Source organism: Mytilus edulis, chromosome 4, assembly GCF_963676685.1.
Source record: "Mytilus edulis chromosome 4, xbMytEdul2.2, whole genome shotgun sequence".
Classification (NCBI taxonomy): domain Eukaryota; kingdom Metazoa; phylum Mollusca; class Bivalvia; order Mytilida; family Mytilidae; genus Mytilus; species Mytilus edulis.
In genome coordinates, this window is record NC_092347.1 from 17,562,800 (window position 1) to 17,703,679 (window position 140,880).

General features: G+C 31.4%; 2 protein-coding genes across 3 annotated transcripts; both read left to right on the forward strand.

The window, feature by feature from the left end:
- The first annotated feature begins 2,301 nt into the window (after positions 1 to 2,301).
- On the forward strand, positions 2,302 to 72,270 carry LOC139519099 (properdin-like). 2 transcript variants are annotated; one of them, XM_071310896.1, is made up of 4 exons: positions 2,302 to 2,710; positions 62,037 to 62,201; positions 69,199 to 69,363; positions 71,500 to 72,270. In XM_071310896.1, exons 1-4 carry the CDS (start codon positions 2,401 to 2,403, stop codon positions 71,814 to 71,816), a joined length of 957 nt encoding a protein of 318 aa, XP_071166997.1. In that variant the 5' UTR covers positions 2,302 to 2,400; the 3' UTR covers positions 71,817 to 72,270. The 2 variants fall into 2 exon arrangements, with proteins under 2 accessions (XP_071166997.1, XP_071166996.1); XM_071310895.1 differs by lacking the exons at positions 62,037 to 62,201; positions 69,199 to 69,363; positions 71,500 to 72,270 and adding exons at positions 2,959 to 3,123; positions 10,395 to 10,559; positions 12,649 to 13,037.
- A 15,864-nt stretch (positions 72,271 to 88,134) lies between these two features.
- LOC139519100 (semaphorin-5A-like) lies at positions 88,135 to 112,937 on the forward strand. Its single transcript, XM_071310897.1, has 5 exons — positions 88,135 to 88,318; positions 106,932 to 107,216; positions 107,468 to 107,635; positions 110,884 to 111,048; positions 112,468 to 112,937. Exons 1-5 carry the CDS (start codon positions 88,255 to 88,257, stop codon positions 112,782 to 112,784), a joined length of 999 nt encoding a protein of 332 aa, XP_071166998.1. The 5' UTR covers positions 88,135 to 88,254; the 3' UTR covers positions 112,785 to 112,937.
- Positions 112,938 to 140,880: the final 27,943 nt, after the last annotated feature.

A 140,880-nucleotide genomic window follows, 5' to 3' on the forward strand; every position in this document is an offset into this window, starting at 1 on the left:
TCAAATTGATGACCACTTAACTGATTCAAACTTAATATCCTTAATAAGATATGATAATATATAAATATACATAGAATTACACAAGTTCATGAAAAAACCAATCAGCAATGCATGGACTCACAATACACTTTCTTATCCATGCTTGTCTAAAGACTATAAGCCATGCAATTAATCATCGTGATGACATGAGAAATTTACAATGTATGTTCTAGTAAAGCTTGTTTAAAGCAACAGTAATTAATTTACCCGATATTGAAATCCCAAAAATCGATACAAAAGATACATGGTTTTAAGATTATTGTATGAAAATAATTGAAAGATATTGAAATGCGATAACATATGAAGATATTAATAAAACATTAAAGTAGATAAAAGATAAATAAGAATACAAATATTTTATTCCAAGGACATTTAGATTACGTTAGTTAAGGTCATTAAAGGGTAAAAATTATTAATGAAGAAATCTTCTAACAATTGTGTATTGAGATTGGGTGGTGAAAGTATATATCTGGTTATTTCCTCAGTGTTTGAGGGAAAAAATAAATGCATGTACTTTTACTAAAAATTCAAAAGGGTTTATGAATTGCTATCTGTTAAGCATAATTTAATAGAAGTGATTAACATATTTGATATTTTTCAATCTGAACTATTAAATAAGGGGTCACTCGAATGTTAAAAGTGGCATTGTGTTCAGTGTTACAAAAATCATTAAGAGACTATTTTTTTTTTGGATTTTTTTAGAAATTCAAATGTGGTCATTTGAACGTCGATCTCTTCGGCTAACACGACTGTGACTTTTTATGCACTGGTTTAGGATGTTTTGTGTATTCGTTTTTATTCTGTAGTTGGTCACCACTTCGGTGTTATCATGTATATCTATTATATAGTAATTTTTATAAATTTATTGTTTGCAAAAGTATGAATTATTCTAAATAATAAGGATATTCTTATCCAAGGTCTTCAACTTTGTGCTTGTTTAAGCTTTCGATATTTTTTATCTGACTCTGAGTGTCACTGGTTCGTCTTGTGTGGACGAAACGCACATCTGACGTATTTAAATTATAAACCTGGTACCTTTTGATAGCTAGAAATCGTGTGCTTCACTGTTCTATATGTTCTCCCTTTTATTTGTATTGTAGTCCTATCATGTAATATTGTCATTTTAATGTTATAAAAGCTGGAGATTGGGCTAACCACAAAACCATGTTCAACTCACTATTTTTTTCGTAAAATGTCCTGTACCAAGTAAGCAAAATGGCCATTGTATTATTATAGTTTGTTACTGTGTGTGTTACAGTTTAGTGTTGAGTTTCTGTTGTGTCGTAGTTCTCCTCACATATTTGATGTGTTTCCCTCAGTTTTAGTTTGTAGCCCGGATTTGGTTTTTTTTCTCTCAATCGATTTATGATCATGTTTTTATATAATAATTGATTAAACATTGAATTAAACGTACATTGTAATTATGGGTATATCTTTAACTTCAAAACTCTGTTTATGTCAATATACATAACACAACATAACAGTGATAAAAAGATATCCAATAAATTACATAGCGTCCAATTCCCAAATACCTATCCATTCCTAAAATTGGTTCTTTTATGGCACAGTACTTTCACAGGATTTTTTTTCCTGGGTTTCATTTCTTGTTGTATACGAGTATCATATTAGCAAGTATACCATTGAATTTACTATGGTTAACGTGAAAGCTTTAATTGTTTTTATCAAAACTGAAAGAGGCAGGAGATATCAATAGGATATTCAAAACTAATACGTCGGAACAAAACTGACAACGAACAAGAACTCCACCAAACACCGTGGTTGAGCTCGGGTGCTCTGGAAGGATAAGTAAATCCTGATCCATATATAGGTACTGTCAGTGATACCTTAAGCGAGGAAAGAAAGACGAGATTGTGTTAACGATAATTGAAACACATCCGTAAAGAATTGTGGCACCGATATTCCACAACGATAAAAACATATTTAGATTTTATTCGATGCAATCAATTCTAGGCGAGATAATAATGAAAATAGATTGATTTAAACATTACAACAAAGACAACAATTTCAAAATCAAATAAAAGAAATCTGAAAGATACCAAAGAGATATTTAAACACATAAGTCCAAATAAACTCATAAAGCCATGGCAAAAACGAAATACGGCGGAAAGGAAAACTGCAGTACACAAAACACAACAAAGAAAGCTAAAAGACTAAATGTGTTTAAATGTTTATTAAAAAGAAACATTTGCTGTAAAGATGTTTATGAAAATTTCATGATGTTTTAGATAAATTTCAAAATTAGGCGCATAGTGCATCACAATTATTATTTTCGTCGTGTTGTTATTTACCGCATCTTCGGATACTAATGACTACTGCGTTAAGTTACTATACTTTGAAATCATGTTAGAATGGGTTTTATTCACAGTTCAGTACCTAAAATGTGAAGGTGAAAGTAGTCCATTACTTGAATGTAATACTGGTCAAGTTATCATGGTCAGCGACGCCTCATACGGCAGAACAGATTCCTTGGTATGTCCACACCCTACTGTTGTTTCTTCTAGAACATATAATGGTACTGTGTCAACAACTACTGGGACGAAGAAGAATTGTGATTTAAAGCAATCATGCTTACCATCAAGAAATGGAGCAGTTGATCCTTTACCAAATGTATACAAATATATGAATGTGACTCATGAATGTCTAATCTCAGGTACGAATGTTTTGTTTTGTTTCGAATTTATGATTTCATTATTCATAATAATTGTATATTGTTTATATTTCTTGCATTCTTAACAAATCTCTTCTGATTCAATTAGCAGTATATATCTGATGTCATTTCAAAATCCCTTAAAGTACAAGCGGTCTCTAAAAAAAGAGAAATAATATGCGATATTGTCTTATCATCACTATACTACATCGTGGTTTTTGCGTGTTAATAATTCTCTCTGTATTTAACAGGAGGATGGGGAGTTTGGGAACCATTTGGTGAATGCTCGGCTACATGTGGGAAGGGAATCAAGTCATTTCAGAGGAAATGTAATAACCCTGTTCCGGAAACTAATGAAACGTACTGTATTGGTGATCACATAAAGAACTTGGAATGTGACGCAATTCCATGTCAAGGTTAGAAAGATTAAACTAACAATAGAAAAGAAAGAAAACACACATTTCTTGCTTAAGATTTATTTGCTTTTAAATTGTTTTCATGAGTAGGTTTGTAAATTTTCAAACTTTTTTTTAAATAAGCCAGTCAGATTTGTCACAACTTTTAATCAATGGATATTTCAAAATCACAAGGTTTCTTTGTGCAAAGATTAAAATAATGATGTCGCTGATAATTAAAGAGTAATCATGCATCTACTAACGAATTATATGCTACTGTAATTCAAGTTGTTGCTGGGTTTGGTTTAGTTTTTTTTTTTTTTTTTTTTTTTCGATCCGTGGATATTATAATTTTGAAACATTGAAGCATGCCATTTCATCAACAAAAATATTCTCTGCACAGAATGTTTTATTTGAAATCAATACAATAAAAGTTCGTTTGTTTGTCTTAAGATATGTACTCTAAAAAAATCTTTGAAAAGGGGGATTTTCACTTAAGATGACATTTGTAAGTATATATAATTTGATACTTCGATACTGTCAGGAAAATACGTATATTGTTTTATTGATATTTGCAGTAATAAAATTTCTAAATAGTTTTTAATTAAAGAATGTATGTTTCACTCCGTCGTAGCTCTGGTTTCTTGTCCGAGGTGGTTATAATTTTTGCGTTTTTTTTTGCATACGGATTGATATTTTAGTCTTAGATGAATAATTTTTTTATTAGTTGTTAGTGGCTTTGAACTAGCTGTCAGATAACTGCTAGTACTCTCAGATCTGTTCATTGTGTCTTTTTGTGTCGGGATGTATAAGTTCCCGGCCACGTCCACTTGTATTTTTGTCCATCTGATGAGTTAAGCCTTTTTCAACTGATTTTTATAGTTCGTTCTTATGTTGTACTGTTATACCACTGTCACAGGTTTAAGTGGGGGGGGGAGGGTTGGGATCCCGCTAACATGTTTAACCCCGCCACATTATTTATGTATGTGCCTGTCCCAAGTCAGGAGCCTGTAATTCCGTGGTTGTCGTTTGTTTATGTGTTACAAATTTGTTTTTCGTTCATTTTTTTTATATAAATAAGGCCGTTAGTTTTCTCGTTTGAATTGTTTTACATTGTCGTATCGGGGCCTTTTATAGCTGACTATGCGGTATTGGCTTTGCTCATTGTTGAAGGCCGTACGGTGACCTATAGTTGTTAATGTCTGTGTCATTTTGGTCTCTTGTGGACAGTTGTCTCATTGGCAGTCATACCACATCTTCTTTTTTATATACTGTAACATTTCATAACTTTCTCTGTTCAATTAATATGAGGAACCCCTGTGACAAATTCGTATTAAAACCAAAAGAAACTAACACCTTTTATCTCGGATATTGCCCGTCACAGACTTTTCAGACTACTAGGTATTTGCAAAATTGTGTCGGTAACTCCTGTTTTACCCTACCTATGTCTAAATAAATCTTGTTGTCATCAATTTGGCATATATCGTTCATCTTAAATGCATTCAATTGAAAAGATATACATGCTTTCAAGATCAGTCTGTTCTATCATCTCTTGTATCAAAATCAATTATATGGTCATTTTCATAAATTTTCTGTTTACAAAATTTGAATTTTTCGAAAAACTAAGGATTTTTTTACCCCAGGAGTAGATTACCTTAGCCATATTTGGCACAACTTTTAGGAATTTTTGATCCTCAATGCTCTTCAACGTTGTATTTATTTGGCTTTTAAACTATTTTGATCTGAGCGTCACTGATGAGTCTTATGTAGACGAAACGCGCGTCTGGCGTATAAAATTATAATCCTGGTACTTTTGATAACTATTTACACCACTGGGTCGATGCCACTGCTGGTGGACGTTTCGTCCCCGAGGGTATCACCAGCCCAGTAGTCAGCACTTCGGTGTTGACATGAATATCAATTATATGGTCATTTTTATAAATTTTCTGTTTACAAAACTTTGAATTTTTCGAAAAACTAAGGATTTTCTTACCCCAGGAGTAGATTACCTTAGTCATATTTGGCACAACTTTTAGGAATTTTTGATCCCCAATGCTCTTCAACTTTGTATTTATTTGGCTTTTTAACTATTTTGATCTGAGCGTCACTGATGAGTCTTATGTAGACGAAACGCGCGTCTGGCGTATAAAATTATAATCCTGGTACTTTTGATAAATATTGACTTAAAGTATTCACAAACATGTATTCGGGGCCTCGGTGGCCAAGTGGTTTAAGTAGTTCTACTACTGTAATCACTAGCCTGTCAACACTGAGGTTGGAGTTCGAATACGGCTCGTGCGGATGCACACGACTCAAATCTTAGTTGACTAGGATTGTTAGTTTTCCTATAGAAGGTCGGTGATTTTCTCCGGGCACTCCGGAATCCACCATCCATAAAAACTAACTGCCAAAAAAGCCCAAAAGTGCCGCTTAAATGTAGCGTTAAAACACTACCACCACTAACCACAACAGTAAACATGTCTTGTTGATCACAATAATGTTGACAATCAGTGGGTTTGGTTGATGCTCCTTTGGAATTTAAATAAATAAATGCAACAGTAGAATACTGCTGTTCAAAGAGAAGACGGATTGAAGTTTCATTCACCGTTTTTGGATACTAGTACCTAAATTGCACAAGACTCATACAAATAACGAACATTGCTGAGTCTGCTTCGTGTTAAAAGAAAACTATTGACTTCAATTACATCAAAGCTACGCTACGTGATCATTACAACCTACTATAATAACGACTGGAATCACGTTCGGATACTAAAAGATTTGTAAGAGTACATCTGAGTGTTTTTCATCTTACAATAGCAAAACGATTTAACTTTTCTACCATGTGCACTATTATTTTCTATTCTAAATTTTAAGACAGATTCAGAGAATTAGTCTTACTTTGATAGTAAAAAATGGCCAATATAGATTCATATCCCTAGTTAAAAAGGGATGGTTCACCCTTAAAAAAATATGCTCTGATAAAAACACAAAAATTACTTACACTAGTACTGGCAATTTCAAGATGCTAGATTTCTTAATAAGGTTTTTCAACAGACGATTCGCGTTTCATTGAAATTCGACTGTAATTCTGTTCTTACCTACTTGTTAATTTATTTTAATTAAACAGGATATATGCTGAAAAATCAATCCTCTGATTTCATCAAATATGTTTTTGATAACAAAAGTTCAACATATTGATCAAAATGTAGAGTACGACGACTAGGGTACATGTATTTTCATGTATTTTATTGTGAAATGTGATAGACATGTAAGTCTAGTATATAGACATGTAAGATATTTTGATGTATGTTTTTAATTGGTATTAATATAGCATACTGTTTAATATTCTGTATTTTTTTTATGAAAGTTGTTATGTGGGAAACAGTAACTGTGTGAAATAACTTGTATTATACTACTTGTAATACTTGTAGTCTGGAAAAAGAGGGACGAAAGATACCAAAGGGACAGTCAAACTCATAAATCTAAAACAAACTGACAACGCCATGGCTAAAAATGAAAAAGACAAACAGAAAAACAATTGTACACATGACACAACATAGAAAACTAAAGAATAAACAACACGAACCCCACAAAAACTAGGGGTGATCTCAGGTGCTCCGGAAGGGTAAGCAAATCCTGCTCCACATGTGGCACCCGTCGTGTAGCTTATGTGATTACAAATCCGGTAAATAGTCTAATTCGGTAGGTCACATTCATGAAAGGGAAGGGGATTGTAGTTACGACGTAAGGAACATATCCGATATCATTTGTGAAACGGTTATTCCATAACGGTCAACCAACTCGTGATGGCGTCCGTAAAATTTACGAAGGGATGATTTCAACTTCACCATTTGGAACTCTTGTTTAATAGTTTCCTTGTGAGCAGTAACCCTCTATCAAGAACATCATGATAGGAAATGCAAGCACGGGAATATCGTATCAATTGGGAGATATATACCCCGTATGCAGGTGCTGCTGGAATGTTGCTACTTAGAAATGGAAAGTTCACAATTGGAAAGCTGAAATCATTTCTTTTGTCGTAAAGTTTTGTTTTCAACCGACCCTCCTTGTCAATTTCTAGATGTTAGTCAAGATATGAAGCCGACTTAACTGTATCTGTAGTATTCTTTATCTCCAATTCGATGGGATAGATGCGTTCCACATAGTCACCAAATTTTGAATTGTTTAGTGAAAGAACGTCATCTATATAGCGGAAAGTAGAGTTAAAGGATATTGCTAACTTCTTATCTTTCTTCCTAAGAAGTTCCTGCATGAAGTCAGCCTCATAATAATAAAGAAACAAGTCGGCAAGTAGAAGGGCACAGTTTGTTCCCATTGGGATGCCGACAGTCTGTTGAAAAACACGTCCTCCGAACGTTACAAATATGTTGTCAATGAAGAAATCGAACATCTTGATAATATCGTTTTCAGAGAATTTTTTGTTTGAATCAGAGTGATTCTTTACAAAGTATGATTTATCCCTCCCTAAGACAAGATACTTGTATCTACGTTGGCCATTCTTTTTTATGAAGCAAAGTAATACCAACTCTTTCAATTTGTATTTTAGTTTGGAATGTGGAATACTTGTGTACAGAATAGAAAAGTCAAATGTTTTAATACTGTTACAAGATGAAAGAGAGTTAGATTGTATGTACTCTAAAAGATCTTTGGAATTTTTAAGTATCCACATCTGATTCACGCCACCTCTAGAATAGGCAGTTTCACAATAACTTAGAAGCCCGTCTTTGATTGCTGATAAAATAGATGTTAATAATTTAGAAAGAGGTTTCGTGGAGCACTTAGAAGACCCAGCAATATACCGTTGTTTTGTAAGGACACTTATGTAGTTTAGGTATCCAATACAGTGATGGAAGATCCAGTTCCTCATCTTTGGTTGAAATACCAAAGGAACAAAGAACAGACCTATGATTATCCAGGATTTCCTCTTTGGTAAGTGTCGTGAGGGTATATGCTGAGTTTCCAAGTGAATTGTCTATACCTAATTCGTTTATCAAGCAATTAATGTAGTGATTTTTACAGACAAAAACGATGTTATTTGGGGCTTTGTCTGCGGGGACAACAACATATTTATCATGGAGGTCGGATAAGTGTTTTTGGGTCTTTAAAGATTGACGTAGCATGGGCATTGATGGACCCATTCAGTTTCTTAATTCTGATTTGTAATAACGACCTCACTGCCTTAATCCATTCGGATAGAGTGTCTACGTCTTCCTTTTCACGTTTAGCCCATTGCCTGGCATATGATAATTGAAGCAAATAAGTTTTAATTAACATTTAAGGAAGTAAAGTTAGAACAATTATAGTATTATGATTCTTGTAGAAATATTGAATTGAATGTCATTTGTATATTTGATTAAACCAGTTGAAGTTCGTGTAATAATTTACCAGTTCATAGTAATAATCCACTGAATAATCCAACTGTATGTCTTGTATTTTGTGAAGATCCAATTGTAGCAACTGTAGTAGATCGTAGTAAATCGTAGTAAATTCCACGCACCTGTGCTTGAATTTTATGAATGAAATGTATTGACATGTGCAGTAGAACCCATGTGTCACTTGGGACGATTGTTCAATAAAAACACTATTTTTACGTGTTGGCAACTGTTTTCACATACTTCTTGTAATTCCTTTTAGTATTTATAGTCAACGTCTTCAATGTTTTGTAGATGTTAATGCTCACTATCCTTGATATTTGTCATTTTGGTCCGCCGATGACACACATAACTTTTCGCAATGTTGTTTACGTATTGTGACTTCCGGTGGCGCTGTATATATTGTTGTATTTTTAGTTACCATAGAAATGTGTTTAGTACTATGCAAACTTTGCTTATTATATAAAGGTTACTAAAATTGTATATTATTGTGATTTTTGTAATTTATTTAAGAATTCAAATATTTAGTTGGACGGCAAGCGCGCGATCCAACAATCCAACTTTCCAACTATCCAACAATCCAACAATCCAACAATCCAACATTGACGTGATTCGACGCCTGTTCGTCAGTTCTGCTAAAACTTTTGGTTATTACAGTTAGCATTTTATTTGCTCGTAAATTATTTCAGTAAAAATGGTTAATTTTTCTTAGAAACTTCATTTATTTAAGGGATAAATTGTAAAGGAAAATAGTAAAGTTAGCGTTTTCAAAGTTTAAAAGGAATATTTCATTTTAGCGGACTCTTTGAAGTTTTATTTTTAGTTTATCGTTTAAAGTTAGGATTATTGGAATTGTTCATTGAAGTTTATATTTACTGTTAACGTTTGTCATTTCATAATAAATAGGATTAAATAGGAAAACATTTGACAAGTAAGGGATAATTTCCTAAAGGTCTGGAAATTATGATAAACAATACAGTTTATGTATGGTATAAGCTGTATTTCATTGTTAGTTATTCAGGAAAGGCTCTGAATATATAACTAATAATAATAAACATTTTTTATGTAACTGGTGAGGTATCAGTTTAAGTATATTACTAGTTAAAATTGTTGTTTATCTTGAATATAAATGAAAATATATGATTCTAGAAATGAATAAAAGATAGAAACTTATTTACGTGACTTTTAGCAAATGCTTATATTATACTGACCAGCTCATATCTTGTCATGCTGACTTTGTTATTTACAAACTACTCATAAAATTTGAGTAAAAACTCTTGGGTCGAAGCATTTCAAGCCCCTGCCCGCTACAATATTATCATAATGGATGTATTTATGTTTGAATCAGTGCGGTTTTTCACAAAGTGTCCCATTTCTGTAGAAAAAAACTTTGGTTAAGAGCATACGATACAGTATTGATCCCATATTGAAATTTTGCTGACAATTTGCATATAGGCTATCTTTTGCCTGATTAAATCAAATATTGTAAAAAATATTGTACTATTTACGTTTTCATGAAAATTAGCACACATGATCTTCTGACGTAATCAAATCAAATGACATTTTAAAAAAGAGGGGTCCATGAACTCGTTTTCAAGTTGAATAAGTTTGAATGATAAAAATCAGTTGAAAACTGCACCTTTTCTCGATAGTCATAGTTTGACGTCGCGAAAATAACAATTTACGTTAGCAACGTCATTACCTCCCCTGTAACTGTATCGTATGCCCTTAATAAGATAATTTATTGGATCTTTAAAATGAGCATAGGGAATAGTAATTTATTAAAGATACTATTGGTGTAAAAAATCAAAAATCTTTAGAACGACATTTCAAACGATTATGTTTGCATAAAAAGGCAAGTTATACCTGAATTTTAATGCATTCTTAATTTATGTTTAGGAAGCTGGGGATGTTGGCAAACAGCAGGACCTTGCTCTCATTCTTGTGGAAATGGCACAAGATTAAAGGTTAGAGAATGCAATAATCCTGTTCCAACATATGATGAATCTTTTTGTGATGGCAAAAATACAACGTTGGAATGGTGTAATTTACGCGAATGCCCTGGTATGTAACAAATATTATTTATCGTATAATATCTTTCAAAAGTAAAACAAAGTTTAATGAAATGCCAACTTAATGTCAAGTTTTCTGAAAAAAAATTAATGGCTGCAAAGTATCATAGTAAATACAGGAATACACCAAAGTCAATCGACAAAATGGGAAATTGATAGCATTGAGTATATGTTGCTCTTTGTTTTAGATAGTTATTAAAAAAGATGTCTTAAAAAAGTACTGAACATTAACCCTGATTACCTGCATCTCTTCATTTTGTATTCAAGCTTTTCTTGTCTTTACAGTTTTTTTAGATTATTATTCTAATTAAGATACAAAGTAGAAAAACAACAGAGAATATCTTATGAATAATATCACATAACGCCTTGAGATTTAACAAAGCTGGATTGGTATAATTTTGAAATCGAATGTGCAATGAACAGAAAAGGAAAATATTTCAAAAAGTATTTGAAATTCCCAGAGAAATTAATATCTTGTTCAATGATATCGAATATCCAGGTCGTATATGACAAATAAATTACAAAAGACGAAAACGGTCAATAATTGTTGAAATTGTTAGAATAAGCAAAACATACCAGAGTAAATTAAAATCTTTGAAAAAAAACATAAATTAAAAACATCCACATAAAGATAAAAGATTGATATTTAAAAAGCATTAGTTTTATTGTCCCGGTAAAAGTTTAATCGGAAAATTCAATATCTTTTTTTAAAAGAGGCAGTCGGGTGAAGCTTATTATGTTCAGGCATGTTTTATAATGTTTCCGTTGAGTGGTTTTGTGTTGCAAATGTATGAAGTAAAATTATTTGATACACCATCTTGCTTCAATTCTACTAATCTATAAATTACGCCTATATGTTGATAAAATAACATTAAAAAATGCAACAATCAAAATAAAAAAAAAATCATTACTTTATAAGTCAAGTGAAATACCTAAATAAGTCACAACAACAGAATAGATGTATTAAAATACAAAAACATGTTCAAATGTAAAAAAAAAAAAAAGTACAAAGTTAAAGAACATTTAACCAATATTTCCGAAAGGTTTTGCTAAATATTGTTACGATGGGTTTAACCAAGAACTTGAAATGTAAAATATCGAAGTGTTTAAGATATCGAGGTTATATTGTGATACAAAGGGGATATCTTATCAAATGACATAATATAAAATTTTTAGAATGATTGATTAGATTAGTAGTTTTTATTTTTGCCATTTGATAAGGGACTTTCCTTTTTTAATTTTCCTCGGAGTTCAGTATTTTTGTGATTTTACTTTTTGCATGTGTTCGTAACTTCTGAAGCTCGATATTTGTTTCAATTTCAATCCACACTGGTCAGAAATAAAATATTTTCGAAACGTGTATATTATAGATTTTGTTTATCGATATCATTGCTATTGAACTATCCGTCATACAACGAGTTTTATACACAAGAGATTGATTCTGAAAATGTTCAACTCATAAAATGTCATTAAGGTAGCAATTTTCTAAGAAAAAGTTGACCTTATTTGGTTTTAGTGGTTTGTTTAGGCACTTTTTGGTTTATCTGCTGTACAAATATATCTATACCTGTTTTAGTAGATTAACCATTATTTTTTTAAGGACTGAAGCGTTCATATTTCAATAGCACGTGTTTTAAACACGTTCCGTTTAATTGCCATTCAATTGATACCGCTACTGGTCACTTTATCAACAAGCATTCGGTTTTAATTTAGCACGCTTAATATAAAATATAAAATTTCATATAAAATAATCACGTGACTTTTGTTAAAGATTGTATGTCGACCTCAATGCTTGTATTGAGGCATATTCCAACATCATTATATAACAGCAATAGCGTTATAACAGTTGCATATTAGGACATGACGATGAATAACTACTTTTATCATAGTGAAGAAATTAATAAACTCGTGTAGAAAAAAAAAACATTACAATGCCAAAGGCAGAATTATTTTCAAGTTTTGATTTTCGTCTTTTTGAGAAAAAAAAACCATTACGAAATATTTTTTATAATTCATTTCGATAACTAACCATACATCGGCATTCTAAAAAAATATCGTTTAATATGTTTCCCTTCTTCTAGTTTACAAATGGGGGTACTTGAAGGATCTTAACCTAACTTTAGCGGAGCTAAAAGAAATTATGAAAGACGAAATAATTGAACTTAAAGGAAATTTGACTGTGGACAACAAAAACACATCATCCGCCATCAGACGAAGAATCTCAGCACGTGACGACAGACCTTCTGCTGCATCATTTGGATATGTTGGTGTAGTGATGTTGGCAACACCCATAGTCTTAATGGTATGCTTAGACTACAACCATCTGTGTCCAGAATGTATAAAGAAGAGAATTGCAAGGATACTTAAAAAATTCAGTTCATCAACTGAAACGACGTAGGGATTTACATGTATAGCATGCAAGTGTGATTGACTAATCTATAACTGAAACGATTGAACAATACTTGGAAAACATTTGTTATAGAAGTATTTTGTGATATTTGTAATATTTTACGATTATGAACTTTGTTATTAAAATTACTAAAATAACCAGACAACATCGAACAGATTATGGCAGTGTTTTGCTTAAAGTAAACAATACATTTTTGTGTATATTTATAAAACGATGTTGTCGAAAGAAGTTTTGTCCTTTTTTGCAAGTTTTAACTCGGATAAAGTGCTAATGTTGTGTATGTAAAAAAATTATCGAGACTATTATTGTCGAACAACATTTTGATATCTGAGTAACCATGATAGACAGAAATGAGGGGGAAAAATCAAGACAAAATTGAGAGGGTTGTTTACCATCTGATAATTTTTTAAAAGGACAAATAGTATGGCACATTCCTAGAAGAACCATTAACCGTCGACAATGTTGTCAAAAGTTCGAATTTTTCGAAAAACTAAGGATTTTCTTATCCCAGGCATAGATTACCTTAGCCGTATTTGGCACAACTTTTTGGAATTTAGGATCCTCAATGCTCTTCAACTTTGTACTCGTTTATCTTTATAAATATTTTGATATGAGCGTCACTGATGAATCTTATGTAGACGAAACGCGCGTCTGAAGTATTAATTTATAATTCTGGTACCTTTGATAACTATTTACACCACTGGGTCGATGCCAGCCCAGTAGTCAACACTTCGGTGTTGACATGAATATCAATAATGTGGTCATTTTTATAAATTTCCCGTTTACAAAAGTTTTAATTTTTCGAAAAACTAAGGATTTTCTTATCCAGGCATAGATTACCTTAGCCGTATTTGGCACAACTTTTTGGAATTTTGGATCCTCAATGCCCTTCAACTTTGTACTTGTTTGGCTTTATAAGTATTTTGATATGAGCGTCACTGATGATTCTTATGTAGACGAAACGCGCGTCTGGCGGACTAAATTATAATTCTGGTACCTTTGATAACTATTGTATTAATTCTTGATATAAAAAAAATCTAAATATCAAGTAACCACGCACTAAAGTACAAGGTTCAAAATGGCCTAAAATATCAACTTTATCATAATATACCAAAAAGGTCTCAAATTGGTTCGTAAATGGGTCTATTTCAAAAGTCTAAATGCTAAATATATCAGTTTTTTTCATAAGAGTACATAGTATTTTCCAAAGTTAGCCAATTTTGGACATTTTGTCAAAAGATGATGATTTTTTTGCATTTTTCAGACCTTAAAGCTTTAGTAACACTTTGGCCGTCACCTACGATCCAAAATGTGTTGTAACCAAAAGATTCCAATTTTGATATAGATTTAATTAATATAAAAACTTTTTGGATCGGAGATGGCGGGCAAAGTTAATTATGCCAAAAACAATTATACTGCTACGAATTATGGGGGAAAAGTACCAAAATTGACCTTTTATTACAAATTGTGTTTATTTAAGGGGTCATAGCTTGAAGATTTGTAAAGGAAAATGCCAGAAAAAATAATGTTGTCTTAATAGTATTATCACAAGTATTTCTATATGCAATTTGGAATATTTTGGCCCAATTTAAAAAACTTAAAAAAATCAGGACCAATTTTAACCCTTCGTGAACCTTCGGATACCAACTGCAGACACATTATTGAATGTGATTTTATCTTCTTTGTCTTTAACCATTAAAGTGTCGTCTTTACATATATCGGCGTCCTATATGTAAACTTTATGAATAATCATAATTGGAAGAACACGTATGATTCATGTGTATCATTTTTTATTTACAAAGAAAGGCTAACGGGATCAATAAAAAATACTCAGCGGTAAAACGGACCACATCAATCATCAACACTCGATGCAAAAAATAGGAAACAACACAAAGACAAACAAAGACAAACACCACACGCAGTCTATATCTTGACTTGTTACAGGAAAGAAATATGTAGAATGCGAACACTCCATTAATTATCTAGAACGAATCTCGTAAAACTAAAACACAATAAAAACCTGTATAAGCTACCAACTGGATCCGCACTAACCTGAACACGGAAGTTGAAATTACCATAAAGCTTGGAAAGCAGTGTCAAAATGTTCTGGCTACTATAAAGGTCAGATCAGCGGTAGGAATTGTCTATTTTAACCGTATAACTAGTATGTATTGATTTCTATAACGCATGTAGCCGTTGCTTCTGAAATATGTTAGAATTTTTATTGGATAGATGATTTTTCGTCGTTTAAAAACTATTACAGTCTTTGATTGATATACACTTTTCATTTAAACCAATAAACAGCAAAAAACTACAACCACGAAATTACCGGCTCGTGACATGGGACAAATACATACAGAACGTGACGTAATTAAGTATGCTGCTGACACCAAACCCTCTCCCTTACATAGGACAGTGATGCAACAGAAAAACCTAAGTGCAAAGTATAGAAATGAGTTAAGAAAGACTTTATTCATTAGATTGATAAAAAAAAAACAAACCCAAAAGACAAAAAGGACAGGTCTGGGATCTGAGTAGTTACTGACAGCCAGCCTCAAGCCAACAATTACAATAAAAATTAAAAACCAATTGTACAGAGAACCATTGATGGTCTTTCCACCAGTTAAGACCTTTTTTTTATATGAAAATATTAAAATTTGGTTTTAAATGTCAATTTTAGCGTCAAATGACAGCTTATTGAACGCTTATTCCAAAAATATATGGTTTCTATAAAAAAAAGAAAAGGGAGATAATCTTTTACTTCCGGTTTAAGAAGTTTACTTCCGGTATTGTTTGATAGTTTACTTGACACTGATTCCAAAAATATATGGTTCTATATACTTATACATCGATTTAGTGCAAAAAATAGCTACTTCCGGTTTACAAAAGGTCACTTCCGGTTGTGTTTTTTAAGGTCACATTGCTTACAACTTAATGCAAACAGTCCCATGGCTTTATCATGTGTACATATGAGGTAAAAGCAAAGGTCAAAATCTAGAACGTTTAATTAGCATATGTGACCTTGAGCTCAATTTCAAGGTCATAAACCAAGGACCTCAATTCAAAAGACTCTAGTCCTCTACTTTATATTGTTCATGAGTTATATTACCATACGTATGATATTAGATATAAAAAGGGGGAAAACTCTCGTCAAATGTCTACGTACCCTTTCGACTAAAATTTATGTGTTACTACATGTCGTAACTAACAATTTTATGAAAATATTTTGTCAATATCTTATATGATTTCTGAAAATAAGAGATCACAAGCCAAAATCAAAATTTTAATCATGACCTTGACCTTTGACCTTGACCTCATTTTCATTTTTTTGGACCAAGGACCTCAAAACAAAAGACCCTAGGCCTCTAACACTTATGGTTTTCCAGTTAAAAATGCATATCACTTATATCAAATATAAAAGGGGAAATAACTCTCATATGGAGTCTCCGGATAGCTTCGGTCCAAATAAATCAAATCATCCTGAGGATATATCGAGCAATTTGGTAAAATAAATTTGTCGGTTTCTTATACGGTTGCGAATATTAAGCGATCACAAGAAAAACACTTTTAACAGTGTTCGGGGAGATAACTCTTACATTGAAAAGATTTTGGTTACGCGGTGTTAGTTACAAAAGCGTAATAACTGTTCGATATCATGTACCATATGTCTAAGCGACATCTTGCGAAACAAAAAAACTGCGAAGGAAAATAAAGTTGGCGGAAGAAAAAAAAAAAAAAATAATAATAATCAGAAGAAATCCAATAGGTCTTTCCACGGAAAAGTGGAAAGACCTAATTATTAGAAATTAAAAAATCTATTAGCTGTTTTCCGATGTTTAGATCTCGACAATCGATTAAAATGTAGACAATACAAGTTTAGAAACTGAAACTGAGGGATTAACATACATTCTTATATGAACGAGATTAGCAAAGTCTGCTCAGCACAATTACCTATCGTGTTGAAATCACATTCAGGATACAATCAGTACAATTACATAACAGACGAATATTATAATAAATAAAAGCTCAGACCGCGAAACATGTCGATAGAGAGTTGAAATAAGACACATCGCGTGTTTCAACCTATTTATGATGGTGACAGAGAACTTATGTCGATTTCATCCGTTCTTCCACCTAACTCTGTATGACCTTTTTTCAAGAGGTTATCATTGGTAAAGAAGTCGGTTTAGCATGAATGAACCCGTTCTCAGGGGAACCTTACACAACGAAATACCTGTGCGAATTTCAAACGCGCAATTTTACACCAGTACTTAAAACCCTCCATCCTTTATGGGTGCATTTTACATAGATAAATAAAATCGTATAATATAATCAAAATGAGGATGTTAAATTTGATGTATGCTTTTTTTTGTGCTTCTTCGTTACATTTGTTGTTTTTATAGTGATTAAGATGATAACACAATGTTGATTGATGTACCCCTATTTTTTGACATTTTTACCTATTATGTCTGTTTGTTTTGTTCACGCATCAGTGACAATATAGTGGAATTTGATGCAACTGTTATACAAGTGAGAGGTTAAGCTAGCAATAAAACCAGGTCCAATCCACCATTTTCTACATTTGAAAATGCCTGTACCAAGTCAGGAATATGACCGTTCTTGTCCATTCGTTTTTGATGCGTTTTGTTGTTTGATTTTGCCATGTGATTGTGGACTTTCCGAATTGATTTTCCTCTGAGTTCATTTTTTTTGTGATTTTACTTTATACTCAGTACTGAAATACTTCAGAAAAAATTATCAAAAGAAAACATCAGGACCTGATAAAAATATGACCAATATTACAATTAAAAAGTAGCAAATAAACTCATCATAGATACCAGGATTGAAATTTTATATGAACGCCAGACGGGCGTTCTGTCTACACAAAACTCATCAGTGACGCTCGAATTAAAAAATGAGAAAAAGGACAAATAAAGAACGAAGTTGAAGAGCATTGAGGACCAAATATTCCAGAGAGAGCTCCAAACCTTAAAGGCATTTTAAAAATATGCATCAACACTGGGAATGTACCACATGACAGGAGACCAATGTAAGCCCTGTCTTTCAAAATCAAGAGAGATAGAAAGTAGATACCCTTTCAGCCCATTTAAAATGACATTGACCATATCTATACCAATGAAGGTATCGCAAGGTCGGTAATTTTCTCTGAATTGTATCTGTCTCAAATTGACACAGAACATTAACACATGCCATGTTATGAAACATGCAGATAAGCACCACATTCTCTAGACGTTAAAAAATGGAGGCGAAAGATACCAAAGGGATTATCATAGATAATGATCGAACACGAATTTACAAGTCCATAAACATAAATTTCTAGTACTAACGTGAAATTCACATGATAAATTTCATGTGAGTTTCATGTATAAGCTTGTTTGAGGTAAATCTCATGTGAAATTTTTCACGTGTTTTTCATATGTGTTTTCCTTATTCTTTTGTCTTTATGGTCTCCGTCTTTTATTTATTTTTATTACATGTGCTATCTTGTTAATGCATTACAAAAAAAAAATAAAGTGCCATGTAACCGCTCTTCAATTAGGAAGCCAAAAATAACAACAACAAAAAAAATACAAAACAAGTAAAAGCCAAATTTCTAGTTTTTTGTGATTTTACTTTATACTCAGTACTGAAATACTTCAGAAAAAATTATCAAAAGAAAACATCAGGACCTGATAAAAATATGACCAATATTACAATTAAAAAGTAGCAAATAAACTCATCATAGATACCAGGATTGAAATTTTATATGAACGCCAGACGGGCGTTCTGTCTACACAAAACTCATCAGTGACGCTCGAATTAAAACATGATAAAAAGGACAAATAAAGAACGAAGTTGAAGAGCATTGAGGACCAAATATTCCAGAGAGAGCTCCAAACCTTAAAGGCATTTTAAAAATATGCATCAACACTGGGAATGTACCACATGACAGGAGACCAATGTAAGCCCTGTCTTTCAAAATCAAGAGAGATAGAAAGTAGATACCCTTTCAGCCCATTTAAAATGACATTGACCATATCTATACCAATGAAGGTATCGCAAGGTCGGTAATTTTCTCTGAATTGTATCTGTCTCAAATTGACACAGAACATTAACACATTCCATGTTATGAAACATGCAGATAAGCACCACATTCTCTAGACGTTAAAAAATAGAGGCGAAAGATACCAAAGGGATTATCATAGATAATGATCGAATACGAATTTACAAGTCCATAAACATAAATTTCTAGTACTAACGTGAAATTCACATGATAAATTTCATGTGAGTTTCATGTATAAGCTTGTTTGAGGTAAATCTCATGTGAAATTTTTCACGTGTTTTTCATATGTGTTTTCCTTATTCTTTTGTCTTTATGGTCTCCGTCTTTTTTTATTTTTATTACATGTGCTATCTTGTTAATGCATTACAAAAAAAAAATAAAGTGCCATGTAACCGCTCTTCAATTAGGAAGCCAAAAATAACAACAACAAAAAATTACAAAACAAGTAAAAGCCAAATTTCTAGTTTTTTCAACAAGACAAAAATTGTTAACATGCATGCCCAAACTGTTTACCTGTGAACCATGTCTTATACAGGATAAATCTTAGCGGGTGTCCCACTTGCTAAATGCGCTAATGAAAATCTGATAAGTCTGTTGAATACTTTCTATATTATTTTCAGAGTTTAATATTGGTTCATTATAGCATAAGACATCTTACATAAAAGAAATACACAGTATGTACAACATAAAAATATATACTAAACTAAGAGTTACGTAAATCATATTGGATTAACAAATCACGTTTAAGCTTTAAGTTCCAAAACCACTGATTGCGATAGTAAATTTTGCATTTTTTTTAACTTAAATTGTTCAAAGGTTTACTAATATAGGGACCAAGCTGATAAACATAATCACTCATAAATCTTGATATTTTATCGTAATACGATAACTCTGCGAAGAAGAGGCCCCGGGAAAGTAGATTTACGATATTCATATATTTCGGTAAAGTATTTATTTCGGCCAAAATAAAATCCATAACACTTTATACGGATCTGTTAAAATCAATATAATATAAACAAGTCTATATATAGATTATTGACCTCTTCAAAAGTTCATAATCGATGATTATATTTTTTAAGTTTTATTGCCTATAAAATGAACAAATAAGTAAAAAACAAATATTGAAAACATTGATTATAAACTTTTTTTTTAATTGAAACAAAATTATACTCCTAAACACCTTAGAGTATTTAAAAACAAAAGTAGGGTTCTTCTTAACCAAAAAAAAAAAGAATGTTGACAGTTTGGGGTCTTTCATGAATATAATCTTACTATGTGTAACATAATATTAGGTGTGTTCATGTTTTCTCAAACATTTGACAATCATTGCAAAACAGCAGTAAGGATTTGCATCCTGATATTTACCTGTAAATCGCCTGTTTCAGTTCTTAACTAAAATATTTTTAAAAACGTATTTTTTTTAAAATTTGGTAAAATATTAACAAAGCATATGTTTTTATACAATAATTGAATTTTCATATTTCAAAAAAGTAGTTTCCATAGATTTAAAAAGTCGATATGAAATAGCACATTTCTGTAAATTTTGTTTTGATTAAATTGCATATTTTTTCTCTCTCTCTTTTCCATAAAAATATATTAATGATATTTTTGGAGAACCTTTTAGACGTTATAATAGCTTGCATCATTAAGATCATATAAAAAAAATATCGTTATGTTACTAAATTTTGTATTTTACTTCTCTGGCTATTCCTACATGGTAGATTAAGGGAAAACAATCTTGTTATTGCAAAACATGTTGTTTAGTCATTAGTGTAAAATTAGGTCACAAATAAAACTTGTAGAAATTAAATAAAAATAATTATTTATATGAAATTTATGTAAAAATAATGTTGTTTCTTTTGGTTTGATGAAAGATAAAACGTATTATAAGCTATAAATGAGTGCTTCAATTACTGATTTTCTGAGTGAAAATAATTGTTTAAAAGAAAAAGTAGTTCAAGCATTTACTAGTCCGGAAAAGTATAGAAAAACAGTATTTAAAAGAAAAGGTAGTTAGAACTTTTAATAGTAACCTATTACGATTTATTTCACTTGACTGGGCGGAGTTTAACCAGTTCGCTCATAATAAACCAGTCCATCTATAGATAGGTGTTTTAGGATAAACTCATCAATGCATTGTCCTACGGAAGCGTATTAGCGCCACACGTTTTTTTTAAATTTTTCTTCCTATGTTAGCGTTATAACGCAAATATCTGATGTTATTTACTAGTAGATGAAAAAAAGAAACATACATACAAGGCCAAATCGTTATAATAAATATGCATAGGAATAATGGAATACTTGAAGTGCAATTATACATAAATTAAGACTGATTTGTGCATCAGAAAAGTATAGAATTTATCAAGAAAATAGATATAGTTTAGTATATAGTCATATTTAAATTAAAAGATCAAAAATAATGTCATACAATAGGGAAACCTCCAAATCAAATAGACAAAATGATCTTTCTGCTTTAAAATGAATTATCAATAAGGAAACATTTTTTTCTCAGAATATGATCAAGATTCTTTGATAGAAAGTCATTGAATTTTCATTTCAATATGATGAAGTATTTTTTAAGATGCTTGGGTAGCAATTTGAATAGAGAGAACATAATTTTATTAATAAAACATCTTCATTCTATACATTTATTGCCAAAGGGTAGCTTGTTTGAATCTAACCTACTTTACACAGTTCTCAAACGAGAGCTTACTTTGGAAGTATATTTATATTCGGTTATAGCTATATTATCAGGGTTTATTTTTTTTCCTTAGGTATAACCTCAATTTACTCAATTTTCTTTGTAATATATATACTAGTAGTAACATGGATATCGTTTTTAGGGGCCTTTATAGTTTGTTGTTCAGTATGAGCCAATGCTCCGTGTTGAAGACCGTACTTTGGCCTATGATGGTTTACTTTTACGAAGAGTGACTTAGATGGAGAGTTTTCTTATTGGCACTCATACCACATTTATTTGGTCATCCTTGGCAAACCTTTTGCGTTATATTAATACGAACAGTTTGAACGGTAAAATGTTCATAGTTTCTTTATAACATAGGAAAATATATTAAAACAAAGACAGACGAGAGGGGAAAGTAACAGGGATTCTTTCACTGTCCTGTATAAAACTCCTAAAACTGGCGCACATAAAGCGATGTACGCAATGAAACGCTAACAATATAAAATGATGATCAAATGAAGAATAAATGATGAATAAGTTCCAGAACAGTATTCAGTCTTGTGTTATCATATTTTGTAAATTTTAGAAATATGTAGAAAAAGTTACGGATGGTACATATGTGATTATCTAACCTGAAACTCTTTGGAATTTTGCAATTGATAAGGGGGCGCTACTTCAAGCACATGTTTTAATTTCCAGCCTCATTTCCAAATAGCTGCCAAAGGAAGAACACACAGAAATTTGGTGACATTCAATTTTCATAAAATATTTTAATCTGTCTGCAAGTCATAGCCGTGATCGTATAGTGGTTAGTACTTCGCGTTGTGGCCGCGACAACCCAGGTTCGGATCCTGGTCACGGCAAACAGCTGTGCAATGTCGCTGTTACGGCATTGTAGGCAATTTTTAGAAGATCACACAGAAATTTGGTGACATTCAATTTTCATAAAATATTTTAATCCCCCCCTCCCCCTTCTTCCACCTTGAAAAGAGGTTTGTTAATTGTTGAATTAGATGAGGACAAAAAGAGCGGTATCTGCTCCCAAAAGTTGAAATGTTACACTATCATTAACAAATTTATAGTCAAGGGGAGATAACTCTAAATTGATTGACTTTTCAAAAAATTCAATTTCAATAATTGATGACATTTGTCTTTTCATTTATTACATAATATGCTCATTGGTTCAGACTGTAATGTCTAATGATAGTAATTGTATATTCAAATTCATAATTGGTACTTATGATTGTAGTGTATGCAAACTTTATACATGTATCTTTTGATATGATTGATTTTGAAACATAAACTGTCACATCTGTGGCCTGCATCATCATAATATGTGTTAGTTGTTATTTTGACTTTAGCGGACCATAAAAAGTGCTAACTTAATTTACTAGCACGGTGTTAATACATCTGCTGATGAATTACTAGTATACGAGGATATCTTAAGCGCAATAGTCAGTGCTTCGGTTCCGACATGATTTATAACGCGTCCTTGATAAGTTCTTCGTTTATATTATAATTGATATTTAGAAAACAAGGTTCCAAGTCGCTCAGGCAAATTTGACCTGAAACGGGATTTGGCTATTCGCTTTAGGTCCCTTGTATTCATATAGCTCCCAACCTTTTAAAGTAGTTCCATATCCTTGGCTTTGAATGTTTTGGTTTGAAGGGATTAGTAAATGCAGATTGAAATTCAAGTATACAATTTTTCAAATGTAGTGAATGTTTGCAAAGGCAATTCGTTAGGCGTATTTTAAAAACTGCACCCTTATCCTTAGATATCTTCCGACGTTCGACAGCCTCGGTTGTCAGCTCCGTCGCAGATACAGAAATGAGTCCAGGTACGGTGACACGTCATCGTTCGGTCTTATTTTTTAAAGCTAAAACATCCGACACAGAATAACAAGTTATCAGTATTCTGGAGTTTCTTATTCACAACATATTTGTTGAATTTGGAGATAGACCTTTTCAACAAATTGTCGGCATTCCTATGGGAACAAACTGTGCGCCTCTCATTGCCGACCTCTTCTTATTTTCATATGAGTCAGAGTTCCTTCAGACACTAGTCAAAAACAAGTAAATCAAAGAAGCAGATTATTTAAATTCACATTCAGATACTAGTATATTGATGATGTTCTCTCCAATCTTACAAATCTAACAATCCAAAGTTTTCTTATAAGGTTACATTGATATATCACCTAGACCTAGAAATTAAAGAAACAAGGGAAATGGCTTCCTCAGGTTCGTTTTTAGACTTAAACCTCGCATTTGACATAAGCGGTCATCTCAGTACCAGAATTTATGACAAACGAGAAGATTTTAATTTTGAATTATCAATTTCCACCAGCTTGTTAGCAATATATACCAACGTCGCCTGCGTATGAGATATACATTCCCATTTTATTCGGTATTCAAGAGCTTGCAGCTGCTACTTTGCAAAACGTGATAAGTGTTTGAGTAGAAAGTTGAGGACCAGGGGTAGGCCAAAGAACGTCTCTTCCATTTTCTTTATCGGAAGATCCCAAGACCTTGTTAATACATATTCCCAATTAACTTTACAAATAATATATAATGATCTTGAAGTGTAAATTCTAGGTACTGACGTTGTTTATCATCTTTATAACGTTTTATAGTATCCTTTTCTTTGTATTTGTGAATATTACTTTACTGTTTAACCAATTTTGGTAATGTCCATTTGACGTGGCTCGGTACTAATACATCCCGTCATTGTGTTATTGTGCTATTGAGATTTTTTGTATTTCTGTCTACCTTTTTGCTTATGTGTTGTGTCTGTTTGCCTTTTCTTTTTCCATGTTGACTTATTTGTATGTTTTATTATAACATGACTTTGCCTGCTGTACCCTTATTTTTGAACAGTTTTACCAATTGTAACTGTTTGTTTTGTTCACACAATGTTATCATCATAATAAAGTTTTATGCGACGGTCATAATCGTGACAAATGAGAGGTTTAGCTAGCTATAAAACCCGGTTTAATCCACAATATTCTTCATAAGAAAATGCCTGTACCAAGTCAGGACATTCGTTTGATATGTGTGAGCTTTTGATTTTGCCATTTGATTAGAGACTCCGTTTCAAATTTTCTTCGGAGTTTGGTATTTTTGTTATTCTACTTTTTATGCATATTTATAACATATTGATCTGTTCTCTTCCTAAACAGATGCATTTAATTTGCTAACGGGAGTTAAGAGCCACTCATCATCGTCATCATTTCCCGAATATAATGAATATTAAAAAAAAAGAAGGTTGATAATTAAATTGAGATTTTCAAAAAAAATACCATCATCAACAAACTTTCAAACTAACCAACAGCATAATTATATATCGTAAGACAACAACCGACAATGTCCCTGACTTGGATATCGGGGTCAAAAAAGCGTTTTAGATGTCTACCCTAAGTAATATTTAAATAAAAGTAACATCGGTTTACCGATATAAGCAAATATAATTGAACATTAATAATATGTGTTAAGTGTGTTTATATATGACTATACATTGAAAGATAAAAACTACAAGTATATGATGAACGTTTTATAACAGACGAAGTATCGATTGGCTGCTGCTTATTTTGTGTTTTCTATTTGTGTCATGACAGTCCTGTATTTACCAGTGGAAGTTGACAGGAAATTTATCACTATATTTAAGCTAGCTCAGTATATTTGCATCTCATTTTCTAAACAGTTTTAAAGTGTTTGATTTCAGATTCTGGTTACGTCAATTTGTACTATATGTCATTTGTATTATAGATAAAATGAAGTAGGGCTACCAAAGTACATTTGAGTGCTTTAAAAAAAAATTGACTGTTGTTAAAAATGAAGAATATAGTGTCTTCATGTGAAAAACCACAGTCTCTCATCATATCTTTTTATGTAAAAAAAGCTTTTAAAATATAGACGAATACTTGGAACAAAAACAATCTTTATTGGTAGAAAAAATGACAATCATAATGGAACAGGAAAAGACCAGCAACAGCCCATAAAACATTCACAGGATACTAAAAAGTAAGTAGCATAAACTTAATTGAAATTCTGGAAACACTTGCGGTCATAAACATGTCAAGCACAATTTTTATACGCTGGCTCTGAATTCAAAATACTGGATTTGGTGTTTCGAGCTCTAAATTCAAAATACTAACACTAATTTTGTACTCAGAGTACAAAGTTGTATGACAGAGGGACAAGATGATTCATTGTTGTTCAGATACTTCCAAAAGCCAATACGATTTAACACCGTTGCAGCATGATATGATAGTCTAGTCTATAACATAGGTATTGCAATTATTAGAATAGATGAATGGTCTTACCCTAACACATGTCATGATGTAACATTTTGAAATAAAAACGCTCAAAGTACAGTAAATAAAAAAGAGTTTCGACCTTTGTGAAATACACATTAGATAATACAAAACACTGCAAACTTTTGTGTATTAATTCACCTGAAAAAGAATGGTGATAATTTCCTGCTTCTTTATTCGTTCACGTCTAATTGCTTATGACAAATAAATATTCGGTGATCAAAGACAAACAGACAAATACTATTTAGTAAATCTTAATCAATGTTCTTGCACTACCTGATGTCAATATTCCACTTACGCCCCTTCTTATTCTAGTTTTTTCAGTCCCCCCCAACTTACCCTATACGTTTCCGATGCTTTGCTATGTATATAATTTCGTTGATTGTTTAGAAACTCAGTAAGATTTCAATGAGATCAACCCTTCATCTATTTAAATTTGTTTTATCACTAGCTTGTTAAACTAATTGTTCTAATGCAAAAGCGATTTCCTTAAAGTTATTGCATTTTTACGACGATGGTGAGTTGATTGATGCCATTGTGCATATTATGACACGATTATGACACGACAACAGATAAATAAGGAACTGCTCTTTCATATCAATTCGTCAACACACAATAGAATATATAATTGTATTCAAATACGACAGTACTCGTAAGTTCGCAACAGTTTTTTTTCTGGGTTTCACAAATCTTTTCAAAATATATATTTACTACAGAATGAAGACCCAAAACTCAATATCTGAAGAAATCGATGATTTAAACAAAAATCTACGGGATGGAGAAATTCGAGAAATGTTTTAGTATATATGAATAAAAGCAATATATAGGAATAAAAAATTCGAATTACCCGGAAAAGGAAAGAGATTATGAATACTCAAAGAATGTATTCATGGTTGAAATTTAAAAAAAGTTGTGCATCGTTGATAAGAGTGTTAATAAACCCGAGAATAATCGGCAAATGGTGTTTGAAGGTACATCACTTGATTCAGAAAAGATTACTATAATTGCCTTTTCATGTTCTGAACAATTTAAACGTATTGATTTCGATTTCATTTTACTATAGATTCGCACTTTATTTGTTGAAAAAAGGACAACAAAAGTGTTGTTCGGCGGTGAGGAAATGTCATTAGAGGGGCACTAGTTACGAGATGTATAAAAATGTAAAGTATGATTTATATCTATTTATATATAAATCTTTATGTTTATATCGCTTGTTTAACCATTGGAGGTTTGTGGATGTAACCTCGATAATAACATGTAACTAGATTGCATCAAGACTAAACTACACAGAAAACGAAGTTTCATATTATCGAATACATGCACCTCTAAATTGTTTACTAGTATTTAAGACTTTTCATAATTGGATGAATGTTTTACATGGTTATAAATCAAATATAAGAATTTTTGTCAAATTGGTGAAAATTAATTTGATAGCGAATGCCCCTTTAACAAGTTAAGGTTTGTACAAGTTTGATATCATTCTTTTAGTGTAACATTGATTTGTTATTTCAGCAGGGGTATAATTCAAGTGTTGCATCTTTAAAAGTCTGATTTCCGAAGTGAGCCTCATATCAACGAAAAAATGATGCATGACTCACTTAACCCAAACAATAACTTCATGAGTCTGTATGCCGTGATGACATTTGAATCTTGACATGAATTGTGAATCAATTGAACTTAATCGGATTAGACAATATAAGACCAGTTGTCTGTCAAGACCTGAAGACATTGTTGATGGTGTTTGCAACAACAAATTGTGAATGCAGACATTAAAATTAATTAGCTCATGGTCATTGTAATGAGAGGAATAAATAATCGAATAATTCATGTATCGAAAAACATTAAAATCGTGACCAATGACACTTATAATAAACCAAAGCACTATGCGCATTCATGAACTATTGTGTTGTTTGGTAACACGTTGAATAATTTTCCATAATTCTTCAATTAATTATTTGTTTTTGTAAATACTTCATTATTGATATATGAATTAATAGGTTCATGTTGCTTAGTCTTTTTTTTCAATGTTGTGTCTATTGTTTCTCTGTTTGTCTTTTTCTTTGTAGCCATGGCATTGTCAGTTTATTCTCGATATATGAGTTTGACTGTCCCTCAAGTATCTTTCGCCCATCTTCTCTAAATGCCCGCGATTCCGCAGATGTGTTCGAGTATGATAAAAATATAGAATATTCTGAACCTTTCATCTTTCTAAAAAGAGTTTAAAGAGTATACAGATTTTAAGAATAATCTCAAATAGTTCTGATTTTATATCTATGGAACGCTTTAGCATGTCAATTTGTTTCTGCCTTGACTTTTTCAAATGATTAAACGAGTAGATACAAGGGGGGAATCGTAAATTGTGTTGCAGTCCATTTTGATTAGCCTGATTCCAATAGTTTTCATTCCGTAAAGTTATTTTCGTGTGCCAAAAAAACATTATTTAGTTAAGCAATGGATAAATACTAGTACGTGTTTGAGATAAATTTTTAATGATAAAATTGTACAATTGATTTAAGTTCATCACTAGAGAAAAAGCTTGCACTATTTCAAGTAGATTCGATTATCTCGTTAGAGAATGGACACAGGGATGAAGTTTTACAATAAAGTGTGAAAAAGGAGTCAAAGTTAGCGTAGAGCAAAAGAAAATATTTGGCAATGGAAATCATGTGACATTGCGGATTAGAGCGATCGTCGCATTTGATATTATATTTAATTTTTAATAAAGAAACCACATTGAAATACAATGTAATTTTTTTCAGCAGTTATCGAACTAGATTCATATAGTGTAACGTAACGTAACACAGTCATAAAATAAAATTAATTTTAATCGAATCAAACTAATGTATGCATTTAAATGAATAATGGGAAGAAAAATAGTATGACAAAAATACCTAACTCCAAGGATAAATACCCAGGTCATGAGGTATCGTATCTTTGAGAGAAAAAACATATTTCTACGATAGATAACTCGAAAGCCATATTGGTTTACACAAAATTAGGTACCAAATTAGAAACTATCATGGTATACATCAGGAAACTTTTGACTGTTAAGAACTAGTTTCAATCTCCTAATGAGGACAACACTTTACAGAAAATATTAGAAGCAGTGAAAAATCGGTATACAAGAACTTGACATATATTGGCAAAACCATTTTTACGAAAAAAAATTTTGGCGTTTCAACTTTTGCTAACAATACTTCGAAATTCTCCAGTTCAGGTTAATGAAATAAATACAAGCAATTGTCATCAAATGATTATGAAATAGAAAACCAGACGAAATAAAAAGCAAGGTTAGTATATCTACTTAGGATAAAATTGAGAATGGAGATGGACAACAACCCGACCACTGAGCAGATAACAGCTGAAGATAACCAATGGGTCTTCAATGCAACAAGAAAATTCGGCACCAGGAGTTTTGCTAGGATGACGGAAATTTAAAATATTTCAATATATAAAGTCTATGTTTGTCCTTTAAAATATCATGGCTTTACAAAATAATTGATCCCATTAACTTTTCCTCTTGGAATATTTCATAACTGAGTTATGAAAAAATATATTATAGCAACTGACAAAATAGGGATTGGAAACTGGTGAAAAAAATAATCCTTTTTGAAAAAAAACAATTTGCTTAATCTGTCCAAATTGAAGCCAGAAAAGATGAAACATGAAACATCCTGTATCAACCCTTTTGGCTGAATATTAACATTAAAAGATTTCGAAAGACTTTTATCTATGACAGTTATTGTAATGAGGTTTTTTTTTTTAATAAATGATCTATCAATATTGAGAAAAAAACTTACTGAAATTTAGAGAGTTTAAATCTCGGTATACAATTGAAATTAATTTTGTTGAATATGATGATTTTGTGATGACAAAAGGTCAATTGACAAAAATGTCGAACTCCGAGGACAACTCAAATCGGAAAGTATCTAATCAAATGGCAAAATCAAAAGCTCAAACATGTCAAACACATAAAACAGGTGAATAGCAACTGTATTTAACTTGATCCAAGGTAGCTGAAGAATTTTTAAGATAAGTTAGAATAGATATAATTAAAAATAATATTGAAAACGAATGAAAATGATACAAAAAAATGTAAATATTTTTATCAATTATTCCTTGACAATATTTAAGAACCTCAGACGATTTATGTATCAAAATTTCAGATTTGGGGAAAATCTTCTACACTGCATTTCAAGCAATAAAATCACTAAATTTCAAAATTCTCCATCTACGTTTTTAATAGATGTATAGATACAAACTTTTTTCTTTATACATGGGGTTTAACAGAAACAGAAATGTGCATTTTTTGCACTGAAATAAAAGAAATGGTATTTTATATTTACTGTTGAGAATATGGACAAAGTAGACATATTTATTGCACTTCAAACTTCATTATAAAAATGTAGATTAAAACTAAAACAGAAAGATGCAAGGGATTTTTTTTTTTTTGGTATTGGGGATATCCAACATATTATAGTTCAACCTATAGCTGTATTAATTGAGGAGAATTAGATCATTGTGAAAGGTAGTACTGAATATCAAGTATATTATATAAGAATAGAAAAACATATGGTTAATGACTTTACTATGTATATAAAAAGAATAGTTGCCATTACAATCGGTCCTAGATGGTTTTAATATTGTAAAACTGGTACAAACATTAAAGTCATACCATTTTTATGATTGCTTTGTAGGGTTGATGTAATAATCATAGAATAGACTTAAAAAAAAATATCTGAAAGACTATACTTAAAATTGTACATATGTAATCAATCTTCATGTATTCGATCTTTATGTATTCGATCTTTATGTGATCAATCTTCATGTATTCGATCTTCATGTATTCGATCTTTATGTTATTCATAAACAAATAACGAAACAAACTAAAAACCAAGGTTTTGCAATCAATTTAGCAGCCAATCTTTTCACATTAAGTATTTACACTAATGAGAGAACAGTCTAATTGGAATACAGATCCTGTTCACGCTTCACATAAAAGGATCTAATAATATCTCATAATATTATCTACTTTTAAGACATTTGAGATTTGTCGCAGTGATAAACATCGTTGAAAATGTATAGGCCTAAATTTCACTGGCTGGTGCAATAATTACCAGAACAGGAAGGGGAAATTTTTTTATTATTATTTATGAAAGCCCATCCTGTGCAAATGATATATATTATAATTATGTTGTAAGCAAAGCGTAGGCTAATAAACATTAACTTAGTCAGCTTGTAATCTTAGCTACGATACATGATTTATATTTTAATCATATAACTTCGTCTCTCAAGTTCTAATTTACTTTATAAGTTTACTGCTTTTTTTAAACAACCATTATACAACTAATTTGCATATTCAACATGATTCTGATCATGGTTACGACAATAGGAAAATATCGGTCATCGTCTGTGAAATTTTTTTTTTCACAATGGTTAACCAATTTGTGAAATTTTCGAAAGGACGATTTCACACTTATCACTTGGAAACCTTGCTTTAATAGCTACATTATAGTTAATAAAACTCTTTCAAAAAATGATTATAGGAAATGCTCTCGATTATCTAATCACTCTGGAGATGTATACTTTGAATGCACACTATGCTGGAATGGAAAGTTCAAAATCAAAAAGCTGAAATTCAGAGAGTTCTTCTCTTTTGTCGCTAAGTATTGTTCTGAATAAACCCTCATTCTACATATAAGTCAAGATATATGGCAATTATTTACGGAAAGGAAAACCTGATAAAGTGAAAAGGGAAGAAATGATGTCCGAACACTGGTGATGGTGGTATTAAGATGCCTAATATTTATTATTTTTGCTAAAGTGTAGAAATGTCTTGGCTGTGTGAACTATTAGATCCCCCAAAATTGCTCTCCTTGGAAGTCTTGCTGCTGAGCTATATACCAAAATTGGGGAAGGGGGGGGGGCAACATTTTACACTTAAGTCAAGAAGGATTGCTTTATTTAGCTGAAAAAATCAATCCCTTTTTGCATGAGTTCCTGGTAATTTTTTCCGAGTTAAGACATTTGTAAGAAATAAGCTTAAAGTTGAAAACAATACTGATATTCTGGTCCATATGGCTGAACCCAAACATCAAAATGGATGGCAAGATGGTTTTGAAGTTCAAATATATTGAAAATTGTATATTCTTTATCAATGATCTGGTGTCAGATAATAAACCATTATTCTCATAAGTTGAATTAAAAAAAAAAGTATTATATCAATACTAATTTTGTAGAGTTTATGGTATTTTAAGTCCTCAATGCTCTTCAACTTTGCACTTATGTGACTTTTTAACTATTTTAATCTGAGCGTCACTGATAAATCTTATGTAGACGAAACGCGCGACTGGCGTATTAAATTACAATCCTGGTACCTTTGATAACTATTATGTACGATTCTAAATAGATGGAAAAGTATGATAAAAGGTAGTTCAAAACTGGATATCATTGAATATAAATTGATAAAGTTTAAAAGGAAGCAAAATCTTGTAATTTTTTCTATAAATAACTTTTGGAGGATAATAAAGTGTTATCTTTATCTTCCCGTAATAAATGGGAAATAGACTTAAATATGCAGATTGAAGATTAGAATGCTATTTATTCCATGCCATTCATTATAACCAGAAATTCTTTTTTCTACAAAACTTTCAATTTAAGATTGTTCGTAGGATTCTACCACGTAATTCAATTTTTTTATTAAAATGTAAATGAAAATAAACTGAACTATGTACACTTTGTTCAGAAATTAAAGAAAATATTTTTCACGTTTTTTGGGAATGTTAAACAAAACTTCTGGCTATGACATTCTCCTGCCTTTCAGTGCAAAGAAGTCCACATTTATGGTATATGTCTGAGGATTTTGTCAACAGTAAAACAGTTAATGATATTTTGTTGCTATTCAAATATTATATATACAAATATAGATGTACGAACATCCCCCCCCAAATATGCTGGGATAGAATATTTAAAATATTTGATTAATATAGAAAAATTACTCAGTGTGTTTCTTAACCCCTGTACAAAAAGTAAAAATTGGTCAGAAATGGCATTCGTTAGAAGCAGCTTTTATTTAATTAATCAAAAAAATAAATTGTAATATTTATATTTATATCTAATCATATCTAAATGACTTGATTGATCTAACAAGTGTTAATTCATTTTGTATAACTTGTTTCTAATACTGTAGTATGTAATTTTACATGTTTTATTTAGGAAAAATAAAATAATCACAAAATGAAAAAATAGATAAAAAATGAATAAATATATGAACTATTATATAAAAGACAGCCGTAACTGTTTCTGTTGTATCCTCTGTTTCAAGTTCGATTGGAAATAAGCGTTCAAAATAGTCATCAAACTAAAATCTATTAAGAAAGAGGACACATCTTTATAGTATAAAGTGAAGTTGAACGATAATGCTAGTTTATGATTGTTTTTACTAGCTATAGGAAGCTCCTTATGAAGCCAGACTCGTATGAAAAAGGAACAAGTCGACAAGAATATCAGTAATTTGTGTTCCCATGGTTAAACCAATTGTATATTCAACGCACGTCCTCCAAACGTAACAAATATGTTGGGAATTAAGACATCAAGTATCCTGATGTTGTCAGTTTCAGTTGAGTTTTTTGTTTGAATCAGATTGATTTTATCCAAATTACGATTTTTTCCTCAGTAAGACAAGATACTTGTATCTTCGTCGGTCATTATATTATATGAAACAAAGCAGGACCTATACACACTTCATGTACAAAAAATACGAGGAAATGAAGTTATTGTAGGTAACAGGGTTAAAAGTGTGTACGCCAGACGCGTGTTTCATCTACAAATGGCTCAGAAATATACACTTCATCTACAAATCCTCCCAAAAGACGGAGCAACTAGATGCTTATTATAAAAGTATTTTTTTCTAATTTTCTTTTTACAGTTTAACACTACACATTTGTTCAAGATATTTATTTACAAGTTATTCTCTCTTTGTTAATTATATAACTATTATATTTACCTTATGTAAAACAATATCACCTACTATAACGCCACATGCGGGGTTAAGTTTGACACAGGGTTTCGTGCATATCTTATTAGTCTGCTCAATGATTTTGCTGCAAATTTTGGTGCATTTAATGACTTCGTCTTGACCATGATAGTAACTGAAAAAGGAAAACAAATAATATACAGGTGTAAAACGAAATACTTTGAGGCATTTTCTCTATAATTTTTAAGATTAAAAATGCAATTAAAGCTGTTATCAAATGGTCCGTTTCTTTGTACGCAGGCATTTGTTTTTTGTAACATATCAGTGTTTCCGTTGTTCTGTTTTTTTTATTTTGTTTTTTTTTTTGTTTTTTTTTTTTTATAGTTGATGTATTACCCTCAGTTTTGGTTTGTGACCCGGATTTATTTATTGAACACCTGTATGCTTTTATTGCCTTTACGTGACTTAAAAAACTAAAATATGGGCTTAAGGTTTATGGACCCTTCTACAGCCATGTGAATTACGAATATTTATAATGCAATGGTATCAAAACAGCATAAAAAAAAATAATGGAGATAAAATTGAGAATAAAAATGGGGAATATGCCAAAGAGACAACAACCCGACCATAGAAAAAAAAACAACAACAGAAGGTCACCAACAGGTCTTCAATGTAGCGAGAAATTCCCGCACCCGGAGGCGTCCTTCAAATGGTCCCTAAACAAATATATACTATTTTGTACATATAGCAGTAGAAAACTTCGTGCAAAGCCTTATTAGGTCTTTCCACTTTTCTGTGGAAAGACCTATGAATTTCTTCTACTGATTTTTTTCTACTTCAGTTACTTAAATTTATTACTTATAAATTTTGTTTCGCTGGATGTCACTTAATTGTTTGGTATATGATATCGAACACTTTATGCGCCTTTGAAATTTACCCTGATCAACCGAATACGTTTCTTTGTGGGAGTAATCTCGCCGAACACAGTTTTCCTTGAGAGTGCATTTCCTCCGTAACCTTAAACGAATGCGACAAATTTATTTTACCAAATTCCTCGTTATATCCTCATGATGTTTGTGTCCAATTTTGACAGAAGCAATACAAAGACTCCATATGAGAGTTATTTCCCCTTCAATATTAGACAGAAGGAATATATAAATGTATAGCATGAATGGTAAGTGATAAAGTACAAGATATATTTATTTTAGGTCCTTTGTTTATTGGAATAAAATTAAGGCCAAGGTTAAAGGTCAAGGTCATATCATAAATTTTGATTTTTCCTTATTTTATGATCTCCTTTGTCACTTTTAAAAATATATCTATAATAGTGCTATGTTGATTATTTGCTTAAGCAATTTTTGCTTTAGATGTTGAAACATAAACATTATGCCATCTTGTGACGGTTGGTTTAAAATGAGAGATTGTTTAAAAATGTTCTTACTTGACTTAAGTTTTCTATGTTGTGTATTATGTCCTATTATTTGTCTATTTGTCTTTTTTCTTTTTTTGCCATGGCGTTGTAGGTTTATTTACGGTCTATGAGTTTGAATATCCCTCTGGTATCTTTCGTCTCTCTTTGACATATATTAATTTTGGTATGCGAAAGAGATAATACCATTTCGTCCTGATATCACATTATAACAATCTGTGATTGCTATTTCGTTCGGACAAGTTATCTGAAAGTGTTCATTTTTAGTAAGACTGAAGTCTGATGGCCATACCTTCCTAAAAGATACTTTGTCAATGTCTAGGAATTAAAATTTTGACCCGATGTATTGCATATTTTATATATTGGCTTTCAGCGTTCCCGATGAAGGTAAGTCCAGAAAAGCGCTTCGAACGCAAGAAATTATTCAACGAGTTGTTTTCAATTGTTTAGTACATTGTCAGGCACCATGTGTAGCTCATTATACTGATAAGTTTTTTCTCCCATTGTTTGCAAGAGCTCGGGGAATAGACTGTAGTAACATATTGTAGCAAAACTGACACAGTGAGTTTTAATGTTGAAAAATTTTTGTATTCAGTATAAATATTAGTCCTTATATAACCGATATGTTACTAGGTATAAGTTATGCACGAATTATTATGTTTTGAAAAGTATCTTATTTTTTTTTAATTTGAAGGCTTGCTCATTAAAATGGTCATTCATATTAATTAAGTTAATACATTGAACTCTCAAGTCCTTGTTTTGGTAGTAATTTATATTTAATCATGCTGATAAGGTCGACCATAGCTTAATAATATACTCAGGAGGATATTATATAATACCAGTATATAGTGACAAATGACATTTCGCTTCTGCTGAGCAACCTGTTTTCGTTTTAAGTGCTGTTTTGATTTTAAGGTAGATAAGTAACTACATTTGTATTCCATCGATAAAATTGCCTTTTATTGAACACAAAACTGCATGGAATATATTCGCCTATCTAATTTGATTTTTAAAGTTTAACGAGATAGAACGTGACAATACTGTTTTGACATAACCTGAACAAAAATAATAAAATGGGAAACTTCAATATAGTATATTAAGCAATTAAAAGGACAACTGCAAGGATGAGTTAAAATTTATTCCAAATCAACACATGATTTTCTGTTAAATTTCATAACTGCATCGATTTACTAGGCGTCCTGATGATAAAGTGGTGTTGGTTTTGTATCTTTGTCATTTGGACACTGATTGTTATTGTTTATCCACGTAAGTTACGATTTAATATTACCATTCTTTATTTTTCTTTAAAGATTAACAGACATAACAGGAGAAGTGATATGCTTAATAATCCTTCATTTTTTAAAATATTGATCATTTATTTAAAAGAGGGGCGAAAGATACATGAGGGACAGTCGAAAATAAACTGACAACGCCATGGCTAAAAATGAAAAAGACAAACAGGTAACTTGATTACAAATAAAGAAAGTGTCACGTGAACTAATTATTTCGTATAAAAATAAATTCAATTACATTGGAAAAAAATATGTTTGAACATTTCACCATCAAAACCTTCAGATTTCAAGAAGGTCCGGCTCTTCAACTTTTGATATTATGAAGGAAAAACCGTCAGAATAAAAAGTGTGTGCCATATAGTTTATTACATTTTGATGTGTGATATATATCATTTATGCACTTCCATATGTGTTTAAGTCACTTGTATACATTATCATGTTCAGTACAGATTGGTTCCAATAAAAAATGATTTTTTCACATACATCAAACTAGAATTTGTTGAACATATGTTACTGGAGTCAAGCATTTTGTTTGTATTTATACACACATTAAATGCAAAAAACAAAAATTAGGAAAAGGAGTGAAAATATGTGAATTTAATTTTCCTTTGACTATCATTATAAAATTTATGAGAGTCTGGGTGGTATTGTACATTTAAGACATAAGTAGTCTTAGTATATTATTTTTTTCAGCATAAAATGTATGATTTTACCCGGTTAATACAATTAAAATTTAAATAATTTACACTTTAGGTGTCTTTATACCTTTCATCTGGTAGGTGTGACAATTTATAAAATAAAACAGTCCTTAATAAAGGTTGACATAAAAGAGGGGAAAGTAATAAAACGTGATATTTAAAGACTCATTCAATCAAAACAAATATTTCCGGTCTATAATACAATAGACGGCAAAAATAGCAAATAAAGGCAACAGCAGTATACCGCTGTTCGAAAGTCATAAATTGATTTAGAGAAAACAAATCCGGGTTACAAACTAAAACCGACGGAAACACATCAACACTAGGAGGAAAACAAAGAACCAACAGGAACCATTAAGTTCAACAAAAACAAATACCAACATACATAGAAACGAACAACTACCATATTCCTCACTTGAAACAGGACATTTTAAGACGAATATTTAATCATGAATTTCATACAATAATTTTCACAATACCAGTCCAAACAATTATCATGAAAATGAAGGCACCAAAAGCTTTTTTATAATTATTTGGACTACAAACATAACTTATTATCCAACCGAAATCACAACAGAAACATCAAAAATAAATACATGTGTGAAATACCGAGACACGTCGTAAAGCAATGCAAATTTACAATCAGTGAAACCGTCATATTCGGGAATAGGTACGTTGGTACTCAGCAGACAGACGACATATATATCAAACCACAACTAAAACGCGGTAAATGTTTTCAGTCTCCTCATAACTCTGTTTGAGCAGTTTCTTCGTAAGAATCATATTCCTGTATGATGTCCGTATACTGCGAACATGCACAAGCCCAGCATATCAAATTAGATATGTACACACCATACACCGAATCAAAGGGTATGTTACTGCTGAGAAATGGGAAATTGATAATTGGGAAGTTTAAGTCATCCCGTTTGTCATAGATTTAAGTGTAATGTCGTCCATCTGTCAATATTGATGGAAAGATCAAGGTATGAAGCAGTCAGTAGTATTTAAAACATTGTTATAAGATAAAATATCTTCTCATGCTAATTGGTTAACTTAACACTCTAAATTAGTTAAACCAGTGAAAAAAAAGTGAAATATTTACAAGAGATGCAAATGCTGAAGTGGAAAATCAATTACTATTCTCCAGGAAGGTAGTGAAAAATCCTTCATGTCATGTATATTTCTATTTAACATGGAAATATCTGGATAAACTATAAATATTTCTCGATAAAATTAGAATAGGATATCATACTATATCGGTTTTTACGCTTTTGTATGGTTACATGATACCTGTGAATATTTTTTTTATAAAGTTCTCCCTCATAAATTCGTCCGAATTTAAATCATTTCTACTCTATCAACATGGCTAAATAAGAGGCAAGTCAAAATGTAGGCTTGGATTGCTCGCAGTAACTTATTTTTTTTTTATGTGCGATACAACATTTAATAAAGATCATAAAACATTACAAACATCTCTGAACAAACACACATTTGTCTATTCTAAACTAAATCACCATGAGATAATGCAACAAAATATACTATGCATAACGTGTTGTACTTAGACTTAAAACTTGTTCTACAAACTAGTAGAATAGAAATATATTGTATTGATGATTATCTGAAGAAAAATTTGTCAGCATTTTGAGATAATGGATTGTAAAAACGCAAATCTGACACAATTTCTAGATTTGTTGCAGAAAAAATAATTTATTTAATTAAATTTGTTAAATATAAACTATAGAAATATATATGAATGTTTATAATACAGAAATAATTAAAGCTTTTAACTTTGAATAGATTCTAAATTAGAATAGAATATCGATTAATTTTCCTTCTTAGTAAATCGTATATCATGTACTAAAATGTACTTAATATAATAATGAAGTGTACCTAACTATTAACGAAACTGGGATAAGGCACCGGTATGTGATAAATTATATCTATAACACAAGTAAAGTATCAATAAAATTATATGTATATAATTCAATAAAAGATTTTGATTAATAATAAATTAATAGTTTTACCCCTCCCCTTTTTTTTAATTGGCAAATGCATGTACAATTCATAAGAAAGGAGTAGGTCCGGTAAGGGCCGATTTTAGACTCAATTTTCAGGTTCATCTAACGAAAGATTTTAGACACTTTTTTAACACTGAAGTGTCTATTTCAATTGATTCGATTAGTTTATGTGACAGATTTTAACTGATTTAGTCATTAAAAACGCTCCGATTCAAGCTTAAATATGAAAAACATATATGTCACTTATCGGATGGTATTTGTCAAAAATGAAAGTGGCCGCATCCGTGTTCATCCTCAACCTTTATATATGGTATGTATTATCATCAACTACAACTTACATTTCAATATTATGAATGAACACGAATGCGGCCACTTTTATTTAAGATGGAAACCGTCTAAAATCTAACCAAAATGCTAAAATTGTGAAGATTTCAGTAATTTAGCATGACTTCATGATGCTAGTACCCGATATATGTGAATTATATTGTCAAAAACAGTCCATATTTATGTAGCAGAAGCATTCTACTTTCCAATAAATAGCTAAAAGATTACATTTTCAAAATTTTGTAAAACTGCTATATTTTGGGGCCAAAAAGGGGTCTTATTGAACCTACTCCTTTAGAAAAAGGGGGACGAAAGATACCAAAGAAACAGTCAAACTCATAAATCTAAAACTAACTGACAACGCCATGGCTAAAAATGAAAAAGACAAACAGAAAAACAATAGTACACATGACACAACATAGAAAACTAAAGAATTAACAACACTAACCCCACAAAACTAGGGGTGATCTCAGGTGCTCCGGAAGGGTAAGCGGATCCTGCTCCACATGTGGCACCCGTCGTGTTGCTTATGTGATTACAAATCCGGTAAATAGTCTAATTCGGTAGGTCACATTCATGAAAGGGAAGGGGATTGTAGTTACGACGTAAGGAACATATCCGATATCATTTGTGAAACGGTTATTCCATAACGGTCAACCAACTCGTGATGGCGTCCGTAAAATTTACGAAGGGATGATTTCGACTTCAACATTTGGAACTCTTGGTTTAATAGCTTCCTTGTGAGCAGTAACCCAAAAGATGTATAGAGCAAATGTTATAAATGCATCTGGGATGGTGAACCAGATTAGGTTAAAAGAAACAACATGATCAAGTCATACGAAGAGAAGGGGTTACAAATGATTGACAAGTTATTCTATGTCTCTGAAAGCATCTTGGGTAGGTAAACTCATTAGTAATGATATTTCAAACTGGTAGTTAAAATATCTCAGTGTGGTTGGTATTACTTGGTTGATTTTTAAGATGAATTTTTAAAAGAAGAAAATCCTAGATATATCAAACACATCCCTGAATTTGATAGAGAAATATTTAAATGTTGGGTAATTGATATAACGGCGGTGGACAGACGAAAAAACCTACCATCTTCACAGAAATCAGAAAAAAAAGGTAATTTGGGGAAGCAAACTGATTAATTTTGAAAATAGATCAATTGTTTTTGAAAATTGGATTAAGTGTCAATAAAATTATAGATGACACTGGTAATATATCTCAACATCTTATTTTGCAAAAAGACTGGCTTCAGATGTTAAAGTCTGAAAGTTCTATTAAAAGTATTATAAATATTTATAGACAGAAACTGATCTGAAAAGGTAATTACATTGAGGCTTCAAGCTTTTCAACAACCATAATATATTATTCAATTTGTTGAGATAAAACTGAACCATCAATAGGAGTTAGCAAATGGATGACTATTTTAAAAAATAAATGACCACCTATATATTTTCATTTTTCATTATTTAGAAGAGAATAAATTAAAGATATAAAGATGGAAGCGTTTAAAATTCATATTACCAACAAAACACTTATTGTTCAAATGAAAACAGAAGAATGACAGTATATGTAATGTATGTTACGAAGAAGAAGATTATAACCATTTTTTAAATTCATTGTCGATTTTTAGAAAAATTTTGGAAATGAATAAATGATAAAATCAAATTTAAATTTTAAAGTATCGTTAAAGCAATTTGTCATCAGATATGAAAATTAAAGACAAAACTTATTTTGGTCTGGATTATTTCCTAACAATTTCAGGTTTTTCTATATACAAATCATATTATGTATGTAATCAGAAATTTAAGAAATATTTCATGGGGGCTATAATATATCGTGATTTTACCACGGATGGGACCTTCACGCTAAATATTTTACCCTGAGCAATAACGAGGGGTAAAATATCGGCATAAAGGGACAACCCGTGGTAAAATCACGATATTTTGAAGCCCTATGAATTATTTCAATTCTAATAGGACAAATACGGCAATTCTTTTGTCTCGAAGCGCTCCAAGTGGAGGCAAATATTAGCCGTTCCCATAAATAAACGCACTTTTAAATTGCCGTAAAAGAACAGAGCAAACTGATTTAGTAACATGCTTAATCTATTTACAATAACTTATTTAGAAAGTTTTGGATGAATTTAAATGATAATTTACTTAATGTCTTAAATGTTTAAAAAAAATATGGCTTATTACACATTTTAGCATCGTTTGTTTACGATTCCTTGTAGTGATGATTTTCGGTTCCACAATCATGTATTTCCCGTAAAATGCTTATATTCTTACGTCATCGTTCTATGACGTCGGGAAGCTCATTCATAAAAAAAAACCCATATGAAATGGGAGTGCGATCGGAACAGCCCAGGCAATATATTCATATTTTACCATGGGTGTGTACTCAAAGCGTTTGAAGGACGTCATGTTAGAATGACAAGTATAAATGTTTCTCAAATTTTTGTTCAAGAATACATAAAAAGATATAACGAAAACAGAACAATGAAATTGAATCCATTACTGAAGGCAGTAAAATGAAGTTTAGACGATTGAATAAATTATAACAAAATGCAATAAAATGTTGTACAATTGTATTTCAAGAAACTTGTATATATAATATATGGTTTATTCTGGCTATTCCTACATTTTGAATTTTATTGGTAAAACAGTAAAAAATTATGTAGGAGTTCCCAGAATTTTTATTTCAATGGGATTATGTTGTAACAACACTAAACTAATGAATCAAGGTAAATCCAGGTAATTCTTGTGGAAAATAAAGAAAAGTTTATTTTACAATATATTTTTTTAATAATTTCAGAACACATTCTAATAATATGCAAAAGCACACTAAGAATTTATAGGCATAACGTTATATACCAGCAGTTGATTATTAACCTGGGTAATCAGTGAAATATTACAGGATACATCAAGAAAAGTTTAGTTTCTTGAAGTAACAATGTAACAACCATATTTGGTGAAAAAATATGTAATGTTGTTAAACAATGTTTTTTTTTTATGGTCGGGTTGTTGTCTCTTTGGCACATTCCCCTTTTCCATTCTCAATTCTATTTTATTTAATTTCTATAATGTGTTATGTTGACTGTCTTGTCATTGTATTTACGTTTTTCTCCATGGCTGCGTCGGTTTGTTTTTGACCTTTGGGTCTGATTGTTCGTATGATATTTTTTTCCTCTCTTTGTAAAAGTACATCTAAGTGGATGTTAATCAAATCTGCACACCCTCTTGCTGCCGAAGGGACACATATGTCCACACCGGCTGTGCCGGAGGGACACATATGTCCATGGTTAAATTTATGCAAACTTGCTTCTCATCAATGATGTATCTCTTTTAATTAAAAGACCGAAGATTGAACAGTGTTATGTTTTTCTCCAATCTTTTTAAAATGTAACGGTCATTATGTCGTGACGTCATGTATCAAATGATGCATTGTTTGGCATGTTACGTCACAGACGTTGAGCCGTCGTATTTTCCGGCATATGAAATGAAACCTTGAAAGAACGGTCGGCAGCAAGAGGGTTAATACAAACTTGTTGCAGGCATGTATATTCGTAAATATCCAAGTAGAGATTAAAAAAAGTGGTCGAATTTGGTCGAGTAAAGATAGGGTATTGGTTGAGTTGGTCTGGGATAAAACAAGATGGCATTGATCGAAAAACGATCGGAAATTAGTCGAGCGAAGCTCGAGATGATCGAGTACTAATCGTTCAAATATTTGTATTCCGACCAAACTCGATCCCTACACGATCCTTTCTTGATAAATTCTATCGCTACTCGCCAAATTCTCTTTCCTGTCTCGAGTGAATGGCTTCTCAAGCCTTACTCGAATGTTTTTGAAATGTCAAAAAAAAACCAACACACTAGGGTAGAAAGTCAGATCGATGAAGAGCTAGGTAGACCATCCCGAGCATTCTTGTCGAACGAGCCAGACCAGTCTCCAGATCACTTAATCTGTCTTGATCGGGATTGATCTAGTTTGTCTGATTGGCAGTGTGAACCTAGCATAACAGTAAACCATTTCCTCGAGTATCATTTTAGTATTCGATACTCGGTAGTACCAAACGTACTCGAGTACTCGAGTACTCATTGACATCCATAGTTTAAATAGTTTGCAATTTTTATAGGTTTGTTTGATTTAATGTTATAGATTAAAAAAATAAGTAAATAATGATTTTTCTCTTTAAATAAATGATTTTTTTTTGGATCGAATCAGACAACGAATTGTTTCATCTACGATTCATTTTCAATGTTAACATTCTTTTCCTTAAAATGGCTGAACACGACTAATACATTCAAACCCAATATCTAGGTAATGGGTTTAATTGCAGGTCTCATGAATACGAGTTAAATGAGGTTGAGTTATTCAATTGAAATCATATCCACTTTTTTAAATATCGCATATTCAGTTCCCCTTTAAATTTAGAATGTTCATGTGTCTTTTGAATAAGAATTCCGAGCTTATGCTTAGTCACAATATAAAACTACACAATAAACCAAGCATAAAGAAGGAAGCGAGTGCATCAAGCTACTTTAAATGATAATATATAAAGCCATATCGGTCATGTGCTATTAGAGGGTTTTAAATGATACGACTCAGTCAAATAAGGGAATAAACAGCAGGTGCAATATGTGATATGGTCGTTTCGCTTAATAATTTGTATTTTAGTACATAAGTTACTTGTTAATATATCAAGTACAACAATTGAGTGTAAATTTACTCCTTAATGATATCAAATATCTAGCAAGAAAAAAACTCTGAGAATAATTCAAATAGGAAAGTCGTTCTTGTTATAAACAATTGAAACGAAATGGATAGATCTTTTCAAAGTTACATCAAGTTTATTAAGTCTTTTAATTTGTAACTTATACCAGCCCAGTAGTCAGCACTTCGGTTTTGACATGAATATCAATTATATGGTCATTTCTATAAATTTCCTGTTTTGCAAAAGTTTGAATTTTTTGAAATACTAAGGATTTTTTTTAATCCCAGGTATAAATTACCTTTATGCAGTATTGTTTGGCTTTAGACATATTTTATAACGCGCGTCTGGCGTATGAAATCCTAAGCCTGGTACCTTTGATAACTATTATTCCAATGATAAAAAAACTTGGTTAATCATTGCCAATGATGACCATTTTGAAAACTATTTATAGAACGTTACAATATTTTCAAATGTCAGACAAGAAGTATTTTAATCGTCCTATTCATTGAAATAGAATAAAACATGACACATTATGCAACCGTAGTTAACATTAATAATTGTTCTCTGATCTTGGTCAATATTTACCTTTTCTAGCTATGACGTAAAACGTGCTCAATGCACCTCTAACAGATTGAGTACTTGATATATAAAATTTAGAAATTTTATATGTTCAATACATTCTTCCAATATTTTAAAGAAACATACAATAGAGGTTCATTATCTTTTATTTACACATTTAAATATTGACGCTCGTTTTCAAATGTATATTTTGTCATTAAAATGATACGATAATCTGGAAGATCATTCATCTTTGGTTACAGACTACCAGTGAAAGTGAAGCTTTCAAATTTTAGAATTTTACTTATTTACATTGACAATTCGAGTCGAATGAGAACAAAACTTTACGACGAAAGGGATGCTTTCAGCTTTTATAATTAAAAACTTTTCAAATCTATGAATTAAACTTTCGGCAGCGTCTGCATATATAGTATAGATCTCCCAGTTGAAACGATATTCATGAGCTGACTTTTTTGTCATGATTTCGTTGATGCAGGCCTAGTGTTGCTTCTTCCACAGAAAGTATTAAACCTGAGCACAAATTATAAAGTTGAAATCATCAATTGAAAATTTTTACGGGCGCCATCACGAGTAGGTTGACCATTATGTTGACCATTATAGATTATTTGAATATGTATGTCTTTTTGTCGTATTTTGTCTGGAGTTTTGAATTCCCCTTGATATCGTTCATATCTTTTCCTCTTAGATTTTATCTTTTTCACATATCAAATGGTATATTTAACGTATTTTAATGAAAAATTATATATTATTTTCATACTCGGTTTTAAACTTATATAGGTATTGGTTTTGTTAAAAACCATTAGGTGTCAAATTGATGACCACTTAACTGATTCAAACTCTTTCATTTATAAGATATGACAATATATAAGTATACATAGAATTACACAAGTTCATTAAAAAACAATCAGCAATGCATGGACTCACAATAAACTTTCTTATCCATGCTTGTCTAAAGACTATAAGCCATGTAATTAATCGTCGTGATGACATGCAACATTTACAATGTATGTTCTAGTAAAGCTTATTTAAAGCAACAGTAATTAATTTATCCGATATTGAAATCCAAAAAAAATCGACACAAAAGATACATGGTTTTAAAATTATTGTATGAAAATAATTGAATGATATTGAAATGCGATAACATATAAATATATATAACATTGAAGTAGATAAAAGTTAAATAAGAATAAAAATATTTTATTCCAAGGACATTTAGATTACGTTAGTTAAGGTCATTAACGGTTAAAAATATTGTTAAAGAAATCTACTAACTGTGTGTATTGAGATTGGGTAGTGATAGTATATATCTAATTATTTGCTCAGTGTTTGAGGGAAAAAAAATAAATGCATGTACTCTTAAAAGAAATTCAAAAGGGTTTTTTAATTGTTTATCTGTTAAGTATAATTTGATAGAAGTGATTACCATATTTGCTATTTTTTACTCTGAACTTTTAAATAGGGGGTCACTCGAATGTTAAAAGTGGCATTGTGTGCAGTGTAACTTAACAAAAATCATTAAAAGAAAGAGACTTCTCATGAAAATAAATTTTAATTAGTAGGGTCTATTCTAATCTTGAATTCTATCCTATTTTTCGGAAATTTTTAGAAATTTTCAAATGTGATGTCACTTTGTACGTCGATCTCTTCTGCTAACTCGGCTGTGATTTTTATGCGCTTGTTTAGATTGTTTTATGTATTCGTTTACATTCTGTAGTTAGTTACCATTTCGGTGTTATCATGTATATCTATTATATAGTAATATTTATAAATTTATTGTTTGCAAATGTATGAATTATTCTAAATAATGAGGATGTTCTTATCCCAGGCAGACATTTTAGCCTCATAAGGCATACTTTTTTGGAACTTTTGGTCCCAAATGCTCTTCAACTTTGTACTTGTTTAGGCTTTCGATATTTTTTTATTTGAGCGTCACTGGTTTGTCTTGTGTAAACGAAACGCGCATCTGGCGTATTAAATGATAAACCTAGTACCTTTTGATAGCTATAATTCGTGTGCGTCACTATCCTATATGTTCTCTCATTTATTTTTATTAAAGTCCTATCATGTAATGTTGTCATTTCAATGTTATATTTAACACTGACATAAAAGTGGGAGGTGAGGTTAGCCACAAAACCAGGTTCAACTCACTGTGTTTTCTTAAAATATCCTGTACCAAGTCAAAATATGGCCATTGGGATATTATAGTTCGTTACTGTGTGTGTTACATTTTAGTGTTGAGTTTCTGTTGTGTCGTTGTTCTCTTCATATATTTGATGTGTTTCCCGAAGTTTTAGTTTGAAGCCCGGATTTGTTTTTTTCTGAATCGATTTATGAATTTTGATCAGCGGTATACTACTGTTGCCTTTATCTATATATTATATATTATGAACATGTTTTTATATTATAATTGATTAAAAGTTGAATTAAATGTACATTGAAGCTATGGGTGATATCTATAATTTCAAAACTCTGCTGACGTCACTATACATAACACAACATGACAGAAAAAAAAGATATCCCATAAATTACATATCCTCAGATTACCCGAAACATACCATTACACAAAATCGGTCCCTTTAAGGTACAATAATTTCACAGGAAATTTTTTTCCTGGTTTTTTTTTCTTGCTGTATCCAAGTATCATATTAGCAAGCATTATCATTGAATTTACTTTATGGTTAACGTGAAAGCTTTAATTGTTTTTATCAAAACCGAAAGAGGCAGGAGATATCAATAGGATATTCAAAACTAATACGTCGAAACAAAACTGAAAAATCAATTGTTAGATACGAAAAACGGTGAAAAGACGAACAAGTCTACAAACTACTCCACAAAATAATAAGATTAAGGTAGCACTCCGCAGTTAAAAAAAATAATTAGAAATGAACCAAAAAAATGTTTAATCATCTCCTATTCCTGGAGTTCTAATACATTAACCTAACTGTTTGTGTTGTACATGTGCATATGTATGTACTCAGTATCTTCCATAGATTTGGTTTTTAAAAAGTAAAAGGGTGTAATATAATTCCTTCTTTGTGTATTCATGGCAACATTCTGTATTTATTTACCAAAAAATATTGCAAAAAGAGGGTGAAAATGTCACATATCCCCCAAAATTTGTACCAAACTAGAATTCCAGTGCCTTTGAGTGATACCTTTTTAGAAACTGTTGACATTAATCTTCCTAATGATCAAATAAAAAATAGGTGTCTTTCGGGCAACAAAAAGTTCGAAAAAACATTACAATAATTGCCGGACCAATGTATGGTATGGATATGCAAAAACGGACTGTCATACAGGAAACAGCCTATATTACATACATTACATAATCTTGATATTCATATAAACCCAATACGATTGCTCTTTTAATACTCAGCTATCCCAAAAATGAATTTTATTGCACACTAGCTCTCATATTTGAAAAATCAACAGGGGCCAAAATGCGAAACTACACACCTAAATGTGGAGTGCTACCTTAATAACAAGAACTCCATCAAACTCCAAGGGTGAGCTCGGGTGCTCCGGAAGAATAAGCAAATCTTGCTCCATATATAGCTACTGTCGATGATGCCTAAAGCGAGAAAGGAAAGACAGGGTTGTGTTAACGATAATTGAAATACATCCATGGACATTTGTGACACCGATATTTCACTACGACAAAATGAAAATAATTGAAAGACAGTGCCTTCTCATGAAAAACAAATTTCAAGTTACTCGCCATGAGCAACCAACTCTTGATTGCAGTAATAAAAATGCAAAAGAAATTTCTCGAACTTATAATCCTTGGTTCAATTGTTTCCTTGTGGTAATCCCTGGATTTTGTTGGGGTTTTTGCTGCTCAGTTTTTAAAAAGATAAAAAACAAAAACAAAAGACATGATTTCAGCTTCCCAATTATAAACTTTCAATTTCTAAGTAGCAACATTACAGCAGCGCCTGCATACGGAGTATGTATCTCCAACTTGAGACTATACTCCCGGGGTTCATTTCCTATCATGATTTCCTTCATTGAGGGCTGCTACTCATAAGGAAGCTATTAATCTAAGAGTTCCAAATGGTGAAGTTGAAATCATCCCTTAGTATATTTAACAGACGCCATCACGAGTTGGTTGACCGTTATGGAATATCGGTTTCACAGATGATGTTCTCTATGTCGCAAGAATGTAGTAATGCAAATTTGTAATTGTAATGCATGGCAATAAATAACATTTTTCCAAGTAATTGCATGGAATGTGTAATGCAGCAATTTTTGCGTTACTTGGAATTGTAATTTAATGCATTACTTCAGCAAAAAGTTGTGTAATTTCATACATTACACTTTTTTCAAATACTTTATATCTTTAACTGATTGTTGGAGATTTAACAAAAACAGAAATAAAGATTTCTTGATTAACTAAGAAAATAATCATTTGAATATTAATATTCTATTTTCAATTTATTTTTCAAACTTCACTTAAATCACTTGACGGAATAACACAACACTATATATCAGATTTAGTTTTTCTTGTTATTTCATTTTAGTTCATACATTTTTCTTCAAACAAGAGTGATATTTAAAAAAAAATACTTTAAAAGTGTTCCATTGTTGTCAAAAGATCAATGTAAACCTTGCCATGATGAAATAACAGATAAATGAACTTTGTAATAAAACCTTAATTGGTTTGTTTTACAATTGATGTTTCCACCATTATGACACTCGGTCATAGATTGTAACATCAGCTCTATGTTTATAATATAGTTAGGAAAGAAATTAGAGTAAGTAATTTGGGTTTACTCCGGGTTATATCAATTATCTATTAGTAAAGAAAACAAAAAAGACAAAAGGTTTAATGAGCATACAATTGTATAGTCTATTCCTACTTAGGAATAGAGTTTATCAGTGTTTTTTTACAACATTCAGATTTTTTATTTTGTAATACCATTTGAATTTGTAAAATGAATAAAAAAATAAATCAAATATTTGTTCTATCAATAATTTGATATCAATTCAATTTATTCATTTAACATCCATGTACAACTAAAGACAAACATTGAAAAAAACATTTATTTATAGTGTGTGTAAACAATTCATTAGTTTCTGAATGCTTTTCATTAATAGGACGCGGTGTGTCAGTGTAAGATCACCCCGAAGGCCGGAGGCTAGAGGGTGATCTAACACTGACACACCAAGTCCGAGTGGGATAACTATTTAACCTAGCTGTTTAAGATTAGACGAAAAACCATTTACAATTCATAAAATCTAGTTTAGAACGCCACTGAACCATAATAATTAACTTTATCACAGCTAAAATTTCCACTAATTTATGTTTATCTAAAGCTATATTTCCGGCAGATTGGAAAAAAGCAAATGTAACTCCTGTTTTTAAGAGTAATAATTGTAATGAAATAAAAAGTTACAGACCAATCTCGTTGTTAAGTATACTATCAAAGTGCATGGAGCGATGTGTCTATAAACATGTACACTACTTTCTAATTGAAAATAGGATAATCACCCCTAATCAATCGGGTTTTACAAAAGGTGATTCTGCCATAAATCAGCTTATTGATATTTCTAACTACTTTGGTAGAGCTTTAGATAACGGAAAAGAGATTAGGGTGGTTTTTTGTGACATCAGCAAAGCTTTTGATCGGGTTTGGCATAAAGGGCTATTATCAAAACTTAAACAATATGGAATTTCTGGAAATTTACTGAATTGGTTTTGTGATTATCTATCTGAGAGGAGTCAACGGGTGGTCTTAAATTGAAGCAATTCAACATTGAGACAGATAAATGCAGGTGTCCCACAGGGCTCAATTTTAGGTCCGCTACTTTTTCTTATCTTTATCAATGATATAGTATCTGATATTAAAGCTATTATCAAATTATTTGCAGACGACACTAGTATTTATTTGACAGTAGACACCACTGAAAATACTGCTGAAATTCTTAATGGAGATCTGAATAAAATTCATATGTGGTCCTCTAAGTGGCTTGTAAACTTTAACTCACAAAAAACAGAAACCATGATTATTTCAAGAAAATCAATAAAACCTAGTCATCCGATCTTAAAAATGAATGACACTGATCTTCAAGAAGTTTCTACTCATAAACATTTGGGTATTATTTTTTCAAATAATGGATTATGGAATATTCACATTGAATATATAGTTAAACGTGCATACAATAGAAAAAATATTCTTAGGAAGATGCGTTTTGTACTGAATAGGTTCACTTTAGAAAAATGTATTTTTCATACATTCGACCAATATTAGAGAACGGGGATGTCATTTGGGATAATCAAACACAATACTTGATAAATAAAGTGGAAAATGTTCAAATTGAAGCTATGAGAATTGTAACAGGTGGGAATAAATTAACTTCGATACAGATGCCTTATAAGGAAACGGGTTGGGAAACACTTTCAGAAAGAAGGGAAAAACACAAGCTCACTATGTTTTATAAAATGGTGAATAAGGAAACTCAATATTATTTACAAAACTTGGTACCAAATCAAATAGTTAATTTACATAACCATTTCACTCGTCAGACTCAAAATACTTCGGAAATTCGTACAAGAACTAATCTATACTCCGATTATTTCCTTCCTTCGTCTATTAAATTGTGGAATAAGTTACCAGACCAAACGAGAAATTCTACGTCTTTAAGCATTTTTAAAAGTCGTATAAAAAACCCAAATAATAAATGCCCAAATTTTTACTACACTGGTACAAGAATGGGTCAAGTATTACATGCCAGATTAAGGGTGAATAGTAGTTCTCTAAATGAACATTTGTTCAAGCGAAATCTAGTAGATTCTTCAAACTGCTCGTGTGGTTTGATCGAATCTACAGCTCATTTCTTATTGCATTGTAAAAAATATGACGAATTGTTTAATGACATTATTTTCTCAATTAATTATCCAGTCACACTAAACACGAATTTACTTTTATTTGGATCACAAGCTCTAAATTTAGACCAAAATAAAGATATTTTTGGAAAAGTACAAAAATTCCTACTAAAGTGCAAGAGATTTACAAGTTAAATTGTTATTCACTATTCTCACTAAGTTGCATTTCATCTAAACATGTGTGTAGAATTTCGGTGTAGTTTTCTTTTTTCTTTTTTTTACTTTTTTTTTCTTCTTTTGTTGTATTTATTTTCATTATTTTAAAATGAGGTTTTTTTTTCTCCTTTCTTTTTTTGTTATATAGTTACTTAGTTTATTCTTGTTCCATGTCATAGTAACATTGCATGCTATATTTATGTAATAGTTAACTGGAGTTGGTATTTCAAGGAAACGGATTAATATAAGCTATATATAGCTTGTTTCCGAATCCTATTATTATTGTGTATTTTGTATGATGATATATTCGTATTGATGATGAATAAATATGTTTAAACTAATTAACTTTATATATTACTGTATAATGTATGCCCTTTATGACCCCCGAACACGATGAGTAGATATAAAACAATTTCAATTCGCCCCACTGGCCAATCGGCCCACACTAGATCGCCACTTTATAATAGAATCCACCCATTCTTGTTTATCGACTCGCCCCACTTTTGAAAAAGTTTTAAATCGAATTAAACACTCAATCTGACAACTTACTTATTAACGAAAAGGGTTTAAACCCACTGAATAAAGGTCTACCAACTCGCCCCACTTATGAAAACAATCTTGCTTCCTTTAAGTATGTTAAATTACTGATAGTTGGTATCCAATCGTCCTGGTGTAGTGGTATGAGTCATGGGTTGATATGCTATAGGTCTTCAGTTCGAATCCCAGCATATACACTGGATTTTTTTACGAAAATTTTGATAGATAGTCTTTTCCGTATAATTAATTATAAGTTTTATAGTGGATATGATATTCCCGCCAAAATGTTACAGAACATAGGAAAGCATGCAAAACAAAGAAACTCAAGCTGGGGTGATCTGGTATAGTTGGTCAGGCTCAGATCACCCCTGTCAGAACAAAGGAGCTGGGATGTAATAATATAAATACTCCAATACAAGTCCTATTGTATTGCAATGTTTCAGAATGTACCAACAATTAAAACGTTTCATTGATAAATTGTAAAATAAGTAAACATTTTTGTACACATCTTTGTCTATTATTTTTTTATATTTGTCAATTTCAGTTCATTTTCCCACTTTTATTATATCAAATAAAAATATCTATGCACATTTTCCTTGCTTTAATTGCAGAATGTATCTTTTATAGAAAAAACAATAATTAAACAAAGGTTATATTTGTCAAATTCAATGCATTTTCCTGCTTAAAACTAATCAAATATGAAATATATTTGCACATTTTCCTTGATTTAGTAGCAGAATATTGTATGAAGTATACAATTTTACAGGTAAAATAAAAGGTACAAAATATGACTATAATTAAGAATTAAACTATAATTGTTAAAACAACATTGATTGCCAATAAGACAACTGTCCACAAGAGACCAAAATGACCCGGAAATTAACAACTATAGGTCGACGTACGGCCCTCAATCTATACTTTGTTTTTAACTTATATAAGTATTGGTTTAGTTTTAAACCCATTTGGTATCAAATTGATAACCACCGAACTAAGTCAACTCTTTCATTTATATATATATATAAGATATGACAATATATAACTATACATAGAATTACACAAATTAAATAAAAAAAAAAAGAATCAGCATTGCATGAACTCATAATTAACTTTTTTTCCCATGTTTGTCTAAAGACTATAAGCCATGTAATTAATCATCGTGATCACATGAGAAGAGTGTAAATAGAAATGAAAATATCAATTTAAAACACAAATGAAATGGTATACATACAAAAACCTTGGTTGTTTAATGCATATCATTGATTGAAAGCATAAATGAATTAATGTTACCAGTTCACACAGATAACGAAATGCTTTTTCTTGCTGCCTTCATTTTCTCTCAAATAACACATGCACGACCCAACTTCAATTAAGGGTCATACCAAAGATTACATGCATAATCAAACAATGTGCAATCATTGTCTTTGGAAACAATAATCTATCAATGATGTCTTGAAATTATTTTTAAAAAATTGAACTAAACTGCCCGGTAGTAGCAAAGTATTTGCGCAATGTTCCACTCTTATTAATTTAAGGGGAAAAAAACATTGTTTTTTTTTCTTCTTCAAATAACATTAGTTGGCATATCTAATGATGCTTTAATGTGACTTATCAAGTGTGCACTTGTCACGTGCTACACGAAAAGTAACGGAGCCTGATAGTATATATGTCAGTGCGAGAACATCATATCGCCGTGAATTTTTATTTGGTTCGTGTGACTCAGACTTTAAAGCTCGATTATGTGTGTCGCAGACTGTCTCGTGTCCATTAGTTGTTTTTCTTCTTTTTTCAAATGGTTTAGTTGAATTTAGATAAAGAAAAAACTAACAACGAAAGAGTAGCAATATATCGATTTCGAAAATGAATTTCTTATTGTTCTATAATAATTGAATATTAGCTGATTCATGGGTTCTACTTAATATATGCTATAAAAATATTTAATTGATATTAAGCATCAATTGCAAACAATTCTATAAAAAATAAGGTTATAAATGGAAGTGTGTTCTAAAAGGTAAATCTTCTTAATTTAGAAATACAAATATGAAACAGAAATTTACAATTAATGTTCTAGTTAAGCTTATTTAAAGCAGCAGTAATTTATTTATCCGATATTGAAATCTCCAAGATCGATACAAAAGATGCGTGAATTTAAGGTTATTGAATGGACATAATTGAATGAGATTGAAATGATAAAACAAATGAATAAGATAAACATTGAAGTAGATTACAATTAAATAAGAATAAAAATAATTTATTCCAAGGACGTTAAGATTACGTTAGTTAATGGGGACTAACTGCACCACGTATTGCGGACCTGTTTTTGTATTGCTATGAGTTACAATTTATGACAAAAATAAGCAAAGACCCATCGAAACAACATCTGATAAACAAATTTAATAATACTTTTAGATATTTGGATGATATTTTGGCTCTCAATAATGACGACTTCAGTATGTATATTAAAGAAATTTATCCTGTTGAACTTACTTTAAATAAAGCTAATACTAACAATGACCACTGCCCTTTCCTCGATCTTGATATCTATATCACTAACGGAAAACTGAATACTAAAATTTATGATAAAAGAGATGATTTTTCATTTCCTATCGTTAATTATCCATTTTTAGATTGTGACGTTCCCTTGTCACCATATTACGCTGTTTATATATCTCAACTTGTACGATTCGCTCGAGTATGTAACAATGTTTTAGATTTTAACGAGAGAAATTTATGTATTACTGAAAAATTATTACACCAGGGTTTTCGATATCACAAACTAGTCAAAACATTTTCCTAATTTTATCATCGGTATAAGGACATCATTCGTAAATATAGCTCAACATGCAGACTTCTTATACATTCAGGTATTTCACATCCAATTTTTTATGAAAATATTCTTTATAAAGCACAAAGGTGTCAGTATTCACCTCAAAAACTAACAAAACCTATGAATAGACTTATTAAGAAGGGATATAGTTACGATACTGTTGTCAGGTCATTAAAGATTGCATATTTTGGCGTTAATATTGATTCACTGATAGGGTCTTTGCATCGGAACTAAACACATTTATTCAAAAACCAGTTGTTGGCATGACACGGGTTATGTTCTTCTCATATATGTTATGATGGTATTATACTAAACCCCTAACGGGAAGGATTGTGCCTGATGTTCCTATGATGAAATCATAATCTTTCAGTAAGTTTAATTGAAGTCTGGAGCTGGCATGTCAGTTAACTGCTAGTAGTCTGTTGTTATTAATGTATTATTGTCATTTTGTTTATTTTCTTTGGTTACATCTTCTGACATCAGACTCGGACTTCTCTTGAACTGAATTTTAATGTGCGTATTGTTATGCGTTTACTTTTCGACATTGGCTAGAGATATAGGGGGAGGGTTGAGATCCCACAAACATGTTTAACCCCGCCGCATTTTTGCGCCTGTCCCAAGTCAGGAGCCTCTGGCCTTTGTTAGTCTTGTGTTATTTTAATTTTAGTTTCTTGTGTACAATTTGGAAATTAGTATGGCGTTCATTATCACTGAACTAGTATATATTTGTTTAGGAGCCAGCTGAAGGACGCCTCCGGGTGCGGGAATTTCTCGCTACATTGAAGACCTGTTGGTGACCTTCTGCTGGTTTTTTTTCTATGGTCGGGTTGTTGTCTCTTTGGCACATTCCCCATTTCCATTCTCAATTTTATTGTAATGAATTACCTTTTTCCAAGTCATTAAAAATGAGAATGAAAATGAGGCATGTGTCAAAGAGACAACAACCCGACCATAGAGCAGACAACAGCCGAAGAGCTGTAATGTGTAATGCAGCATTACATGTAATTGTAATTGAATACATTTATTTAGCAGTTGTGTAATATTATGCATTTCATGCATTACATTTTTAAAATACTTTATATCTTTATCAGATTTTTGGAGATTTAACAAAAAAAGAAATTAAGATTTCTTGATTAAGTAAGAAAATAATCATTTTCATATTAATTTTCTATTTTCAATTTCTTTTTCACACTTTACTGAAATCACTTGATGAAATAACACAACACTATATGTCAGATTCAGTTCTTCTTATTATTGCAATTTATTCCAAAACAAGAGTGATAATTGAAAACATTACTGTAAAAGTGTTCCATTGTTGTCGAAAGATCAATGAATACCTTGCCATGATTAAATAACTGATAATTGAACATTGTCATAAAACCTTAATTAGTTTGTTTTACAATTAATCTTTTCACCATTATGAAACTTGGTCATAGATTGTGACATAAGCCCTGTGTTTATAACATAATTAGAAAAGAAATTCTGAGTATCTATATTGATTGAAATAATAAAAACAATATTAATTGACTTTTTTGAAATCATCCCTTGGAATTTTTTACGGACGCCATCACGATAAGGTTGACCATTGTGTTCACCATTATGGATTATTTGGGTCACAGATGAAATGATTTTGAATTTGTATGCCTTTTTGACGTATTTTGTCTGGAGTTTTGAATTCTCCGTGATTTCGTTCATATCTTTTATCACCAAGATTTTTTTTTATATCTTTTTCACATATCAAAATGTTATCTTTTACGTATTTCGAAGAAAATTAGATTTTATTTCTATACTCTGTTCTAAACTTATATAAGTATTGGTTTTGTTTAAAAACCATTTGGTGTCAAATTGATAACCACTGAACTGAGTCAAATCCTTTAATTTATAAGATATGGACATATATAAATATACATATATTTAACACAAATTCAATAAAATAAAAAACAACCAGCAATGCATAGACTCACAATAAACTATTTTTCCATGCTTGTCGAAGACGAAAAACCTTGTTATTTATCATCGTGATGTTATGAGAAGACTGTAAAAAGAAATAAAAATATAATTTAAAACACAAATTAAACGGTATACATATAAATACCTTGGTTGTTTGATGCATATCATTGATTGAAAACATAATTGAATTGATCTTACCAGTTCACACATATAACGAAATGTGTTTTTTTTTGCTGCCTTCCCCTTTTCCGTTTTTTTCATATGCACGACCCAACTTCAATTAATGGTCATACAAAAGATTGCAGGTATAATCAAACGATGTCGAATCATTGTCTTTGAAACAATAATCTATCAATGATGTCTTGAAATTATTTTTAAGAAATTGATCTAAACTGCCCGGTAATAGCGAAGTATTAGCGCAATGTTTCACTTTTATTAATGTTAGGAGAAAAAACATTGTTCTATTTCTTCTTCAAATAACATTAGTTGGCATATCTAATGATGCTTTAATGTGACTTATCAAGTGTGCACTTGTCACGTGCTACACGAAAAGTAACGGAGCCTGATAGTATATATGTCAGTGCGAGAACATCATATCGCCGTGAATTTTGATTTGTTTGTGTTGCTCAGACTTTTATGTTATATTTTGTGAATCGATTTCGTGTCCATTTGTTCAGTTGTTTTCTTTTTTTGTCAAACGTTTTTTTTTTTTATTCAAATTAGAAAACAAACTATGAAAGTATAGCACTATTCAAAATTTTCTATAACAATTGAATATTAGGCGATTAATGGGTTCTTCTTAATATATGCTATAAAAAATATTCAATTGATATTAAGGTAGATTCATGGTATTCCGCCATCTTGGATTATACAATCGCAGTACAAAATCGGTCTAGTAATTTGCCCAAATCTGCAAATTTGGAGACAGATTTTCAATTTAATGGTTAGACTATTTATTTATATATAGAAAACTTTGGGATTGGTTGTATTATTCAAAATATTTAAACAAATATCATTTGTTTTTGTTTTCGATTCATTTTTTTTCAAATGAGCAATTTAAGGGGAGATAACTCTTTTAGTAAAAATATTATACTATTCCAATAGAGGATTCTTATTTTTTACTTGTAGCAAGAAAACAAGTTCGGTGACACCATTTTTTTTGTATGTTCTTAAAACATATTATAAAACCTTTCTTGTCACAATTTATTTCAAAATTCTATCTCAAAGAATTTTTTTTATGCATACATATGTGTTTTTTAATGAACAATCTAACCAAATCTAGGCAACTTTCAACGACTCATAGCTTGAAAAATAGCACGGTGACCCACACTTTTTATTATATTTTTGAAAAAAACAGAGTAAAATTTTCATTTTTACAAATTATGAGAAAATTCTGTCTCAAAAAATATATACTTATGATCTACCTTAAGCATCAATTTAATTTTATATGAAATAAGGTTATAAATAGAAGTGTTTTTTAAAAGGTTAATCTTCTAAATTTAAAATACAAATATAGGAAAGAAATTTACAATTGAAGTTCTAGAAAAGCTTAATTAAAGCAGTAGGAGTTATCCGATATTGAAATCTCGAAAATCGATACAAAAGATACGTGGATTTAAGATTATTGAATGAAAATAATTGAATGAGATTGAAATATGATAACAAATGAATAAGATAAACATTGAAGTAGATAACAATTGAAAATAAGTAAAATCACAAACATACTGAACTTCGAAGAAAATTAAAAACGGAAAGTCCCTTATCATAATGAATTTAAAAATAATTTATTCTAAGTACGCTAAGATTACGTCAATAAAGGTTAAAAAATATTGTTAAAGAAATCTAATAATCGGAGCATATTGAATTGGGTGGAAATAGTTTAAAGCTTATTATCTGCTTAATATTCGAGGAAAACATTTCTATTCTGTTAAATACACGAGCGTATCGAACAATTTCAGATATATACAAACTATTAGATAGTGACAAAATAACGTCGCCGTCTAAAATTGATAATTAACAATAGCCTATTACTATAGAGTTGAGATGATTTAAGTTTTTGTTTTATACGTTTAATGCACAAAACAGTTAAATAACACACGTATGGATATATAGGGGTGTACCCGATTCATTATGAGATTTTTTTTAAATAAATTTGGACAGGAAAGAGTTCAAGTAATGCTATGAACATATAAATCTGTTATCTTTACGTGACTTTTTTAGTGGCTTAAATGAAAATGCATATTCGAGATCGTAAAATGTATTACTAATTTTTTCTATTTATGTATTTATGAATAGCTATGACAGTTAATGTAAGTATTATAGTATGCAGCTGGATTTGTCTTTTAATGACAATTGTTATCTTATAATGTGGCTTTCTATGTTGTTATGTTACATTCAAGTACATTTAAGGGTGAATGTTGGTACCTGTTAAAACCTTTAAACCCACTTTATTTCTTTGAACCTGTCCTAAGTCAGGAGCCTATTGGTCAATGGTTGTCGTTTGTTGATGTGATTCATAAATGTTTCTCGTTTCTGTTTTTTTTGTAGATAAGACCCTTGGTTTTCCTGTTTGAATTGTATAACACTACTGTTTACTAAATTTTATCATCGTTACAAGGACACCTTTCGTAAATATAAATATCAAACAACATGCAGACATCGTATATGTTCAGATATTTCACACCCGATCTGTTATGGTAATATTCTATTGCATTTTGCATTGAAAAAAAAACACATCTATTTTAAAACCAGTTGTTGGCATGATGCGTTTTATGTTCCTCTCGTATGATTTATGATGGCATGATACCTAACGGGTGGGTTTGTGTCTGATGTTCGTATGGTCGAGACACAATGTTTTGATCAGTTTAAATTGAGCTGGCATGTCAGTAACTGATAATAATTCCTAGTTAATTTATGTATCATTGTCAGTTTGCATTGTTTGTTTTGTTACCTATTCTGACATCGGACGCAGACTTCTATTGAACTGCGTTTCTCTGTGGGTATTGTTGTGATTTTTTTTCTATGATAGCTAGAGGTACAAGGGGGGGGGGGGGGGCGATCTAAAAGAACATGTCTAACCCCACCGCAGTTATGCCCCTGTCTTGGGTAAGGAGTCTTTGGCCCTTATTAGCATTGTTTGTTTGTTTTTAATTTAAGTTCATTTAAATGTTTTGAAGTTTAGTGTCACGTCCATTTTCATTGAACTAGTACACATCCGAATTATGGGTCAGCTAAAGTCCGCATCCGGATGCAATATTTCTATCGTTGGGTTGAAGACCTATGCTGTTTTCTGCTCTTTGATCGTGCTGCTGCTTCTGCTTGTTGGAAATAGATTATGATTCGGTATATTCCGTGCAATACATTTTCTGGTACTTTCAATTCTCAAAAAAGAAATTTTGATACTTGACCTAACCTTGATCGTTCTTCCTCGCTTCAAAACCGCCACCCCATGTCAAACATAGCCGACACCCCGAATGTGGCGTTCTACACGGTGAATAAGTTAAACGCAATTGAAGAGTTTAAAAAGATGTTAAAATTTCCAATCCCAAAATCAATAGCAGTAAGTTATAATAAAAGAAAAATCTATAAGGAGTAAGGTCAATCTATTTAAGAACAAATTGTAAGACGACAGTAATTCAAAAATTGAAAAAAATAATATTTATAATACAATGCTATATGATATTTCAGTAGATCAAAAATATATCAATGAAAATAAATTCATTTACACATTTCAACAAAGACAACAATTCCAATATCACATAAAAGAGAGTCAAAAAATACCAAAGGGAAACGCATGAGTCGAAATAAACTCATAAAGCCATGGCAAAAACAAAATACGACGGAAAGGAAACTGTTGTACACAAAAAAAAGCAAGAAAAGCAAAAAGACTCAATGTGTTTAAATTTTTATTAAAAAGAAACCTTTGCTGTAAAGGTGTTTATGAAAATTTCATGATGTTTTAAAATTTCAAATTGAGATACATCTAAATATATTATTTTCAACGTGTTGTAACTGTCCTTCTGATACTAACTACTGCGTTATGTTACTATACTTTGAAATCATGTTAGAAATGGGTTTTATTCACAGTTCAGTACCTTAAATGTGAAGGCAAAAGTAGTCCATTACTTGAATGTAATGCTGGTCAAGTTATCATGGTCAGCGACGCCTCATACGGTAGAACAGATTCCTTGGTATGTCCACACCCTACTGTTGTTTCTTCCAGAACATATGATGGTACTGTGTCAATAACTACTGGGACAAAGGAGAATTGTAATTTAAAGCAATCATGCTTACCAGCAAGAAATGGAGCAGTTGATCCTTTACTAAATGTTTATAAATATGTGAACGTGACTCATGAATGTCTTATCTCAGGTACGAATGTTTTGTTTTGTTTCGAATTTATGATTTCATTATTCATAAGAATTGTATATTTTTAATATTTCTTGCATTCTCATAAAATCTCTTCTAATTCAATTCGCAGTATTTATCCGATGTCAATCCAAAATCCCTTAAAGTACAAGTGGTCTCTAAAAAAGAGAAATAATATGCGATATTGTCTTACCATCACACCTTTTGCGTGTTTATAATTCTCTTTGTATTTAACAGGAGGATGGGGAATTTGGGAACCATTTGGTGAATGCTCGGCTACATGTGGGAAGGGAATCCAGTCATTTCAGAGGAAATGCAATAAGCCTGTTCCAGAAACTAATGAAACGTACTGTATTGGTGATCACATACAGAACTTAGAATGTGACGCAATTCCATGTCAAGGTTAGAAAGATTAAACTATCAATAGAAAAGATAGAAAACACACGTTTCTTGCTTAAGATATATTGGCTTTTTAATTGTTTTCATGAGACGGTTTATATATTTTTAAAAGGAGTAGGTCCGGTTAGGGCCGATTTTTGCCTCAAATTTCAGGTTCATCTGACGAAAAGACTTTTTGAACACTTCAGGGTCTATTTCAGATGATTCATATAGTTTATGTGAAAGATTTTGACTGATTTAATCAAATATGCCAAAAAAACGTCACTTTTCAGATGGTTTTTGTCAAAAATGGAAGGGGCCGTATCCATGTTCATCCTCAACCTTTATATATGTTATGTATTATCATCAAATACAAGTTACATTTCAATATTAAGAATGAACACAAATGCGACCACTTTCATTTAAGATGGAAACCGTCAAAATTTAACTGAAATGCTAACATTTTGAAGATTTCAATAATTTAGCATGATTTAATGATGCTTGTACCCGATATTTGTGCATTGTATTGTAAAAAAAACAGCCCGTATTTGTGTAGCAAAGCATTCTTCTTTCCAAGAAATAACTAAAAGTTTACATTTAAAATTTTTGTGAAACTGCTATATTTTGGGCCAAAAAGGGATCTTACTGGACCTACTCCTTTATATAGATAAGCCGGTCAGAATTGTCACAACTTTTAATCAAGGGATATTTTAAAATCACATGGTTTCTTTGTGCAAAGATTTAAATATTGATGTAATTTCCAATTATATATTGATATAAATGTTTTTATGCGGTTAATCACTACGTGGATAATTAAAGAGTAATCATGCTTCGACGAACGAAGTATACGCTACTGTTATTCAAGTTGTTGCTGTGAATTATTTATTTATTTATTTTTTTTAATTTTTATCTGTGGATATTATAATTTTGAAGCCTGCCATCTCATCAACAAAAATATTTTTTGCACAGAAAAAAGACATGTTATTATGTTTGTATTAATATATGTACTCTTTATCTTTAAAAAGGGGCATTTTTCCTTAAGATGAAATATATTTGGTAGTAAAGATTATCACAGAGAAGACATTTTTAGATTTTTGAAGCAGAGTTAAATTTGGCTATTTTTATAATGTTAACGCTTCCCATTTTAATGCATCAAATGCAAATTTCGAAAATTAATGTTTGATACTCAAAACCTTTTCACAGTTCAAATCTAATGAAAGCGTTTGAAGAGCAGCTTTAAAAAAAACCGCAAATATTATTTCCACCCTCGGACAAGAAACCAGAGCTATGACGGAGTGAAACATATATTCTTTAATAAACAACTATTTAGAAATTTTATTATTGCAAGTATCAATAAAACAATATGCGTATTTTCCTAACAGTATTGAAGTTCTGGTTACTTGGCTGGTGTTTCATTTGGAGAATAGGAATGACCAAAATACCAAAGTCTTTGATGACGTTAGAGGTAAACTCCGGAATCAAATAAAAAAAAAAGAAAAAAAAGGACGAAATTAAAGATGTTTATAAATTATTTCACGCATATCAGTTTTATTCCTATGATTACGAGTTGTAAAATACAAAGTGAAACTCAAGTCAATTTCTCAAATTAAATAACAAAGCTCCATTTTGAGACACTATATATATTTGAATTCCTTGGAACATTGTAATACTTTAATACTTTATTGCTGTATGTTTTCCTTAATAAATACTGTTTAAACTAAGTCCAGGGATAGCGTTTCTCATTATGAATTCGTCAACCCCTATGCGAATCAGTCAAGGAAATTCATCCTAGAAACCCGGTTTTGAAATTGTATGTCGGACGCAAAAGATTCACCACAAACGCTCTAATAAATTTGAAGAGAATTGAGAACCCAAAATTTAGATAATTATAATACAATGGAGAATATGCCAATTTTTCTTTGATCATACACATGCAGATTATTGTCCCCGATTCAAAACCTTTATTTCCCGCACACTGCCATGTACAATACTACTGCAAGAATTTATACCTGACTTACAGTGATCATACTGTAACATTTAATAACTTTATTCTCTGTTCAACCTATATAAGGAACCCATGTGACAAATTCGTATTAAAACCAAAAGAAACTAACACCTTTTATCTCGGATAGTGCCCGTCACAGACTCTTCAGACTACTAGGTATTTGCAAAATTGTGTCCGTAAATCCTGATTTACCCTACCTATGTCAAAATAAGTCTTGGTGTCATGAATTTGGCATATATTCTTCATCTTAAATGTATTCAATTGAAAAGATCTACATACTTTCAAGATCAGTCTGTTCTATCATCCCTTGTACCAAGATCAGTTTTGACTTAAAGTATTCACAAACATGTATTCGGGGCCTCGGTGGCCAAGTGGTCTAAGTAGTTCTATTACTGTAATCACTAGCCTGTCAACACTGAGGTTGGAGGTCGAACCCGGCTCGTGTGGATGCACACGACTCAAATCTTAGTTGACTAGGATTGTCAGTTTTCCTATAGAAGGTCGATGATTTTCTCCGGGCACTCCGGAATCCACCATCCATAAAAACTAACTGCAAAAAATAAAAGCCCAAAAGTGCCGCTTAAATGTAGCGTTAAAACACTACCACCACTAACCACAACAGTAAACATAGATGTCTTGTTGATCACAATAATGATGACAATCAGTGGTTTTGGTTGATGTTCCTTTGGAATTTAGATAAAAACATGCAACAGTAGTATACTGCTGTTCAAAGGGAAGACGGATTGAAGTTTCTTTCACCGTTTTTGGATACTAGTACCTAAATTCCACAAAACTCGTACAAATAACGAACATTGCTGAGTCTGCTTCGTGTTAAAAGAAAACTATTGACTTCAATTACATCAAAGCTACGCTACGTGATCATTACAACCTACTATAATAACGGCTGGAATCACGTTCGGATACTAAAAGATTTGTAAGAGTACATCTGAGTGTTTTTCATCTTACAATAGCAAAAAGATTTAACTTTTCTACCATGTGCACTATTATTTTCTATTCTAAATTTTAAGACAGATTCAGAGAATTAGTCTTACTTTGATAGTAAAAAATGGCCAATATAGATTCATATAACTAGTTAAAAAGGGATGGTTCACCCTTAAAAAAATATGCTCTGATAAAAACACAAAAATTACTTACACTAGTACTGGCAATTTCAAGATGCTAGATTTCTTAATAAGGTTTTTCAACAGACGATTCGCGTTTCATTGAAATTCGACTGTAATTCTGTTCTTACCTACTTGTTAATTTATTTTAATTAAACAGGATATATGCTGAAAAATCAATCCTCTGATCTCATCAAATATGTTTTTGATAACAAAAGTTCAACATATTGATCAAAATGTAGAGTACGACGACTAGGGTACATGTATTTTCGTACATAATATCGTATCAATTGGGAGATGTATACCCCGTATGCAGGTGCTGCTGGAATGTTGCTACTTAGAAATGGAAAGTTCACAATTGGAAAGCTGAAATCATCTCTTTTGTCGTAAAGTTTTGTTTTCAACCGACCCTCCTTGTCAATTTCTAGATGTAAGTCAAGATATGAAGCCGACTTAACTGTATCTGTAGTATCCTTTATCTCCAATTCGATGGGATAGATGCGTTCCACATAGTCACCAAATTTTGAATTGTTTAGTGAAAGAACGTCATCTATATAGCGGAAAGTAGAGTTAAAGGATATTGCTAACTTCTTATCTTTCTTCCTAAGAAGTTCCTGCATGAAGTCAGCCTCATAATAATAAAAAACAAGTCGGCAAGTAGAGGGGCACAGTTTGTTCCCATTGAGATGCCGACAGTCTGTTGAAAAACACGTCCTCCGAACGTTACAAATATGTTGTCAATTAAGAAATCAAGCATCTTGATAATATCGGTTTCAGAGAATTTTTTGTTTGAATCAGAGTGATTCTTTACAAAGTATGATTTATCCCTCCCTAAGACAAGATACTTGTATCTACGTTGGCCATTCTTTTTTATGAAGCAAAGTAATACCAACTCTTTCAATTTGTATTTTAGTTTGGAATGTGGAATACTTGTGTACAGAATAGAAAAGTCAAATGTTTTAATACTGTTACAAGATGAAAGAGAATTAGATTGTATGTACTCTAAAAGATCTTTGGAATTTTTAAGTATCCACATCTGATTCACGCCACCTCTAGAATAGTCAGTTTCACAATAACTTAGAAGCCCGTCTTTGATTGCTGATAAAATAGATGTTAATAATTTAGAAAGAGGTTTCGTGGAGCACTTAGAAGACCCAGCAATATACCGTTGTTTGTAAGGACACTTATGTAGTTAAGGTATCCAATACAGTGATGGAAGATCCAGTTCTTCATCTTTGGTTGAAATACCAAAGGAACAAAGAACAGACCTATGATTATCCAGGATTTTCTCTTTTGTAAGTGTCGTGAGGGTATATGTTGAGTTTCCAAGTGAATTGTCTATACCTAATTCGTTTATCAAGCAATTAATGTAGTGATTTTTACAGACAAAAACGGTGTTATTTGGGCTTTGTCTGCGGGGACAACAACATATTTATCATGGAGGTCGGATAAGTGTTTAACAACATTTGGGTCTTTAAAGATTGACGTAGCATGGGCATTGATGGACCCATTCAGTTTCTTAATTCTGATTTGTATTAACGACCTCACTGCCTTAATCCATTCGGATAGAGTGTCTACGTCTTCCTTTTCACGTTTAGCCCATTGCATGGCATATGATAATTGAAGCAAATAAGTTTTAATTAACATTTAATAAAGTAAAGTTAGAACAATTATAGTATTATGATTCTTGTAGAAATATTGAATTGAATGTCATTTGTATATTTGATTAAACCAGTTGAAGTTCGTGTAATAATTTACCAGTTCATAGTAATAATCCACTGAATAATCCAACTGTATGTCTTGTATTTTGTGAAGATCCAATTGTAGCAACTGTAGTAGATCGTAGTAAATCGTAATAAATTCCACGCACCTGTGCTTGAATTTTATGAATGAAATGTATTGATATGCGCAGTAGAACCCATGTGTCACTTGGGACGATTGTTCAATAAAAACACTATTTTTACGTGTTGGCAACTGTTTTCACATACTTCTTGTAATTCCTTTTAGTATTTATAGTCAACGTCTTCAATGTTTTGTAGATGTTAATGCTCACTATCCTTGATATTTGTCATTTTGGTCCGCCGATGACACACATAACTTTTCGCAATGTTGTTTACGTATTGTGACTCCGGTGGCGCTGTATATATTGTTGTATTTTTAGTTACCATAGAAATGTGTTTAGTACCATGCAAACTTTGTTTATTATATAAAGGTTACTAAAATTGTATATTATTGTGATTTTTGTAATTTATTTAAGAATTCAAATATTTAGTTGGTCGGCAAGCGCGCGATCCAACAATCCAACTTTCCAACTATCCAACAATCTAACAATCCAACAATCCAACATTGACGTGATTCGACGCCTGTTCGTCAGTTCTGCTAAAACTTTTGGTTATTACAGTTAGTATTTTATTTGCTCGTAAATTATTTCAGTAAAAATGGTTAATTATTCTTAGAAACTTCATTTATTTAAAGGTTAAATTGTAAAGGAAAATAGTGAAGTTAGCGTTTTCAAAGTTTAAAAGGAATATTTCATTTTAGCGGACTCTTTGAAGTTGATTTCTAGTTTATCGTTTAAAGTTAGGATTATTGGAATTGTTCATTGAAGTTTATATTTACTGTTAACGTTTGTCATTTTATAATAAATAGGATTAAAGAGGAAAACATTTGACAAGTAAGGGATAATTTCCTAAAGGTCTGGAAATTATAATAAACAATACAGTTTATGTATGGTATAAGCTGTATTTCATTGTTAGTTATTCAGGAAAGGCTCTGAATATATAACTAATAATAATAAACATTTGTTTATGTAACTGGTGAGGTATCAGTTACAACTATATACAAATATGTCAGAAAGAGGTCTTCTGACTTAAGTCACTAGAAATTAGTATTTTCTCTTAGGGTAATTTATTTTATTATTAAGATAGCAGGACTCAGCCTTTTTATGTATTTTTCTGACACACCAACATATTATCTCTTGAGTTTAGAGATAAGTTAATAAATATCTCTTGAGTGTAGAGATAACTTACTACATGTATTATACAGAATAGATTCTTGTCATATCATTTAAGTCTATAGTTTAAGTATATTACTAGTTAAAATTGTTGTTTATCTTGAATATAAATGAAAATATATGATTCTAGAAATGAATAAAAGATAGAAACTTATTTACGTGACTTTTAGCAAATGCCTATATTATACTGACCAGCTCATATCTTGTCATGCTGACTTTGTTATTTACAAACTACTCATAAAATTTGAGTAAAAACTCTTGGGTCGAAGCATTTCAAGCCCCTGCCCGCTACAATAATATCATAATGGATGTATTTATGTTTGAATCAGTGCGGTTTTTCATAAAGTGTCCCATTTCTGTAGAAAAAAAACTTTGGTTAAGGGCATACGATACAGTTTTGATCCCATATTGAAATTGTGCTGACAATTTGCATATAGGCTATTTTTTGCCTGATTAAATCAAATATTGTAAAAAATATTGTACTATTTACGTTTTCATGAAAATTAGCACACATGATCTTCTGACGTAATCAAATCAAATGACATTTTAAAAAAGAGGGGTCCATGAACTCGTTTTCAAGTTGAATAAGTTTGAATGATAAAAATCAGTCGAAAACTGCACCTTTTCTCGATAAGTCATAGTTTGACATCGCGAAAATAACAATTTACGTTAGCAACGTCATTACCTTCCCTGTAACTGTATCGTATGCCCTTAATAAGATAATTTATTGGATCTTTAAAATGAGCATAGGGAATAGTAATTTATTAAAGATACTATTGGTGTAAAAAATCAAAAATCTTTAGAACGACATTTCAAACGATTATGTTTGCATAAAAAGGCAAGTTATACCTGAATTTTAATGCATTCTTATTTTATATTTAGGAAGCTGGGGATGTTGGCAAACAGCAGGACCTTGCTCTCATTCTTGTGGAAATGGCACCAGATTAAAGGTTAGAGAATGCAATAATCCTGTTCCAACAAATGATGATTTTTTTTGTGATGGCAATAATACAACGCTGGAATGGTGTAATTTACGCGAATGCCCTGGTATGTAACAAATATTATTTATCGTATAATATCTTTCAAAAGTAAAACAAAGTTTAATGAAATGCCAACTTAATGTCAAGTTTTCTGAAAAATTAATGGCTGAAAAGTATCATAGTAAATACAGGAATACACCAAAGTCAATCGACAAAATGGGAAATTGATAGCAGTGAGTATATGTTGCTCTTTTTTTTAGATAGTTATTAAAAAAGATGTCTAAAAAAAAGGACTGAACATTAACCCTGATTACCTGCATCTCTTCATTTTGTATTCAAGCTTTTCTTGTCTTTACAGTTTTTTTTAGATTATTATTCTAATTAAGATACAAAGTAGAAAAACAACAGAGAATATCTTATGAATAATATCACATAACGCCTTGAGATTTAACAAAGCTGGATTGGTATCATTTTGAAATCGAATGTGCAATTATGATTATAGCTTGAATACAAAATGAATAGATGCAGGTAATCAGGGTTAATGTTCAGTCCTTTTTTTTTAGACATCTTTTCACTGCTATCAATGAACAGAAAAGGAAAATATTACAAAATGTATTTGAAATTCCCAGAGAAATTAATATCTTGTTCAATGATATCGAATATCCAGGTCGTATATGACAAATAAATTACAAAAGACGAAAACGGTCAATAATTGTTGAAATTATTAGAATAAGCAAAACATTCCAGAGTAAACTAAAATCTTTGAAAAAAAAAACATAAATTAAAAACATCCAAATAAAAATTAAAGATTGCTAGTTAAAAAGCATTAGTTTTAATGTTTGTCCCGGTAAAAGTTTTATCGGGAAAAATTCAATATCTTTTTTTGAGTGGTTTTGTGTTGCAAATGTATAAAGTAAAATTATTTGATAGACCATCTTGCTTCAATTCTACTAATCTATATATTACGCCTATATGTTGATAAAATAACATTGAAAAATCCAACAATCAAAATAAAAAAAAAATCATTACTTTATAAGTCAAGTGAAATACCTAAATAAGTCACAACAACAAAATATATGTATTAAAATACAAAAACATGTTCAAATGTAAAAAAAACAACACAAAAGTACAAAGTTATAGAACATTTAACCAATATTTCCGAAAGGTTTTGCCAAATATTGCTACGATGTGTTAAACCAAGAATTTGAAATGTAAATTATCGAAGTGTTTAAGATATCGAGGTTATATTGTGATACAAAGGGGATATCTTATCAAATGACATAATATAAAATTTTTAGAATGATCGATTAAATTAGTAGTTTTTATTTTTGCCATTTGATAAGGGACTTTCCTTTTTTAATTTTCCTCGGAGTTCAGTATTTTTGTGATTTAACTTTTTGCATGTGTTCGTAACTTCTGAAGCTCAATATTTGTTTCAACTTCAATCCACACTGGTCAGAAATAAAATATTTTCGAAACGTATATATTTTAGATTTTGTTTATCGATATCATTGCTATTAAACTATCCGTCATACAACGAGTTTTATACATAAGAGATTGATTCTGAAAATGTTCAACTCGTCAAATGTCGTTAAGGTAGCAATTTTCTAAGAAAAAGTTGACCTTATTTGGTTTAAGTGGTTTGTTTAGGCACTTTTTGGTTTATCTGCTGTACAAATATATCTATATCTGTTTTAGTAGATTAACCATAATTTTTTTAAGGACTGAATCGTTCATTTTTCAATAGCACGTGTTTTAAACACGTTCCGTTTAATTGCCATTCGATTGATACCGCTACTGGTCACTTTATCAACAAGCATTCGGTTGTCATTATTTAATGATTAAGCACGCTTAATATAAGATATAAAATTTCATATAAAATAATCATGTGATTTTGTTAAAGATTGTATGTCGACCTCAATGCTTGTATTGAGCATTATATAACAGCAATAGCGTCATAACAGTTGCATATTAGACCATGATGATGAATAACTACTTTTATCATAGTGAAGAAATTAATAAACTCGTGTAGAAAAAAACAACATTACAATGCCAAAGGCAGAATTTTTTTCAAGCTTTGATTTTCGTCTTTTTGAGAAAAAAAACACATTACGAAATATTTTTTATAATTCATTTCGAAAAACTAACCATATATCGGCATTCTGAACAAAAAATATCGTTTAATATGTTTCCCTTCTTCTAGTTTACAAATGGGGCTACTTGAAGGATCTTAACCTAACTTTAGCGGAGCTAAAAGAAATTATGAAAGACGAAATAATTGAACTTAAAGGAAATTTGACTGTGGACAACAAAAACACATCATCCGCCATCAGACGAAGAATCTCAGCACGTGACGACAGACCTTCTGCTGCATCATTTGGATATGTTGGTGTAGTGATGTTGGCAACACCCATAGTCTTAATGATATGCTTAGACTACAATCATCTGTGTCCAGAATGTATAAAGAGGAGAATTGCAAGGATACTTAAAAAAGTCAGTTCATCAACTGAAACGACGTAGGGATTTACATGTATAGCATGCAAGTGTGATTGACTTATCTATAACTGAAACGATCGATTTAACAATACTTGGAAAACATTTGTTATAGAAGTATTTTGTGATATTTGTAATATTTTACAATTATGAACTTTGTTATTAAAATTACTAAAATAACCAGACAACATCGAACAGATTATGGCAGTGTTTTGCTAAAAGTTAACAATAAATTTTTGTGTATATTTATAAAACGATGTTGTCGAAAGAAGTTTGGTCCTTCTTGCAAGTTTTAACTCGGATAAAGTGCTGATGTTGTGTATGTAAAAAAATTATCGAGACTGTTATTGTCGAACAACATTTTGATATCTGAGTAACCATGATAGACAGAAATGAGGGGAAAAAATCAAGACAAAATTGAGAGGGTTGTTTACAATCTGATAATTTTTTAAAAGGACAAATAGTATGGCACATTCCTCGAAGAATCATTAACCGTCGAAAACTAAGGATTTTCTTATCCCAGGCATAGATTACCTTGGCCGTATTTGGCACAACTTTTTGGAATTAAGGATCCTAAATGCTCTTCAACTTTGTACTTGTTTGCCTTTATAAATATTTCGATATGAGCGTCACTGATGAATCTTATGTAGACGAAACGCGCGTCTGACGTATTAATTTATAATCCTGGTACCTTTGATAACTATTTACACCACTGGGTCGATGCCACTGTCGGTGGACGTTTCGTCCCCGAGGGTTCACCAGCCCAGTAGTCAACACTTCAGTGTTGACATGAATATCAATAATGTGGTTATTTTTCTAAATTTCCCGTTTACAAAAGTTTGAATTTTTCGAAAAACTAGAATTTCTTATCCCAGGCATAGATTACCTTAGCCGTATTTGGCACAACTTTTTGGAATTTTGGATCCTCAATGTTCTTCAACTTTGTACTTGTTTGGCTTTATAAATGTTTTGATATGAGCGTCACTGATGATTCTTATGTACACGAAAAGCGAATTGTTAACATGCATGCCCAAACTGTTTACCTGTGAACCATGTCTTATACAGGATAAATCTTAGCGGGTGTCCCACTTGCTAAATGCGCTAATGAAAATCTGATAAGTCTGTTGAGTACTTTCTATATTTTTTTCAGAGTTAAATATTGGATCATTATAGCTTAAGACATCTTACATAAAAGAAATACACAGTATGTACAATATAAAAATATATACTAAACTAAGAGTTACGTAAATCATATTGGATTAACAAATCACGTTTAAGCTTTAAGTTCCAAAACCACTGACTGTGATAGTAAATTTTGCATTTTTTTAAACTTAAATTGTTCAAAGGTTTACTAATATAGGAACCAAGCTGATAAACATAATCACTCGATGCCTCTGCTGGTGGACTATTAGTCCCCGAGGGTATCACCAGCCCAGTAGCCAGTACTTCGGTACTGGCATGAAAATACGGATTTTTTGTGTTATTTAAATTTGCTGTTACAAAATATTAGAAATTATTATAAATTAAGGAATGTATCTCCCTCATGCAAAGCTCTGATTCCTTTCACGAATTTGACTATACTTTTTTGACCTTTTGAATTATAGCTCTTCATCTTTTATATAAGCTTTGGATTTCAAATATTTTGGCCACGAGCATCACTGAAGAGACATATTTTGTCGAAATGCGCATCTGGTACAACAAAATTGGTACCGTTGATTTTATTACTACCACTGGGTCGATGCCTCTGCTGGTGGACTATTAGTCCCCGAGGGTATCACCAGCCCAGTAGCCAGTACTTCGGTACTGGCATGAAAATACGGATTTTTTGTGTTATTTAAATTTGCTGTTACAAAATATTAGAAATTATTATAAATTAAGGAATGTATCTCCCTCATGCAAAGCTCTGATTCCTTTCACGAATTTGACTATACTTTTTGGACCTTTTGGATTATAGCTCTTCATCTTTTATATAAGCTTTGGATTTCAAATATTTTGGCCACGAGCATCACTGAAGAGACATATTTTGTCGAAATGCGCATCTGGTGCAACAAAGTTGGTACCGTTGATTTTATTACACAGTTCTCAAACGAGAGCTTACTTTGAAAGTATATTTATATTCGGTTATAGCTATATTATTAGGGTTTATTTTTTTTTCTTAGGTATAACCTCAATTTACTCAATTTTCTTTGTAATATATATACTAGTAGTAACATGGATATCGTTTTTAGGGGCCTTTATAGTTTGTTGTTCAGAATGAGCCAATGCTCCGTGTTGAAGACCGTACTTTGGCCTATGATGGTTTACTTTTACGAATAGTGACTTAGATGGAGAGTTTTCGTATTGGCACTCATACCACATCTTCTTATATTATTCTGCTCATTATTAGTCAATGATATGATATAATTATTCAAGCATTTTACTTTGCAATGACTACAAAGGTGATAATCTATACAGCATCCTCCATTAATAACTACTGTTTCCTTTGAATCTTAAATAAGAAATAAGATAAAACAAATATTGAACCTTTTTAAATTCTTTATCAACGACAACCCATGTAAAATCTTATTCATTTTTTTTTAATATTTTCCTCCCGGTTTTAAATCTGCATGACATATTTGTCAATGTACGTTCAGAAAACATCAATCAATAAATGAGCTGCGTCGGATAGAAATCGACCTTATGCAAATAAATATCCAAACATCTGTTAACTAATTTTGGGTAGACAAAAAATTCTCAAATCAGACCAACATCCATCTTTAATTCCGCATTTGAATGTCACAAAATCAATCAAAGTATTAGCAATGTACATGTATACATGCACTTGCATTAGGTCGATTTCTATCCGACGCAGCTCAAATCATATTTCCTCCAAAATTGTAGTATTATACTAACTGTAAACATTATCAAATAAGTGATTCGTTTAAATTTTAGTCAGATACTATCAGTAACATAGTGTGTTAGTGACCTTATACGATAAATACGTGGTCAATAAATTCCATAAGACATTTTAGCGAAAATTTAAATGGAATTTACTGAGCACTGAGCCTGTATACATGTATATCGTATTAGGTCACTAACACACTATGTAACGAATTTATCTTACCGACTATCTTTATTAGTTGAATTTAGACTGGAGTCTAATTTGCAAACATATCACATATTAAAGTGTTCAAGTGTTCAATTTTAAGAAACATACTCCCATTGGTTCTGCTAAAAAAGTTGTAGACACTTCTCGTCTCTCTCCTATTTTTTTCAAATTTCCGATACGATGAACAAAAAGGTATTAATGAATATCAAAGGAAGTAACCCATCAAGGGTTGTGCTTCGGCTTCGGCAGAATTTTTCAAAACAATTCAAAGCAAGAGATTCAAGGAGGAGGATGCAGTGGTGAATTATATGCATATTTGGGTTGAAAACATGTTTATAGAATTTTATTATCAATCCTGCTTTGTACAAGACTGAAATGCTGAGTCGATTGTTTATCGTACTAGTTCACACAGAAAAGGCCAAAATGAAGATTTATCACCTTTATTTGTGTTAAAGAGATAAACATTTTGGCATTGGAAATCACGACGTCAAAGGAAATAAAATGACGTTAAATGTTTTTTTTATATATTTTGTTTTAATCTAAACTGTCTCGATCATTACAAATTACCGGTAACATATTACATGCTGAAACTTATAGGGTGGATAGAATACACTATGAAGTTGTTCTATGTTCTTTATATACAAGTTTTGCTGCAATTTATATTTTATCATTTTTTACTCTGACGTTGGACGCTTTAACGGAGAACTAGTGTATAACGCAAACCTTTGCGTTATAACGCAAACCTTTTGCTTTATAACGCAAACCTTTGCGATATATTAAGGTTTATGTACCCTTATAAAAAATGATTTATTTGCCACAAATTCCTTTTTTTCTATTAAATGCAATGGAACAGTAAAAAATAATGCTTTGCATCATGTTTCCCCTTGGAATATGTACACAATGGCCTATCTCTATTATTCATTATATCTGTAGTTTTGATACAATTGAAGTTTGTAAAGTTCGTACAAAAATGGCTACAGAAGGGTACATAAACCTTAATACGAACAGTTTGAACGGTAAAATGTTCATAGTTTCTTTATAACATAGGGAAATATATTAAAACAGTTCATCGCTAATGTAAAGACATGATTTGTAATGTTTTAAATGTAACTCACGCTGTGGTTAGCCACGAATTGTTCCTTTAGACAACGTGTCCGATGAATGTTCCTTGTAGTTGTGCACACGCCTCGCTGAACATTTTTACGTCACTCAGAAGAGAGGGGAAAGTAACACTGATTCCTACACTGTCCTGTATAAAACTCCTAAAACTGGCGCACATAAAGCGATGTCCATAATGAAACGTTAACAATATAAAATGATGATCAAATGAAGAATAAATGATGAATAAGTTCCAGAACAGTATTCTGTCTTGTGTTATCATGTTTTGTAAATTTTCGAAATATGTAGAAAAAGTTACAGATGGTACATATGTGATTATCTAACCTAACACACAGAAATTTGGTGACATTCAAATTTCATAAAATATTTTAATCTGCAAGTCATAGCCGTGATCGTATAGTGGTTAGTACTTCGCGTTGTGGCCGCGACAACCCAGGTTCGGATCCTGGTCACGGCAAACAGCTGTGTGATGTCGCTGTTACGGCATTGTAGGCAATTTTTAGAAGATCACACAGAAATTTGATGACATTCAATTTTCATAAAATATTTTAATCCCCTCCCACTCCCCCTTCTTCCACCTTGAAAAGAGGTTTGTTAATTGTTGAATTAGATGAGGACAAAAAGAGCGGTATCTGCTCCCAAAAGTTGAAATGTTACACTATTATTAACAAATTTATAGTCAAGGGAAGATAACTCTAAATTGATTGACTTTTCAAAAAATTCAATTTCAATAATTGATGACATTTGTCTTTTCATTTATCACATAATATGCTCATTGGTTCAGACTGTAATGTCTAATGTTAGTATTGTATATTTAAATTCATAATTGGTACTTATAATTGTAGTGTATGCAAATCTTATACATGTATCTTTTGATATGATTGATTTTGAAACATAAACTGTCACATCTGTGGCCTGCATCATCATAATATGTGTTAGTTGTTATTTTGACTTTAGCGGACCATAAAAAGTGCTAACTTAATTTACTAGCACGGTGTTAATACATCTGCTGATGAATTACTAGTAAACGAGAATATCTTCAGCGCAATAGTCAGTGCTTCGGTTCCGACATGATTTATAACGAGTCCTTGATAAGTTCTTCGTTTATATTATAATTGAGATTTAGAAAACAAGGTTCCAAGTCGCTCAGGCAAATTTGACCCGAAACGGAATTTGGCTATTCGCTTTAGGTCCCTTGTATTCATATAGCTCCCAACCTTTTAAAGTAGTTCCATATCCTTGGCTTTGAATGTTTTGGTTTGAAGGGATCAGTAAATGCAGATTGAAATTCAAGTAAACAATTTTTCAAATGTAGTGAATGTTTGCAAAGGCAATTCGTTAGGCGTATTTTAAAAAGTGCACCCTTATCCTTAGATATCTTCCGACGTTCGACAACCTCGGTTGTCAGCTCCGTCGCAGATACAGAAATGTGTCCAGGTACGGTGACACCTCATCGTTCGGTCTTATTTCTTAAAGCTAAAACATCCGACACAGAATAACAAGTTATCAGTATTCTGGAGTTTCTTATTCACAACATATTTGTTGAATTTGGAGATAGACCTTTTTAACAGATTGTCGGCATTCCTATGGGAACAAACTGTGTGCCTCTCATTGCCGACCTCTTCTTATTTTCATATAAGTCAAAGTTCCTTCAGACACTAGTCAAAAACAAGTAAATCAAAGAAGCAGATTATTTAAATTCACATTCAGATACTAGTATATTGATGATGTTCTCTCTACAAATCTAACAATCCAAAGTTTTCTTATAAGGTTAAATTGATATATCACCAAGACCTAGAAATTAAAGAAACAAGTGACATGGCTTCCTCAGGTTCGTTTTTAGACTTAAACCTCGCATTTGCCATAAGCGGTCATCTCAGTACCAGAATTTATGACAAACGAGAAGATTTTAATTTTGAATTATCAATTTCCACCAGCTTGTTAGCAATATATACTAACGTCGCCTGCGTATGAGATATACATTCCCATTTTATTCGGTATTCAAGAGCTTGCAGCTGCTACTTTGCAAAACGTGATAAGTGTTTGAGTAGAAAGTTGATGAACCAGGGGTTAGGCCAAAGAACGTCTCTTCCATTTTCTTTATCGGAAGATCCCAAGACCTTGTTAATACATATTCCCAATTAACTTTACAAATAATATATAATGATCTTGAAGTGTTGTTTATCATCGTTATAACGTTTTATAGTATCCTTTTCTTTGTATTTGTGAATATTACTTTACTGTTTAACCAATTTTGGTAATGTCCATTTGAAGTGGCTCGGTACTAATACATCCCGTCATTGTGTTATTGTGCTATGGAGATTTTTTGTATTTCTGTCTACCTTTTTGCTTATGTGATGTGTCTGTTTGCCTTTTCTTGTTCCATGTTGACTTATTTGTTTGTTTTATTATAACATGACTTTGCCTGCTGTACCCTTATTTTTGAACAATTTTACCACTTATAACTGTTTGTTTTGTTCACACAATGTTATCATCATAATAAAGTTTTATGCGACGGTCATAATCGTGACAAATGAGAGGTTTAGCTAGCTATAAAACCAGGTTTAATCCACAATATTCTTCATAAGAAAATGCCTGTACCAAGTCAGGACATTCGTTTGATATGTGTGAGCTTTTGATTTTGCCATTTGATTAGAGACTCCGTTTCAAATTTTCTTTGGAGTATGGTATTTTTGTTATTCTACTTTTTATGCATATTTATAACATATTGATCTGTTCTCTTGCTAAACAGATGCATTTAATTTGCTAACGGGAGTTAAGAGCCACTCATCATCGTCATCATTTCCCGAATATAATGAATATTAAAAAAAAAGAAAGTTGATAATTAAATTGAGATTTTCAAAAAAATACCATCATCACCAAACTTTCAAACTAACCAACAGCATAATTATATATCGCAAGACAACAACCGACAATGTTCCTGACTTGGATATCGAGGCCAAACAAGCGTTTTAGATGTCTACCCTAAGTAATATTTAAAAAAAGGTAACATCAGTATACCGATATAAGCAAATATAATTGAACATTAATAATATGTGTTAAGTGTGTTTATATATGACTATACATTGAAAGATAAAAACTACAAGTATATGATGAACGTTTTATAACAGACGAAGTATCGATTGGCTGCTGCTTATTTTGTGTTTTCTATTTGTGTCATGACAGTCTTGTAATTACCTGCGGAAGTTGACAGGAAATTTATAACTATATTTAAGCTAGCTCAGTATATTTGCATCTCATTTTCTAAAACAGTTTTAAAGTGTTTGATTTCAGATTCTGGTTACGTCAATTTGTACTATATGTCATTTGTATTATAGATAAAATGAAGAAGGGCTACCAAAGTACATTTGAGTGCTTTTTAAAAAAAAAATTGACTGTTGTTAAAAATGAAGAATATAGTGTCTTCATGTGAAAAACCACAGTCTCTCATCATATCTTTTTATGTAAAAAAGCTTCTAAAATATAGACGAATACTTGGAACAAAAACAATCTTTATTGATAGAAAAATGACAATCATAATGGAACAGGAAAAGACCAGCAACAGCCCATAAAACATTCACAGGATACTAAAAATTAAGTAGCATAAACTTAATTGAAATTCTGAAAACACTTGCGGTCATAAACATTTCAAGCACAATTTTTATACGCTGGCTCTAAATTCAAAATACTAACACTAATTTTGTACTCAGAGTACAGAGTTTTATGACAGAGGGACGAGATGATTCTGCTTCACTAGAAAAATAACCATTGTTGTTCAGATACTTCCAAAAGCCAATACGATTCAACACCGTTGCAGCATGATATGATAGTCTAGTCTATAACAAAGGTATTGCAATTATTAGAATAGATGAATGGTCTTACCCTAACACATGTCATGATGTAACATTTTGAAATAAAAACGCTCAAAGTACAGTAAATAAAAAAGAGTTTCGACCTTTGTGAAATACACATTAGATAATACAAAACACTGCAATCTTTTGTGTATTAATTCAACTGAAAGAGAATGGTGATAAGTTCCTGCTTCTTTATTCGTTCACGTCTAATTGCTTATGACAAGTAAATATTCGGTGATCAAAGACAAACAGACAAATACTATTTAGTAATTCTTAATCAATGTTCTTGCACTACCTGATGTCAATATTCCACTTACGCCCCTTCTTATTCTAGTTTTTTCAGTCCCCCCCCCCCCAACTTACTCTCTACGTTTCCGATGCTTTGCTATGCATATAATTTTGTTGATTGTTTAGGAACTCAGTAAGATTTTCAATGAGATCAACCCTTCATCTATTTAAATTTGTTTTATCACTAGCTTGTTAAACTAATTGTTCTAATGCAAAAGCGATTTCCTTAAAGTTATTGCATTTTTACGACGATGGTGAGTTAATTGATGCCATTGTGCATATTATGACACGATTATGACACGACAACAGATAAATAAGGAACTGCTCTTTCATATCAATTCGTCAACACACAATAGAATATATAATTGTATTCAAATACGACAGTACTCGTAAGTTCGCAACAATTTTTTTCTGGGTTTCACAAATCTTTTCAAAATATATATTTACTACAGAATGAAGACCCAAAACTCAATATCTGAAGAAATCGATGATTTAAACAAAAATCTACGGGATGGAGAAATTCGAGAAATGTTTTAGTATATATGAATAAAAGCAATATATAGGAATAAAAAATTCGAATTACCCGGAAAAGGAAAGAGATTATGAATACTCAAAGAATGTATTCATGGTTGAAATTTAAAAAAGTTGTGCATCGTTGATAAGAGTGTTAATAAACCCGAGAATAATCGGCAAATGGTGTTTGAAGGTACATCACTTGATTCAGAAAAGATTACTATAATTGCCTTTTCATGTTCTGAACAATTTAAAATGTATTGATTTCGATTTCATTTTACTATAGATTCGCACTTTATTTGTTAAAAAAATGACAACAAAAGTGTTGTTCGGCGGTGAGGAAATGTCATTAGAGGGGCACTAGTTACGAGATGTATAAAAATGTAAAGTATGATTTATATCTATTTATATATAAATATTTATGTTTATATCGCTTGTTTAACCATTGGAGGTTTGTGGATGTAACCTCGATAATAACATGTAACTAGATTGCATCAAGACTAAACTACACAGAAAACGAAGATTCATATTATCGAGTACATGCACCTCTAAATTGTTTACTAGTATTTAAGACTTTTCATAATTTGGATAAATGTTTTACATGGTTATAATACAAATATAAGAATTTTTGTCAAATTGGTGAAAATGAATTTGATAGCGAATGCCCCTTTAACAAGTTAAGGTTTGTACAAGTTTGATATCATTCTTTTAGTGTAACATTGATTTGTTATTTCAGCAGGGGTATAATTCAAGTGTTGCATCTTTAAAAGTCTGATTTCCGAAGTGAGCCTCATATCAACGAAAAAATGATGCATGACTCACTTAACCCAAACAATAACTTCATGAGTCTGTATGCCGTGATGACATTTGAATCTTGACATGAATTGTGAATCAATTGAACTTAATCGGATTAGACAATATAAGACCAGTTGTCTGTCAAGACCTGAAGACATTGTTGATGGTGTTTGCAACAACAAATTGTGAATGCAGAAATTAAAATTAATTAGCTCATGGTCATTGTAATGAGAGGAATAAATAATCGAATAATTCATGTATCGAAAAACATTCAAATCGTGACCATTGACACTTATAATAAACCAAAGCACTATGCGCATTCATGAACTATTGTGTTGTTTGGTAACACGTTGAATAATTTTCCATAATTCTTCAATTAATTATTTGTTTTTGTAAATACTTCATTATTGATATATGAATTAATAGGTTCATGTTGCTTAGTCTTTTGTTTTCAATGTTGTGTCTATTGTTTCTCTGTTTGTCTTTTTCTTTGTAGCCATGGCATTGTCAGTTTATTCTCGATATATGAGTTTGACTGTCCCTCAAGTATCTTTCGCCCATCTTCTCTAAATGCCCGCGATTTCGCAGATGTGTTCGAGTATGATAAAAATATAGAATATTCTGAACCTTTCATTTTTCTAAAAAGAGTTTAAAGAGTATACAGATTTTAAGAATAATCTCAAATAGTTCTGATTTTATATCTATAGAACGCTTTAGCATGTCAATTTGTTTCTGCCTTGACTTTTTCAAATGATTAAACGAGTAGATACAAGGGGGGAATCGTAAATTGTGTTGCAGTCCATTTTGATTAGCCTGATTCCAATAGTTTTCATTCCGTAAAGTTATTTTCGTGTGCCAAAAAAACATTATTTAGTTAAGCAATGGATAAATACTAGTAGTTAAATTCGTGTTTGAGATAAATTTTTAATGATAAAATCTGTACAATTGATTTAAGTTCATCACTAGAGAAAAAGCTTGCACTATTTCAAGTATATTCGATTATCTCGTCAGAGAATGGACACAGGGATGAATTTTTACAATAAAGTGTGAAAAAGGAGTCAAAGTTAGCGTAGACAAAAGAAAATGTTTGGCAATGGAAATCATGTGACATTGCGGATTAGAGCGATCGTCGCATTTGATATTATATTTAATTTTTAATAAAGAAACCAAATTGAAATACAATGTAATTTTTTTCAGCAGTTATCGAACTAGATTCATATAGTGTTAAGTAACGTATCATAGTCATAAAATAAAATTAATTTTAATCGAATCAAACTAATGTGTGCATTTAAATGAATAATGAGAAGAAAAATAGTATGACAAAAATACCTAACTCCAAGGATAAATACCAAGGTCATGAGGTATCGTATCTTTGAGAGAAAAAAACATATTTCTACGATAGATAACTCAAAAGCCATATTGGTTTACACAAAATTAGGTACCAAATTAGAAACAATCATGGTATACATCAGGAAACTTTTGACTGTTAAGAACTAGTTTCAATCTCCTAATGAGGACAACACATTACAGAAAATATTAGAAGCAGTGAAAAATCGGTATACAAGAACTTGACATATATTGGCAAAACCATTTTTACGAAAAAAAATTTGGCGTTTCAACTTTTGCTAACAATACTTCGAAATTCTCCAGTTCAGGTTAATGAAATAAATACAAGCAATTGTCATCAAATGATTATGAAATAGAAAACCAGACGAAATAAAAAGCAAGGTTAGTATATCTTCTTAGGATAAAATTGAGAATGGAGATGGACAACAACCCGACCACTGAGCAGATAACAGCCGAAGATAACCAATGGGTCTTCAATGCAACAAGAAAATTCAATTTAGCAGCCAATCTTTTCACATTAAGTATTTACACTAATGAGAGAACAATATAATTGGAATACAGATCCTGTTCACGCTTCACATAAAAGGATCTCATAATATCTCATAATATTATCTACTTTTAAGACATTTGAGGTTTGTCGCAGTGATAAACATCGTTGAAAATGTATAGGCCTAAATTTCACTGGCTGGTGCAATAATTACCAGAACAGGAAGGGGAAAAAGAATTTTATTATTTATGAAAGCCCATCCTGTGCAAATGATATATATTATAATTATGTTGTAAGCAAAGCGTAGGCTAATAAACATTAACTTAATCAGCTTGTAATCTTAGCTACGATACATGATTTATATTTTAATCATATAACTTCGTCTCTCAAGTTCTAATTTACTTTATAATTTTACTGCTTATTTCAAACAACCATTATACAACTAATTTGCATATTCAACATGATTCTGATCATGGTTACGACAATAGGAAAATATCGGTCATAGTCTGTGAAAAAAAAAAATTTCACAATGGTTAACCAATTTGTGAAATTTTCGAAAGGACGATTTCACACATATCACTTGGAAACCTTGCTTTGATAGCTACATTATAGTTAATAAAACTCTTTAAAAAAATGATTGTAGGAAATGCTCTCGATTATCTAATCACTCTGGAGATGTATACTTTGAATGCACACTATGCTGGAATGGAAAGTTCAAAATCAAAAAGCTGAACACTTCTCTTTTGTCGCTAAGTATTGTTCTCAATAAACCCTCATTCTATATATAAGTCAAGATATATGGCAATTATTTACGGAAAGGAAAACCTGATAAAGTGAAAAGGGAAGAAATGATGTCCGAACACTGGTGATGGTGGTATTAAGATGCCTAATATTTATTATTTTTGCAAAGTGTAGAAAGCTCTTGGCTGTGTGAACTATTAGATCCCCCCAAATTGCTCTCCTTGGAAGTCTTGCTGCTGAGCTATATACCAACATTGGGGAAGGGGGGCATTTTACACTTAAGTCAAGAAGGATTGCTTTATTTAGCTGAAAAAATCAATCCCTTTTTGCATGATATCCTGGTAATTTTTTCCGAGTTAAAGAATAAACTTAAAGTTGAAAACAATACTGATATTCTGGTCCATATGGCTGAACCCAAACATCAAAATGGATGGCAAGATGGTTTTGAAGTTCAAATATATTGAAAATTGTATATTCTTTATCAATGATCTGGTGTCAGATAATAAACCATTATTCTCATAAGTTGAACTAAAAAAAAAAGTATTATATCAATACTAATTTTGTAGAGTTTATGGTATTTTAAGTCCTCAATGCTCTTCAACTTTGTACTTTTGTGGCTTTTTAGCTATTTTAATCTGAGCGTCACTGATGAATCTTATGTAGACGAAACGCGCGACTGGCGTATTAAATTACAATCCTGGTACCTTTGATAACTATTATGTACGATGCTAAATAGATGGAAAAGTATGATAAAAGGTAGTTCAAAACTGGATATCATTGAAGATAAATTGATAAGGTTTAAAAGGAACCAAAATCTTGTAACTTTTTCTATAAATAACTTTTGGAGGATAATAACGTGTTATCTTTATCTTCCCGTAATAAATGGGAAATAGACTTAAATATGCAGATTGAAGATTAGAATGCTATTTATTCCATGCCATTCATTATAACCAGAAATTCTTTTTTTACAAAACTTTCAATTTAAGATTGTTCGTAGGATTCTACCACGTAATTCAATTTTTATTAAAATGTAAATTAAAATAAAATAAACTGAACTATGTACATTTTGTTCAGAAATTAGAGAAAATATTTTCCACGTTTTTTGGGAATGTTACATAAAAATTCTGGCTATCCATTATAGACTGGATTACAAAATATGACATTCTCCTGCCTATCAGTGCAAAAGAAGTCCACATTTATGGTATATGTCTGAGGATTTTGTCAACAGTAAAACAGTTAATGATATTTTGTTGCTATTCAAATATTATATATACAAATGTAGATGTAAGAACACCCCCCCCCCCCCCCCCCCCCCCCGAATATGCTGGGATAGAATATTCAAAATATTGATTAGTATAGAAAAATTACTCAGGATCTATACACACTTCATGTACAAAAAACACGAGATAATGAAGTTATTGTAGGTAACAGGGTTTAAAGTGTGTACGCCAGACGCGTGTTTCGTCTACAAATGGCTCAGAAATATACACTTCATCTACAAGTCCTCCCAAAAGACGGAGCAACTAGATGCTTATTATAAAAGTATTTTTTTCTAATTTTCTTTTTACAGTTTAATTTTAACACTACACATTTGTTCAAGATATTTATTTACAAGTTATTCTCTCTTTGTTAATTATATAACTATTGTATTTACCTTATGTAAAACAATATCACCTTCTATAACGCCACATGCGGGGTTAAGTTTGACACAGGGTTTCGTGCATATCCTATTAGTCTGCTCAATGATTTTGCTGCAAATTTTGGTGCATTTCATGACTTCGTCTTTACCATGATAGTAACTGAAAAGGGAAAACAAATAATATACAGGTGTAAAACGAAATACTTTGAGGCATTTTCACTATAATTTTTAAGATTAAAAATGCAGTTAAAGCTGTTATCAAATAGTCCGTTTCTTTGCACGCAGGCATTTGTATCAGTGTTTCCGTTGTTCTGTTTTTTTTGTTTTTTTTTATAGTTGATGTATAACCCTCAGTTTTGGTTTGTGACCCGGATTTATTTATTGAACACCTGTATGCTTTTATTGTTTTTACGTGACTTAAACAACTAAAATATGGGCTTAAGGTTTGTGGACCCTTCTGCAGCCATGTGAATTACGAATATTTATTATGCAATGGTATTAAAACAGCATAAAAAAAATAATGGAGATAAAATTGAGAATGGAAATGGGGAATGTGCCAAAGAGACAACAACCCGACCATAGAAAAAAAACAACAGCAGAAGGTCACCAACAGGTCTTCAATGTAGCGAGAAATTCCCGCACCCGGAGGCGTCCTTCAACTGGCCCCTAAACAAATATAAACTATTTTGTACATATAGCAGTAGAAAACTTCGTGCAAAGCCTTATTAGGTCTTTCCACTTTTCTGTGGAAAGACCTATGAATTTCTTCTACTGATTTTTTTCTACTTCAGTTACTTAAATTTCTTACTTATAAATTTTGTTTCGCTGGATGTCACTTAATTGTTTGGTATATGATATCGAACAGTTTATGCGCATTAGAAATTTACCCTGCTCAATCGAATACTTTTCTTTGTAGGAGTAATCTCGCCGAACACAGTTTTCCTTGTGAGTGCATTTCCTCCGTAACCTTAAACGAATGCGACAAATTTATTTTACCAAATTCCTCGTTATATCCTCATGATGTTTGTGTCCAATTTTGACAGAAGCAATACAAAGACTCCATATGAGAGTTATTTCCCCTTCAATATTAGACATAAGGAATATATAAATGTATAGCATGAATGGTAAGTGATAAAGAACAAGATATATTGATTTTAGGTCCTTTGTTTATTGGAATAAAATTAGGGCCAAGGTTAAAGGTCAAGGTCATATCATAAATTTTGATTTTTCCTTATTTTATGATCTCCTTTGTCACTTTGAAAGATATATCTATAATAGTGCTATGTTGATTATTTGGTTAAGCAATTTTTGCTTTAGATGTTGAAGCATAAACATTATGCCATCTTGTGACGGTTGGTTTAAAATGAGAGATTGTTTAAAAATGTTCTTACTAGACTTAAGTTTTCTATGTTGTGTATTATGTTCTATTATTTGTCTATTTGTCTATTTGTCTTTTTTCTTTTTTTTGCCATGGCGTTGTCAGTTTATTTACGGTCTATGAGTTTGACTATCCCTCTGTTATCTTTCGTCCCTCTTTGACATATATTAATTTTGGTATGCGAAAGAGATAATACCATTTCGTCCTGATATCACATTATAACAATCTGTGATAGGTATTTCGTTCGGACAAGTTATCTGAAAGTGTTCATTTTTAGTAAGGCTGAGGTCTGATGGCCATACCTTCCTAAAAGATACTTTGTCAATGTCTAGGAATTAAAATTTTGACCCGATATATTGCATATTTTATATATTGGCTTTCAGCGTTCCCGATGAAGGTAAATCCAGAAAAGCGCATCGAACGCAAGAAATTATTCAACGAGTTGTTTTCAATTGTTTAGTAGATTGTCTGACACCATGTGTGGCTCATTATACTGATAAGTTTTTTTCTAACATTGTTTGCAAGAGCTCGGGGAATAGACTGTAGTAACATATTGTAGCAAAACTGACACAGTGAGTTTTAATGTTGAAAAGCTTTTGTATTCAGTATAAATATTAGTCCTTATATAACCGATATGTTACTAGGTATAAGTTATGCACGAATTATTATGTTTTGAAAAGTATCTTGTTTTTTTTTTTAATTTGAAGGCTTGCTCATTAAAACGGTCATTCATATTAATTAAGTTAATACATTGAACTCTCAAGTCCTTGTTTTGGTAGTAATTTATATTCAATCATGCTGATATGGTCGACCATAGCTTCATAATATACTCAGGAGGATATCATATAATACCAGTATATAGTGACAAATGACATTTCGCTTCTGCTGAGCAACCTCTTTTCGTTTTAAGTGCTGTTTTGATTTTAAGGTAGATAAGTAAATACATTTGTATTCCATCGATGAAATTGCCTATTATTGAACACAAAAACTGCCTGGAATACATCCGCCTATTTAATTTAATTTTTAAAGTTTAACGAGATAGAACGTGACAATACTGTTTTGACATAACCTGAACAAAAATAATGAAATGGAAAACTTCAGTATCGTATATTAAGCAGTTAAAAGGACAACTGCAAGGATGAGTTAAAATTTATTCCAAATTAGCACATGATTTGCTGATTAATTTCATTACTGCATCGATTTCCTAGGCGTCCTGATGATAAAGTGGTGTTGGTTTTGTATCTTTGTCATTTGGACACTGATTGCTATTGTTTATCCACGTAAGTTACGATTTAATATTAATATTCTTTATTTTTATTTAAAAATTAACAGACATAACAGAAGAAGTGATATGCTTAATAATCCTTCATTTTTTTTAAATTATTGATCATTAATTTAAAAGAGGAGCGAAAGATATCTGAGGGACAGTCGAAAATAAACTGACAACGCCATGGCTAAAAATGAAAAAGACAAACAGGTAACTTGATTACAAATAAAGAAAGTGTCACGTGAACTAATTATTTCGTATAAAAATAAATTCAATTACATTGGAAAAAAATATGTTTGAACATTTCACCATCAAAACCCTGAGATTTCAAGGAGGTCAGGCACTTCAACTTTTGATTTTATGAAGTAAAAACCGTCAGAATAAAAACTGTGTGCCATATAGTTTATTAAATTTTGATGTGTGATATATATCATTTATGCACTTTCCTATGTGTTTAAGTTACTTGTATACATTATCCTTTTAAGCACAGATTGGTCCCAATAAAAATTAATGTTTTCCACATATATTAAACTAGAATTATTCGTTGTACATATAAAAGTGGGACGAAAGATACCAAAGGGACAGTCAAACTCATAAATCTAAAATAAACTGACAACGCCATGGCTAAAAATGAAAAAAGACAAACAAACAACAGTACACATGACACAACATAGAAAACTAAAGAATACACAACACGAACCACATATGTTACTGGAGTCAAGCATTTTGTTTGTATTTATACACACATTAAATGCTTAAATTAATTTAGGAAAAGGACTAAAAATATGTGAATTTAATTTTTCTTTGACTATCATTACAAAATTTATGAGAGTCTGGGTAGTATTGTACATTTAAGATATAAGTAGTTTTAGTATATTATTTTGGTAAAAAAAATAAAAATCCGGGTTACAAACTAAAACCGACGGAAACACATCAACACGGGACATTTAAGGACGAATATTTAATCATGAAATTCATACATTAATTTTCACAATACCAGTCCAAACAATGATCATGACAATGAAGGCACCAAAAAAGCTTTTTTTATAATTTTTTGGACTACAAACATAGCATATTATCCAACCGAAATCACAACAGAAACATCATATATAAATACACGTGTGAAATACCGAGACACGTCGTAAATCAATGCAAATTCACAATCCCGTTTGTTATAGATTTAAGTGTAATGTCGTCCATTTGTCAATATTGATGGAAAGATCAAGACATGAAGCAGTCTTGTATCAGTAGTATCATTGTTATTAGATAAAATATCTTCTCATGCTAATTGGTTAACTTAACACTCTAAATTAGTAAAACCAGTGAAAAAAAGAAATGCAAATACTTAAGTGGAAACTTCTACATTACATACTGCTATTAAATCAATAACTATTCTCAAGAAAAATGCTTCATGTCATGTATATTTCTATTTAACATGGAAATATCTGGATAAACTGAAAATCTTCCTCGATAAAATTAGAATAGGACATCACACTACATTGGTTATTGTGCTTTGTATGGTAACATGATACCTGTGAATATTTATTTTAAAAGTTCTCCCTCATGAATTCGTCTGAATTTAAATCAATTCTACTCTATCAACATGGCTAAATAAGAGGCAAGTCAAAATGTAGGCTTGACTTGCTCGCAGTAACTTATTTTTTATGTGCGATACAACATTTAATAAAGATCATAAATTATTACCATCTCTAAACAAACATACATTTGTCTATTCTAAACTAAATCATTATAATATAATTCAAAACATATACTATGCAGAACGTGTTGTACTTAGAAGTTACTGTAAGCACCTCGATACTCCTATACAAGTATCTGACTTGTATATGGCTATGGGACCCCAACTGCAATACAGCGTAAGAAATGATCGTGTAGTACTAACCGACGACCTATATCTAGATATTAATCAAACTAGTTCTTAAACTTGTTTCACAAACAAGTAGAATAGAAATATATTGTATCAATGATTATCTGAAGAAAAGAATTGTCAGCATTTTGAGATAATGGATTGTAAACAACGCAAATCTGACACACTTTCTAGATTTGTTGCAGAAAAAAAATTTGTTTAATTAAATTTGTTAAATATAAACTATACAAATATATATGAATGTTTATAATACAGAAATCATTAAAGCTTTTAACCTATAACACAAGAAAAGTATAAATAAAGTTATATGTATATAACTCAATAAAAGATTTAGAGGGCAAATGTTGTTAATGCATCTGGGATGTTGAACCAGATTAGGTTAAAAGAAACAACATGATAAAGTCATACGAAGAAAGGGGGTTACAAATGATTGACATACAAAGTTATTTTATGTCTCTGAAAGCATCTTGGGTAGGTAAACTCATTAGTAATGATATTTCAAACTGGTAGTTAAAATATCTCAGTGTGGTTGGTATTAATTGGTTGTGTTTTAAGATGATTTTTTAAAAGAAGAAAGTCCTAGATATATCAAACACATCCTTGAATTTGATAGAGAAGTATTTAAATGTTGGGTAATTGATATAATGGCGGTGGACAGACGAAAAAACGTACCAACTTCACAGAAATCAGAAAAAGAGGTTATTTGGGGAGGCAAACTGATTATCTTTTTAAAATAGAACCATTGTTTTGAAAATTGGATTAAGTGTAACTTGATATTTGTCATAAAATTATAGATGACACTGGTAATATATCTCAACACCTTATTTTGCAAAAAGGCTGGCTTCAGATGTTAAAGTCTGAAAGTTCTATCATACGTATTATAAATATTCATAGACAGGAACTGATCTGAAAAGGTAATTACATTGAGGCTTCAAGCTTTTCAACAAGCATAATATATTATTCAGTTTGTTGAGATAAAACTGAACCATTAATAGGAGTTAGCAAATGGATGAGTATTTTACAAATAAATGGGAATCTTAGTATGAGCCAGCTAAATATTTTCAATTTTCATTATTTAGCAGAGAATAAATTAAAGATATAAAGATGAAAATTTTATAATTCATATTACCAACAAAAGACGTATTGTTTAAATGAAAACAGAAGAATGCCCGTATATGTAATGTATGTAACGAAGAAGAAGATTATAACTATTTTTTTTAATTCGTTGTCGATTTTTAGAAAAAAAATTGGAAAAGAATAAATGGTAAAATAAGATTTAAATTTCAAAGTATCGTTAAAGCAATTTGTCATCGGATATAAAAATTTAAGACAAAAATTATTTTGGTCTGGATTATTTCCTAATAATTTTAGGTTTTTCTATATACAAATCATATGCATATTGTAATCAGAAATTTAAGGAATATTTCATGGGACTATAATATATCGTGCTTTTACCACGGGTGGGCCCTTGATACTAAATATTTTACGCTGAGCAATAACGAGAGGTAAAATATAGGCATAAAGGGACAACCCGTGGTAAAATCACGATATTTTGAAGCCCTATGAATTATTTCAATTCTAATAGGACAAATACGGCAATTCTTTTGTCTCGAAGCGCTCCAAGTGGAGGCAAATATTAGCCGTTCCCATAAATAAACGCACTATTAAATTGCCGTAAAAGAACGGAGCAAACTGAATAAGTGACATCCTTAATCTATTTACAATAACTTATTTAGATAGTTTTGTATGAATTTAAATGATAATTTACTAAATGTCTTAAATGTTAAAAAAAAATATATGGCTTATTATACATTTAAGCATCGTTTGCAGGCGCGGATCCAGAGGGGGGTTCCGGGGGTTGGAACCCCCCCTTTTTTTTGACCGATCAATGCATTTGAATGGGAGCATATAGCTGGAACCCCCCCCCTTTACTCTGGGTTGGGACCCCCCCTTTTTAAAATGACTGGATCCGCCCCTGGTTTGTTTACGATTCCTTGTAGAGATGATTTTCGATTTCACAAGCGTGTAATTTCCTTTAAAATGCTTATATTCTTAAGTCATCGTTCTATGACGTCGGGAAGCTTATTCAGAAAAAAAACCATATGACATGGGAGTGCGATCGGATCAGCTCAGGCAATATATTCATATTTTACCATAGGTGTGTACTCACAGAACGTATGTTAGAATGACAAGTATAATTTTTTATCAAATTTTTGTTCACGAATACATTAAAAGATATAACGAAAACAGAACAATAAAATTTAATCCATTACTGAAGACAGTAAAATGAAGTTTAGACGATTAAATAGATTATAACAAATTGCAATGAAATGTTGTACAATTGTATTTCAAGAAACTTGTACATAATATATTGTTTATTCTGGCTATTCCTACATTTTGAATTTTATTGGTAAAACAGTAAAATTTTATGTAGGAGTTCCCAGAATTTTTATTTCAATAGGATTATGTAGGATTATGTTGTAACAACACTAAACTAATGAATCAAGGTAAATCTAGGTAATTCTTGTGGAAATTAAAAAAAATGTTTATATTACAATATTTTTTTTTAATAATTTCAGAACACATTTAGTGTAAGTAATATGCAAAAGCACACTAAGATTTCATAGGCATACTGTTTTATACCAGCAGTTGATTATTAACCTGGGTAATCAGTGAAATATAACAAGATACATCAAGAAAAACTTAGTTTCTTGAAGTAACAATGTAACAACCATATTTGGTGAATAAATATATAATGTCGTTAAAAAAAGGTTTTAGTTTCAATAATGTGTTATGTTGACTGCTGCTTGTCTTGTCGTCTTTTTTTGTTTTTCTCCATGGCTGCGTCGGTTTGTTTTTGACCTTTGTGTCTGATTGTTCGTTTGATATGTTTTCCTCTCTTTGTAAACGTACATCTAAGTTATCTACATGGGAGATATTCGTGGAGTTAATTCTATGTACATTTGAAATATAACAAAGGAAGTAATGGATGTTAATCGAATCTTCACACACACTTGCTGCCGGAGGGACACATATGTCCACACCGGCTGTGCCCGAGGGACACATATGTCAATGGTTGAATTTATGCAAGCTTCTCATCAATGCTGTATCTCTTTCAATTAAAAGACCGAAGATTAAACAGTGTTACGTTTTTCAACCATGCTTCGAAATGTAACGGTCATTATGTCGTGACGTCATATATAAAATGATGCATTATTTGGCATGTTACATCACAGACGTTGAGCCGTCGTTTTTTCCGGCATATGAAATGCAACCTTGAAAAACGGTTGGCAGCAAGAAGGTTCATACAAACTTGTAGCAGGCATGTATATTCGTAGATATCCGAGTAGAGATTAAAAAAAAGTGGTCGAATTTGGTCGAGTAGAGATCTGGTTGAGTTGGTCTGGAATAAAACAAGATGGCATTTCCTAGAAACGATCGAATTGTGGAGATTAAACGTATGATATGCTCGCCAATATAAACAAACACGTCTGTTCAGCCATAACTTTTAATAACAACTCAAACCCACGGCGACGTCACTGTAGTCGCCGACGTGGCCAATGGCAATGTACAAACTAAAGAACGTCGTTATCCCGTGATAATCTCGTCACGAATATTGGCCGAGCAAAGCTCGAGATGATTGAGTACTAATCGTTCAAATATTTGTATTCCGACCAAACTCGATCCCTTCACGATAAATTCTCGATAAATTCATCGCTACTCGCCAAATTATCTTTCCTTTCTCGAGTGAACGGATTCTCGATCCTTACTCGAATGTTTTTGAAATGTCAAAAACACTAGGGTAGAAAGTCAGATCGATGAAGATCAAGGTAGACCATCCCGAACATTCTTATCGAACGAGCCAGACCAGTCTTAAGCTTCAAATGACTTAATCTGTCTTGATCGGAATTGATCTAGTTTGTCTGATCGGCAGTGTGAACCTAGCATAACAGTAAACCAATTCCTCGAGTATCATTTTAGTATTCGATACTCGGTAGTACCAAACGAGTGAATAAGATGGTCCGAGCTAATGCTTAGTCACAATATAAAACTACACAATGAACCAGGCATAAAGAAGGGAGCGAGTGCATAAATCTACTTAAAATGATAATATATAATGCCATATCGGTCATGTGCTATAAGAGGGTTTCAAATGATAGGAACAACTCAGTCAAATAAGGGAATAAACAGCAGGTGCAATATGTGATATGGTCGTTTCGTTTAATAATTTGTATTTTAGTACATAAGTTACTAGTTAATTGTTGTATATCTAGTACAACAATTGAGGGTAAATTTACTCCTTAATGACATCAAATATCAAGCAAGAAAAAAACTCAGAGAATAATTCAATTAGGAAAGTCTTTAATCAATGGCATTACCAAAAGCTCAAATACATCAAACAGATGGATTACAACTGTCATATTCCTGACTTAGTACAGGCATTTTCTGATGAAGAAAATATTGGATAAAATCTTGTTTTATAGCTAGCTAAACCTCTCCCTTGTATGACAGTCGCATCAAATTCCATTATATGGACAACATCTTTTAAATTGTGCATACATAGGAGCATGTCTGACTATATAACTTCAAAGAAAAAAAAACGTTCTTGTTTTAAACAATTGAAAAGAGATGGATAGAGTTTTTCACAGTTATATCAAGTTTATTAAGTCTTTTAATTTGTAACTTATACTAGCCCAGTAGTCAGCACTTCGGTTTTGACATGAATATCAATTATATGGTCATTTTTATAAATTTCCTGTTTTGCAAAAGTATGAATTTTTTGAAATACTAAGGGATTTTTAATCCCAGGCATAAATTACCTTTATGCAGTATTGTTTGACTGTATAACTATTTTATAACGCGCGTCAGGCGTATGAAATCCCAAGCCTGGTACCTTTGATAACTATTATTCGAATTATATTATTGATAATTAAACTTTGTTTATCATTGCCAATAATGACCATTTTGAAAACTATTTATAGAACGTTACAATATTTTTAAATATCAGACAATAAGTATTTTAATCGTCCTATTCATTGAAATAGAATAAAACATGACACATTAAGTTAAAATTAATAATTGTTCTCTGATCTGGGTTAATATTTACCTTTTCTAGCTATGACGTAAAACGTGCTCGATGCAGATTTTATTGGGATAACGAATAACCTGTAACAGACTTGATAGATGTTCAATACATTTATCCAATATTTTTAAGAAACATAAGTGGAGATTCATTATCTATTATTTACACATTTAGACATTGACATTCGTTTTCAAATGTATATTTTTGTTATTAAAATGATACGATAGTCGGAAGATCATTCATATTTGGTTACTGACTACCAGTGAAAGTGAAGCTTTCAAATTTCAAAATATATCTTATTTACATTGACAATGCGAGTCGGATGAGAACAAAACTTTACGACGAAAGGGATGATTTCAGCTTTCTAATTATAAGCTTTTCAAATCTATGAATTAAACTTTCGGCAGCGTCTGCATATACAGTATAAATCTCCCAGTTGATACGATATTTATGAGATGACACTTTTTGTCACGTTTTCTTTCATGCAGGCCAAGTGTTGCTTCTTCCACAGAAAGTATTAAACCTGAGCACAAATTATAAATTTGAAATCATCCATTGGAAATTTTTAAGGACGCCATGATGAGTAGGTTGAACATTATGTTGACCATTATGGATTATTAGAATTTGTTTGTCTTTTTGTCGTATTTAGTCTGCAATTTTGAATTCCCCTTGATATCGTTCGTATCTTTTCCACTAGGATTTTATCTTTGTATTTTGAGGAAAAGTTTTTCATCTCGGTTTTAAACTTATATAGGTATTGGTTTTGTTTAAAAACCGTTAGGTGTCAAATTGATGACCACTTAACTGTTTCAAACTCTATCCTTAATAAGATATGATAATATATAAATATACATAGAATTACACAAGTTCATAAAAAAAAAAACAATCAACAATGCATGGACTCACAATACACTTTCTTATCCATGCTTGTCTAAAGACTATAAGCTATGTAATTAATCATCGTGATGGCATGAGAAATTTACAATGTATGTTCTAGTAAAGCTCATTTAAAGCAACAGTAATTAATTTACCCGATATTGAAATCCCAAAAATCGATACAAAAGATACATGGTTTTAAGATTATTGTATGAAAATAATTGAAAGATATTGAAATGCGATAACATATGAAGATATTAATAAAACATTAAAGTAGATAAAAGATAAATAAGAATAAAAATATTTTATTCCAAGGACATTTAGATTACGTTAGTTAAGGTCATTAAAGGGTAAAAAATATTAATGAAGAAATCTACTAACAATTGTGTATTGAGATTGGGTGGTGAAAGTATATATCTGGTTATTTCCTCAGTGTTTGAGGGAAAAAAATAAATGCATGTTTCACACCTAAATAGGTGAATATTAGATCAATTTCTATGAAATTATGTATAGAATAAATTGCTTTGATGAGCGCAGCAGGATAAGCCCACAGAGGTCAAACCCTGTTAAGCATAATTTAATAGAAGTGATTAACATATTTGAGATTTTTCAATCTGAACTATTAAATAAGGGGTCACTCGAATGTTAAAAGTGGCATTGTGTTCAGTGTAACAAAAATCATTAAAAGATAGAGACTTCTTTTTTTGTTGATTTTTTTTAGAAATTCAAATGTGGTCATTTGAACGTCGATCTCTTTGGCTAACACGACTGTGACTTTTTATGCACTGGTTTAGGATGTTTTGTGTAATCCTTTTTTTTCTATAGTTGGTCACCACTTCGGTGTTATCATGTATATATCTATTATATAGTAATTTTTATAAATTTATTGTTTGCAAAAGTATGAATTATTCTAAATAATAAGGATGTTCTTATCCAAGGTCTTCAACTTTGTGCTTGTTTAAGCTTTCGAATTTTTTTATCTGACTCTGAGCGTCACTGGTTCGTCTTGTGTGGACGAAACGCACATCTGACGTATTAAATTATAAACTTGATACCTTTTGATAGCTATAAATCGTGTGCTTCACTGTTCTATATGTTCTCCCTTTTATTTGTATTGTAGTCCTATCATGTAATGTTGTCATTTTAATGTTATAAAAGCTGGAGATGGGGCTAACCACAAAACCAGGTTCAACTCACTATGTTTTTCTTAAAATGTCCTGTACCAAGTCAGCAAAATGGCCATTGTATTATTATAGTTTGTTACTGTGTGTGTTACAGTTAAGTGTTGAGTTTCTGTTGTGTCGTAGTTCTAATATATTTTATGTGTTTACCTCAGTTTTAGTTTGTAGCCCGGATTTGTTTTTTTTCTCTCAATCGATTTATTAACATGTTTTTGTATAATAATTTATTAAACATTGAATTAAATGTACATTGTAATAATGGGTATATCTTCAACTTTAAAACTCTGTTTATGTCAATATACATAACACAACATAACAGTGATAAAAAGATATCCAATAAATTTCATAGCGTCCGATTCCCAAATACCTATCAATACCTAAAATTGGTTCTTTTATGGCACAGTACTTTTACAGGAATTTTTTCCTGGGTTTCATTTCTTGTTGTATACGAGTATCATATTACCAAGCATACTATTGAATTTACTATGGTTAACGTGAAAGCTTTAATTGTTTTTATCAAAACTGAAAGAGGCAGGAGATATCAATAGGATATTCAACTAATACGTCGGAACAAAACTGACAAAGAACAAGAACTCCACCAAACACCGAGGTTGAGCTCGATGCTCTGAAGGGATAAGCAAATCCTGCTCCATATATAGCTACTGTTGGTGATACCTTAAGCGAGGAAAGAAAGACGAGATTGTGTTAACGATAATTGAAACACATCCGTAAACAATTGTGACACCGATATTCCACAAAAGACAAAATTAATACAATTTAAACGACAGAGCCTTCTCATAAAATACAAATTTCAAGTAACTCGATATGTTCAAATAACTTGTGATTGCATCAATAAAAATGCCAAAGATATTTCTCCAGCTTGAAATACTTGGTTCAATAGCTTCCTTTGGATAATCCCTTGATTTTGTTAGGGTTTGCGTTGCTTAGTTTTTAAAGAGGTAAGCCTTACGATATATCTCTTAATTGATACGTTACTCCCGGGGTTCATTTCCTATATTGATTTCCTTCATAAAAGGTTGTTACTCACAAGGAAGCTATTAAACCAAGAGTTCCAAATGATTATATTGAAATCATTTCTTTGTAAATTTTACGGACGCCATCTAGATTTGGTTGACCTTTATAGAATATCCGTTTAATAGATTATGTTCATTATGTCACAGGCATGGAGTAATGCCAATTTGTAATTGTAATGCATGGTAGTGAAATACATTTTTCCAAGTAATTGCATGTAATGTGTGATGTAGCAATTTTTGCATTACATGTTATTGTAATGTGGTGCATTGCTTATCAAAATGTTGTGTAACGTCATCATTACATGGCATTACTTTTTTCAATTACTATATATCTTTAACAGAATGTTGGAGATTTAACAAAAACAGAAACTAAGATTTCTTGATTAACTAAGAAAATAATCATTTGCATATTAATTTTCTATTTTCAATTAATTTTCACACTTCACTGAAATCACTTGATGGAATAACACAACACTATATATCAGATTTAGTTCTTCGTGTTATTTCATTTTATTTCATACATTTTCCTTAAAACAAGAGTGATATTTGGAAATATTACTGTAAAAGTGTTCCATTGTTGTCAAAAGATCAATAAAAACCTTGTCATGATGAAATAACAGATAAATGAACATTGTCATAAAACCTTAATTAGTTTGTTTTACAATTAATCTTTTCACCACTATGACACTTGGTCATAGATTCTGACATAAGCTCTATATTTATAATATAATTAGGAAAGAAATTCTTCTAAGTAAATAATTTGGGTTTACTCCAGGTTTTGCCACTTTTAATTATACCAATTATCTATTTGTAAAGATAACAAAAATACAAAAGGTTTAATGAGCATACAATTGTACAGTCTGTTTCTACTTTGATAGAGTTTATCGATGTTTTCTTCCTACATTCAGATATATTTTTTTTATTTTGTAATTCCATTTGAATTTGTAAAATGAATAAAAAATAAATCAAATATTTTTTATATCAATAATTTGATATCAATTCAATCTATTCATTTCATACATGTACGACTAAAGACAAAACATTCATTAATTTTATAGTGTGTGTAAACAATTCATTAGTTTCTGAATGCTTTTCATATTATAAATACTCCAATACAAATCCTACTTTATTGCTATATTTTAGAATGTACCAACAATTAAAACGTTTCATTGATAAGTTGTAAAATAAAGAAACATTTTTGTACACATCTTTGACTATTGTTTTTTTTAATATTTGTCAAATTCAGTTCATCTTCCTACTTGTACTATCTATAATACTAAAATTACGAGGTCCAATTTGTCAGCCGTCATCACGTAAAAACGATGAATCAAAGAATTCAACTTCATATATATAACTAATATAGTACAATGGTGTTGATTAAAAATTACACAACTCTAGGCCCATTTGTTTTCCACGTAATTAATATTGCCTTTAATTAAGAAGTTTCGGATCGAGTCCGACACCGATACCAATAGTATATTCACCTGTTACCTATTACCTTATCTGTACGTTCCGCATCTGACAGGCGCACCACCGAACAGTGTATTTAGAATTTTGCTGTATACTGTTGAGTAAATAATACTCCATTTCAGGCCCTTTTATTTTCCAAATTATCAATATTACTAATAATTGATAGGTTCCAGGTCGACGGGTTCAAACAGAAAGATTTTGAAAGCAGAGAAAACTGTGCACCTTATACATGTTATAATCGGCATGACTTTATCAGATGACAATACCAATACTAAAATAAGGCATACACATAGTTATATATCAGTCACGGACCCGCGATATCACGGGTGTGTTCTAGTATTAAATAAAAATATCTCTTCCATTTTCCTTGCTTTAATTGCAGAATGTATCTTTTATAAAAAAAAATACATTTAAAAAAAAGTTATATTTGTCAAATTCAATGCATTTTCCTGCTTACAACTAATCAAATATAAAATATATTTGCACATTTTCCTTGATTTAATAGCAGAATATTGTATCAAGTATACAATTTTACAGGTAAAAAAAAAGGTACAAAATATGACTATAATTCAGAATTATACTATAATTTTGATTGCCTATGAGACAACTGTCCACCAGAGACCAAAATGACACAGAAATTAACAACTATAGGTCACCGTATGGCCTTCAATCTATACTCTTTTTTAACTAATATAAGTATTGGATTTGTTTCAAACCCATTTGGTGTCAAATTGATAACCACCGAACTAAGTCAAACTGTTTCATTTATAAGATATGACAATATATAACTATACATAGAATTACGTAAATTAAATAAACAAACAAAAACAATCATCAATGAATGAACTCATAATTAACTTTTTCCCCATGCTTGTCTAAAGACTATAAGCCATGTAATTAATCATCGTGATCACATGAGAAGATTGTAAATAGAAATAAAAATATCAATTTAAAACACAAATTAAATGGTATACATACAAATACCTTGGTTGTTTAATGCATATCATTGATTTAAAGCATAAATGAATTGATCTTACCAGTTCACACAGATAACGGCATGATTTTTCTAACTGCCTTCCTTTTCTTTTTTTCTCATTATTTTCTCTCAAATAAAACATGCAGGACCCAACTTCATTTGAGGGTCATACCAAAGATTACATGCATAATCAAACAATGTGTAATCATTGTCTTTGGAAAATAATCTATTAATGCTATCTTTAAAATATGTTTTAAAAGTTGAACTAAACTGCCCGGTAATATCGAAGTATTAGCTAAATGTTCCACTCCTATTAATGTTAAGAAAAAAACGTTGTTATTATTTTTTAAATTACATTAGTTAGCATATCAAATGATGCTTAAATGTGACTTATCAAGTGTGCCCTTGCCACGTGCTTTATTTTCAAAGACTGATAGTATGTTTGTCAGTCTGAGAACACCCCATCGCCCAAAAATTTTGATTTAGTTCGTGTTGCTCAGACTTTAATGTTCTATTAAGTGCGTTATAGTCTAGTTTGTACCGTTTGAAAGCTATTATGTGTGTGTTTCTCTGTCCTATTAGTTCTCCCATTTATTTGTATCGAAGACCTGTCATGTAATGTTGTCATTTTTGATTATATTGAACATTGCCATAAAAGCGTCAGGTTTGGCTAGCCACAAAACCAGGTTCAACCGACTTTTTTTCTTAAATTGTCCTGTACCAAGTCAGGAAAATTGCCATTGTTAAATTATAGTTCGTTTCTGTGTGTGTTACTTTTAAGTGTTGTGTTTCTGTTGTGTCGTAGTTCTCCTGTTATATTTGATGTGTTCCCCTCAGTTTTAGTTTGTAACCCGGATTTTTTTTTTCAATCGAGGTATGAATTTTGGAAAGCAGTATACTACTGTTGCATTTATTGTCTCCATTTATCCAGTTGTTTTCCTTTTTTTCAAATGGTTTTGTTGGATTTGAATTAAAAAAACAAGCAATAAAATTATAGCAATATATCCATTTCTAACATGAATTTCAAAATTTTCTATAATAACTGAATATTGGCCGATTCATTCGTTCTATTAATATATGCTATAAAGATATTTAATTGATATTAAGCATCAATTTAATTTTCAAAATAAGGTTATAAGTGGTAGTGTTTTCTTAAAGGTCAATCTTCTAAATCTATAATACAAATATAGGAAAGAATTTTACAATTGATGTTCTAGAAAAGCTTAATTAAAGCAGCAGTTATTTATTCATCCGATATTGAAATCTCCAATATCGATACAAAAGATAAGTGGATTTAAGATAATGGAATGGAAAAAATTAAATGAGATTGAAATGTGATGTCAAAAGAATAAGATAAACATTGAAGTAGACAACAATTGAAAAGTAAAATCACAATAATACTGAACTGAAGAAAATTAAAAACGGAAAGTCCTAATCATAATAAGATAAAAAAAATAATTTATTTCAAGTACATTAAGATTACGTCAGTTAAGGTCATTAAAGGTTAAAAAATATTATTAAAAAAAATCTAATATTCGGTGCGTATTGGATTGGGTGGAAATAAAATATAGTCATGTATCTGCTTAATCTTCGAGGAAAACTTTTCTAATACTCTGTTAAATACACGAGCGTATCGAACAATTTCAGATATATACAAACTATTAGATATTGACAAGAGAGCATCGCCGTCTAAAATTGATCAGTAACAGTAGCCTATTACTATAGAGTAGAGATGTTTTAAGTTTTTCTTTTAAACGTTTAACGCACAAAACAGTTAAATAACACACGTATGGATGCAAAAGGATGTACCCGATTCATTATAAGATTTTATTTTTTAATAAACTTGCACAGAAAAGAGTTCAAGAAAATGCTATGAACATATCAATTTGTTATCTTTCCGTGACTTTTTCAATGTCTTATATGAATATGTATACTCAAGATCATATGATTTCCACATATCTCTTTTAGCTCAACACTATAATGTTTTTATGAACTTATGCATATCAAATATAAGGGGAGAAATACGACACAACAGAAACACAACATTAAAATCTAACACACACACACAATGGCGTATTCCAAGTACGTTAAGAATACGTCAGTAAAGGTCATTAAAGGTTAAAAAACGGACATATAGCAGATTGATATGTTCTTTGACAATGCATGTATTAGAGTAAAAATGTATACAGCTGCATTTGTCTTTAAATGAAAATTGGTATTTTATAATGTGGCTTTCTATGTTGTTATGTTACATTTAAGTTAGGGTGAAGATTGGCGTCTGTTAAAACGTTGAAACTCGCTTCATTTATTTGCACTTGTCCTTGTTCAGTAGTTGTCGTTTGTTGATGTGGTTCATAAGTGTTCCTCGTTTGTCGTTTTTGTTAAATATAGATTAGACCCTTGGATTTCCTGTTTGAATAGCTTTACTAAATTCTATCATCGGTTCAAGAACATCATTCGTATGAATCAACATGCAGTCATTTATAAGTTCAGATATTTCACATCCAATCTGTTATGGCAATACTCTGTACAAAGCGCAAAATATCGACATTTACCTCAAAAGTCAACCAGATCTTTAAACATACTTACGATAGTGTTTTCATGACATTAATGATATGGCATATTTTGGTATTAATATTGATTCACTTATATGGTCTATGCATTGGAAATAAATACATTAACATGTATTTTAAAACCAGTTGTTGGAATGATACGATTTATGATCTTCTCGTATGATTGATGATGATATAATATTAAACCAGTAATGGGAAGGTTTATTCCTGATTTTCATATGATGGAGGCACATTCTTTCAATCGGTTTAATTAAAGTCTCGAGCTGGCATTTAGTAACTGATAACAATTCCATGTTAAGCTTTGTATCATTGTCATTTTGCATGTTTCTTTTGTTACCTATTATAACATCGCACTCGAACTTCTATTGAACTGGAATTTACTATGGGTACTGCTGTTCTTTTCTTTTATTCTATATTGGCAAAAGGAATAAGGTAGTGTTGAGATCTCACAAAACATGTTAAAACCCACAACTGTTTTGCTTCTCTTCCAAGTCAGGAGCCTTTGACCTTTATTAGTATTAGTTTTTTTTTTTTTATTTTAGTTCATTTAACTCATATGTTTCGGATTTCAGTGAGATGCCACTATCATTGAACTAGTGCATATATTGTTCCGGATGCGGTATTTCTATCGGTGCGTTGAAGACCATTTGGTGACCTTCGGCTGTTTTCTGCTCTTTGGTCGTGTCTCTTTATTACATTTCCCATTTCCATTCTAAATCTTATCTGAGGGTTTTTTTCGTTGCTAACATAAAACAATTACATTTCTTAACAGACTAAAATATAGGCTTAAAATGAAATAGCTTAAGGTTGTTATTTGTCATCAGAGTAGGTGGCATGTGGTTAAATTCCATCTACGGATCTAATTCTAACCTACTTTTTGGAAATATTTAGAAATTCAAATGATATGTCACTTTGTTTGTCGATCTATCCGGCTGACTTGGCTGTGACGTTTTATGCGTTGGTTTAGGTTGTTTTATGTATTCGTTTTCATTCTGTAGTTAGTTATCATTTCGGTGTTATCATGTATATTTATTATATAGTAATTTTTATAATTAATTGTTTGCAAAAGTATGGATTATTCTAAATAATAAGCATGTTCTTTTCCCACGTAGACAATCTGAGCCGTAAAAGGCACAACTTTTTGAAACTTTTGGTTCTCAATGCTCTTCAACTTTTTACTTGTTTGGTTTTAAAACTACTTTTATCTGAGCGTCACTTTTGAGTCTAATGTAGACGAAACGCGCGTCCGGCGTCTAGCGTATTAAATTATAGTCATTATAAAATATAATGCTATCGTTAATAACTATTTACACCACTGGGTCAATGCCACTGCCGGTGGACGCTTCGTCCCCGAGTGTATCACCAGCCCAGTCGTCAGCACTTATGTGTTGAAATGAATATCAATTATATGGTCATTTTTATAAATTTCCTGTAACAAAACTTTGAATTTTTTGAAACCTTATGATTTTCTTATCCCAGGAATAGATTACCTTAGCCGTATTTGGCACAATTTTTGGGAATTTTGGTCCTCAATGCTCTTCAACTTTGTTTGGCTTTACAACTATTTCAATCTGAGCGTCACTGATGAGTCTTATGTAGACGAAACGCGCGTCTGGCGTATTGAATTATAGTCCTGGTACCTTTGTTAACTATTTGGTACTATGAAGAAATTTTGATACGTGATCGTTCTTCTCCGCTTCAAAACCGCCACCCCATGTCAAACATAGCCGACACCCCTCATGTGGCATTCTACACATTGAATAAATCAAACTCACAGAAAGAGGTTTTTTTTAAGATGTTAAAATTTTGAATCCAAAAATCAATAGCAGTAAGTTATAATAAAAGAAAAATTTATAAGGAATAAGGTCAATATATTTAAGAATAAATTGTGAGACGACAATAATTTAAAAATTGAAACAAATGATATTTTATATGATTCAATGCTATATGATATTTCAGTAGATCAAAAATATATCAAGCCAATTGTTAATTGTAATAAGACAACTTCTTTAAGATTAGAATACTCATCACTTATGTCATTTGTAAACAATTTCATACTGAACATTATAAAAGAAGATGCGGAATGGGTTTAACTCATTGTTAACATGTTAAAGGACAGTGCGGTGACCTTAAGTTGCCTTTTTCGGCTTCATTTGACCTCTGATGGATAATTGTATTGTTGGCAATTAAACTATCACTACTTATGTTCATCAATTTATGACCAAAATGATAAGCAACTCTAGATTTTGAAAATGTGTTCAAGCTAAAATGTGTACCTTTATTATCGGACAGGTAACACACTATTGATTTTAATTAGGTTTGTAACCCGTATTTGTTTTTTTCTCAATCGATTTATGAATTTCGAACAAAGGTACACTACCATGGAAAACAACAAAATAAACCCATAAAGCCATGGAAAACAACAAAATAAACCCATAAAGCTATGGAAAACAACAAAATAAACCCATAAAGCCATAGAAAACAACAAAATAAACCCATAAAGCTATGGAAAACAACAAAATAAACCCATAAAGCCATGAAAAACAAAAAAATAAACACTTAAAGCTATTGAAAACAACAAAATAAACCCATAAAGCCATAGAAAACAACAAAATAAACCAATAAAGCTATAAAAAATAATAAACCCATAAAGCCATGGAAAACAACAAAATAAACACTTAAAGCTATGGAAAACAACAAAATAAACCCATAGAGCCATGGAAACAACAAAATAAACCCATAAAGCTATGGAAAACAACAAAATAAACCCATAAAGCTATGGAAAACAACAACATAAACCCATAAAGCTATGGAAAACAACAAAATGAACCAATAAAACCATGGAAAACAACAAAATTAAAAAATAAAGCCATGGAAAACAACAAAATAAACCCATAAAGCAATGGAAAACAACAAAATAAACCCATAAAGCTATGGAAAACAACAAAATAAACCCATAAAGCTATGGAAAAAAAAACAAAATAAACCAATAAAGCCATGGAAAACAACAAAATAAACACTTAAAGCTATGGAAAACAACAAAATAAACCCATAGAGCCATGGAAACAACAAAATAAACCCATAAAGCTATGAAAAACAACAAAATAAACCCATAAAGCTATGGAAAACAACAAAATAAACCCATAAAGCTATTGAAAACAACAAAATAAACCCATAAAGCCATGGAAAACAACAAAATAAACACATAAAGCCATGGAAAACAACAAAATAAACCCATAAAGCCATGGAAAACAACAAAATAAACCCATAAAGCTATGGAAAACAACAAAATACGACGAAAAAAAACACACCTTCAGTTCATAAACACAACAAAGAAAGTCAAAAGACTCAAATGTTTTTAAATTTTTATTAAAAAGAATCATTTGCCGTAAAGATGTTTATATGATGTTTTCGATAAATTTCAAAATTAGGTACATCAAAATACATTGTTTCAACGTGTTGTTATTTACCGGTTCTTCTGATACTATTGACTACTGCGTTATATGTACATATTTCGTAATCATGTTAGAATGGGTTTTTTTTCACAGGTCAGTACATACTATGTGAAAGCGATAGAAGTCCAGAACTTGAATGTTCTGTTGGTCAGGTCATCATGGTCAGCGACGCCTCATACGGTAGAACAAATTCCATGGTATGTCCACATGGGTCTGTTGTTTCTTCCAATACATATAATAAAAGTGTGTCAATTACTACAGGGACAAAGGATATTTGTGATTTAAAGCAATCATGCTTACCATCAAGAAGTGGAGTAGGGGATCCTTATCCAGGAGTTTACAAATATCAGAACGTGACGTATGAATGTCTTATCTCAGGTACAAATATTTTGTTTTGTTTCAAATATATAAAATAGTAAATCATAAGAATTGTGTATAATTGTTAATATTTGTTACATTCTTAGCAAACCTCTTCTTATTCATTCAGCAGTATATATCTGATTTTATTTCAACAAAAAAACAGGCGATCTCTAAATTTTTAAAGAGAAATAATATGCGAAATTGTCTTTACTTATCACGATTTTACATCGTGGTTTCAACGTGTTAACGATTTTCTGTGTATTTAACAGGAGGATGGGAAACAACTTGGAAACCATTTGGAGAATGCTCGGCTACATGTGGGAAGGGCAATCAGTTATTTCAGAGGAAATGCAATAACCCTGTTCCGGAAACTAATGAAACGTACTGTATTGGTGATCACATACAGAACTTAGAATGTAACATAATTCCATGTCAAGGTAGGAAAGAATAAAATAACAAAAAAAAACAAAAAAAAACCACACGTTTCTTGCTTAGGATTTATTGGCTTTTAACATGTTTTCATGAGACGGTTTATATATTTTAAAACTTAAAAAAAAAAAATAGCCGATCAGATTTGTCACAACTTTTAATCAAGGGATATTTCCAAATCACAAGGTTTCTTTGTGCAAAGATTCAAATATTGGTGCCATTTCCTATTATTATATTGATACATTTGGATGTATTCGGATAACAGCTACGTGGCTAATTTATGATTTATATTTGGCTATTGCTATAACATCAATTCTTCCAATTTTAATGCATCAAATGTAAATTTCAGCAATTAATGTTTGATACTCGAGGTCCAAATTATTTCGAAGTTCAAATCTAATAAAATCGTTTTAAGAGCAGCTTTTAATACAAACAAAGCAAAAGTAAATCCAATCTCGGACAAGAATCCAGAGCTATGACGGAGTGAAATTATATAGTCTTTAATTAACAACTGTTTAGAAATTTATTACAGTAATTATTATTAAAACAATATACGTATTTTCCTAATGGTATCGAAGTACTGTTACTTGTTTCATTCGGAGAATAGGAATGAACAAAATAGCACAGACTTTGATGACATTGAAGGAAAACTCTAACTGAGAAATCCCCTCGCCTCAAAAAACTATAAACTATTTCACGCTTATCAGTTTTATTCCTAAGATTTAGAGTTGTAAAGATCATAGTGAAACTGAAGTCACTTTCTCAAATTATATTTCAAAGCTGTATTTTGAAGAACAAAAATTTATATTTGAATTTTTTGTAACACTGTAATACTTTAATGTAAATAAATACTGTTTAATCAAAGTCCAGGTATGAAAGGAATAAAATTATTGTTTTTCTTGCATGTTTTGGGAAAGCCTTGATCGAATACGCGCGTATTTAAAAAAAAAAATGGTACACACAAGAATTTATGAGGTTTTTATCATATTTTACACATTCAAAATTACCCACCCAAGTCAACAAAGACTATTAGAAAAACAAAGAAAAGACTTATTTAGACAGCTAGACAATTGCTCTTCAAAATTGTACAATATTAAAACGCAGAACAGGACAGGTAACTTTAGTCGTACGATGAAACTTAATATCATTTATGCTTACCGAAATTAGGTCGACATGAAAAACTTTTTGTAGGCTTTCCTACACATTTGTTATTTTTACATGCAATGAATGGAATAAGCTAAGGCAATAGTAGTGCTAGGATTGATATTACAAACTCATAAATAAATTCCGACCATAAAAACCATTATAATTAACCAAAACATTGCCAAATTGATAGATTCTCTTTAAAAATGCATCAACTGTCAAGATAATCAGTCAAATAAATTTATTTTAGATACCCGCTTGTTTGACGTAAAAGACTCATCATAAACGCTCGAATCATTTTGAAGATTTCGATTGAGAATCTAAAATTCGAAGTTTTGAAAACGGTTAATAAATAATCATATTACAATGCAGACCATGCTAATTTTTCTTTGATTTAATATGTTCAGATCATTGTTCTAGATTCAAAAGCATTATTAACCGGACACTGCCATGTACAATACTACAAGAATTTCAGACTTGACTGACAGTGAGAACCATGCTGTAAAATTTCTTAACTTCATTCCAATGAAGCTACTGTTACAAATTATTATTTCAACGTATACAAACTAATATCTTTTTTCTCGGATATTGGCCGTCACAGGTTTTCAGACATTTCCATTGGCATTTGCAGAAATGTGTCGGAGAAAATCCTGTTTTACCCTACCTATGACAACATAAGTATTGATTCCATCAATATAGCATATCCTTCATCCTAAATGTATTCAATTAAAAAGATCTACAGTCTGTTCTATCATCTCTTATACCTTAACCAGTTGTGACTTAAATTTGCATTTAATAACTTGCATAAGGGTCCTCGGTGACGAAGTGGTATAAGTGGTCTTTTTACTGTAAAAACTAGCCAGTCAACACTGAGGTTGTGAGTTTAAATCCCGCTAATGCAGGGGCATTCGACTCCAATCTTAATTGAAAAGGATTGTCAGTTTTCATATCGAAAGTCGGTGGTTTTCTCTAGGCACTCCTGCTTTCTCCACCCATAAAAACAGACAGCAACGAAATAACCTAAAAGTAGAATTTTAACAAGAGAAGATGGACTGAAGGTTCTTTTACCCTTTTTCTGATACTTAAATCACATGACTCATACAAACAACGAACATTGCTGGGTCTGCAACTAGCTTAAAGAAAACTATCAACATCTATTTAGTAGCAATCAAAGCCAAGCTACGTGTTTATTACTACCTAATGTAATAGCGATGGGAATCACATTCGGATACTAACAGATTTGTGAAGTACATTTAAGTGTCTTTTATCTTGCAATCGCAAAAAGTTTTTTCTTTTCTACCTAGGCCTGTGCACTATTATTTTCCATTTAAGACAGATTGAGCAAATAAGTCTTACTTTTTTGACAAAAGTAAAGTTCAATGTAATTAAATATCTCTAGTTCGTTCACACTTTAAAAAGTATCCTCTGATAAAAACACAAAATTCACCCTCACTAGTACTGGCATTTTTAAGATGTTTGATTTCTTAACAAATAATTGATTGTGTTTGTGTGACAAGTTTTTCAATAGACAATTGGCATTTCATTGGAATCGGACTGTATTTATGTTGTTACCTACTTGTTCACTTACTTCAATAAATTAGGAAAAGAGGTTGAAAAATTAATCTAGTAACATCAGCAAAAATGATCATTTTGTCATCTTTGTTGTATTTATTTTTTGAATCAGTGCGATTTTTCATAAGGTAATTCTTTTGATGTTACAAGAATCGACGTCTGAGTGACATTGATGGTTGAAAACAACTCATCACAATATTTCTAAAGTCTGTATTTTGCTGTAGAAAAGATGAAGGTCAGAACTTTACAAGAATGTTAGTCGAACATCTTGACGATCGAGCGAATAAGGATGTTTGTAAATTTAAGGTATCCAGTCTGAAGACAGAGATTTTCATTGTCATTTTGATATTAACTTCAAAGCAGAGAAGGACGGACTTGTGATTCTTGAATCTCATCTTCCATTACTTATGTAGAGATAAATGTTGGCTTCCAAGTTCAATTTTGAATTCTGAGTTCTATATAAAGACATTTCAAAACATTTTTTGCATAAAAAAGTCATTTATCATACCTGAATTACAATGCATTTTCAATTTATGTTAAGGAAGTTGGGGATGTTGGCAAACAGCAGGGCATTGCTCTCATTCTTGTGGAAATGGCACCAGATTGAAGGTTAGAGAATGCAATAATCCTGTTCCAACAAATGATGAGTCTTTTTGTGATGGCAAAAATACAACGTTGGAATGGTGTTATTTACGCGAATGTCCTGGTATGTAACAAACATTATTTATCGTATAATATCTTTAAAAGTTAACAAAGTATTATGAAATATTAACTTAATGTCAAGTTTTCTAAACATTCATGGCTGTAAAGAATCACAGTTAACACACGAATAGACCAAAGTTAATCGACAAAATGGGAAACCCTCTGCTTGGACCTTTCAACTAACAGACTTTAGCAAATTGAGAGCAGACTGTATATGCTCCTTGTTATTAAAAACAAATATTGGAAAAGGTGTCTTTAGTAAAATTACTGAACATTCACCATGATTACCTGCATCGATTAATTTTGTATTCAAGCTTTTCTTGTCTTTACAGCTATTTTTTTTTAATTATTCTAATTTAAATACAAAGTACAAAAACAACAGAGAAAATCATATGAGTAATATCTGATAACGCCTTGAGATTTAACAAATTAAGTATACACAAAGCTGTATTGGTATCATTTTGAAACTGAATATGCAATAAACAGAAAATAAAAGTTATGTTCAGGAATGTTTTATATTGTTTCAGTTGAGTTGTTTTGTGTTGAAATTGTATAAAGAAAAACTATTTGATACACCATCTTGCTTCAAATTCTACTAATCTATGAATTACCCCTATATGTTGATAAAATAGCATCGAAAAATAAAAATAAAGAAATAATTCATTACTACAAAAGTCAAGTGAAACACCTCTCAAATAAGTCACAACAACAGAATAGATGTATTTAAATACAAAATACAAAAACAGGTTCAAATGTAAAAAAAATAGTAAAGTACAAAGTAAAAGAAAATTAAACCAATAGTTCCGAAAGGTTATGCCAAATATTGATACGATGGGTTTATCCAAGAAATTTAGCCGACCGTGCAAGGGCTGTATATCCAGTCAAGATCATTAAAAACTTCTATTTGACCAAGAAATTTGAAATGCGAATAATCTACGTGTTTGTAAGATATCGAGGTTATATTATGAATCAACGGTGATATCTAATCAAATGACGTAACATAATTTTTTTTAGAACGATCGATTAAATTAGTAGTTTTTATTTTTCCATTTGATTAGGAACTTTCCTTTTTGAATTTTCCTCGGTGATTCTACTGTGTGCATGTCTTCGTAACTTCCGAAGTTCGATATTTGTTTCAAATTCAAGCAACACTGAACAATATTTTCGAAATGTGCATATTTTACATTTTGTTTATCGATATTATTGCTATTAAGCTATCCGTCAAACAACCAGTTTTATAAATAAAAGATTGATTCTGAAAATGTTTAACTCGTAAAATGTCGTAATTGTTATTCAGTTAAGGTAGCAATTTTCTAAGACAATGAGAAAACCCACATTTATTTTTATAATTCCATTTCGAATGACTAACTATATATCGGCATTCTAAACATAAATATCGTTCATTATGTTTCCTTTCTTCTAGTTTACAAATGGGGGTACCTGAAGGATCTTAACCTATCTGTAGCGGAGCTGAAAGAAATTATGAAAGAAGAACTTATTGAACTTAAAGGAAATTTGACTGTTGACAACAAAAACACATCATCCGCCATCAGACGAAGAATCTCAGCACGTGACGACAGACCTTCTGCGGCATCATTTGGGTATTTTGGTGTAGTGATGTTGGCAACGCCCATGGTCTTAATGGTATGCTTAGACTACAACCATCTGTGTCCAGAATGTATAAGGAGAAGAATTGCAAGAATGTTTAAAAAATTCAGTTCATCAACTGAAACGACGTAGGGATTAACAAGTAGAGCATGCAAATGTGTGTTTGACTTATCTATAACTGTAACGATTTATCAATACTTGAAAAAAGTTAAAGTATTATTTTATAATATTTGTAATATTTTACACTTATGAACTTTTTTTATTAAAACTACTAAACAACATCAACAGATTATGGCAGTGTTTTTCTAAAAGTAAACACTAAATTTGTGCGTATATTTATAAAACGAAGTTGCCGAAAGTAGTTTGATCAGATAACATGTAAGGGTTGTGTATGTAATGTAATGTTGTAATTGCCGAACAACAATTTGATACCTGAGTAACCATTATAGACAAAATTAAAAAAAAAAAGAATTCAAGACAAAATTGAGAGGATTGTTCACCATCTGAGAGTATCTTTGATTTTTTAAATCTTTGATTTTTTAAAATGACGAATAGTATGGCACATTCCTTGAAGAACCATTAACCGTCGACAATTTTATCTTTATTGCAGTTAATTCCTTATATGAAAAAAATCTAAATATCAAGTAACAATGCACTAAATTTATCTTCGGAATTCCCACTGCAGCTAAATATTTAATGGTATTACTTTCCTTGTCTTGAGCCATTAAAGTGCCATCTTTCCATATATCGACGTCCTATATGTCTATGTTTAGATAATAATTGGAAGAACAAGTAGAATATCAATTTTTATATGTATAGAAAGGCTAACGGATCAAAATATTCAGCAATACGGCAGACCACATCAATAATCAACTTGATGCAAAAAAGATGGAACAGCACAAAAACAAACAACACAGGCAGTCGATAGCCTTACTTGTTACAGGAAACTAAGTAGAATAGGCAAAAATGACATAGACGGGCATTTCACTCACATCAATTTCAAGTGAATTTAAATTCATGTGAATCTCACGTGAAATTCACATAAATTTCACCTCAAACGACCTTATACATGAAACTCTCGTTAAACGATTTTTGTGAGTTTTATTTGAACCTCATGTGAAACTCATGTGAAACTCATTTGAATTTCACATGGAAATCAAGTATATTTTTTTTATGTGAAATTCATATGAATTTTCAAACAGAGTAATTCAAATAACATCTAAATTTTTAAATTGAATTAAAATCATGAAACACATTATTTTTTTGCATTTTTTTTTATGTGAATTTCATGTGAGATTCATGTGAAATTAAAGTGAGCAAATTTTGCCTGTGTACATGGGTGTCATTCAGTTTATCGAGAGTTATGATACTGAAATAATAACTAACGATGGTCAAGCATTGTGATCAGATCGTGAAACATTTACGCATTGTTAAAAAGTAATTCGTCATGATTCATCGTCTGAATCGATATTAAATAAAACCTGATTTTAATAAATTAAACGTTGTCGTCCAAAGTTTGAACATCAAACTGATTGCAACAGAAAATGATTTAGTTCTTATCTATAGCATTTAGCGTCAAGATAGACAGAAAAAAAGTCCCATAAAACCTAACTTGAGGAAAACTCAAAATCAGCATTTTTAATTTCTAATGGAAATTACAATTGGAAAGGGAGATAACTCTGCAAAAATGAGTCATTTTTTCAGTTTTTGCTTGCTTTTCTTAAATGTTAAATACTTGACTATATTATATAATCTTCTGCTCATTAAATGCACAAAACCGAAGTGTTTTGGGTATTTTAAAAATAATAAATTGGCACACTTCTCATATAGAAATAGCAAATGTTTGGCTTTGTGACTATTCAACAACAAAAAATGTTTTATTCAATTTGAGATTCTATACCTTGACATGCTGAAAAAAATCTAATAAATGATCAACTTATGAATTATGAAATATAGGTTTTTGCTTGTTACAAGATATGAAAACACCTTCAGGGTTGTTTGTTATACTCTAAAGACGGCTAAAATATAAATACATTCTGTTGAATAGAAGCGACAAAGTTATAATTTTGTATCAATTTTTATTGATATTTCTAGCTTTTAAGCAGAGTTATCTACAATATTAATGCAAATCTCCATACGAATTTAAAATTAAATTTTTGAGTTTTCCTCAAGTTAGGTTTTATCATTATTGGGATTTCTTCTGTATATATTTGGAGTATAATGCTAAAGATTAAAACTTAAAAAATCGTCTGTTACAGTCAATTCAAGGGTAGTGCTAGATTGACTGGACTATTGTGTTTTATTATATTATTAAGCCATGATTATGTGTTCATAATGCAATTTGTGCCGTGTAAGCCGTTATAACAAGAATCAATTGTCCAAATATAAACGAAAAAATAAAACAACTGACTGCTGAATTGATTTCGATAAAGTTGATCTGTTGGGATTATGGTATGATTATGTTCATGATGAAAAACGGTCACGCTAAATATCATGTTAGGTTGCAATCTAGTGGCCATTTTCGAAATTCTATGGAGCTGTAAGGTGTGAAAATTCGAGTACACAAAAATGAAAGCAAACACTTTGATATTATAAATTATCGAAATGGCGTGTCACCTAAATATCAAAATGTGATTTTATTAAATTTTATTAAATTTTTAGTTTAAACATAACTTATATATATTTTTTTCATCATTTTCCGTGTCTCCCTTAAATGTTACAATAGATCGATAGTTCAATATTTTTAAGTACCAACTTAATTTACGGGTGTTTTAAAATCGTGACAGACAAATGAATGTTTTAAAGATTTGTTGTTCAATGTTAAGGAAACGATAAATTTTTCTTCAATTTCCATCATTTGACTGGAAATTTATGTTTGTTTTTGCATTTGACACGTTCTGTTATTAATTTGGGAGTCAATAATTTATAATTTGTTTTAAAAGGTTATAAATTAATTTGAAACTTGGCTCTATCTCAATTTTATTTATCATGGGGTGTTCTCAAACGCGTCGAAGTTTCCGAATAAAAACAATAATTTCATGCAAAAGATTATCATAGATACCATGACTAAAATTTTATATTTACGCCAGACGTGCGTTCCGTCTACAAAAGACTCATTATGACGCTCGAATCATAAAATGTTTAAAAGGCCAAATAAAGTAGAAGAGCATTGACGACCAAAAATTCCTTAAAGTGTTGCCCAATACAGCTAAGGTAATCTATTTCTGAGGTAGAAAAGCCTTAGTATTTCAAAAGTTCTATGTTTTGTAAACAGTTAATTTATAATTATGAACATATCAATGATAACTCAAGTCAATAAGGTCCTATGTTAAACATGTTTCCCCTGCTTACAATCATCTTGGATTACAAATCAGCTGCATGGTAAAACACATGGTCTGAACCTCGAAAGAAACATTCATGCTATGGTTGGTTTAAATCCATTAAGCGGTTTTCTAGAAGACGACATTTGTATATATTTCCCTAGGGTCCTTTGGTAAACTAGGTTCCCCGTTAGGAGCAATCTTAGTTGATGGATTTGCTCCAAAGTAACAACATTTGGTCAGCACCTCATAAATAACATGCATTCCATGTTTGGTTTCATTCAATTCAGTGGTTATTCAAAAGCATACTTTTGTATGTATTTCACAAAGGGTCCTTTGTCAAAATTAGTTCCCCGATGGCAGCCATCTTAGATGATTTATTGGCTAGCTATGAAGTAACCACATTTTAGGAACATTCATGGCATGTTTAATTTCATTCCAATGAGTCACTGAGTGGTTCTCTAAAAGAAAACATTTACATATTTTTCCTTACGGTTCTATGTTCAACTCAGTCCCCCGCTGGCGGCAATTTTGAATGATTGATCGCCATCAAAGACACAAATCTAGATCAACACCTCATTTTCTACATTAGAGAATGCCTGTACCAAGTCAGGAATATGACAGTTGTTATCCATTCGTTTGATGTGTTTGGACTTTTGATTTTGCCTTTTGATTTTTGATTTTCCTTTTTGAATTTTCCTCGGAGTTCAGTATTTTTGTGTTTTTACTTTTTTCTCATAAGGAACATTCATGCTATGTTTTATTTCATTCAATATAGTGGTTCTCTAAATTAAGACATTTGAAATTGAGAATAGAAATGAGGAATGTGTCAAAGAGACAATAACCCGACCAAAGGGCAGATAACATTGATATGTATTGTCCATATGTTAAACTAAGTCCCTCTATGGTGAATATCTTGGATGACGGATCGGCTTCAAAGTAACAACACGCGGACGGTACTTCATAAGAAACAGTCATGTCATGTTTGGTTCATTTTATTCAGCGGTTCTCTTAAGGTAGCACAATACAAAGATTTTTTAACTTCCAATCACTAACCTTTGAAATGATGTAACCTTCTAGTGAATGAATAGAAAATAATAAAAAGGTATATATGGGGAGGGTAGAGATCTCACAAACATGTTTAACCCCGCCGCATTTTTGCGCCTGTCCCAAGTCAGGAGCCTCTGGTCTTTGTTAGTCTTGTATTATTTTAATTTTAGTTTCTTGTGTACAATTTGGAAATTAGTATGGCGTTCATTATCACTGAACTAGTATATATTTGTTTAGGGGCCAACTGAAGGACGCCTACGAGTGCGGGAATTTCTCGCTACATTGAAGACCTGTAGGTGACCTTCTGCTGTTGTTTTTTTTTTCAATTGTCGGGTTGTTGTCTCATTGGCACATTCCCCATTTCCATTCTCAATTTTATATATAGAAAGATAAAAGATTAACTCTTTACCATTCGGCAACAATTGCACTATCAACGATCAAATTTCAATCAATCATAACTTTCTTATTACTGTTAGTAGACTTATCAACTAAGACTTTTTTTTATAGAAAATAGTTTTTCAGTAATGTTAATGACAGGTTTGTAAAAAATATATATCATCTTTGATCACGTGATAATCAGTCCAATGTCACGCGACAACAACAAAAAAACTCAGAAATTGTAAAATTTTGATACAAAATGTCCTTTTTTGAAGTTTATTTATGGAAATAGTATCAACAGAGCATTCAAATAAAATGTTAGAAATAACATCTCCAAGAAAAAAGTAAGATCACAAAAGTACTGAACTTAGAGGAAAATCAATTCGGAAAGTCCATAATCACATGGCAAAATCAAATAACAAAACGCATTAAAAACGAATGGACAAGAACTGTCATATTCCTGACTTGGTAATGTAGAAAATGGTGGACTAAACCTGGTTTTATAGCGCTCACCCTCTCACTTTGATGACAGTCTCGTCAAATTCCAATATATTTACATTGATGCGTAAACCAAACAGACACAATAAATAAAATAGTCAAAATATGGGTACATCAGTCATCATCGTATAACAATTTTAAAATGGACAATTTAACAGAACACAAAAACATCTATCTACAAACACATTCATTGATTAGTGTGTCTGACGTCAGAAAATCTTTTGAAACGTCATATAAATTTGTCGTTCAATGTGCATGCAAACAATTTTAAAATTTACATAGGTAATGTTAGAACCCTACATGGTCTTTTATGTGAGAAACAGCAATTTTTATATCCAAACATGCTATGTGGGTGATTTGGGTCAAAATTGCTATTTTCGAACTTTCTGGGTAAAAAACGTAGCTAAACTGTGCAACTGAAGTGCATCCACACTCTAATCCCTACAATCATTTAGAAGACAGAAAAACAAGTCTTGCCGCTTCAGAATCCCATAGTTATCGATTTGTAATAGATTATCTTAACATGTATGTCTCTATTATTCTATAAACGACTATAAACAAAAGACAGACGATTAACTTTGACAATTGTCACAAGGAAAAAAGCATTTTAAATTTGAAATTAGAATTCAATTAAAGTTAAGTCAAGTTATTTAATATTGGTATTGGTTTTTTTTACACCGTACATTCATCCTTGCGGGATGCGAACCCGGATCGCTTGATTACTAGCCTCAGATACATCCCCTCATGTATCTCAAGATTGATTAAATTCATACTTATTTTCAATGTTATTTGTAATATTTATTTTTCTGTTGACCTTTCACATACAAATATTAGATTATAACAAGCTATTCAGAAAGACGTAAAAACTTTATTTTCTTTACATCTTTAAAAGAACACACAATGAAGGATGGTCTGTAAAACCAGGAGGGAGGGGAGAGGGAGAAAGGGGGAAAGGGGAAGGGTAATTATGATTTTAATTCAAAAACAAGTAAGTAGTTAGAAATGCATTTTATTTATACTATTTGGCCTCTGGAACCACAATATGCACGTTTTTACTGGTATGGGCAGAAATTCTAAGAAAGAGTTGCTGAAAATTACTGACATGTTGACAATTTTCACTGTTTGTATTCGTGTATCGTAGAAATTAATAAAAAAAATAACTCAATGAACCTTCATTTTATAAAGCTCAACACAAACCTGAAAGAAAAAGATCCCTAACGGACCGATTTTTGCGGATTATAACAACCAAACACAATATTTTCATAATTCGAGATTAACACAATTCTAAAGTTTTTTCTATTAAATTTTAGCTGATTTTTTTTAATTGCTTTATTCAACCACAAAGATCATCCCCAAAATACACAACTGCCATTTTAACGTGTAGTGAAAACTCACAGGTGCCATTTAAGCCCTTGGTGAAATCTGTTGATAGTCAAATGGCAAAGAACTTAAGGTTTGACTTCAAATTTTACGCAAAAAAGTGCTTATGACCCAAATTTGGGTTATAGGAACGGTTAAGAGTTAATATTTTAAATGAATGCAATATTTTCATTTTGCAATCATTATGTAATCAATTATTATGTAATTCGTGGCAAAATCTGGGTAAGTTCAATTGAATGAATTTAGCTCCATCATCTCTTTAACTATACAGAAAACTTTAACGAAATCTTAATCATCACAGCATGAGCTTCAAAAGGGTGTCTGAGATTGTCTCTATGGTATTCCATTCTTTCATAAATCTCTAATTAGTGTAAACATCCTAACCACATAAAAGAAGATAATGTTTAATTAGGTGTAAAACTTGTTCTATACATTCTATCTGAAATCTGAGACATGCTTTTGTAGATAATGGCCATAGGAACAACATATAATAAAATCAACCCTCTAGGGATACCTATGCTTAATCTAATTTCATTTGAAAGTAGAAATTTGGTGAAAAATATTTTAGACACTGTTAGCATTATGATTGATTACATAATTGTTGCATAATACTTACATTGCATTAATTTGAAAGAATAATCTGTTAGCTATCCAAAACTACCACTTTTATAAATTTTTAAGCATTATTAAGAAAGTTACAGCATTTTAAAACTTGGGAGTTGGATCTTTGTATTGTGCTTCCTTATAGAAGACATTTGTATATATAGGCCATAATTATTTTTTGGTTGTTTTTTTATATTTTCATCCGTAGATATTATAATTTTGTAGAATGCCATCACATCAACAAAAATATTCTCTGCACTGAAACATTTATTTGAAATCAACACAAGACATGTTATTATGTTTGTCGTCTTAAGATATGTACTTTTTATCTTTGAATAGTGGCATTTTCCCTTAAGATGAAATATATTTCGTTGTAAAGATTAAAACAGAGAAGACATTTTCAGATTTTGGAAGCAGAGTTATATTTGGCTATTGCTATAACATCAATTATTCCCATTTTAATGCACCAAATGTAAATTTCAGCAATTAATGTTTGATACTCGAGGTCCAAATTATTTTCGAAGTTCAAATCTAATAAAATCATTTTAAGAGCAGCTTCACAAATAAAGCAGAAGTAAATCCAATCTCGGACCATAATCCAGAGCTATGATGGAGTGAAATATATAGTCTTTAATTAACAACTATTTAGAAATTTATTACAGTAATTATTATTAAAACAATATACGTATTTTCCTAATGGTATCGAAGTACTGATTACTTGTTTCATTCGGAGAATAGGAATGACCAAAATAGCACAGACTTTGAAGACGTTGAAGGAAAACTCAGAAATCCCCCCCCCCTAAAAAAATAGGAAAAAAGAAGAAATGAAAGATTTTTATAAACTATTTCACGCTTATCAGTTTTATTCCCAAGACTTAGAGTTGTAAAGATCATAGTGAAACTGAGGTCACTTTCTCAAATTATATTTCAAAGCTGCATTTTGAAAAATTATATATATTTGAAAATTTTGTAATATTGTAATACTTTAATGCTGTATTGTTGTAAAAAGTAAAATCACAAAAATACTGAACTTAGAGGAAGATCAATTGGAAAAGTCCATAATCACATGGCAAAATCAAATAACAAAACGCATCAAAAACGAATGCACAAAAACTGTCATATTCCTGACTTGGTACAGGCATTTTCAAATGTAGAAAATGGTGGATTAAACCTGGTTCTATTGTAATTTTTCATTAATAAATACTGTTTAATCAAAGTCCAAGTATGAAAGGAATAAAATAATTGGTTTTCTTGCAATTTTTTGGGAAAGCCTTGATCGAGTACGCGCGTATTTAAAAAACATGGGATACACAAGAATTTATGAGGTTTTTATCATATTTTACACATTCAAAATTACCCACCCAAGTCAACAAAGACTATAAGAAAAAACAAGAAAAGACTTATTTAGACAACTAGACAATTGCTCTTCAAAATTGTACAATATTAAAACGCAGAACAGGACAGGTAACTTTAGCCGTACGATGAAACTTAATATCATTTATGCTTATCGAAATTAGGTCGACATGAAAAACTTTTTGCAGGCTTTCCTACACATTTGTTATTTTTACATGCAAGGAATGGAATAAGCTAAGGCAATAGTTGTGCTAGGATTGATATTACAAACTCATAAATAAATTCCGACCATACAAACCGTGATAATTAACCAAAACATCGCCAAATTGATAGATTGTCTTTAAAAATGCTTCATCTGTCAAGCGAATCAGTCAAATAAATTTATTTTAGATACCAGTATGTTTGACGTAAAAGACTCATTATAAACGCTCGAATCAATTTCCATTGAGAACCTAAAATTCGAAGTTTTGAAAACAGTTAATAAATAGAGAATATCATATGGCTTTTTCAATATCACATCCGTATCAACCCGAGACACCAATATAATCCCAAGAGCTCTAGATCTGCTCGAGGGATTATATTGGTTGAGGGTTTATATGGTGTGTGATATTGAAAAAGCCATATCATATACACTTTATTATATACATATACCTCAAGTAGATGTTTTTAATGTAACATGACGTCATACAGGTTATAGGTTTGACATGACGTATTTGAAAGCCTTTGCAACAGTGACTGCAATCGATGACGTGACGTCATACAGATTAAAAGTGTGATAAAGCTTTTGCAACCGTGCTGATATCGATATCATCACGGGTGGCTGATACAGCACGCTTGCCAATTATTGAATTACACATACAATTTATCTGTATTTACTACTAAGTATATAATAAATAATCATATTACAATGCAGACCATGTCAATTTTTCTTTGATTTAACATGTTCAGATCATTGTGCTTGATGCAAAAGCATTATCAACCGGACACTGCCGTGTACAATACTACAAGAATTTCAGACTTGACTGAAAATGAGAACCATACTGTAAAATTTCTTAACTTCATTCTCTGTTCAACTTATATAATGAAGCCACTGTTACAAATCATTATTTCAACTTATACAAACTAATATCTTTTATCTCGGATATTGGCCGTCACAGGTTTTCAGACATTTCCATTGGCATTTGCAGAAATGTGTTAGAGAAAGTTTTGATGCCATCAATTTAGCATATCCTTCATCTTAAATGTATCCAATTGAAAAGATCTACAGTCTATTCTATCATCTATTATACCTTAACCAGTTGTGACTTAAATTTGCATTTAATAACATGCATAAGGGTCCTCGGTGACGAAGTGGTATAAGTGGTCCTTCTACTGTAAAAACTAGCCAGTCAACACTGAGGTTGTGAGTTTGAACCCCGCTAATGCAGGGGCATTCGACTGCTATCTTAATTGAAAAGGATTGTCAGTTTTCATATCGAAAGTCGGTGGTTTTCTCCAGGCACTCCTGCTTTCTCCACCCATAAAAACAAACAGCAACGAAATAGCCTAAAAGTAGAACTTAAACAAGAGAAGGTGGACTGAAGGTTCTTTTACCTTTTTTTATACCTAAATTGCATGACTCATACAAACAACGAACATTGCTGCGTCTGCTACGAGCTTAAAGAAAACTATCAACATCCATCTATTAGCAATCAAAGCCAAGCTACGTGTTTATTACTACCTAATGTAATAGCGATGGGAATCACATTCGGATTCTAACAGATTTGTGGAGTACATCTAAGTGTCTTTTATCTTGCAATAGCAAAAAGATTTTTCTTTTCTACCCTGTGCACTATTATTTTTCATTCTAAATTTAAAGACAGATTGAGCAAATAAGTCTTACTATTTTCGACAAAAAAAAAGTTCAATGTAAAAAAAATATCTCTAGTTTGAAAAGGGATCGTTCACCCTTTAAAATGTATCCTCTGATAAAAACACAAAATTCACCCTCACTAGTACAGGCATTTTTAAGACGTTTAATTTCTTAACAAATTATTGATTGTGTTTGTGTGACAAGTTTTCCAACAGACAATTAGCATTTCATTGGAAACGGACTGTATTTATGTTGTTGCCTACTTGTTCACTTACTTCAATAAATCAGTCTGTCATTTGCTGTAGAAAAGATGAAGGTCAGAACTTTACAAGAATGTTAGTCGAACATCTTGACGATCGAGCGAATAAGGATGTTGTGAATTTAAGGTATCCAGTCTGAAGACAGATATTTTCATTGTCGTTTTGATATTAATTTCAAAGCAGAGAAGGACGGATTTGTGATTCTAAAATCTCCTCTACCATTACTTATGTAGAGATAAATGTTGGATTCCAAGTTCAATTTTGAATTCTGAGTTCTATATAAAGACATTTCAAATGTGATTTTTTGCATAAAAAAGTAAGTTATTATACCTGAATTACAATGCGTTTCTAATTTATGTTTAGAAAGTTGGGGATGTTGGCAAACAGCAGGGCATTGCTCTCATTCTTATGGAAATGGCACCAGATTGAAGGTTAGAGAATGTAATAACCCTGTTTCAACAAATGGAGAATCTTTCTGTGAAGGCAAAAATACAACGTTGGAATGGTGTAATCTACGCGAATGTCCTGGTATGTAACAAACATTTTTCATCGTATAATATCTTTCAAAGAGAAATGATTTAAATCCAAAAGTTTTATTGAAATGCTAACAAACTGTCAAGTTTAAAAAAAAATAATGGCTGTAAAGTCTCACAGTAAACATAGGAAAACACCAAAGTTGCTCGACCTAATGGGAAAGCCTCTGCTTATATCTTTCATATTAACAGACAAATGCAAATTCAGAGCAGTCAGTATATGTTGCTATTTTAAAAAAAAAATTTATTAAAAAGATGTCCAAACAAGAACTATCTTTAAAAAAGATATTCGACGTATTTAAATTTGAGTATATGTTTAAAACTATCATTTCGATAACCTTCAGAAGCACAAAGATACCATTAAAATATCGTTTTCTCTGATTGTGTTCAGAATCTCGGTTCTCGTATCTTTTTGTTTACATTCACCAAAACCCCGCTTAGGTGCGTTCTAAAATTCATGTACGTTCGTACAACAAAGTTTACATTAAAAATTATATAATTGTCCCGAATAAACAGCTGTCACGGATGCAAAGAGCTATTGTAGAAACAATCATTTTAATAAAAATATAAATCTTTGTAAGATCTAGTCCAAATATTTATACTTTTTCACTTGCTTTCCATCACGATATAATTAACGAGATGTTTTTTCAAACACAACCAAATCACCCACCATGACAGCATTTTGTCCAATCACAGCAATGATGTTCTAACATGCGTATTCTGTTGCCATAGTTAAGCGTCCTTAAGTTCAAAGGGCACAAACCGAACTATACCGACTACGTCGGAAAAAAAATGACTGAAAATTAACCCTGATTACCTGCATCGATTAATTTGGTATTCAAGATTTTCTTGTCTTTACAGCTATCTTATTTTTATTATTCTAATTTAGATACAAAGTAAAAAAAACAACAGGGTAATATCTGATAACGCCTTGAGCTTTAACAAAGCTGGATTGGTATCATTTTGAAATCGAATGTGCAATGAACAGAGAGAAAAAATATTTCAAAAAGGATTTGCAATTCCTAAAGAAATTAATATCTTGTTCAATGATATCGAATATCCAGGTCGTGATCTATATGAAAAGTAAATTTCAAAAGACGAAAACGGTCAATAATTGTTGAAATTGTTAGAAAAAGCAAAAAATCACAATTCCGAGTAAAATAAAATCTTTGAAAAAAAACATTTACCCAACACATCCAAATAAAGATTAAAAACCAATTGTTCAAAGAACAATTGAAGGTCTTTCCACCAATAAGGATCTATTTTGATATGAAAATATTAAAATTCAGTTGAAAATGTCAGTTCCTATGGCTAAATGATATATAAATATGAATTTTAAGCAAAGGTCAAAATCTAGAACGTCCAATTAACCTATGACTTTGACCTCAATTTCAAGGTCATAAACCAAGGATCCCAAATTAAAACACCCTAGGTCTGTATTATGTATGGTTCATGAGTAATATCACTTTACGCATAATTCTAAATATAACAGGGGCAAAAATCCCATTTATTCTCTTTGCACCCTTCCAATCAAAATTTATAAGTTACGACATGTCGCAACTAACAATTTAGTAAAAATAATTTGTTGAAATCTTATAAGGTTAATGAAAAAGAGTGAAAATAAGCCAAAATCAAAATTTAGAATTTGACCTTGACATTTGACCTTGACCTAATTTTCATTTTTTTGGACCAAGGATCTTAAATCAAAAGACCCTAAGCCTTTACTTTATAATGATAATGAGTTATATTACCATACAACTAATATAAGATATAAAAGGAGGAACAGTCGCATCAAATGTTTACATACCCTTTTAACTAAAATTTACGTGCTACGCCATGTCGTAACACACATTTTGTGAAAATATTTTGTCGATATTTTATAGGATTTCTGAAAAGAAGAGATAACAAGCCAAAATCATATTTTTGAACATGACCTTGACCTTTGACCTTGACCTCATTTTAATTTTTTTTGGACCAAGGATTTAAATCAAAAGACCCTAAGCCTTTACTTTATAATGATAATGAGTTATATTACCATACAACTAATATAAGATATAAAAGGGGGAAAAGTCGCATCAAATGTTTACGTACCCTTTTAACTAAAATTTACGTGTTACGCCATGTCGTAACACACATTTTGTGAAAATATTTTGTCGATATCTTATAGGATTTCTGAAAAGAAGAGATAACAAGCCAAAATCATATTTTTGAACATGACCTTGACCTTTGACCTTGACCTCATTTTAATTTTTTTGGACCAATGACCTCAAATCGAAAGACCCTAGGCCTCTATCACTAATGGTTTTCCAGTAACAAATTTATTTCATTTATTTCATTACAAAAGGGGAAATAACTCTCATATGGAGTCTTCGTAAAGCTTCGGTGAAAATAAAACGTAACATCCTGAGGATATAACGAGCAATTTGGAAAAACAAATTTGTCGCTTTCTTTTACGGTTGCGGAGGAGATATGATAACAAGAAAAACAGTGTTTGGGGAGATAACTCTTACAAAGAAAAGTGTTCGGTTAAACAGGGTCAGTTTCAAAAGCGTATAGACTGAATAATATCATATACAAAACAACTAAGCGACATCTTTTGAAACATTTTTACACCGCAAGAAAAAAATTAGGCGGAAGAAAAAAAAAAATAGTTAAAAACCAATTGTTCAGAGAACCATTGATGGTCTTTCCACCAGTTAAGACCTTTTTTTATATGAAAATATTAAAATTCGGTTTTAAATATCAATTTTAGCGCCAAATGACAGCTTTTTGGAAGCTTATTAAAAAAATATATGGTTTCTATAGAAAAAATATATATTAAAGGGAGATAATCTTTTACTTCCGGTTTAAAAAGTTTACTTCCGGTATTGTTTGATAGTTTACTTGACACTGATTCCAAAAATATATGGTTCTATATACTTTTACATTGATTTAGTACAAAAAATAGCTACTTCCGGTTTACAAAAGGTCACTTCCGGTTGTGTTTTTTAAGGTCACATTGCTTAAAACTTAATGCAAAAAGTCCCATGGCTTTATCATGTGTACATATGAGGTAAAAGCAAAGGTCAAAATCTAGAACGTTTAATTAGCATATGACCTTCAGCTCAATTTCAAGGTCATAAACCAAGGACCTCAAATCAAAAGACTCTAGTCCTCTACTTTATATTGTTAATGAGTTATATTACCATACGTATGATATTAGATATAAAAAGGGGGAAAACTCGCGTCAAATGTCTACGTACCCTTTCGACTAAACTTTATGTGTTACGACATGTTGTAACTAACAATTGTGTGAAAATATTTTGTCGATATCTTGTATGATTTCTGAAAATAAGAGATAACAAGCCAAAATCAAAAATTTGAACATGACCTTGACCTTTGACCTTGACCTCATTTTCATACTTTTTGAGCAAGGGCCTCAAATCAAAAGACCCTATGCCTCTATCACTTATGGTTTTCCAGTTACAAATTTATTTCACTTATTTCAATACAAAAGGGGAAATTACTCTCATATGGGATCTTCGTAAAGCTTCGGTCAAAATAAAACGTAACATCCTGAGGATATAACGAGCAATTTGGAAAAATAAATTTGTCGCTTTCTTTTACAGTTGCGGAGGAGATCTGATAACAAGAAAAACAGTGTTTGGGGAGATAACTCTTACAAAGAAAAGTGTTCGGTTAAACAGGGTGAGTTTCAAAAGCGTATAGACTGTATGATCTCATATACAAAAAAACTAAGCGACATCTTTTGAAACATTTTTACACCGCAAGAAAAAAATTAGGCGGAAGAAAAGAAAAAATAATCAGAACAAAATCAATAGGTCTTTCCACACGAAAGGTGGAAAGACCTAATTAAAAACCAATTGTTCAGAGAACCATTGATGGTCTTTCCACCATTAAAGATTTTTTTATATGAAAATATTAAAATTTGGTTTCAAATGTCAGTTGTAGCGTCAAATGACAGCTTGTTGAACACTGATTCCAAAAATGTATGGTTTCTATGGAGAAAAATATAGATAAGGGAGATAATTGTTTACTTCCGGTTCAAATGATGTTATTTCCGGTATAGTTTGATGGTTTAATTGACACTGATTCCAAAAATATCTGGTTCTACATACTTTTACACTAATTTAGAACCAAAAATAACTACTTCCGGTAAACAAAAGGTCACTTCCGGTTCCGATTACAAGTTCACATTGCTTGCAACCTATTGCAAAAAAGGTCCAATGTCTTTATCATGTATACATATGAGGTAAAAGCAAAGGTCAAAATCTAGAACGTGAATTTTGTCTATGACCTTGAGCTCAATTTCAAGGTCAACAACCAAGGACCTTAAATCAAAAGACCTTAGGCCTCTACTTTATATTGCTAATGAGTTATATTACCATACAACTAATATAAGATATAAAAGGGGGAAAAGTCGCATCAAATGCTTACGTACCCTTTTAACTAAAATTTACGTGTTACGCCATGTCGTAAACACACATTTTGTGCAAATATTTTGTCAATGTCTTATAGGATTTCTGAAAAGAAGAGATAACAAGCCAAAATCATATTTTTGAACATGACCTTGACCTTTGACCTTGACCTCATTTTCATTTTTTTGGACCAAGGACCTTAAATCAAAAGACCCTAGGCCTCTATCACTAATGGTTTTCCAGTAACAAATTTATTTCATTTATTTCAATACAAAAGGGGAAATAACTTTCATATGGAGTCTTCGTAAAGCTTCGGTGAAAATTAAACGTAACATCCTGAGGATTTAACGAGCAATTTGGAAAAATTAATTTGTCGCTTTCTTTTACGGTTGCGGAGGAGAACTGATAACAAGAAAAACAGTGTTTGGGGAGATAACTCTTACAAAGAAAAGTGTTCGGTTAAACAAGGTCAGTTTCAAAAGCGTATAGACTGTATGATCTCATATACAAAAAAACTAAGCGACATCTTTTGAAACATTTTTACACCGCAAGAAAAAAATTAGGCGGAAGAAAAAAAAAATAATCAGAACAAAATCAATAGGTCTTTCCACACGAAAGGTGGAAAGACCTAATTAAAAACCAATTGTTCAGAGAACCATTGATGGTCTTTCCACCATTAAAGATTTTTTTATATGAAAATATTAAAATTTGGTTTCAAATGTCAGTTGTAGCGTCAAATGACAGCTTGTTGAACACTGATTCCAAAAATGTATGGTTTCTATGGAGAAAAATAAAGATAAGGGAGATAATTGTTTACTTCCGGTTCAAATGATGTTATTTCCGGTATAGTTTGATAGTTTAATTGACACTGATTCCAAAAATATATGGTTCTACATACTTTTACACTAATTTAGAACCAAAAATAGCTACTTCCGGTAAACAAAAGGTCACTTCCGGTTCCGATTACAAGTTCACATTGCTTGCAACCTATTGCAAAAAAGGTCCAATGTCTTTATCATGTATACATATGAGGTAAAAGCAAAGGTCAAAATCTAGAACGTGAATTTTGTCTATGACCTTGAGCTCAATTTCAAGGTCAACAACCAAGGACCTTAAATCAAAAGACCTTAGGCCTCTACTTTATATTGCTAATGAGTTATATTACCATACAACTAATATAAGATATAAAAGGGGGAAAAGTCGCATCAAATGCTTACGTACCCTTTTAACTAAAATTTACGTGTTACGCCATTTCGCAACACACATTTTGTGCAAATATTTTGTCAATGTCTTATAGGATTTCTGAAAAGAAGAGATAACAAGCCAAAATCATATTTTTGAAAATGACCTTGACCTTTGACCTTGACCTCATTTTCATTTTTTTGGACCAAGGACCTTAAATCAAAAGACCCTAGGCCTCTATCACTAATGGTTTTCCAGTAACAAATTTATTTCATTTATTTCAATACAAAAGGGGAAATAACTTTCATATGGAGTCTTCGTAAAGCTTCGGTGAAAATTAAACGTAACATCCTGAGGATTTAACGAGCAATTTGGAAAAATAAATTTGTCGCTTTCTTTTACGGTTGCGGAGGAGATCTGATAACAAGAAAAACAGTGTTTGGGGAGATAACTCTTACAAAGAAAAGTGTTCGGTTAAACAGGGTCAGTTTCAAAAGCGTATAGACTGTATGATCTCATATACAAAAAAACTAAGCGACATCTTTTGAAACATTTTTACACCGCAAGAAAAAAATTAGGCGGAAGAAAAAAAAAATAATCAGAACAAAATCAATAGGTCTTTCCACACGAAAGGTGGAAAGACCTAATTAAAAACCAATTGTTCAGAGAACCATTGATGGTCTTTCCACCATTAAAGATTTTTTTATATGAAAATATTAAAATTTGGTTTCAAATGTCAGTTGTAGCGTCAAATGACAGCTTGTTGAACACTGATTCCAAAAATGTATGGTTTCTATGGAGAAAAATATAGATAAGGGAGATAATTGTTTACTTCCGGTTCAAATGATGTTATTTCCGGTATAGTTTGATAGTTTAATTGACACTGATTCCAAAAATATATGGTTCTACATACTTTTACACTAATTTAGAACCAAAAATAGCTACTTCCGGTAAACAAAAGTTCACTTCCGGTTCCGATTACAAGTTCACATTGCTTGCAACCTATTGCAAAAAAGGTCCAATGTCTTTATCATGTATACATATGAGGTAAAAGCAAAGGTCAAAATCTAGAACGTGAATTTTGTCTATGACCTTGAGCTCAATTTCAAGGTCAACAACCAAGGACCTTAAATCAAAAGACCTTAGGCCTCTACTTTATATTGCTAATGAGTTATATTACCATACAACTAATATAAGATATAAAAGGGGGAAAAGTCGCATCAAATGCTTACGTACCCTTTTAACTAAAATTTACGGGTTACGCCATGTCGCAACACACATTTTGTGCAAATATTTTGTCAATGTCTTATAGGATTTCTGAAAAGAAGAGATAACAAGCCAAAATCATATTTTTGAAAATGACCTTGACCTTTGACCTTGACCTCATTTTCATTTTTTTGGACCAAGGACCTTAAATCAAAAGACCCTAGGCCTCTATCACTAATGGTTTTCCAGTAACAAATTTATTTCATTTATTTCAATACAAAAGGGGAAATAACTTTCATATGGAGTCTTCGTAAAGCTTCGGTGAAAATTAAACTTAACATCCTGAGGATTTAACGAGCAATTTGGAAAAATAAATTTGTCGCTTTCTTTTACGGTTGCGGAGGAGATCTGATAACAAGAAAAACAGTGTTTGGGGAGATAACTCTTACAAAGAAAAGTGTTCGGTTAAACAGGGTCAGTTTCAAAAGCGTATAGACTGTATGATCTCATATACAAAAAAACTAAGCGACATCTTTTGAAACATTTTTACACCGCAAGAAAAAAATTAGGCGGAAGAAAAAAAAAATAATCAGAACAAAATCAATAGGTCTTTCCACACGAAAGGTGGAAAGACCTAATTAAAAACCAATTGTTCAGAGAACCATTGATGGTCTTTCCACCATTAAAGATTTTTTTATATGAAAATATTAAAATTTGGTTTCAAATGTCAGTTGTAGCGTCAAATGACAGCTTGTTGAACACTGATTCCAAAAATGTATGGTTTCTATGGAGAAAAATATAGATAAGGGAGATAATTGTTTACTTCCGGTTCAAATGATGTTATTTCCGGTATAGTTTGATAGTTTAATTGACACTGATTCCAAAAATATATGGTTCTACATACTTTTACACTAATTTAGAACCAAAAATAGCTACTTCCGGTAAACAAAAGTTCACTTCAGGTTCCGATTACAAGTTCACATTGCTTGCAACCTATTGCAAAAAAGGTCCAATGTCTTTATCATGTATACATATGAGGTAAAAGCAAAGGTCAAAATCTAGAACGTGAATTTTGTCTATGACCTTGAGCTCAATTTCAAGGTCAACAACCAAGGACCTTAAATCAAAAGACCTTAGGCCTCTACTTTATATTGCTAATGAGTTATATTACCATACAACTAATATAAGATATAAAAGGGGGAAAAGTCGCATCAAATGCTTACGTACCCTTTTAACTAAAATTTACGGGTTACGCCATGTCGCAACACACATTTTGTGCAAATATTTTGTCAATGTCTTATAGGATTTCTGAAAAGAAGAGATAACAAGCCAAAATCATATTTTTGAACATGACCTTGACCTTTGACCTTGACCTCATTTTCATTTTTTTGGACCAAGGACCTTAAATCAAAAGACCCTAGGCCTCTATCACTAATGGTTTTCCAGTAACAAATTTATTTCATTTATTTCAATACAAAAGGGGAAATAACTTTCATATGGAGTCTTCGTAAAGCTTTGGTGAAAATTAAACGTAACATCCTGAGGATTTAACGAGCAATTTGGAAAAATAAATTTGTCGCTTTCTTTTACGGTTGCGGAGGAGATCTGATAACAAGAAAAACAGTGTTTTGGGAGATAACTCTTACAAAGAAAAGTGTTCGGTTAAACAGGGTCAGTTTCAAAAGCGTATAGACTGTATGATATCATATACAAAAAAACTAAGCGACATCTTTTGAAACATTTTTACACCGCAAGAAAAAAATTAGGCGGAAGAAAAAAAAAATAATCAGAACAAATTCAATAGGTCTTTCCACAAGAAAGGTGGAAAGACCTAATTAAAAACCAATTGTTCAAAGAACAATTGAAGGTCTTTCCACCAATAAGGATCTATTTTGATATGAAAATATTAAAATTCAGTTGAAAATGTCAGTTCCTATGGCTAAATGATATATAAATATGAATTTCAAGCAAAGGTCAAAATCTAGAACGTCCAATTAACCTATGACTTTGACTTCAATTTCAAGGTCATAAACCAAGGATCCCAAATTAAAACACCCTAGGTCTGTATTATGTATGGTTCATGAGTAATATCACTTTACGCATAATTCTAAATATAACAAGGGGCAAAAATCCCATTTATTCTCTTCCCACCCTTCCAATCAAAATTTATAAGTTACGACATGTCGCAACTAACAATTTAGTAAAAATAATTTGTTGAAATCTTATAAGGTTAATGAAAAAGAGTGAAAATAAGCCAAAATCTAAATTTAGAATTTGACCTTGACCTTTGACCTTGACCTAATTTTCATTTTTTTGAACCAAGGATCTTAAATCAAAAGACCCTAAGCCTTTACTTTATAATGATAATGAGTTATATTACCATACAACTAATATAAGATATAAAAGGGGGAAAACTCGCATCAAATGTTTACGTACCCTTTTAACTAAAATTTACGTGTTACGCCATGTCGTAACACACATTTTGTGAAAATATTTTGTCAATATCTTATAGGATTTCTGAAAAGATGAGATAACAAGCCAAAATCATATTTTTGAACATGACCTTGACCTTTGACCTTGACCTCATTTTAATTTTTTTGGACCAAGGATCTTAAATCAAAAAACCCTAAGCCTTTACTTTATAATGATAATGAGTTATATTACCATACAACTAATATAAGATATAAAAGGGGGAAAAGTCACATCAAATGTTTACGTACCCTTTTAACTAAAATTTACGTGTTACGCCATGTCGTAACACACATTTTGTGAAAATATTTTGTCGATATCTTATAGGATTTCTGAAAAGAAGAGATAACAAGCCAAAATCATATTTTTGAACATGACCTTGACCTTTGACCTTGACCTCATTTTAATTTTTTTGGACCAATGACCTCAAATCGAAAGACCCTAGGCCTCCATCACTAATGGTTTTCCAGTAACAAATTTATTTCATTTATTTCATTACAAAAGGGGAAATAACTCTCATATGGAGTCTTCGTAAAGCTTCGGTGAAAATGAAACGTAACATCCTGAGGATATAACGAGCAATTTGGAAAAACAAATTTGTCGCTTTCTTTTACGGTTGCGGAGGAGATCTGATAACAAGAAAAACAGTGTTTGGGGAGATAACTCTTACAAAGAAAAGTGTTCGGTTAAACAGGGTCAGTTTCAAAAGCGTATAGACTGAATAATATCATATACAAAAAAAACTAAGCGACATCTTTTGAAACATTTTTACACCGCAAGAAAAAAATTAGGCAGAAGAAAAAAAAAATAATCAGAACGAATTCAATAGGTCTTTCCACAAGAAAGGTGGAAAGACCTAATCAGAACGAATTCAATAGGTCTTTCCACAAGAAAGGTGGAAAGACCTAATTAAAGATTGATATTTTTAAAGCATTAGTTTGTATGTTTGCACGTTTGTCCCGGTAAAAGTTTTATTGGGAAATTTTGATATTTTTTTATTAAACGAAGCAGTCAGGGGCAGCTGATTTTGTTCAGGCATGTTTTATAATGTTTCAGTTGAGTTGATTATTGGGAAATTTTGATATTTTTTTATTAAACGAGGCCTTCGGGGGCAGCTTATTTTGTTCCGGCATGTTTTATAATGTTTCAGTTAAGTTGTTTTGTGTTAAAAATGTATAAAGCAAAATTTTTTAATTTTCCTCTGAGTTTTGTGATTTTACTTTTGCTTGTGTTCGTAACTTCCGAATATTGATATTTTTTTTCAATTTCAAGCCACACTGGTCAGAAATAAAATATTTTCGAAATGTGCATATTTTACATTTTGTTAATCCAGTCGGAAACCCGGTTGAAATAGAACAAAAGAATCGAAGCTCTTTGTTAGAGAAGCGATAAATGCTTACTGTAATGTTTACTATAATGACAAAAATTTTAAAAGTTAATAGAAACAAACAAAATTACAATTTTCTTCTCAATTACGAAGTGTTTTATTTTAAAAACACCATTTGCATAAGTTTTCAATTTATTTAGTACATAGTTAAGCAGAACAATTAGATATCAAGTCGACGACATGGGTATCTTTCAAGTTGGATGTAGAAAATGCATAACCTCCGATTTTTTACTTTTTTTTACCACGTACGGAAAACATATCAATCTATTGGTTCAGTAATTTTCGTGTCTGCCCTTCCATTATGTGACCCAAGAACAAATTCCAAAAAATGGGTAACAATTGTATCGAAAAGAGAAAATCAAGTGCACCTTTTTATGTTAGGGCGTGTTTGAGTTGAATATTTTGTCTTGATATCGTACAAACCAAGAATATTTCATACATCGTCTCGCTTCAGATTCTATCATTTTTATATATCAAAGCTACAGGTTGACTTTATAACATAAAAAAATCACAGTACTAATAGATGAAATATATGGGTCAAGTGAAATACCTATCTAATGAATCACTAAAACAGAGTAGGTGTGTTCGAATAGTTATTTTTTTACTGAATGTCTTTCAAGTTGGTTGATGAAAATGCATATCTTCGAAAAATTATAATGTTTTGTGTGTAAAAACTAGGGTTTATAGTCTTCAACCTCTAAAAAAAACGAGTCTGCCCTTCCACGAAATATTTAATTAGAATTTTTTAAAATGTATCTGAATGTTCGAAAATTCCACCTGACAACCGATCAGACAATAGTTCTAAGTTGAATCAATGCAGACAAGATCATTAACTGATGCTCATTAGCTAGTTGATACATTTGTCTTTTAAAATACAACTGACATAGAAGGATCGTAATGGTGCAATGTGGATAAATTTATCGGTTTCCGAGAGCAAAATTGGCAGCGCGTCATCCTTACAATGGCTTCCATTTCTACGATTGTGAAAATGAACTGGCGTAATGGGGAGATAGTTTTGACGAAGTAGAATCCTGACTGGTTCATCGATATCATTGCTATAGAGCTATCCGTCAAACTACAAGTTTTATGAATAAGAGATTGCTTCTTAAAATGTTCAACTTGTAAAATGTCGTAATTGTTATTCAGTAAAGGTAGCAATTTTCTAAGACAATGAGAAATATTTTTTATAATTTCATTTCGAATAACTAACTATATATCGGCATTCTAATCAAAAATATCGTTCAATATGTTTCTCTTCTTTCAGTTTACAAATGGGGGTATCTGAAGGATCTTAACCTAACTTTAGCGGAGCTGAAAGAAATTATTGAACTTAAAGGAAATTTGACTGTGGACAACAAAAACACATCATCCGCCATTAGACGAAGAATCTCAGCACGTGACGACAGACCTTCTGCTGCCTCATTTGGGTATTTTGGCGTAGTAATGTTGGCAACGCCAATTATCTTAATGTTATGCTTGGACTACAACCATTTGTGTCCAGAATGTATTAAGAGGAGAATTGCAAAGATACTTAAAAAAGTCAGTTCATCAACTGAAACGACGTAGGATTTTACTTGTATAGCATGCAAGTGTCATTGGCTTATCTGTAACTGTAACGATTTAACAATACTTGGAAAATATTTTTTATAGAAGTATTTTGTAACATTTGTAATATTTTACGGTTATCAACTTTGTTATTAAAATTACTAAAATAACCAGACAACATCGAACAGATTATGGCAGTGTTTTGCTAAAAGTAAACAATAAATAAGTTCGGTGCTTTTTTGCAAGTTTTAACTCGGATAAAGTGCTAATGTTGTGTAGGTAAAAAAAAATAACGAGACTGTTATTGTTGAACAACATTTTGATATCTGAGTAACCATGATAGACAGAAATGAGGAAACAAAATCAAGACAAAATTGAGAGGGTTGTTTACCATCTGATAATCTTTTAAAGGGACAAATAGTATGGCACATTCCTAGAACAACCATTAACCGTCGACAATGTTGTCTTCATTGCAGTTAATTCCTAATATAAAAAAAATCTAAATATCAAGTAACCACACACTCAATTTATCTTCGGATACCAACTACAGACAAATAACTGATTTTATTTGCTTTGTCTTTACCCATTAAAGTGTCGTCTTTACATATATCAGCGTCCTATATGTAAACTTTTTGAATAATCATAATTGGAAGAACACGTATGATTCATGTGCATCATTTTTTATTTACAAAGAAAGGCTAACGGGATCAATAAAAAATACTCAGCAGTAAAACGGACCACATCAATCATCAATAAAATTGAGAATGGAAATGGGGAATGTGTCAAAGAGACAACAACCCGCCCAAATAAAAAACAACAGCAGAGGGTCACCAACAGGTCTTCAATGTAGCGAGAAATTCCCGCACCCGGAGGCGTCCTTCAGCTGGCCCCTAAACAAATATATACTAGTCCAGTGATAATGAACGCCATACTAATTTCCAAATTGTACACAAGAAACTAAAATTAAAATAATACAAGACTAACAAAGGCCAGAGGCTCCTGACTTGGGACAGGCGCAAAAATGCGGCGGGGTTAAACATGTTTGTGAGATCTCAACCCTCCCCCTATACCTCTAACCAATGTAGTAAAGTAAACGCATCAACACTCGATGCAAAAAATAGGAAACAACACAAAGACAGACAAAGACAAACACCACACGCAGTCTATATCTTGACTTGTTACAGGAAAGAAATATGTAGAATGCGAACACTCCATTAATTACCTAGAACGAATCTCGTAAAACTATAACACAATAAAAACCTGTATAAACTACCAACTGGATCCGCACTAACCTGAACACGGATGTTGAAATTACCATAAAGCTTGGAAAGCAGTGTCAAAATGTTCTGGCTACTATAAAGGTCAGATCAGCGGTAGAAATTGTCTATTTTAATCGTATAACTAGTATGTATTGATTTCTATAACGCATGTAGCCGTTAATTCTGAAATATGTTAGAATTTTTATTGGCTAGATGATTTTTCGTCGTTTAAAAACTATTATAGTCTTTAGTTGATATACACTCTTCATTTAAACCAATAAACAGCAAGAAACTACAACCACGAAATTACCGGCTCGTGACATGGGACAAATACATACAGAACGTGACGTAATTAAGCATGTTGCTGACACCAAACCCTCTCCCTTACATAGGACAGTGATGCAACAGAAAAACCTAAGTGCAAAGTATAGAAATGTGTTGAGAAAGACTTTAAGCGTTAGATTGATAAAAACACCCAAAAGACAAAAGGACAGGTCTGGGATCTGAATAGTTACTGACAGCAGCATCAAGCCAACAATTACAATAAAAATTATTAAACATTAAAAAATCTATTAGCTGTTTTCCGATGTTTAGATCTCGACAATCGATTAAAATGTAGACAATACAAGTTTAGGAATTGAAACTAAGGGAATAACATACATTCTTATATGAACGAGACCAGCAAAGTCTGCTCAGCATAATTACCTATCGTGTTGAAATCACATTCAGGATACAATCAGTACAATTACATAACAGACGAATATTATAATAAATAAAAGCTCAGACCGCGAAACATGTCGATAGAGAGTTGAGATAAGACACATCGCGTGTTTCAACGTATTTATGATGGTGACAGAGAACTTATGTCGATTTCATCCGTTCTTCCACCTAACTCTGTAGGAACTTTTTTTCAAGAGGTTATCATTGGTAAAGAAGTCGGTTTAGCATGAATGAACCCGTTCTCAGGGGAACCTTACACAACGAAATACCTGTGCGAATTTCAAACGCGCAAGTTTACACCAGTACTTAAGACCCTCCATCCTTTATGGGTGCATTTTACATAGATAAATAAAATCGTATAATATAAGCAAAATGAGGATGTTAAATTTGATGTATGCCTTTTTTGTGCTTCTTCGTTACATTTGTTATTTTTATAGTGATTAAGATGATAACACAATGTTGATTGATGTGCCCCTATTTTTTGACATTTTTACCTATCATGTTTGTTTGTTTTGTTTACGCATCAGTGACAATATAATGGAATTGGATGCAACTGTTATACAAGTGAGAGGTTTAGCTAGCTATAAAACCAGGTTCAATCCACCATTTTCTACATTTGAAAATGCCTGTACCAAGTCAGGAATATGACCGTTCTTGTCCATTCGTTTTTGATGCGTTTTGTTGTTTGATTTTGCCATGTGATTGTGGATTTTCCGAATTGATTTACCTCTGAGTTCATTTTTTTTTGGTGATTTTACTTTATACTCAGTACTGAAATACTTCAGAAAAAATTATCAAATGAAAACATCAGGACCTGATAAAAATATGACTAAGATTACAATTAAAAAGTAGCAAATAAACTCATCATAGATACCAGGATTGAAATTTTATATGAACGCCAGACGCGCTTTCTGTCTACACAAAACTCATCAGTGACGCTCGAATTAAAAAATGATAAAAAGGACAAATAAAGAACGAAGTTGAAGAGCATTGAGGACCAAAAATTCCAGAGATAGCTCCAAACCTTAGAGGCATTTTTAAAATATGCATCAATAGTTATCAAAAGTACCAGGATTATAATTTTATACGCCAGACGCGCGTTTCGTCTACATAAGACTCAGCAGTGACGCTCAGATCAAAAAAGTTAAAAAGCCAAACAAATACAAAGTTGAAGAGCATTGAGGACCCAAAATTCCAAAAAGTTGTGCCAAATACGGCTAAGGTTATCTACTCCTGGGGTAAGAAAATCCTTAGTTTTTCGAATAATTCAAAGTTTTGTAAACAGAAAATTTATAAAAATGACCATATAATTGATATTCATGTCAACACAGAAGTGCTGACTACTGGGCTGGTGATACCCTCGGGGACGAAACGTCCACCAGCAGTGGCATCGACCCAGTGGTGTAAATAGTTATCAAAAGTACCAGGATTATAATTTTATACGCCAGACGCGCGTTTCGTCTACATAAGACTCATCAGTGACGCTCAGATCAAAAAAGTTAAAAAGCCTGGGAATGTACCACATGACAGGATACCAATGTAAGCCCTGTCTTTCAAAATCAAGAGAGATAGAAAGTAGATACCCTTTCAGCCCATTTAAAATGACATTGACCATATCTATACCAATGATGGTATCGCACGGTCGGTAATATTCTCTGAATTGCATCTGTCTCAAATTGACACAGAACATTAACACATTCCATGTTATGAAACATGCAGATAAGCACCACATTCTCTAGACGTTAAAAATAGAGGCGAAAGATACCAAAGGGATTATCATAGATAAATGATCGAACACGAATTGACAATGCCATAAACATAAATTTCTAGTACTCACGTGAAATTCACATGATAAATTTCATGTGAGTTTCATGTATAAGCTGGTTTGAGGTAAATCTCATGTGAAATTTTTCACGTGTTTTTCATATGTGTTTCCCTTATTCTTTTGTCTTTGTGGTCTTCGTCTTTTATTTATTTTTATTACATGTGCTATCTTGTTAATGCATTACACAAAAAAAGTGCCATGTAACCGCTCTTCAATTAGGAAGCAAAAATAACAACAACAAAAAATACAAAACAAGTAAAGCCAAATTTATATTTTTTTTTCACTAAGACAAAAATTGTTAACATGCATGCCCAAACTGTTTACCTGTGAACCAAGTCTTATACAGGATAAATCTTAGCGTATGTCTCACTAATGAAAATCTGAAAAGTCTGTTGAATACTTTCGATATTATTTTCAGAGTTTAATATTGGTTCATTATAGCATAAGACATCTTCGTAAAAGAAATACACAGTATGTACAACATAAAAATATATACTAAACTAAGAGTTACGTTAATCATATTGGATTAACAAATAACGTTTAAGCTTTAAGTTCCAAAACCACTGACTGCGATAGTAAATTTTGCATTTTTTTTTATTTCAATTGTTCAAAGGTTTACTAATATAGGGTCCAAGCTGATAAACATTATCACTCATAAATCTTGATATTTTATCGTAGTACGATAACTATGTGAAAAACAGGCCCCAGGAAAGTAGATTTACGATATTCATATATTTCGTTAAGGTATTTATTTCGGCCAAAATAAAATCCATAACACGTTATACGGATCTGTTAAAATCAATCTGAACAGGTCGATTTTCTTATCCCAGGCATAGATTACCTTAGCCGTATTTGGCACAACTTTTTGGACTTTTGGATCATTAATGCTCTTCAACTTTGTACTTGTATAAAATAATAGGTACTTTGTGTTCCTGAATTACGTTTACTAACATGTCTTTACCTTATCCATATCACGTGATAAATCGGAAA

Bases quoted from the DNA above. Each gene is read 5' to 3' on its own strand.
- LOC139519100 (XM_071310897.1), top strand. From the start codon at position 88,255: ATGATAAAGTGGTGTTGGTTTTGTATCTTTGTCATTTGGACACTGATT. The intron at 107,217-107,467 runs GTACAAATATTT...TGTATTTAACAG, and splicing joins GTATGAATGTCTTATCTCAG to GAGGATGGGAAACAACTTGG. The intron at 107,636-110,883 runs GTAGGAAAGAAT...ATTTATGTTAAG, and splicing joins TAACATAATTCCATGTCAAG to GAAGTTGGGGATGTTGGCAA.
- LOC139519099 (XM_071310896.1), top strand. From the start codon at position 2,401: ATGTTAGAATGGGTTTTATTCACAGTTCAGTACCTAAAATGTGAAGGT. The intron at 62,202-69,198 runs GTTAGAAAGATT...TTTTATATTTAG, and splicing joins TGACGCAATTCCATGTCAAG to GAAGCTGGGGATGTTGGCAA. The intron at 69,364-71,499 runs GTATGTAACAAA...CCCTTCTTCTAG, and splicing joins TAATTTACGCGAATGCCCTG to TTTACAAATGGGGCTACTTG.